The sequence below is a fragment of the Pyrus communis genome, chromosome 11 (assembly GCF_041283825.1).
Source record: "Pyrus communis isolate YQ-2024b chromosome 11, ASM4128382v1, whole genome shotgun sequence".
Taxonomy (NCBI): Eukaryota; Viridiplantae; Streptophyta; class Magnoliopsida; order Rosales; family Rosaceae; genus Pyrus; species Pyrus communis.
Genome location: NC_142575.1, coordinates 21,491,339 through 21,635,517, shown reverse-complemented (window position 1 = coordinate 21,635,517; position 144,179 = coordinate 21,491,339). Strand labels below are relative to the sequence as shown.

The 144,179-nt window shown below is 37.5% G+C and overlaps 6 protein-coding genes, 1 long non-coding RNA gene and 1 pseudogene across 10 annotated transcripts; 7 read left to right on the top strand and 1 right to left on the bottom strand.

Annotated features, from left to right (window-relative positions):
• Window positions 1-4,982: 4,982 nt before the first annotated feature.
• Window positions 4,983-7,239, top strand: LOC137741431 (strychnine-10-hydroxylase-like). The gene is made up of 2 exons (XM_068481147.2): window positions 4,983-5,995; window positions 6,383-7,239. Exons 1-2 carry the CDS (start codon window positions 5,024-5,026, stop codon window positions 7,004-7,006), a joined length of 1,596 nt encoding a protein of 531 aa, XP_068337248.1. The 5' UTR covers window positions 4,983-5,023; the 3' UTR covers window positions 7,007-7,239.
• A 15,100-nt stretch (window positions 7,240-22,339) lies between these two features.
• On the bottom strand, window positions 22,340-24,474 carry LOC137741603 (uncharacterized). Its single transcript, XM_068481300.2, has 2 exons — window positions 23,506-24,474; window positions 22,340-22,686 (listed from the first exon to the last, which is right to left on the bottom strand). The coding sequence occupies exons 1-2, from the start codon at window positions 24,172-24,174 to the stop codon at window positions 22,528-22,530; spliced, it is 828 nt and encodes a 275-aa protein (XP_068337401.1). The 5' UTR covers window positions 24,175-24,474; the 3' UTR covers window positions 22,340-22,527.
• Window positions 24,475-32,746: 8,272 nt separating this feature from the next.
• On the top strand, window positions 32,747-33,312 carry LOC148693086 (uncharacterized). The gene is made up of 2 exons (XR_015953096.1): window positions 32,747-33,099; window positions 33,199-33,312. It is a non-coding gene; the product is annotated as an uncharacterized LOC148693086 (long non-coding RNA).
• Window positions 33,313-73,867: 40,555 nt separating this feature from the next.
• Window positions 73,868-77,899, top strand: LOC137741488 (uncharacterized). 4 transcript variants are annotated; one of them, XR_015952989.1, is made up of 6 exons: window positions 73,888-74,563; window positions 74,868-75,167; window positions 75,439-75,618; window positions 75,708-75,926; window positions 76,260-76,906; window positions 77,267-77,899. XR_015952989.1 is itself a non-coding variant. In XM_088679102.1 (6 exons), the coding sequence occupies exons 1-5, from the start codon at window positions 74,087-74,089 to the stop codon at window positions 76,662-76,664; spliced, it is 1,581 nt and encodes a 526-aa protein (XP_088535228.1). In that variant the 5' UTR covers window positions 73,927-74,086; the 3' UTR covers window positions 76,665-76,681; window positions 77,327-77,899. The 4 variants fall into 4 exon arrangements, 2 of the variants coding, with proteins under 2 accessions (XP_088535228.1, XP_088535229.1); XM_088679102.1 differs by having other exon boundaries at window positions 73,927-74,563; window positions 76,260-76,681; window positions 77,327-77,899; XR_015952990.1 differs by lacking the exon at window positions 74,868-75,167 and having other exon boundaries at window positions 73,868-74,563.
• A 4,799-nt stretch (window positions 77,900-82,698) lies between these two features.
• Window positions 82,699-85,077, top strand: LOC137743313 (uncharacterized). The gene is made up of 3 exons (XM_068483180.2): window positions 82,699-82,863; window positions 84,569-84,669; window positions 84,751-85,077. The coding sequence occupies exons 2-3, from the start codon at window positions 84,576-84,578 to the stop codon at window positions 84,894-84,896; spliced, it is 240 nt and encodes a 79-aa protein (XP_068339281.1). The 5' UTR covers window positions 82,699-82,863; window positions 84,569-84,575; the 3' UTR covers window positions 84,897-85,077.
• Window positions 85,078-85,571: 494 nt separating this feature from the next.
• On the top strand, window positions 85,572-113,894 carry LOC137742946 (isoeugenol synthase 1-like). The gene is made up of 5 exons (XM_068482882.2): window positions 85,572-85,586; window positions 90,879-91,055; window positions 91,173-91,328; window positions 91,465-91,569; window positions 113,724-113,894. The coding sequence occupies exons 1-5, from the start codon at window positions 85,572-85,574 to the stop codon at window positions 113,892-113,894; spliced, it is 624 nt and encodes a 207-aa protein (XP_068338983.2).
• Window positions 113,895-126,864: 12,970 nt separating this feature from the next.
• On the top strand, window positions 126,865-127,401 carry LOC137742947 (uncharacterized protein At4g02000-like). Its single transcript, XM_068482883.1, has one exon. The coding sequence runs from the start codon at window positions 126,865-126,867 to the stop codon at window positions 127,399-127,401; it is 537 nt and encodes a 178-aa protein (XP_068338984.1).
• Window positions 127,402-133,842: 6,441 nt separating this feature from the next.
• Window positions 133,843-140,038, top strand: LOC137742948 (putative carboxylesterase 18 pseudogene; annotated as a pseudogene).
• The last annotated feature ends 4,141 nt before the right edge of the window (window positions 140,039-144,179 follow it).

Sequence of the window (144,179 nt, the reverse complement as noted above, 5' to 3'; positions counted from 1 at the left end):
CTAAAGCAACCATGTCATAAATAATCAAAATTCGTCAAGAAAATGTGGGACTGCGCGATTTAACCATTTGGTCGTTCATTAGTAAATTGTGTATAGACAAGAAAATATTATGGGATAAGTTTAAATAATAAGTCTAGAGCCACGTAGAAAGTCGTCGAAGAAATATCACACTATTCACGAATCAGCTTCATAGTCCTTAATTTAACATTTGACTAACGAGTTTATAATGTTAAAAATAGCAAATTATAACATCAGACAACGTGGCATATGCAGGTTCATATGTTAATTATTTGGATTACAGATCCTCTTCGGATCTAAAAAAACTTAGCATAAGGATCAAATAATCTGGACCGTTCAAATTTTATCTAATGGCTATAATTATTATAACTTTTAGAAGGATCCCTTGTTTGTAGCCATTGAATCAAATTTCAACGATCTGAATCATTTAATCCTTAGACTCAATTTTTTTTTAAATCCAGAGAGAATTTGTACTCAATTATTTGAGGGTTCTTTCAGGGTGATCCAACAACGTGAAAATTGAAACAAAGGTGTTAGATTAAGTTGCACGGCGTTAGATTAAGTTGTAAGTATATCTAGCTAATGATGGTGTGTGTGAGTGTGACCCACAAGACTCATTATTTTATGAATTCTGATCCTCTGCATGTTTTTTTCCCTATCACACTATTTCGTTGAGGAGAAATGATAAGGGGCTCCCTCATTCGAACCACCAACTCTGCTTTGGTATACATTTTGCTCTGGATCAAAAGTATGTTATTGCCTCAATGCCTCGTGTGGTACCAAGACTATGGGGAAACGGAATTTTTTGAGGCAAAACGATAATGGTTTGATTAGCATTTTTTTTAAAAAAGTACAAACTTCAAATAGAGTATCCTAGATCAAATTCGAATGATCCTTAAACAAACAGTTCTAAAACAAAAAATGAGGTCAACTTGACCAATCTAATAGCTACCATATTGGCGGATCTTCGAGTGTGACTAGCATGATAACACATCTAGCACTCTAAAGCCAAAATTACTTTAATCTCGGCAATTAAAAATTCAAGCACTTCAAATCCGCCTCATGAGAAACTCCACACACAAAATTGCCAGCAAAACCAGTAAAGAGCACTGTTTACATATACAAGCAACACCAACTTTAAAAAGGAACTGCAAAAGAAACAAATAGTGACCGTTATAATAATAACTCTGCACACAAAACTACCAACAAAGCTATCTATTGCATCACGGTAAACCCCATCAACACCACCATGAGACATAAAAGAAAAACATAAGCTCAAAAAGGCAAATTTAACATAGACGAAAGCTGCGCTATACCTAGACAACCCACACCATAAAAATTCAGCTCCATTGCCACACCCCCACACTCTCCAAACAACCATAGAGGGAAGATTTTGGGAGGCAAAATGGATTGAAAAAAGGACAAAAAAATAAGTGACAGAGAACTCAAATCTAAGCAAGTTTAGACACAAACTTAATCACCACAAAAGGGACTACAATAATTAGTATGTCATCAATGTGTGATAAAAAATTACTTGGTAGCTTCGCCACAACAGTCTACCTTTTGGGGATAAAAAAGACTCATAGAGGTATTTCAACCTCTCATTGAACATTATTGTGTGATACACATACGTTAAGAATCTAACCCAAAACATATCGTGTATGATGTCTGAGTATGAAATTTGTTTTCAATCAGTAGATCATCCCTTAGCGTGGGGGCAATGATGTTTTTTCAGTAGGTCATCCCTTACTGGAATTGTCCCCGATGTATAAAAATCACGAGCGCTAGACGAATTCCAGCATAGAGTTTTTTTTTGTAAGGTTGTTTTCGTGGGGTCAATGATATTAAAATTATGCACACATCACAGAGAAGACAATCCCATCTTACTTGCATGTTGCAACGAACAGATAAGTAAAGAGTCCAAACCAACCATGTCACAAAATAATAAATCTTCAAAATATTCAAAATTTGACAAATGTCTAGAAAAACGGGGGATTGAGCAGTTTTAACAGATAAGTAAAGAGTCCAAACCAACCATGTCACAAAATAATAAATCTTCAAAATATTCAAAATTTGACAAACGTCTAGAAAAACGGGGGATTGAGCAGTTTTACTATTTTGTCATCCTCAATTAACTTGTCTTTTTTAAGAGTTATGAAAAGGAAAGGGTCTTTTTAAGGGAGGAGATCCTCTTTTGAGCTCATGACGAGGATTCTCTTGATCAGGTCATTCAGACCGTTCAAATTTAATCTAACAGCTTTAAACAGGAGGGTCCTCTAAAAGTTATAATAATTGCAACCATTGAATTAAACTTGAATGGTCCTGATAGCTTGGTGAGGAGGATCCCCATCCTGGTAGACCTGATAATTTCTTACACGATCCGTTAACGCCACACGAAAATAACAGGTTTCGGGTTAACACGATAATTAATCGGGTCACACGATAATAACCCATTAATAACGGATTCTTAACAAGTTTTCACGAGAATGACACGTGGGTAACCTGTTTCGACAAGATAAGAAAAAAATTAGTTTGATGATTTTAAATTTTTAAACTACTAAAAAAAAACTTACTATAAAATACAATAGATATAATGAATATGTATATATTGTTTATTAATTATTATTCTATATAAATTTTAAAATTTAAGTTTTATTTAGTTATTTATTTATTTATTTTTATAGTGTATTGAGATTAAAAATCATAAAACACATTAAAAATAAAAATATCAAATAATTTAAAAATACCAAACACATTAAAAAAATTATAATAATTAATTTACATGTGTGAAAAATATGAAAAAAAATATGCAAACTCTCGTAGTTGCATCCATTATGCTTTGAGGATGGGTATATGATCATTTGAATTTTTAAAACCATACAAACTCTCATGAATAGTAATTTTAAGGGAGTTCAAAATAAACAAAATTCATAATCATTAAAGTATAAGTTTGAAAGATGTGAAAATATAATAAACGTTTATAATTGCATCCTTAACGCTGAGACGATGGTTACATGGTCGTTTAGATTTTTAAAACCCTCCAAATTGCATGAACAGTGTTTTTTATGAGTGCAAAATTAATAATAATTATTGTAGAAGTGTGAAAAATATAATCACTCGTAATAAAAAGCGTTACAACTTTCAGGGATGGGTAACGAGTAGGGTTATATTACTTAATAATATTAATGGGATTGATTTCGGGTCGGGTCATATTATCCGTTTACTTTAACAGATATTACACGACACGACTTGTTAAGCTATTGGGTATAACATAAAAATAATACGAACACGAGAAATACAACATGAATACTATGTCTACATCATGGGCTCAGAAGAGGATCCTCTTCCAATTTTAAGTACTTTGAATGTCTCATTTTTCTGTCTTCTGAAAAGTACTTTTAGAAAAGTAGGCAATCACGTCATTCTTAATTGAATTGTCATTTTAAAGAGTTTTAAAAAGGAAAGCATAATTTCAAGTATTTTGAATGTGTTACTATTTTTATATTTTGACTCTGTAAAGATAGATGGATAGAATATAGACAACAGTATTTTTGAATTATATTATTACTAACTTATTATGAGGTTAAACTCATTTCCTTTTTTTTAGTGTAGAAAATATTATTTTTTCCAAAAAAAATAGAAAAAGGTATTTTTGGAAAGTAATCAATCACGTCATTAACAAGCGAGAAAAGTCTTCCACAAGCTACATAACGTAGCACCAATATGGGTAATTGCTTTAAAGAAGTCACAAATGAAGCAGCCCAAGCAGAGCACCAAAGCAGCAGTTGCTGCCTTCTCTAAATGGTCCCTCTGTTATTCTCCAAAGAGGCTCTTAAACTAACCAGGTTTTGTTTTCATGTAGTGAAAACATGATAACTTGTAAATAACTAACCATTTATATTATTACACTTATTAATTATGATTCAAAAATAAAATTAAATATATGCAGGTCGGTTTGGTTAACCGCACCCTAAAAATTTTGGGAACCGATTAAGGTCGGTGCGGTTTGATTAATGGGTCAATCCGTTAAGCACCCGTTAAATAACAGGTCATTTTGGGTGAACCCGCGAAACTCGTTAACCACCGTTAACATCCGTTATTGAGGGCTTTTGTGTAATTTCAATGGTCAATAATGAAACCCTCCTTCTGTTTCCGAGAAGTTTTTGTGGGGGAAGGAGATGAAATGCAGAATGTGCTCTCCAGGTGTTTGATGAAATGACCTTGTGAAGATGGAAGGTCATGTCGTCGACTTCGACAACAATGTCGGTTAGTAATCCAGTGGTGCAGAACTTGCAAAGACGAGATTTTGAAGCAAGTTTTGGCGAATTGGTTCGTTGTTTTCAAATGGGTCTCCGGTAGAAAAATTGAATTTGACCATTGAACTCACCATTCTTGGTCCTTGGAGCTTGATTTCTCAGCTGCCACCATCGCCGTCACCGCCGCTGATGCTGCCATTTTTTCGATAATATCTGTGTGTATCTACCTCTTGAGTGAAAGAAAAACTTTTCGAGTAGGGAATCAAAAACCCAAATCCATGAAAGAGACGAATGGGGAAAGGGCTTGACTTCAGTTCACACAACCCAGAGACTGAAACAACCCAGTTCACTGAAACAACTGAGAGACTGAAGGAATAAAAGGAAGGTTGATGGGAATGGAATAATGGAAGAAATTGGGTGGTTGTGATATTCCTTGATAATCAATTCAGCATGTGGAGAGAGAGACAAGAGAAACAACGAAAGAAAAAAAGAAGAAAAAAAAAATTAACTAGTGAAATAGATGATCCGTTAGTTTAACGGGTTGAGTTCGGATGATCCGTTAACTTAACAGGTTGGGTTCAGATGACCCGTTAAATTAACGGATCGGGTTGAACCCGATCCATACCCAATAAACCTGACCCGTTTACAGGTCTACTTACTCCTATATATACGTGTGTGCATGACAAGGCGATAAATCAACTTAAGCCTTTACCCAGTTCAGTAAAAATCATTTTGCCTCTAGCTTTCTAATGATAGTTGCAAAAATGGATTCTCTCCCTTATACAAACTCTATCACTGCTGGTCTGTTCACAGTAATCATCGTGTTCTATTACTTATCTCGAAGATGGAGAGCTGCCAATCACAAGGGCAAGTTATCACCACCAGAAGCCAAGGGTGGATGGCCTATATTTGGTCACCTTCATTTGTTCGGAGGCTCCACACCTCCTCACATAATTTTGGGAGCCATGGCGGACAAGTACGGACCCATTTTCACTGTCCGCCTTGGCGTCCAACCGTCGCTGGTGATAAGCAGCAGTGAGATCGCAAAAGAATGCTACACAACCAACGACTTGAGCATACTCTCTCGCCCAAAGATGGTGGTTGTAGACCACGTTAGCTACAACTATGCCATGTTTGGGTTCGGACCACCTGGACCATATTGGCGAGAAATTCGCAAGATCGTTACTTTGGAGTTGCTCTCAGTCCGGAAGGTTGAGCTGCTCAAGCACGTTCGAGTGTCGGAAGTGGCTACTTTCTTAAAAGAATTGCACGAACTTTGGAGTACAAAGAAAAAGGAGGGCTCGAAAGATGGAGTGGTTGTAGAGCTAAAGCAATGGTTTGCGGACATGATGCTGAACGTTATTCTTACAATGGTGGCCGGAAAGCGGTATTCGGTGGCTGCCGCTGGGGATGAGAAGAAAGAAGCGCGTAGGGTTCAGACTGCATTGAGGGAGTTCTTTGATTATCTGGGCATGTTTTTGTTGGGTGATGCGGTTCCTTATCTGCGGTGGTTGGATTGGGGTGGACATGAGAAGGCGATGAAGAAAAGTGCAACGGAATTGCACGCCATTATTGCAGAGTGGGTTGAAGAGCATAAGCAGAGGAGAGCAAAAGGTGATGCAAAAGGAGAACAGGACTTCATAGATGCGTTGCTTTCTGTGCTTAATGGTGCAGACCTTGGCAGTTTTGATGCTGATACGGTCACCAAAGCCACAAGCTTGGTACGTATATATAATTCATTAATTTTGCAGCACCAAAGCCACAATACTTATAAGCTAATTGCATGGTCTATAAAAAGAAAATGAAAACATTAGACAAGAATTTTTTTTTTTTTTTGAAAACATATGATTTCCAATTTTATATATGACTCATGCCATATATTTGTCTGCTCATCAATGGATGATGGTAGAGAGATTATCTTGTTAGACTGTATCTGTAGACCATATGATGTGACGGTTGATGATTAGATTCTTTCTTTAAATCTTTAAGAATGAAATTCAACTATCAACTATTACATTCTTTGATTTACAAGATGTGATTTAAAAAGATAATCTCTTTAACGCCTAAAGAATATATAAATGTTAATCAAGCAAATATTCCTTGGGCAGACTATTATTGCAGGAGGTGGCGATACCACCATGGTGGCAATGACGTGGGCAATATCGTTATTGCTGAACAACCCTCACGTTATGAAAAAAGCTCTAAACGAACTGGACACCAAAATAGGCAAACAAAGAGTTGTGAGTGAGGAAGATATAAGCAACTTGGTCTACATTCAAGCTATTGTAAAGGAGACGTTACGTTTGTACCCAGGAGGACCATTATCAGGGCCGCGTACATTCACTGAAGATTGCACCATCGCTGGCTACCATATCCAAAAGGGCACCCGGTTTATCCCAAACTTCTGGAAGATCCAAACTGACCCAAAAAATTGGCCTGAGCCATTCGAGTTCAAGCCAGAGAGATTTCTTACCACACACAAGGATGTTGATCTGAAGGGTCACCATTTTCAGTTTATTCCTTTTTCAAGTGGTAGAAGATCATGCCCTGGTTTGGTATTTGGTCTTCAACTGGTGCAATTTACATTGGCTAGTTTTCTGCATGCGTTTGAAATCTCAAACCCGTCCAGTGCACCAATTGATATGACAGAGAGTTTTGGAATGACCAACCTTAAGGCAGCTCCACTCAATGTTCTCATCAAACCTCGCTTATCTTCTGAACTCTATGGATAAAAGAAGAAAATATATAATATTATGTGTGCGATATGAATAAGAGATTTTCGTCGTTATTAGTTATGTATAATTATGTCTCCATCTTTGTAATCGTAAAATCAATAAATCAACTGCCAATGTAAGATACAAAACCTAGCAATAATGAGTGTTTGAGAATGGGCATATTTAGCAATAAAAAAGTACCCCAAAAAAGCCTCTATTTATATTTTCAATTGGGCTATCTTTTGGGTCTGTTGCCTCCGGATTTTTTGTTTTTCAAATTGTTTGTAAAGAACCCACCCATTTGCCAGTACACAAACAGGACAAATTAAAATAGTCCATCTACGATTATTATCAAAAAGCTAATTTTGATTAGGTTTTTCTTATTATTGATTGAAAAACCGAGAGATTTTCATTACATTAACTTGGGTCTAGCTCTGAAGTGCAAAATTTGCATAGCAGTGATATGTTTACTGCTTACATCACTTTGCATATCAATGTGATATCAAAATGTGATATTTCTAGCATTATTTGTAAAGCAAAAAAGAAATCCAAGAAAACCGAATTCCATCCGAAAAATTTGAGCCCAACTTGAGAAAAGCCAAACTTGAAAATTCCGAATTATTTGGTTATCGAAACCAAACAATTCTTAAAACTTCGGTATAAAAATTTATATGTACTTAAAGCTCAGCAAATTAGCACTGTTCATAACGTGAGAGCGAGCACTATTCACCAACCGTTAAAGGGGTGGAAATGCCCTCGGTTTCTACTTTGGTTCCCGTACTGTTTACACTTTGCTACAGGAAAAAGTTCGTTTTGTCCTTCCCGACCTTGCGTCTGTCATCAGCAAGCGAATCAGGTTTGTCTCTCGCTCTCTCTCTCTCTCTCTCTCTCTCTCTCTCTCTTTCACATTTTTTTCAATTTGGGACGTGCTATCTTCTCCTTTTCCATCTCCATCTCTACGCAACTTGCCAAATCTCTCATGGGAACCTTCCACCCTATCGTTTTTTTATCCGCATCAATGCCTTCTTTTTGGTTAGCAAAGGGATGACTATTCAAGGATTCACCAAATCCCCTGGTAGTATTCACCCTAGCGCACAGAGGAAATGAAGGCACAAGTCCTTAGGCGCCTTGAAGCAAGTCTGGCACTCATCTCAGTCTACGCGTTTGCAAACCATTTGTGCTTCAGGTATATAATTTCAAGTTTTCCTTTTGATTTTCTATTGATGAGAGTTTTGATTTTTTGTTCCATGTTGACTAAACATAATTATAAGAGGACGTATTTTATCCTCATACATTTTATCATATTTCTTGGATTAAGCACGATCTCACGAGCTTGTAGGTAAAAACCGTTCGTGAAACGGAGTTATAACGAAAGAGTTATTAACGTTTAAAGTTAGGGACGTTTTTGTAATTTTTGCTTGATCTAGATGGCTCCAGATCTCTGAAGCCATTATCTGTGATGACACATGGACGGTTGGGATGAGAAGGAGAGAAGAGAAAGGAGAAAAATGAGGAATGGCACCGGCCAATGAGGGAGAAAGGAAAGGAGGGAAAGGAGGGAAGGGAGAAGGAGAGAATCGGCCAACCCGGTTTCTCCACCTGACCCGCCAACTTGACCCGTTCATATCTCCTCCATACGAACTCCGTTTTGGATGATCTTGGTGTCCATAGAAAGCCCTTAACGAGCCCTACAGCTCTATGGTGTTAGATTTCCCAATTTCTTTCCCATAATTCCAGTTTGAAGCCACAAACCCACGACTTTTCCGGTGGCTTCAATCTTTTTTCGGTGGCTCCGGCGAGCTTCACCGTCGATGACCACCACCAAAAGACTCCTCTCAACCCCAAGAGCAAGGCCCAAGCCTTTGTTGAGGTGACAAAATTCTTTGTGGTGACGAATCGACAACTACCTAAATTAAGGGTTTCCAGCAGGTTTGAGTTAATTTGGAGCATTTTCCGGCCAAATTGGACTTGGCCACAGGTATAAAGTTTGCTCTACTCTTTGAGATCTTCATTTCTTTTCATAATTGTTGGGAAATAAGAGGCATCCAGGTGATATATATATATATGGTGAACCACTCACGTATGTGGCAGGGTGCAATTTCCATGGCGATTATGGAGTTTTGTGAATGGAAATTATGAATTGCATTGTGGCTGTAATATTTCATAATTTCTATGGATATGTGAGATACATATATTTATTTTGAATGACTCACGTGTGTGGTTGTTAGTGCAGGTTCCTAGGGATTGTGAATGCAGGTTCCCTGGATGATTTTGATGACCTAAGAGTGAAAGGGACTATGAGGTTCCCTTGGGTTTCGACCCCCTAAACCTTCAGAGGGTGTTATACGGTCGGGCTACTCATGCGGGATAATCTATGTGGTATAGCCGTTGGAAATAGACACTCCTAGATTGAGAGTTACTAGGAGTGAGGGGCACCGTGCACTGCCTTGGGTTTCGATCTCCTAAACCTCTGGAGGCCTACATGGCCAGATTTGTATCATATCCCGTGGGGAGGGTACTTGGTTCTGGGGGTGTAGGATTAAATGGACACCCTCGTTACCCTACTTCGTGTTGTTATGGTCAGATTGAAGTGAGGGTAATCGGGCATGGGACCCGTCATCAGCTTGGATTATGTTGGCACCCGAGTTCTAAAAGGGAATTATGGTGACGGCTGTGTATAACCAATAATGATAAGTGATTTTACCAGTGATTGTGATTTGAAATTCCAATGGTTTTGCTGGAATTTCTTATATTTGATTTGCCAATTTAAATGGTTTGGCTTGAAATTGTGATTTTTGCCTAGTCATTGATGATTATGGCTTGGTATTTTGGTATTTATTTGGCTGATGATCGTTATGGCTTGAACTTATGATATCTGTTTTGCCACGGATGAAAATGACAATAATGGTAAGTGGTTTTACCAATAGTAAATGTAGCTTGAAATTATAATATTTATTTGGCCAATGAGGGTTGGAATTTATGATACTTGTTTTGCCAAGGATGAAAATGGCAAAATTTTCTGATGTTTGATATCGCCAGTGATTATTGCTAGAAATTTTGAGGAAGAATTGTGGTAACGGCTACGTATAACCAATGATGGTAAGTAGTTTACCAATGATTGTGATTATGATGCTAGTATTTATCTAACCAATGGGAGATGTGGTTTGATAATCTAGTATTTATTTAGGCCATAAGGATTGTGGCTTGATGTTTTATTTCGCCAATGTGTATGGCTAGAATTTATGATATCATTCTACCAATGAGGGTGGTAGGAAATCTGAGTATAGATGATTATTTAGTTGAAATATTTATAGACTGAGGTTATGATTTTATTCACTATAAATGGAACAGTAGGATTACTTCTAAATCCCTTTTCGTTATTCAATGGTTGGAAATCTCGAGAACGAGATTTATTTTAATAGGGGTCATTGTTTGACTAGTGATGATTATGGCTATATGATTAATATGGTTCGTTTGGTTCACATGAGGATATGAATGAAATCATAGAATAAGATTTTGATTTCGTTCAATATTAACGGTATTGCAGATTGGTTTTAAATACCTTATCCTTATCCCGTTATTGAAATCTTGAGGATGGGATTTATTTTAATGGGGGTCGAATGTAATATCCTGAAAATTTTAAAATATATGATTATCTGGAAATTTTTTTTTTTTAGGAAGTGAAATGACGAAAATGTTCCCCGTTGACTAAACGTAAATATACGAGGGTGTATTTTATCGTTATATATTTTATCATATTTCTTGGCATATTTGGATCGAGCTCGTAGGCGAAAACCGTTCATGAAACGAAGTTATAACGAAAGAGTTATTAATGTTTAAAGTTAGGGACATTTTTGTAATTTTGGCTTGATCTGGATGGCTCCAGATCTCTGAAGCCATTATCTGTGATGACACGTGGACGGCTGGGATGAGAAGGAGAGAAGAGAAAGTAGAAAAAGGAGGAATGGCACCGGCCAGTGAGGGAGAAAGGAAATGAGGGAAATGAAGGAAGGGAGAAGGAGAGAACCAGCCAACCCGGTTTCTCCACCCAACCCGCCAACTTGACCCACTCATATCCCCTTTATACGAACTCCATTTTGGGTGATCTTGGTGTCCATGGAAAGCCCTTGACCAGCCCTACATCTCTGTGGTGTTAGATTTCCCAATTTCTTTCCCATTTTTCCAGTTCAAAGCCACAAAGCCCACGACTTTTTCGGCGGCTTTAATCTTTTTTTCGGTGGCTCCGGCGAGCTTCACCGTTGATGACCACAACCAAAAGACTCCTCTCAACCCCAGGAGCAAGGCCCAAGCCTTTGATGAGGTGACGAAGTTCGTTTTGGTGACAAATCGACAACTACCCAAATCAAGGGTTTCCTGTTTGAGTCAATTTGGAGCCTTTTCCGGCCAAATTGGACTTGGACATAAATATAAAGTTTGCTCTACTATTTGAGATCTTCAATTCTATAAAATTTGAGAATTTGTGGAAATAATTGAAATTTTCCGGCGAGTCGAGGCGGCCAACCACCACCCATGTCGGCGCGTCGCCAAAGGGTCGTCGATGCTATTTTTAGGCTAAATTAGATGCCTTGATTTCATTTTTGATATTCGTATGGAGTAGGTTGATCATTTGAACCTAAATTCACTACGATACCTTACTTGATCAATTTATGAATCAACGATCCAACCGTTGGATCGTCACCAAACTTTGAGACCTTATCGTACATAATATTTGAGGACCTTAGGAGCTTACGGATCAAGAATCCAAAGTACATATCTTCCCGAATTGGATTTGTAAGTTTGTAAAATAAAACGTTGACCGCCACTTGATTTCGTGATTAGTGGAGATCCGACCGTTGGATCGAAATTAAATTTTAGCATGTTGTTCTAGAAGTGTAAGGTGAACTACGAATAGCTTGATCCCTTTGTTTAGGGTACGTAGGCAGTCTAACTAGAATGTTAGATGCAGCCATAAATTAAACAAAATGATATATTTTTTTTAGTGTAGTTAGTTAGAATTGTAATTAACCATTATTTTATTGTGGCCTACCTGTGTGTTTGGCTTTCGAATTAGAAATTTCGAGTTGTTGCAACGAGGGTACAATTGGGACTGGGGATATATAGGTATATATTGATTTGATTTATGTTGTATTGGTTGAAGCTTTGTTAACAGTACTAGAGTTGTTAAATTTGTCCACCATATATATTCAATAAATTATGTCTCAATGTTGTTGCTGCTGTTACTCGGTAATGGGGTTTCTTAAGGTAGACTGTTATCAAGTTCGAATTTTCTTTTTGCAAATTATTTTTTGTTTTAGGAATTGCAGTTGTATAATTTTAAGTGATTGAAAATTGGATTTGGTGATTCTTTGTTTTTTTTTTTCCTTTTAATATTTTTATTAAGGGAGACTTTGGATGCGGTCCTTAATTATGAATATTCTTTGATTGAAACTTTGTTGGTTTTTAATTTTTGATCAAGGTCCCTGAAATTAATGTGATAATTTATTTCTATGTACGTTACTATATTTTTTAAATTAAAAATTAGAAATTTTAGTTGTTTATATAAATGAGATTTTAAATTAAGAAAACCATAATTTGTGGGATTAAAAATATTAAATATAAATATACTATTTTGTGTGTGTGTGTGTGTGTGTGTATAAAAACATGGGTACATTCATCAAAATTAACCAAAAAATTAATTGTATCAAAACATGGGTACATTCTTAAAAATCACAAAAAAAAAAAAAAAAAAAAAAAAAAGAGGATATTAGGCTTAATAACATTAGTAAATTTCTTTGATTCAACTTGACATGGATACATTTTAAAATCAAAGAAAAAAGAATGTACCCATATAAGTTTAAAATGGATTAGAAAAAAATTGAATAGATTTTATATAAAAAAATTGTACATTTTACATATAACAAATTGGTATATTTAAGAATGAGTACATTTTAAGATTAAAAAGTTTTACATGAATGGGTACATATAATTAGCATGGGTACATTTAGCAAAAATAAAAAGTACAAATAAAAAAAAAATATATGGGTACAAATACAAATAAACTTTAAAAAATATGAGCACAAAAAGAAATTAATATATGGGTACAAATTAAAACTGAAAAGAAAATTGGTACAAATTAAAAAAGAATTACAAATTCAAAATGGGTACAAACTAAAACTAAAAATATATGATAAAAATTTTAATCATAAATGTAAATATACTAATTGTAACATTTTTAACATTAAATGAATATATTTAGAAATTAAAAAAAATATTTTTTTATTGAAATAATTAATGATTTTATTAATGCGTAAGGACCTTGATCAAAAATTTAAAATGAATAGGATTTTAATCAATGGAATAGCAAAAGGAATTATTAGAACCTAATTTCTCCTTTTATTAATTGCCTTATACAGTTTTTTTGTGGGTTTTTGTTGCTGTAATTTATGTTGAATTGAAAAGGGTTCGTGGGTTGCTACTTCGAGCCATGAAGCGCGCGGTATGAAGGCGTTTGCTGCTACTTGGGTGCTTGGAGAAATCATTCTGGAGTAGATTCATGAGATTAGTGGGTATTTTTCTTAACCCTTCTTTTTGTTTGATAAGTTGTATGTTTATAAAATATGATAAAAGTGGCTCTAAGAGTATTGATTTTTTGGGAATTTTTTGTCAATGTCGTTTGAATTAACTGCAGGGAATACTTTGCCCTTGGGTTTTATATTTCACCAATGTAAGTTTTTAATTTAGGCAATTTATTAGTTGTATACAAGCGTTATTAGATAAGTGGTCAAAACCAAATTGGTTTCACCTAGTGCGACTACACTTAATCATTTCTCAATTAGGTTTTGTGTTTTTTCTTTCGATCGAATCGTCATTCCTCAGTGCCTCGCTCCTTTGGTCCTCCTCCTCCGGTCCTTCCTCTCATGATATTGGAATCAATTGTACCAATGCAAATGGGCATTCAAGGCCGGGTAATTTATTCCCTTCTGTGTTTTGTTATATGGCATTTCACTTGGTCTTGTACGTTGTGCTCTCAAAAATTTAATCATGCCATCGTGACGTATTTCAACCAGTTACCACTTTTTGGAAGGGCTGCAAGTACTAAATGCCCAAGTGTGTCCATGCTTCAGGCCGTACTGCTCCCAAAAGAATATCTATCGTTAAAAGGATAAACTCTGGACCAATAATACGATAACTTCAAAGCGAAATAAAAAAGGTGTTGCAAAGTTTTGACCTTGAGTAAGGACTTGTTGATCACTACTTTTTTCGTTATTGATATGCAGTAATGATGACTCGTCCTCCTTCATAGTAATGCGGTGCAGCGAAACGGTCGATGAGCGGGCGAGGGGTGGCGGTCGAGATGATGGTGTGATTTACTTTTTGTGAGTTTATTTGTATTTCTTTAATTTTTATTATTATATAAAAAAAAGTTAAATTACATTTTACATCCTTAAATTTTAGTGGGATTGCAACCTCATATAACATATTTAAAACATTTCAATCTCATATATCTACTTATGATTTATTTCAATTTCATACGCTTGTTAAAAAATCTGTTAAGTTAACCGTAAGTGATAACGTGACAAACATAGAGTCCTTGAAAATAAGACAAAAGGAAAAAGAAAAAAAAAAGAATAAAGCTTTATTTAACTAACAGCCGCACGATCCCATTAAAAGATAGGCTTTTTAGCCAAAATAGTCGCTGAGATTTGCACATAACACATCACTTTGATTTCTAAGATTTGAAATTAATAGAAGTGGTAATTGAAATTGTCCACTATCAATCATTTTGGTCATTCCGTGCAAAATTATGTTGAATAAGGATCAAAATGACAAATATACGCCCTTGTAGATCTCCAATTTAAAGATAACGATATGGGTGAAAAGGTTCAATATGATGGGAGATCAATTGTTGAATGGAACATTGATGGACAAGCAAATTACCAAGTCATCAATACTATAAGACACATGATGATGTTCTCATCCATTAGTAAACTACAAGGAAATTCTGATAGCGCCATTGCACATGCAATAGTAGTATGATTTATAGGTCAACTACGTGGATGGTGGGATTTCCACCTAAGCGAAGAAGCAAAGAGACAAATCCTTGCTGCCACAAAAGTAAGAAAAATTAATGGACAGATAGTAGCCCAAGAAGATGCGGTGAATACCCTAATCTACACCATTACCCTACATTTCGTTGGTTCTACTGAGCTGCAACAAGACCGGTCTAGAAAACTCTTAATGAACTTAAAATATCCGACTTTGTCTCATTTTAGATGGTATAAAGATGTTTTCTATGCCAAGGTCTTTCTTAGATCCGACTATAATGCTGATTTTTGGAAAGAAAAGTTTCTTTCTGGATTATCTCCTCTGTTTGCTGAAAAGGTGCGCAGTCGGATAAAAGAAAAATTTGGAGGAGTTATACCTTATGATAGGTATACCTATAGAGAACTAACCTCTGAAATATGTGCTAAGGGAATAGCACTTTGTAATGATATCAAGTTGGAAAGGCAACTTGATAAGCAAAGAGCTTCAGGAACAAAGGAAATGGGAGATTTCTGCGAACAATTCGGCTTTGAACATAAAGGTCAATCTTCTTCCAAGAAACCCTTTTGAAAAACCAAAAAAATTCCCAAAAAATGCTCGGAAGAAAATCCCCATAAATAAAACCTTATAGGATGTTTCACAAGCAAAAATTCCACTCTCACAAACAAAAAGGGGGGGGGGGGGGAGAGAATGATCAAATAAAAAAATCTTGTTTGCTACAAGTGTGAAAAAGTTGGACATATAAGACCTTGGTACCGAATGAAAGAAAAAATAAATAATTCAACCTAGATGAGGGCTTAAAAAGGAAATTATGCCAACTAATGCTAAATTTGTCTGAATCTGAAGAAAGTGAGAATGAAGTCGCAATTCTTGAAGGTGAAGAGTTGTTTACATCATCAACGGATGAAAGCAGCACGAAGTCAGAAGTTGAATGTGCTTGCAAATTATATCTTTGTGTGATCACCAAAGAATAAAGTCTAATTATAGACTTAATAGATAGGCTAGAAGATCCTTTAGAGAAAAAAGAAGTTTTAGAAAAATATTTGGATCTGGCAAAAGAAAAGAAAAAGCCTGAGCTAAGTGGGATATTGCCAGTCGAAGCCTATAGCTTCAAAACAATTGTTGATATAATAGCTGAGAAAATAGCAAAGAAAGAACCCACGTTATCTGAAATGCAGCTTGAAATTAATACTACAAAAGAAGAAATTAAGGGATTAAAACATAGAGTTCAAATCCTCGAACTCTATCAGTTATCGCCTGAAGAAAAGGTTCGGAGTAGAAGCAACGTGACTGAAACTGAAAGCGGGTATCAACATCTGATGGATGACCTTACAAAAAAGAAGAAAGACAAGCCACCAAAGGATGAACCAGTATTGCAGCTTGCTGGTCCAAATAGCAATATCTCAACCCTGAAGTATGTTAGTAGCATCAGCAAGGTAATTTCTCAAAAGTGGTACTCTATAATTACCTTTGTTATTAACAAAAAATTTAGGTTTTTGATCGAAACACTCATTGATTCGGGAGCATATCTAAATTGTATAAATGAAGGAGTAGTACCCACAAAGTACTTCTCAAAAAACTTCTCAGGGTTTGCAAAGTGCAATTAATCAATCAATGAAAATTCAGTATAAGGTGTCAGATGCCGTGGTCATTCAAGATGAGGTTTGTTTTGAAACCCTTTTTGTAATGGTTAAAGGACTAAGCTATGTTGTGATTTTAGGTACTCCTTTTATCAACATGCTTTACCCATTCAAAGTTTCAGAAGAAGGAATTGAAACTAAAGTTGAAGGAACAAAGGTAAAATTCACGTTTTCTAAGGAACCTCAAATGCAGTATGTAAATGCCATACAAAAGAATATTAAAACAAAGAAAAGTTTCTTTGTTGTCTGAAAGAAGAAATGCATTTTAAGAGGATTGAAGAACAACTCACTACGAAAATGATGAAAGATAAGATCGAGTCAATACAAAAGGAATTTGAAAAACAGGTCTGTGTTGAGGTTTCAAGTGCCTTTTGGGATCGAAAGAGGCATATTGTCGAATTACCTTATAAGCCTGATTTTGATGAAAAGAGAATCCCCACCAAAGCTCAACCCATTCATATGAATAACATACTAATGGAGATTTGCAAGAAAGAGATCAACGAACTTCTTGAAAAGAGGTTAATCCGAAAAAGCTACTCTCCTTGGAGTTGTTCAACATTTTATATTGAAAATGCCGCTAAACTTGAGCGAGGAGCACCCATGTTACTTATCAATTACAAACCCTTGAATAAAGCTCTTAGATGGATTAGGTACCATATTCCAAATAAGAAGAATTTGTTAGATAGGCTAAATCAAGCAGTAATGTTTTCAAAATTTGATATGAAATCTAGATATTGGCAGATTCAAATTGCTGAAAATGACATGTATAAAATTGCATTCAATGTCCCATTCGGACACTACGAATGAAACGTAATGCCATTTGGGTTAAGGAATGCTATTTCAGAATTTCAAAGCATAATGAATGACATCTTTAATCCTTACTCCATTTTTACTCTTGTTTATATCGATGATGTTTTTGTTTATTCTAATTCATTAGAACAACACTTTAAACATCTAAATATATTTTTGAAAGTGGTGAAGAATGCAGGTCTAGTTGTCTCAGCTTGAAAGATGAAGCTATTTCAAACTAAGGTTCGATTTTTAGGACATAATATTCATAAAGGAATAATTTTGTTGACAAATTTCCGAATGAAATTCTGGATAAAAAACAATTACAACGTTTTCTGGGCAGTCTGAATTATGTAGGTGATTTTTACAAGGATTTAGCGAAAGATAGCAAGTCGCTCAAACTCAAGCGGTATGGTAAATCCGGAGCATTCAAAATAATGGAAACCGACATTTCTGATGAAGGCTATGGAGGAGTTCTAAAACAAAAAAACTGAAGATGGCAAGGAATCTTTAGTTCACTTCACTTCTGGTGTCTGGAAACCAGCCTAGAAAAACTATTCAACTACTAAGAAGGAACTCTTATCCATAGTCCATGCAGTTACTAAATTTGAAAGTGATCTTCTTAACAAGTGGTTCCTGATAAGGGTAAACTGTAAGGCTACTAAAGATATATTGCTGAAAGATGTTAAAAATTTAGCATCAAAACAAATATTTGCCAAATGACAAAGGATACTGTCAGCATTTGATTTTGATATTGAACATGTTAAAGGTGAATTTAATTCGTTGCATGATTCCTTAACTCGTGAATTTTTGTAGGGCACCTCAAAGGAAGCAAGAGCAAGATTTAGTCGTCGCTAGAAAGGGCTCTACCTCGATCCAAAGAGGTTCTCATTCGTCCTCCCAAAATCCAAACCCAATCTCATATGCTCTCCTTTGTAACAAAGGTAGGGAGAAGGCTGTAGCTGACAATCCTTTCAGATGCACCATGGCGATTCCTCTGATAAACATAGAGGATTTCGATGTACCGTTATCTCCATGACAAGTTGATGAAAAATACCACCAAGATCATATCCGTCCATTTCTCAGGCCAAGATATTGGTACGAAAGACTTTTGATAGAGGTTGAATCAGTCGATGTTATTCACAGATACAGAAGTGAGACGATCAACATGATTGCATTTTAAAAAATCAGGATTCTGAAAGTTATTTCTCTAGAAGAATGGGGAAATAGCCCCTATCATCTGCATTTACACTTCAACCCTGATATGAGTCCAAGGGGATACAATTTCTAGGATTATTAGAAATCTTGGGATGTAGTGTTATGTTTCCAAAACATTCGTTATTCCCATACCTGGTTCATCCAGTTTCGTTTTAGATCTCTGATAGAGGTTTCTAACTGGTTTATAACAAGTTCCATTATTTGGGGTCCAATTTTGGATTATTTGCCCCAAATAATTGTTGATTCTTTTCTAGATAATTTTAGTAAAGAAAATGATGATTATCATGATAAAAAGGAAGTTGTTTCTTTGGTTCATGATGTTTTATAAACTCCCATGGATCCTAAAATGGGACTATGGTTCCGTGGCCGATGATGGTACTTGAGATTTCGTTCCTCAGCTTGAAAGACAACTCTTTATCCATTGGTGGAACAAGTTTCACCTGGACCATCTTAAGCCAGATGTTTTCAAGGCTAGAAGAATCTTGAACCTTCCTATTCCACCCTTGAATCATCATCATCATCATCAAAGACTAAAAAATTTAAGTCTTTAAACGAGTCCAGTCCATCTTGTTTGAAGAAAGATCTAAAAGAAAAGGTTCTCAAAATTCTTGAGCTGGACAGCCTAGATGACAAAGAGATGAAATCTGAAGACATGTCGTCTCAACATCATATGGATGAAGATTATGGAGATGGTAATGAGGACGACTACTATGGTATTTGTCCTCCTATCCATCCAAAGAAATAAAGCAGGAAATGTTTTTCACTAAATAAAAAGAAGATAAGATGCTTGATGTCTGAAATCTAGACGCCAGTCTTTATTCCTTTTCTAAATAATTGTCCTTTGGTTCCTGTAGCTTTTGATGGCATGTGCCTTTTCAAGAATCTTTCTGATGCTCCACGTGAAGCCAAGTTAGTGTCATTACAAAAAGTGAAGATGCCACTCATTATTGTAGGATGCTTTTGTAGTACCCTGAAAAATTTTAAATATATGATTATGATGAAAATTTTTATCAAAGAGTGAAAAGACGAAAATGTCTCTCGTTGACTAAACGTAATTTTATGAGGATGTATTTTATCCTCATATACTTCATCGTATTTCTAAATATATTTGAATAGAGGACAACCCTACGAGAGCGTAGGTGCAAACAGAGCCTAATTCCGAGTTAGAACGGAGAAGTTGCGAGCCTCGGAAGTAATGAGACTTTTTAGACGTGTGAACTTACTATTAGTAAGGAGTCTATAATTAGTCAGCCTGAAAGGAGAAGGTTTCCACTTCGGGAAACCTGGGCAAGAGGCCCAAATAACCCAGAAAAACCCCTATTTGAACTCTCGCAACCTCCCATTTTTCGAGGTCGATTCTGGCCAACTCAGGTGGAATGTTTCGACACCACCACCATCTTGAAGCTCTCACTCCCCTCTACAAAATCCAACCAAGAACCACCTTGATTAGCCACCGTATGTGGCAGTGTGAGGCCATCAAAACTGATGAAAACCAATGGTGCTCCGATTACCCTTTTCATTTTTTTGATGAATCAAAGCGATGGCTGATGCTACCACTTGGGTTTTGTAACCCATCATCCCAGGAGTAAATCCCGATCAGATTTGGTCCCGTTGGACCACCGTGGGCGACGAATCGACACCGGAAATTTTAGGCACCCGCCGGTTTTATCAGTGAAAATCGACCCTCTTCCGTCCACTTTTGGACTTTGTGGAAGGTATAAAAATTGTTCCTCTTGTTGAGCTCTATCTTCCTGTAAATTTTGGTAGAATTTGGAGTTAGACAAAAAAGTGGGTTTCTGATCACCGGAAACCACCACGCACTGCAGCGCGTGTGGCGGCACGTGGGGGAGAATCTGTTGACATGGATTTTGGCAAGCGGGACATCCTTGATTTCTTGAACCCATATCCAAAGTCTGTTCGTTGAAATTTGATGCAATGATTCAAATTGTACAACCGTATGATTTTTCGTAATTGATGACCATTCAACCGTTGGATCGTCACCAAACTTTGAGACATTATAGTACATAATATTTGAAGACCTTAGAAAGTTACGGATCGGGAATCCGACTTATGGATTTTCCCAAATTCGATTTGCAAGTTAGTAAATTAAAACGTTGACCGCCACTCGAATGTTGTGATTGGCCGAGATCCGACCGTTGGATCGAAACAAAATTTTAGTATGTTGTTCTAGAAGTGTAATGTGAACTACAAATGGCTTGATCCCTTAGTAGGGTGCATATGTAGTTTAATGAGAAGGTTAGATGCAGCCTAATAAAATACTTGAGATTAATCTTTTAGTGAAATTTGCTAAGAAAATGAATTTGGGGCCTATCTAAGTAATTAGCTTCCAAATTAGAAATTTCAGGTCGTTGCAGCTTTTTGATGCTTCACTGGATGTACTACACTTGGCATTTAAGTTTGCCTTTAATTTTTCTATTTATAGAGCCTCCGAGCTCAGTTGTTTGTACGCCGAAAAAACTCACTTTGTAAACTATATTATTGAGTGTCTAAGTGTTGTCTCTCTTTCCAACTTTGGTGCTATCTTGTAACATTGAAGTTGAAGATTAATAAAATAATGTGAGTTTGCTTCTCTACTTTATGCCTATTTTATCATTTTTTATTACCGTCTATACTTATCCTTTAATTTATCTCTGTTTGGCGTCCGCCGAGCCTGCCTAAACCCACCTAAGTTGTGACTCTCACTTAGACAAAAAATAGATAACTTTCATTTTGCATTCTATTTTTTCAATAAAATGTAAGTGACTTGTTAAATATTTGGATAAACACTCATTATATGTTTGTTCCCCATGTTTTCAATATGTGCTAGTATTTATAATCTATATGTTATTTTATTTTGCAATTTATATTTACAATTATGTGTCTTTTTAAGTATAATATGCACTTATTATACAATATAAAATAAGGAAAGTGTTATTAGCACTTCAAAAATCTCATTTTACACTCACATGTGTATTTTTCTTTCCAAATATAAAAAGTTTGGAGTGTAGAATGAGATTTTTGGAGTGCCAATAACAATTCTCTAAAATGATTTACTTTATAATATGCACTTATTTTAGATATATAGTTTTTGAATATTTTTAAACTTTTTAAAATTTGTTGTTCGTTCTTAATATTTTGTATATGCATATATATTATACGTATATGATGTTACCATAAAAACGATGAACAAAATAGATCCAAAACTAACAATACAAACATAAATTGATTACAAAAACAGAATATTAGCAAATAACTTTGGAAAATCAAAATATTTATTATGTGTGACTCTAATGTTACATATCGTTTGATAATACGTGTGTCTTAACCATTAGATTTACTTTCCACAATTGTTTTGACTTTCTATTGTCCATCTTAACCATTCATTTCCCCATTTCCCACCACGGTGGTGGCGGTGCAAGTATCGGCCTGAAGTAGCAGCAGCCATTTCCCACGGGGGACAAAGGCACCCTGTTGCTAGGAAACAATCGATGGTAAAACTCCCTTCAACCTGTTGACAATTACTTCAGCCGCTACTTGGACGGAGTCGCCTCATAAGGAAACAATTACTCATCGTAAACAACAGCACAAGGTTTACCAGGCAAATCAACACATTTGTAAGAAGGGGCAAATGCTTAAAAGAACAAAACAGAAGCATCGGAGGTCTTGTAAATCCAAAAATTCAGCAAGGTAACAAGATTGAATCCCGACATAGATCAAAATTAACGCAAAAGAAAGACAACTTATAAACGATAATAATTCTGAAGACAAAAAAGACAACATATAATGTCTTCAAACCTAGAAACCTCGAAACCAAGATTTCATCTTAAAGTAACGCTAGGATCACTCACACTAGGCTTCTACTTTCTCGACATCTTCAATAAGAAGGGGCTTAGTTGGCTTTCCCAGAAGGTCCGTGAACTCCTGGAATGGAGATTTGGTGAAGCGTGTCTCTTTCCAGAACTCAGGTGTCAAGAAACCATAAGTCTTCAGGAGGCAATCAAAAGTGGCCTGCGATAATTGAAAGAACACTGATTAGATATCATGCACGTAATATGAAATTAAACAATCACTTCAACCAGCCTAGACAACACATCCAAAAAATTGGGTTTGTACCAAAGGAAACAGCAAATTAAGAATGAACACAATACACAGGAATCAGCTATGTACCATTACTCATGATGACACTCGGTTTACAAGTTCAAGGGGTTTAATTATTCTAACACTAAATCACTCATCTGTGCACCATTTGAAAACATTAATTCGGCATCACGAGGTCATCACGTACGAGCAAGTAACATCCTCTATATTAATGACTCACAACATGGTATTGACTAGTCCAATCAATAGTTCAAAACATAGATTAAACACACAAAAGCTTGGTAGCCGGGATGTTATCTCATTCATACATAATGTATGCAAACGAATAGAAGATATCCTCCAAAACACATTCAAACCATCAATAAATCAAACTAGTGAAGGTAAAAGATATTTGCATTCTTGTGTCTTGTATCGTTGCCGACATGTAGAAAACATAAAATCATATCCCAATATGTATCACTTCACTAAATGTATTGCGGAAAGTGTTTCACCAAAGATTTTCAACTTTTGCACATTTTAAACAATACAAATAGTTGCAACGGGCGGAGATTGCAAATCTTCACAAGTACAACTTTACGGGTATAAACAGCCAACACCCCTCAACAAGCCTAATTCTCAGATCAACCATTTGGAAAAAAAGTGTCAAACATTTCCAATTAGCACAATGATATATATCAATCAATGCAAACAATATCAAATAAATAATTGAGAGTTTCAAAAGAAATATACCTTGACGAAATTGCCAAGGGTCTTGGTGGAACCACGGGATGAAGTGAAGACATCATCAATACCAGCAAACTGCAACACCTTCTTGGGTACACGGGCAGCCACAATCCCAGAACCACGGGGGGCGGGCACCATCCTGACCGTGACCGACCCACACTTCCCGGTCACCTTACACGGCACTGTATGGGGCTTCCCAATCTTGTTGCCCCAGTAACCTCTCCTCACTGGAATCACGGACAGCTTAGCCAATATAATGGCGCCGCGAATCGCAGTGGCCACCTCCTTGCTGCACTTCACGCCGAGCCCTACGTGCCCGTTGGTGTCTCCGACCACCACAAAGGCCTTGAACCGGGTTCGCTGACCGGCCCGGGTCTGCTTCTGGACGGGCATAATCTTCATGACCTCATCCTTGAGACTGCCGGGGGTGACGAGAGTGTCGATGATCTGGTGCTCCTTGATGGGAAGGGAGTGGAGGTAGATCTGCTCCAGGCTGCGGATCTTGCCTTCCTTCACGAGGCGGCCGAGCTTGGTCACTGGGACCCACTTCTCTTCCTCTTCGCGGCGCCCTGGTCGGCGTCCGCGTCCGCGTCCACCACGGTCACCGCGTCCACCGCGGTCACCGAACCCGCGACCGAATCCGCCGCGGCCTCTCTCAGCTGGTCTCTCTGCCATGATTGAGGGTTTTGGGTTGTGAGAATTGAGGGGAGGGGGAGAGGAGAGTAAGCAAACGGCTGGAGTGAGGGTTTGGGGTTGCGGAGAAATTGTATCTTTGTTTATATAGATCCTAGGGTTAGGGTTAGGGTTTTGCGGGTTTGTAGATGGAATTCTTGGTCTGCTGGAGGTTTCGTTATTTTTTTTGTTTAGACTGGCCCTCGGGCTATGTTATCGGAATGGATGCGTTGTTCCATTTCTAGTCGAAACAATGGCCCACGGCCCATAACTAAACAAATACCCAACTAGCTCAAGGGCCACTCTTTTTTTTTTTATTTGTCCAAAAAGAATGTTTCAATCATAAATGGAACAATGGATGTTTACTTAACAGAAATGGAAATGGAAACGTAAATGAATTGAAAAACTTAACAATAAAAGTAAGGAAAGATAATCACAACAACTGATTCCCTCCCTTAGTCGATTTGATCCTTGAGATTTGTAAATATAGTAACCCCATAAATTTTTGGAAATTTTAAAAATCATTTGTTTTTTTTTTTTTTTTTGAGATTTAATCAATTGAATGAATCTCATTGTGAGACTTAGTTTATTTTCTCTCTTTTAGTGCAGATAACATCGTTTTTTCAGAGGAAAAAAAAAAACCCGTACAAATGGAAGGAGTGCAATTAAACGGGCATCAATAAAAACCTTATAGGGGATTTCAACCTGATCAAAAGGAAAAAGAGCATCATGCACCAAAATATTACATAGTTATACTATCCTCCAGAGAAGGTCTAAGATTACAATTTTTAATTTAAAAAATGATAAAGATGACATGGAATAAAGTAATACTAAAATGCTAAGGTGTAAAAAGTCAAAGAATTTTGATCAAAAAAAATGAAAAACAATAAAATTTCAATCTAACAATTAAATTGGCTAGGAACTAGAACCAAAATGATTCCTTATTTTTCATATGAGTTATTTGGCAAGCCATGGTCTAACCGAGCTGGGTTAGTGAGTTTTTTTCTTTTACTATACTTGTAACGTTTGTCTCAAGTTGTTTGTACGTGAAGTTTATTTTTTCACATATATATTCACACAATGGACATTAACTCTCCTCCATTATTTTATTCCGCTTGACTGAATAAATAAACAAATAAATAAAAAAGATAGAAAAAAAAAATTTAATAGTGAAAATGACCACCAAAAGAAAGAAAGCTTGTCCATTATCCGAAGTAATAAGATGGAATGTGAACTTATAAACTCCTGAAATTTTATATGTCAACAAATGAATTTGGTTAAGAGGTAGATTTCAAATTGAAGTTTAAACTGAAGATAGGATTTGTATAACTTATCTCTCAATTTGTGGTTTTGCCATTGACTTCTTGATGTCGATCAATTATTTTTTTCATTGGGTTGACAAATGGTTTTGCTCTTTATTGAGATGCAAAAATTGACGGAGTTAGCGGCAAGGCCAATTATGCGATACGCAGTGGAATTGAAGAAATTTAGGATCTATTTGTCTGCACGTTCATAGATTATTTGACACATCCCGACTCGGAAAGTCTATTTGGACTCTAAATTGAGCTGTATTGGCCAACACCTGGAAGGTGACGAAGCCATAAAATATGATAGTGTATAATGTAAATAAATTTGAACCTAAAAGTGTCTAAATACCAGAGTGCGCTATGAGTGGGAGCAAACCCATTTCACACGCAATGTCAAAGCATAAGTAAAGTACAGTAGTGTGGGTAAGAATCATACCCTTAAAAGGAGCCACCAATACAAAGATTAGCCATAGATCCTCTTCGATACGAACTCAGCAGTTATAATCTGGAATGGTACAAAACAGAAAGTGTGAGTAAGCAATAAAACTAAGCTTCCCAAAACTATTATCTTTCTAACAGTAATAACCCCTCACTATAAATCCCTTATCGTTTACTATAGGACAATACTACACACACACACACACACATATATATATATATATATATCTATATATCCACCCATGCTCAAGAATGGCCAAAACCACGGGTATGCCATGTCCATCAACTTTACAATGCATTAACAAGTAGGCCAAATGAACTTAATCAATATAAAATTATATATCAGCCGGAATCACCTAACGTGACTTGTACGACTGTACTCATATCTCATCAATCAATGCTAGCATATAAGTCAGGAGTGACCTCTAGTGACTTGTACGACTTATCTTATATCTCATCAATCAATGCTAGCCTATAAGTCGGGAGTCAACTCTAGTGACCTGTACGACTTATCTATAGCTCATCCACATGCTAGCCAATAGCTCATCAACATGCTAGCCAATAGCTTGATAACATGCTAGCCAAAGCTCCATAACATGCTTGCCAATAACTCCATAACATGCTAGGCAATAGCTCATCAACATGCTAGCCAAGAAATATCTCATCAATATGCTAGCCAATCAATATCTCATCAATGAAGTCTTGCACACGAGTCGGAATCACCTACAGTGGTTTGTACGACAGGCTAGGTGTAACTAAATACGCTCAAGTGCTACGATCACGTGAAGGTTGTGCGAAGTATCGCAAGTCACCTACGAGCCAGAACCATCTAAAGTGGTCTGTACAATAAGCTGGCACCTACCTTGGAATCCAAGGCGCACGTAAGGTGCGGGAGGTGAACGATCATGTGAAGGCTAGGCCCTGGCCTCGGGCGGAGCACTAACACGGGGGTGCAGGACAATGAATTCTACTCACATCCATTTATCACTAATTACCATTCAATCATACCAACATTATATACTCACCTGAACTTACCTTGACATCCACATTGGTGTGCAACACTGTGCAAGGTTGTACTAAATCACATACTAAAATGTAAACTAATTATGGCAAGGCATTTATAAATCATAAACCACAACTTCTCATTTCCTCACACATTGATTTATAACCAACATTTATTCACCCAAAACATAAGGTTAAATCTCATGTTTTTCACCAGATTCCTTCGCATTGGTCATTACCCAAACAAAGCTTTTGTCTCCATTATTTAATCTCACTTATTGTATGGTTGCATCTAACGTCTCGTTAGACTGCCTACATACCTTAAATAGGGATCAAGTCATTCGTAGTTCGCATTAGTACTTCAAGCATTCACATTAATTATATAAAGGTAATATACCTAAATCAATTTAAAAGTGTCGATGGAACTATCAATAATATGTACGATAAAAAAGGAAAAGATCCACTCACCTAAAGTCTATGCTATGATTCTATAGCGCACGCATCGAGGCGTCCCAAATGATTGGCGTCTGTGACCAATTATCGAATCACATCTCAGAACTCTTATCAATATAATATGTAATTCACGTAAAACACATCCTCAAGGGCATTCTAAAATAGTTCGAGACCCATTGACCACAAGTCAACCGTCGATTAAAGATCGACGGTAGGGTCTACAACCCTGTATAACTCGACCCGGAAGATCCGCATATCATATTTCCAATCCGCAACTCCCAAATATCTACAATATGCTTCTAGAATAACATATTAAAATTTCATTACGATCCAACGGTCAGATCTCCGCCAATTGCCCAAAATCAGGTGGCGGTTAACATTTATTTTACTAACTTACAAATCCAATTCGGGAAGATCCGTACGTCGGATTCCCGATCCATAAATTCCTATGATCTTTAAATATTATGTATTATAATGTATCCAAGTTTGGTGACGATCCAACGGTCGGATCGTCGATTCATATTTTTATCAACTAACATATCGTAACGAATTTAGGTTCCAATGATCAACCTACATCATCCAAATATCAAAACTGACTTCAAGACATTCGACATAGCGTAAAAATAGCATTGGCAGCTCACTGGCCACGCGCCGCCGTGGGTGGCGGTCGGCCGTCCCGACTAGCCGGAAAATCCAATTATTTCCAAAAATTCTCAAACTGCACAGAAATGAAGATCTCAGTGAGTGGAACAACTTTCATACCTGCCACGAAGTCCAAAAAAGGACGGAAGATTGTCACTTTTTCCCATAAAGCCGGCGGTGACTAAAACTTCTCGACGTCGACCAACAGGGTCAAGGTTGGTTGGAATTTGCTCCTCGGATGATGGGCTACAAAGGCCATGTGGTGGCATTGGTCATCGCTTTGTCGTTTTGCCGGAAAATCAAAAAGGGTGGCTGGGGCACCTTGAGAACCATCAACTTTCGTGGCCTTAAACCGCCACATACAGAGGTTAAGCAAAGTGGTTCTTGGGTGGATTTTATAGAAGGAAATGAGAGCTTCAAGATGGTGGTGGTGGTGTTGAAAAACTCCATCGGAGTTTGATGCGAGCATTATATGCATACAAATTAAACCCTATTTGTGACAATTGTAGTAATGATGTAAGTAGGGATCGTTCTAACCGGGGATTAACTAGGGATGCTAAATACTTGACTCAAATAAATAAAACTAAGTTTTAAAACATTTAACTTACTTAACAAGAATTCAAAACAAGTACACAAGACTCCAAATACTTAAAACACGAAAATAAAACAAATACGAATGATTAAGACTCAAAGAAATATGGGGGAAATGTGTTTGGGCAAGATTAAATTAAATGGAAAGATTATAATTAAAGGCAAAACGTAAATACAAAGGTGATAAAAATATGGATGATGGAATAGCCAAGGGGTTCTTCTCCACACATGTTACACTTGCATACAATATTGATTCTCAGTTGGTCTTTCGATAAGTTGTGAAACTCAATGCTCCAAGTTAATTAGGTCCGCTTAAATTAACTTTCAGATTTCCCTAAATTCATTGGATTGAATGGAATACGCATTACAACCAAATTATTCTTAATCAAAGTCCCTAACTATGGAATACGCATGATAGAGACATTCAACAAAGATCATTAAGTTCAATGAAAATTATAAGTGTTGACGAGGCATTCGTTACTATGGAATACGCATGAAACTTATGCCAAGAATTCGTTTAACGCGGTTGTTTATAAGCAACCTCCACTACTTGTGAATATAAGTTCATAACAATTAGGTGAAACTCACTTATATTCTAGCGTCATATTCATGCATGAAAATTAAGCTTGCAATCTCAATGAACATACATAAATACGTTATCAATCAAACAGTTAAACGAATTGAATCCACAACTTATGAAATTCCAACCAAAAGTAATCAATTCATATTGTAAACATAAACATGTATTTTGAATCACCCCCTAGCTAAAGGGGGGTTTAGTTCCTCATAACTTTGAAATCAAAGAAACACCTAAACATTCCAACAACTCAAACTTGAATTGTATGAACGTTTAAGCACTCTTCTCTTCCATTACAAAACAAAGAAAATTGAATTTAAACATTGAAATCAAAGAAACACCTAAACATTCCAACAACTCAAATTTGAATTGTATGAACGTTTAGGCACTCTTCTCTTCTTCGTTGTTGTAGCACAAGGTCTAAGGTGAGTTTTTGGGGGATGAGGAGTGGTTGGAATGAAGAGAAAATATGCAGAAAATGAAGGGATATGCACGGCAAGAATGGAGGTGTTTGTGGTGTGTTGTGTATGAAAATGAGATGTGAATTGAATGGGGAATGAATGAATGAATGCAAGGGTATTTATAGGAGTAGTGGAGGGAACATATGGCTATGTCATTTGTAGGTGAAGTAGGTGAATGTTGTAGGTGAAGTAGGTGGATGTTGTAGGTGAGTAGGTGGATGTTGTAGGTGAAATAGGTGGATGTTGTAGGTGAAGTAGGTGGATGTTGTAGGTGAGTAGGTGGATGTTGTAGGTGAGTAGGTGGATGTTTGTGGTGTGTTGTGTATGAAAATGAGATGTGAATTGAATGGGGAATGAATGAATGAATGCAAGGGTATTTATAGGAGTAGTGGAGGGAACATATGGCTATGTCATTTGTAGGTGAAGTAGGTGAATGTTGTAGGTGAAGTAGGTGGATGTTGTAGGTGAGTAGGTGGATGTTGTAGGTGAAATAGGTGGATGTTGTAGGTGAGTAGGTGGATGTTGTAGGTGAAGTAGGTGGATGTTGTAGGTGAGTATGAGTGATAAGTGATAAGTGTATGATATGTTAAGTGATAAGTGAATGATTATGATAAGTGATAAATGAATGTATGATATGATAAGTGGTGAATGATATGTGGTGAATGATAAGTGGTAGTGTTTAAGTATTTAAAATAGGGAACAAAGCCCTTCCTTGCATGGCAAGGAAGGGAGACACAAGGAAACACACGACAATGTCCTAAGGTTGCTAGGAATGTTGTTTTTGTGTTCTAAAATGCGTAGGAGTTTTCAATGATGCTCAAACATGAGGTCTTTTTAGGATTTAACTTTCCTACTTCAAGTCTTCAATTTCGTCCAAACTTTGGCTCCATGGATAAGTTATCCAATCCATGCCCAAAAATGCTCCAAATAGCCTCAAAATGCACTTTCTTGCTCCCTAAGCCCTTAGAACCTGAAAACACACAAAAGAAGCATAAAGAACTAAAATAACTAAAGAAACATAACGTAAATGTACGAGAACAAGCCATTTAAGTCGCATGAATATGCTCCTATCAGAGTTGGCCAGAATCGGCCTTGGAAGATGGGTGGTCGTGGAGGTGTACGAACGGAAAACCCACGAGATAAGCTCCCAACTTTTCCCTTTTTTTTTTTTTTTTTTTTTTTTTTCTCTTTCTGATTTCTGATTGGGCTGCTGCCATTTTCTTATTTTTCATCTAATTGGTCATTCTTAATCTTTTAACTAACTCTCAATAACCAACTTCAAACGTCCATAACTATACCGTTATAACCTAGACTCGCAAACGGCTTTCGCCTATGCATTCGCACCAACGAATACTATGAGGATATGCGAAAGAATAAGTCATACGTCTGTCTAAACGATGATCAACGTTAGTCAAAATCTTTGCCTCTAGGGCATTTTTGTAAATTCACGCTTTTAAAATGAATAAAAACGTAAAATTTGGAACGGGTTGTCACATTATTGCTATAATTAAGTCTGTTACAACCCATCCATAATTTTATTTTATTTAAAAAAAATATATATAAAACGATCAAAATGCCCTTAGAGGGTATGTGTCAACTTTCATTGACTTATTAGTCAGGACACGTGTGACATATTAATTAGTATATTCTAACAGCACTCGTTATTAGGAACAACTGATCATAAGCGTAGCAAAAATTAGAACTAGAAGAAAGATTTTACGAAACACGTATAAATCATTTTATTTAAAGTAGTAGAAAAGATATAAAATATTAAGGGTAAATATCAGTTTACTTCAAGTTTCGTGATTTTCAACATTTGACACATGAAGTTTTTTTCGTTCCAGAGTCATACCTAAAGTGTTAATTTTGGGACAATCTCATACATATATTAGTTTAACTGTTAAATCAGCATTTAACTGATGACTTGATGTCATGTGGACAATGAATGGACGCCACGTGTCAATATGGGGTCCACGTGAATATTAACAAATTAAAAAAATTAAAAAAAAATTCTGGGCACCTACCTATTCCCCCTCACTTCTTCTCTCTCCCTTCTCTCCTCTACACCCACCCATCTCAAATCAAACCACAAAAAAAATCACAAATTTCCCCCCAAATTTTCTTACCATCCAAACACCCTATGCACCCTCTCTCTCTCCTGGGTTTTTTTTGTATCCCTTATATCCCACATTTTTCTTGCGCTTTCCCTAAAAATTTTTGATCTTCAAATCTTCAACATGAGGCAATAGAAAGGTATGCCGCCTTATTGGGACCCACCAACTCCGTTCGTCTAGAGCTTCCAAAGGATTCAAATCGTAGTTGATTCAGAGAAGGAGATCTCTGTGATGAACAATGATTTCAGATTGGATGGAAAATCGGATGCCATTAGAGAGGCCGAGGAAGCTAGAGTTAGGGTTTCCGAAGGCGGCGTCGGTAAGGATAGAGCTAGGGTTTCACCAATGGAGCTCGATTCGAGAAGTGAGGCTGGCAGAAGATCTAAGGAGGATAGGGCTAGGGTTAGTATGGGGAGTGAAGTTGGAAATGTAGATAAAGTGATGGAATCAAATGGTTTTGGAAGCATGGTGGCAGAGTGAAGGGTCTCTCGGGTTTCACAAGGTTGGAGAGAGAGAGGGCGGATGGGTGGGTGTGCGGGGAGGGTAAGTGCAGAGGAGAGAAGGAAGGGAATTAGGGGAATGGGTGGGTGCGCGGGGAGGATGGGTGCATGGAAGAGAAGGGAGCGAGAAGGAGGAAAGGGGTCGGGAAGGAGGGGGAATGGGTGGGTTCCTAAAATTTTTTTTTTAATTTTTAAATTTTTTTAATATTCAGCCCCATATTGACACATAGTGCCTAGTCATTGTTTATGTGGGCGCCACGTCATCAGTTAATGGTTGATTTAACAATTAAATTAACAGATGTATGAGACTGTTCCAAAATTAACACTTTAGGTATGATTTTGGAACGAAAAAAACTTTATGTATCAAATGTTGAAAATCACGGAACTTAAGGGTACTAAACTGATATTTAGCCAAATATTAATGATAGAATAAAATAAGAAAAAGAAAGAAGAAAAGAGGAGGAGGAGGAGGAGTTGGGGCGGGGGGTGGTGTGGTGGGGGGAAGATCGGGAAGAAAGGAGAGAAGGTTATAGGGGAAAAGCGGGGAAAGAACCATTTCTTCTTCTTCCTCCTTCACTCACGGGATCCCTTACAAACTATTTTCATCATAATTTCCTCATACGATAACGAAATCACATGAGGTCGGAAGCTATAGTTTCGTAGCGAAGCCGTCTTCAATCTTACCGTACCCACCCTTTGAAAACCAACCATTGTATAAAGAAAACGAGGTCCAAACATATTGACGTGTTCCGGCGACTTTTCTCTGATTTCGGGCAATGCCGATGGAATCTGGCCTCGACCCAAGTGAAAATAATGATTCTCCCTTGTGGGCTCTCCTCTAGCGTAAGTATTTTCCCAAGGTTTTAACTTTTAGTTTTGGTTTCGAATTTGAATTCGATATTTTGTATGCATATTTGAGATGATGCTTGTTGTATTGTTTAGGAGTTGAATCGGAACCGGGTAGTCATGATCGGTTGCATATATAGGGAAGAACATTGAAATCCTAACCTCAATTCGGTTCTCTTTAGAAATTGAAGGGTTGGGTTTGTTTTATAACTATTAATGTTATTCCATAATCAAGGCCAGATACAGTTTTTAATAGTTATTCCGATTACATGGATGTAGGAATGTCTTGCACTGACGAACTACGATTCTTCGACTTAATCCTTCGACTTAATCCTATTAGTAGTAATAGGAGTTTATTGAACTGACGAACTACGATTCTTCGACTTAATCCTTTCGTGCGAACAGAGTAAGAGAGTAATGAATTTGAGGTCCAAAACAAAGAATGAGCCACAAGATTGTAGTTTCTAATCTATCCGCCTTTGGCAATTACAACAAATCCAATCCAATCTTGTGGCTGCAAGAACTTTTCTGTCAGCTTCTTGCTTTGTCTCAGTATTTTCGACAATTGCAGACATGGCACAATGCGAAGTTTCAACCTTCGTATCTTTCACTCATTGGTACGGCTTTGTTGTTACTTGATATAGTAGACAATCCCTGTTTCTATGATTAAACCTGTTCAGAAGAAAGTGAAAGATAGAGAAAATAAATAAATTCAAAAATCTTGGTGGCTCAAGTTCTAAATCTTGGTGGCTTGAAAATCAGATTCGTAGCTTGGGTTTCATTGCTGTTTCTCTATCAACAAGGGCAAGGTTGCCATGATCACCAATTTTCAAAGTTGCTTTTGATGAATTCCAATGCGGTTTTTTCTTTGCTTTTTTTGGTACCATATTCCCAAGTACCACCCTGAAATCCTTCCCGACTTGAACAACCCCAACTCGAAAACACCATTGGCGGAGACTAGGGTTTCATGGTTTTGGAGAAATTCATTTCGGGACAAGGTCTCTTTAGAGGTTGCAGTTGGGAAAGTAAAGCGAGGCATAGAATAGTGTAATAACATTTGAGAAGCTTTCATTGTTGCACCGAGTCTATTCAGGTTCTTCGATCTCTCGGTTAAAGCGTATACATTAGGGCACTGGGTTGCTTGATGTTGAAGAAAATTTGCTACACCATTGATATATCGGTGAAGAGAAAATTAATAAAAGTTTGAGAAATCAAAAGCCGAGGGCAACATCTGGTTGGAAAACAGACTTGCCACAGTTTAGGCATGTTAATAGTCGTAGGTTTTACTTTTGCTCTATGCTATGTACAGTGAACACGCACAATTGATAAATCGTTGGGATTCTTTCTCAGGTGTCCACGTTATCTTTGGATTCTTTTACTTGAGCTCGTTGGGATTTGAATTACGTTCTCCAATTTTGTATTCCCGGCCGTTTGCTCTATCCTTCCCAGTTTACTTCTTTTTATCATTTATGTTTTAGATCTTTACCAATATAATTACTTGGATGAATCTGGCTATTTCACTTTTTTCCATCTTTTTATTTTCAGTCGACGTAATTTCATTGGTTTTTTTAGAAAAAGATATTTGCTAACCTTAAAAATTACACGGACTAGGTCGAAGTATTCTACAAGCTAACTACGTCTTTGTGTGGATGATTGCCTATACGGGCGTGCCAATTTGTTACCAAGCTCGGCCAAGCGAATAAAATGGGTGTGGTGGTTTGATGATGAAACGGGCTACTGACTTCTACACCGAGTGACTTTGACCAAGAAAGGAACACTCTCTACCTTGGATTCTAAAATTTGAAGACAAGGTTATGCATTTTGTTATGAAGTTCAATATTCTTCACCAGGTTCAGTCGCTTCAACTATAAACATAGGTGCACCGAATCGTTATCAACCTGTAGGGACGTCTTTATGGTAAAGGAAATGAGCATCTTTATGGTAAAAGTTGATGAAGGAAATGAGCGTCTTTATGGTAAAAGTTGTTCGGCCGTCTGAATGCCGAACTCTAAATGATACATGGGAATAATTGATCACAGAACACTTCACTTCGCCAAGAAAGCTGATGAAGTGACATCTTTTGGCTAAAGAATCAAATACTTTTCATCATCTTAGACTTGGAATAGATAACCAGTCAACACAAGAGTAATTGTAGTTTAACCAAACTAAAGAAACTCCTAAGCAAGCTAATTCTATAGCTCCAATGATATTCAACTGAACTGATTTGTAGCCCGTTTTTCAACCTAGTGATGCTTAACCAAACTGATATGTGCTAATGAAAGTTAGTGAAGTAGTTAGTATTTTCCTCAAGAGTGTGTGAGAGTTTTGCATATAGCATTTGTTTGTGTGTTGAGTTGAAAGTTCTTTTTTTGTTGCTTGGTCTCTTGTATTTAAAGAGACATGGTTGGACACGTGTGTAGAACTAGGATATTATAGGACTGAAAAATATTGTGACAAGTTTACATGGTTGATAAAGGTATCCAATCAACATGGGTGAGTCTGTATAGGCTTTTACAATTCAAGTAAAACATTATCTGAACTAGGACACCCTGGCACCAAGTTTCCAGCAGAATGGGAAAAACAAAGTCGTTAAGATTGTAAAATTTAGAGTTACAATCTTGATCACCTTCGTTGATAAGATTTCAAAATTTTATCCTATTATTATTTGGTGATCACCACGTGCTAACATAATAAGGGGCGATAATGACTCTGTGAATTGGATGAGGAAAATATGGAGATAGTATGGACATTATCACATCTTTTATTCCATATTGAAGATATAATTCACCTCTACTTGGTTAATCTTTGGCTGAATTGACTCCAACATAATTCTTCAATAATTAAGACTGGTAGTAATATCTAGGAAACAATTGACAGATCTTTAAAATCGAACTTGATCTCCAATGATTCAACCATGCATAAAAATGAACATTGTGGATGCAAATTTCTTCTTCCTTGATCTTGGATAAAAATGCACCTGCAAAACAAATAACATCATAGGTCAAGGCCAAGAGCCTCATGCGCCCACAATAAATTTTTTTTTGGGGGGGGTGGTGGGGGGTTTGGCCGAAGAACCTCCGATGCCAAAGTTAGAATTTTAAGAGAAAAGTGTTTGAGAATTTTGAAGAATTTTAGCAAGAGTGAAAACCTATGTTTTTAGAGGAAATGAGGTTGAATATATAGTGCATGGCCGGTCCCCTTGAGAGAGAAGGTGACCGGCCTTTGTCCATTTTTTTGGGTATAATTGGTGATTTAATTGGCCATTAATAGATTAATTAGGTAATAAATCCATTAATTAGCCAATTAACATAATTTAAAAGGAATGTTTTGGGGGTTACCTTGTGGAGAAGATTTGATGAGGATGGACGAAATAGGTTTTGAATTGTTTACCTATTTTGGGCATTTTTGACTTGGTTGAGTGATAATTGTCTGCTGCTCGTGCGTAGGAATCCCGGTATGCCTCAAGTGTATTTTTGTCCTCTTTTATCCAAAAATCCACATGTCGCCTTGTGATTATTTTTGGCTCCACAAATGCCCCCACACCTATTGGGCTGCTTGTAGGAAAGGGCAGCAGGTGTAGAGATCTTCTTACTTTAGGAAATGTAGAATTGCTTCCTATTTTGATGTAAATTCCCTCTTTAATTGGAAATTAAATCCTTCTAGGAAAGAGAAATAAATTTCTCTCAAAGCCTATTTAAGTCCACCTTAAGTGGATTATTAAATCAACTTTGGAGAGCGATTTATTTTACCTTATAAGAGAGAGAAAGCTAGAGGATATTTATTCCCCCTCCCCTAGCAATCTTCTACACTTGCCGGGGCAAATGATCGTCTTTCGTTGCTTTCTTTGTCTTCTCTGCCCGACATTGAGGTAAGAAAAAATTAATTTTCCTTATCTTCTTATTGGATAGTGCTGCCGCGGGGTAGCTGTCGGGGTGGTGCGGCATGTCGGATGGTAGGGGCCAGGAGTCAGCTCGACATGGGCCGAGGAGGTGTTGTGGCAGGGACCATTGCTTGGGCTGCTTGGCTTGGCTAGAGCTAAGGGCAGCTTGTGCGGCTGGGGCTGCAGATTGAGGAGCTAAAGCGTAGTGCTAGGCGAGTTGTATGGCTCATGTCCTTTGGGCTCTTGGACCTGGAGCGGGTTAGGTCGGCGATTGAGAGAAATGAGGAGGTCGTGGGCCTCATGGGTTGCCAGAATGTGGGTTGAGCTCCCCTGTTGAGTCCCATGAATGTCGTTGGTTGTTTAGTTCTCTTCGTCGGGAGAAATGTGGGCTCCCAAAAGTGGAGGTAAGGAGGATCAAGGCAGATGCATTGGCTCGTCTGATCGCTGTCATGGAGCTTACTATGATTGAAGGTGAAAAGAAGAGATCTCCCTGCCTGCTCAAGAGATGTCGGTTGAGAAAAAACTAAAGACTTCCTTGAGGATCCACCTGCTGCCGAGAGGCTTGTGATTGGCATGACTTCTTCCAATGGGAAGAAAAATGAGGCTGCTAGATCTAAGCCTGTGGCATCTGCCATGTTGAGAATGGCTAGTACGATTGATGATATGATTGCTCAGTATAGAGGTCCTGTTATGCCCCCAATGCCGAAGTCTGTATCCAGACGTCCGTTGGGAGCTAAGTCCGGTTCACCTTTGGATATGCTTGCTATTATGAAGAGTGATAAGGTGGACTATGCTGCTAAAGTGGGGCCAATGCCTTCTCCTTTTGCTGCTAAGATTGATTCGCTTGTTGGGAATGAGGAGACTACTCGTGCAGGCAGCTGTGATAAATCCACTAAGCTTGCTTCTGGGGAGGCTGCTGAGATCTGTGTGCTTTTGAAACCAGATCTGCTTGAAGACATACGTTTGTGCCAAGTTTGTTGATGGCATTAGAAATGTTGTTTGCCTAAGTTCGATTGCGAAACATACGACCTAATATAGAATGACTGCTCTGCTTGCTATGATACAGATATAGGAAGGCTGCCAAGGAGGTGGCGAAGACTATGGCAGCTGAAGCTTATTCCTCAGCTGAGGAGATCAAGAGGTTAGATTATGAGCTTGTTGCTTTGAAAGGGTCTAATATTTTTGCCCCCACTTCTTTGCAACTCGAGACCGCTCGCCAAGAGATGGTTGACTTGAAAACTACGCTTGACGCGATCCAAGTTAAGTATGAAATTACAAAGAAGGAGATTGGATGTTACATACCTCAGATTCAAGATCTTGAGTTTGCAGTTTCTGAGCTTCGTTTTCTTGCTTATGCAAAGGATGAAGAGTTGATTTTTGCTTATAATCAAGTGATCCACTTTAAGAGAATCGTCGATAGGCTTGAACCCTAAGTGTTGGAACTTCAAGGTGTACTAAAGATCAACGAAAGTCTAAAGAAGGGAGTGGATGAGCTGCAGCGCGTCCGTGTTGGTTTGCTCAAGGAGAATGAGCAGCTGAAGGGTGAGAAGGATGGGCTCGAGGCGTCGCGGCTGCTGAAGGTATGTCGACTGAGTAGTTGTGGGATGTCCAAGCTGCTGAAGTGTAGTCTTCTAGGTAGCTTTTAGAATTGTTTTTGTTTTTCCATGTAGCTCTTGTTTTGCTTGAACTCCTTCGGCCTTTGCTAGTTGTTTATAAACATGCTTCCTTCGCCTTTCTTCATCTTCGCTTCTTTTGTTCATGCCATAACCTTTAGACTTTATAGACTAGTGGCAGGCATACTACTTTTCTATAAGCAGACAGGCCTGCGTAGCCTATGCAGCCGTAAGTGTTGGTGTAGAACTTTGCAAAGTTGTTAGCCATAGGGTTGGTAGCCGAATGCCTTACTTATAGAAGCAAACAAGTTCGCGTAACCACTAGGTTGTTAACCTTGGCTTTCTCCAATTCCGTAGGTTGCGTAACAAGCATCACAACATTTTAGGACTTGGTGTAGGTTATTCCGCGCTTGGTAGAGGTAAAGCTTATCGACTACGTAGCATGTCGACAGTGGATAAAGCTTCCTATATGCGTACTACCTTGTTTAACCATTCATAAGAATGTGTGGTTGTATAAGTCTAGCGCGGCTTTACTGCTCGAAGGGCAAGCCGTGGGCAGTCTTTCAGAAACAGTAGGCTACCTTAGTGCACTCGGTAGCAGCTTTAGGGTTCCAGGGTAGCCGTCCATTAGATGTATTGGGTAATGTGCCCCTTCCATCCCTAAGGCCTAGTTCCCCACGGATTAGGCCAAGAGACCCAAAATCCTTCAGTTAGCTAAGCTTTGAAAAAGACCATTTGGCTACTTCTAGGAATCTCGACGTAAGCCATCATGCATCTAGTTATACTAGGGTAGCTCGGCTCATCCACGTCTGGATATTCGGAGTGTAGAGTTTATCCTCCCATCTTGGAGAGCTAACCCATATGGGTGTCGGGGAATTGGTTTACTTTCTCGCACTGGAGAGCAATTGGTTTACCCTCTTGCACTGGACAGCATGGTTAGTCCCTCGAGGGGCACAATTCTTGTGATGAGTCTCTAAGAAGGGCGTGGTCTTCTTTTGAAGTGCAAGAGTGATTAGTTGTTGTAAGCATGCAGCCAAGCCAAGTTATGATTACTTCTGAATTCCTCATTGAAAAACGAGCGAAACGAACGAGAACTTATCTGTAAGGTAGGAACTGCATAACAACTGGATAATCATCGACTTGTAAGGTGGTGTCCGTCGAGCTGCTTGAGTCTTCAGGCTTTGATGTAGTGGGAGGTCACACATGGTACTTCTTCATATTGTGGGCATTCCACTGCTTTTCGATCTTTTTGTAGTTTCACGATGGCGAGGGTGTAATTACTCTTACCGCCTACCCTGCTGATCTTGTACGAACCTTCCCAGATGGGATCCATCTTTTTGAAGCATTCTCTATCGGCAGTGATGAAGGCTTTTCTTAGGACTAGATCTTCGGGCTGGAACTGCCGACTCTTAGCCCTTTTATTGTAGCTGGAAATGAGCTGTTGTTGGTGGGTTGCTATGCGAGTGATGGTCTGCTCGCATTTCTCCTCTCCCAGATCTAAGCTTGTGGCCATCTCCTTACTGTTTTGCTCAATACTTGGTAGTAGAGTGGTGATACTTGGCTTGATGACATTGGGATGAATGATTGCTTCTGAGCAAAATGCCAAAGAGAAAGGAGTTTCACTAGTTGCTCATCTTTTGGTGGTGCGATATGCCCATAGACATTCGGGGCGTTCGTCTGGTCATTTTCCCTTTTTGCTGGTGATGGATTTCTTGAGGCAGTCAAGGATCATCTTGCTGGATACTTCGGCCCGCCTATTGCCTTGAGGATATCTTAGCGTGGGCATGTACTGCTTAATGCCATATTTTTGGAAGACCTTTAATGAGCACATATTTAATTACTTATTTTACCTTGAAGGTTACATTTTATGATGACATGTTGGATTTAAACGAGAGGAATTATATAACTTTGAGTTTTTATAGTCATACTAATGAATAGGATCAAAATCATATTAATTTCTTAGTTTTAATATAATCATGTGGTATGTTAAATGCCTATGACCATGATTGAAGTGTGGACTATGGATTTACGATTTAGAAAATACATGTGGCTTAAATTTGTTTTACTTCAATCTCTTTGCATGATACTCATTGGAATAAAATTGGAGGATGCCCATTTGGAAAATACAATTACCGTTTCGAATCAAGCAAATAATTGAAAAGGGTAATATGAAGGTCATGGTTGTGGTTTTAAACCTTCATCAGTTACGGAGAATGAAAGAAGGATGTTAAGGGGAAAGACAAAAGAAACCAAAAGGAACAGCTGGAGTTCAATTGGCATTAATTTGGAGACAATTGCGGCTGTTCATTATGGAAGAAATGAATGAAAGAGGGAAGAAGAAAAGGAAAAATACGACAAGCGGAAGAAGGAAGCAAAAGTGGGCAAGACAAAGAAGGAAAAAAAACGGCTAGTTAATATAGTTAATTGGTTGGTCATTATTCATGAAAAAAAGAGAAAAAGAAGAGGAATTAAAGGGAGGAAACTGATCATCATTCAAGAAGAAAAAAGAGAAGCATCGGCGGAACAAGAAGAAGAAGGCAGCGGTAGAGCAAGGGCATTTTTTAGGCTTTTCTAAACTTATTTTTCTTTTAATTTTATGAATTCAATAATATTTCCAATTATTATTCTTTTGATGTAGATGCCATACACTAGGTTTCATGCGGTCTCTTAAGTAGTTCTCAAATTGTTAATGAACTTGTGTGTGTTCAGTAATCTAGATGCCATAAATTGTTAGCACATATGATTATACATAGTAATCTAGATGCCATGGATACTATATGAATTAGAGGAGCTAGATCGTCAATTTGGATGATTACTCATTAATAATTAATTGTAGGAATTGAGTTGGATTGGTTATGGTGAATCGGATGCTCTAGTGTCTTTCACAACTGATTTATAATTTTCTTTGCAAGTTGTTCATCATTTTCCATTACTTGTTAATTTCATTTTACTTTTTACTAATTTAGAATCTCCACTCCTAAATTTTTCTCAATCATTAATCGTACAATTTCACTTCAAGTGTAATACAAATTAAGTTAGAAAGAATTATTTCAATCTTAGTTGGAACGATCTGGTGCTTGCCTACTACACTACTTAACAATTCCTACACTTGCAAGCATTAAAATTTGGACTTAATTGGGTTGATTTCGGTTAATCTAATTTTGGCAACAATCTTCGCCAAATTTTTGCTCATGAATTGCAGGCTATTGTCGGTGACGATGGATTGAGGGATACCAAATCGGTAGATAATGTTCCTCCATATGAAGTGTTCTATGTCCGTCTGAGTTGTGGTCATCATGGGCTCTGCTTCTACCCATTTGGTGAAGTATTCGGCCGCCACGATCATCATGCCTCTGCCCCCATTAGTAGGCGGCATAGGTCCTACTAGGTTGATTTCCCACTGTATGAACGGCAAAGGACTCGTCTGCGGATGTAGCTCACTGGCAGGTAGTGCTGGTACCAGCTTGTAACATTGGCAGCGGTCACACTTTTGTACTAACTCCTTAGTATCTTGGTGCATGGTAGGCCAATAGTAGCTTGTGTTAAGAACCTTCTGTGCTAAGGATCAGCCTCCAAAGTGATTTCCTCAAACACCTTCGTGGATTGAACTTAGAACTTTCAAGTCATCAGGAGGCACTATGCAACGAAGATATGGTTCGGTGTAGAATCTTCGGATGAGAATGTCGTTCCATATGTAGTAGCGTGCTGCCTTTATTTGGAACTTTCTAGACTCCAATCTTTCTATGGGGAGTGTGCCATTGACCAGGTAATCTATAATAGAACTTTGCCAGTTGGGAGTTATACTAACCTGTGACACCTTAGTAGCCAGCTGTGCCTTTATGCTTGGCTTATTTAGATACTCCATCAGAATAGAGCGTTTGAGTTGGTGGTCAAGGGTGGAGCCTAAGCTAGCTAGTGCATCTGTGTGGGTGTTGTCTGCCTTCAGAACTTGAGTGAGAATGTAAGTCTGAAATGCCTCAAGCTGCTTCCGTACCTTTTCTAGGTATAGTGCCATCCTCGGATGTTTTGCCGTGCACTCCCTAATAGTTTGGCTGGTGATTAGTTGGGAATCGGAATGAATTACGAGTTTCTTCACCGCCAAGTCTTTTGCCATTCGAAAACCTACTAATAGGGCCTCGCACTCTACTTTGTTGTTGGATGCTTTGAAACCTAGAGTGATCGCCTGCTCAGGCATTGAACCATCTAGGGTGACAAGGACCATGTTTGCTCCCGAACCTTTGTAGTTGGATGCGCCGTCGACCTGCAAATGCCAAAAGCCTTCATTGGGTAGAACAGGCGTTGCTAGAGCATGCTCGGCTACCTCTGGGGCATCATTGGGCCGCTCTGTTACATCGCCTAGGCTCGGCGTGAACTCCACTATAAAGTTTGCTAAGGCTTGGGCCTTTATCATTATGCAGGGTCGGGAAAATAAATCGTATTGGCCATGTTCCAACACCCATTTCATCACTCGTTGAGAAGCGTCTAGACCATGTAAGATTGATCGTAGAGGATACTGAGTCATGACGATGACTGTATGAGCTTGAAAGTATGGTCTGAGCTTCTAAGCCGCAACAACTAGTGCCAAAATTAATTTTTCAATCCTCGAATATCTAGTTTCTGCATTGAGAAGAGCTTTAGAAGTGTAGAATACTCGTAGTTGGGCCCCCAACTATTCCCGTATGAGGGCAAAGTTCACAGCTACTTCGGAGACTGCCAAGTAGATGTATAAGTCTTCCGCTGCTTTCGGCTTAGATAGTAAAAGAGGTGATGTGAGATACTTCTTCAGGTATCGGAAGGCTTTTTCACATTCTTCATCCTATTTATCTCGTTATGCCTTCTTGATGGCATTGTAAAAGGGCTTGCATCGATCGATAGACCGCGAGAGAAAGCGATTGAGGGCAGCTGCTTATCCGGTCAAGCTTTGGATCTCCTTCAAGATAATTGGAGACTTCATCCCTAGGATTACTCGGATTTTCTTGGGATGTGCTTCAATTCCTCATTGGGTTATTAAGTACCCTAAGAATCGGCCTGAAGATACTCCAAATGTGCATTTGGTAGGGTTAAGCTTCATCTTGTACTTTCTAAGGATATTGAAAGTTTCCGCCAGGTTGCAGATGTGGTCTGACCATTGCTTGCCCTTCACCATGATGTCATTGACATAGACTTCCATGGTTACCTCGATTTGCTTCTTGAACATCATGTTTACTAACCTTTGGTAAGTGGCTCTTGCGTTCTTAAGGCCAAAGGGCATAACCTTATAGCAGTAAATGCCTCACTCGATTACGAACGCGGTTTTCTCCTTATCAGGCTCATACATGGCTATTTGGTTGTAGCCTGAGTATGCGTCTAAGAAACTGAGCAGTTGGTTCCCAAAAGTTGAATCTACCAATAAATTGATTCGAGGGATAGGATAAAGATCTTTTGGGCATGCTTTGTTGAGGTTGGTGTAACTTACGCAAACCCTCCATTTTGCCCTTCTATGACTAGTATGACGTTAGCAAGTCATGCAGAGTGTGCTACCTCTTCTATGAATCCAGCCTCTAATAGCTTGTCAATTTCTGACTCAATGATCGCTACTCGCTCGGGTGTGAAATGTCTTCTCTTTTGGATCACCGACTTGGGAACGCGATCGACGTGCAGCTTGTGGCAAGCTACCTAAGGGTCGATGCCGGGTATGTCAAACGGTCACTATGCAAAAACGTACGTGAGCTGATTCTAGCCATTTTTTCCAGCTGCTGGGGATTAAGAATGATGTCTTTAGCGTCCTCTTCGGGTTTCCATCCTATCTTGTCTGCTTGGGCGCCATCTTCTCGATCCGCTTGCTGTAATAGCTATTTGGTAGTTTCTTTGTCCCTTTGGACTTCGGTAGCTTCCACTAGGGTAAAGGTCTTCTTCTTTGACTATTTCAATATTTGCACAGTACATCATCGGGATGCGGCCTGGTCGGACTTAATTTCTCCAACTTCTCCTCCCGGGATGCATAATTAATTTTTTTTATACTTGACAAAAGTGGCGTCCAGCTTGATCAACTAAGAATCCCATTGTAGGGAGATGGGTCGCTTACGATCGTGAACGTCTGCTTTGGAACAACTGGCTGTGTTTTTACATCAAGTGTGATGTGGCCGATGACAGTTGAAGTGTGCCTGTTGAATCCGGTAAGTACCTCTGCTCGGCGTATGATTGTGCTTTCTAGGCCCATTTTCTGAATGATTGATAGCTGAAGTAGGTTGACTGCACTTCCATTATCAACCATCATTCTATCAACTATAGCATAGGCCAGTTAGACAAATACTACTAGTGCGTCGTTGCGTAGGAAATCGACGTCTTCTGCTTGTTGAAGCCAATAATGGGTCCAAGTTAAGTGTCAACTGCTTGGACTTATGAGACTAGTAAAGCCTGCTGGATCTTCCTTTTTTTAGAGTTGCTGGTGACCCCCAAGTGCTCGGACTTGGCGAAGATACCATTGATTCAAATCATCTTAGTTGAAGGCTTGTCCAAGTATCTGTTTTCACTAGCTTTTCTAGGTAGTTCTTCCAAGTGTAGCAGCCGTCAATTGTGCGGCTAGGACCTCGGTAGAATGTGCAATACTTGGTGTGGTCCAACTTGGAAGTATCTCATTTTGATTGTTTCAGCAACTTGAACTATGGCTCGTTCTTGATGTCGCGAAGGATTTGATGGATCGGAATTGAGAACTTAGAATAGTCTTTGGTTATCAGGCCTTCTTGATCGTGAGTCGGTCCCTACACTTGGCCTCCTACCTACTTTTACTGGACTGCTTCCCGTCCTCCTTCCTTTAAGCCACTGCCGACTCTTTTCGAAGCTGCTCGGGTACCTTCTCTGCTCGCAAGCCTCATCCCAAAATGCATGCTTCTCTGCTAGAGCAAATGAGTCTGCTAGAGTTAGATCTTCTTTCATGATCATCTCTCTGAACAATAGGTGGTTTGCTGGGAGTCATTTTTGGAAGGCTACACTTGCTATCGAGTCGTCGCATCCAACGATCTTCGCCTTCTTCGCTTTCAACCTCTTCACGTAGTCGCGGAGTGACTCCGTTGGGTTCTTCTTCACGTTGAACAAGTGGTCGGACTTTTTCTTGATCGAGCGGTATGATGAGTATTCTTTGGTGAAAACTAAAGAAAGATCATTAAAACTCCAGATGGATCGTGGTGGCAAGGTGTGAAGCCAATCTTGCACCTCACCTTGCAAAGTAGTGGTGAAGATTTTGAACATAAGGGCATCGGTGCTTCGATAAAGCACCATCGCGCTTCCGTAATGCTTCAAGTGCCTCTCCGGATCTCCATCTCATTTGAAAGATGTAAAGTGTGGCATGCTAAACTTACATGGAGGCTCTGCCTGCTCAATTTCGTCCGTGAAGGGTGACCTGTTTATGTTGGTTATATCTTGCCGTAGTGCTTCATCGGCTACTTCGTTGCGTTGGAAATCACACAATTGTTCATTGAAGAGTCTCTCTACCTCTTCTTGGATTTGCCTTTGTTGGGGTAACGGAACTTTAGGCTGCCTCTGGTCTTAACCGGCTGGTCTAAGCTGTTCTTCTATGTTCTCGACTCGTCTACACTGCAGTAGCGAGGCATATGGTAATCTCCTAGTATGCGAGGGAATTCTTTACAGTCTACCGGTTGAACTTGAGCTAGATTGAGTGACCGCTTCTCTCCATCCATCATGTTGCCTGCTCTGATGTGATGTAGATGATACTCCTTACAGGCCTAGCTGCGAATAAATGCTTTGCCTAGAAGGCTGCTTATGTTGACCATCAGAGTATGGCCCTAACCGTGAGTGTATACTTACCCTTAGGCCTGGTCAAGAGTGCACGCTCCTCCGTGCACTAAGATGGGAGTATACGTTATCTCGGTGGCCCAATCGAGAATGTACACTACCCGAACACTCGGCTCGTGGTTGGTCGAGTAGCTGCTTGCTAGGATGCTTTTGGAAATGCTCGTCTGCCCTTGTCGTACTTCGGGACACCTCATCTGGGGTACGTTGGATCTCGGTGCATTGCAAAAGTTGATTCACCAAGGTCGTTTGTTGTGCAAGGGCGCTCGTCAACTCTATGACTTGTCAAGACAAATGTTGTTCGCCATTTGGATTGGAAGAGCTTGGAAGGAAAGCGCTTCCTTGAGTAGTGGAAGGGTGGTAGACTCCAAATGCAAGATTTAAGTTGGGAAATGTCAAATCCGCAGAGAAATATGGTGAAAATGCCCCATGCTCGATGGTTGGTCTGGATGGTTGAGATATTCTTGGGCTGACTTGGGTTACTTGGGAAACCATGGGAGCAGACAAGGCTACGGAAATAGGCAGGGCTACGGGAGCAAGCAAGGCTGCGAAAGTAAGCTGCTCGATGTGTAATGCACGCGGGTGCGAGGCTTGGGCTATGGCTTTGGTGTTGTGGGCTTTGGATGGCATAGCTTGGACTTGGGCCCGTGCAAGCTTAGATGGCACGCCTCGAGCAGTGGTAGTGGTGCCATGAACCGCGCCACGGGTGGTGGTGGCCGTGGTGGCCACCGCGGTGGTTGCCATGGTGGAGTCCCGTAGCGATGGTGCCGCTCTTATGATCACATTTAGCCTTGTGGATCGCCCGATCCCATTTCTTGAGTACTGGAAATTTCACTTATGAAATTTTCTAAATTTCTAGCCATTGTATTTATCTTTTACGTTTTATCAAAGAATCTTTGCAAATAAAAAATTCTAATAATAAGAACGTATGAAAATCTACAAATGGACTAGAAAATAGAAAACCCTTTTGATGCGAGAATCTTCTACGAGTGTGTGACTCTTCTCTCAATGAAAACACAAATTTCTGGATGCAAATTTCTTCCTCCTTGATCTTGGACAAAATTGCACCTACAAAACAAATAACACCTTAGTAGGCCAATTTCTGGATGCAATCTCAATATGCCTCAAGGGTATTTTTGTCCTCTTATATCCAAAAATCCACGTGTCGCCTTGTGATTATTTTTGGCTCCACAAACATAAGCATCGATTTGACTTAGTAGGCCAAAAACATATGAGCACCTTCCAATGAAGTTCTTCAAATTGGAGATGGAACGAAATTTAGAGAAAGTAGGGGATCTTGGAGAAAAGGTATTGGCCCATTGGGAGTGGACTTGGTACGAAGGAAGAACTTAAGTCTTAAACCCAGTGACAAGAAACTCATATCTCAGCATGACTCAAATTAAATCATCACAAAGGAAATCACCACAAGCAAATATTATCCACACTAAGAAAAACACTTAAAAAAAAGGGGGGGGGGGGAAGAGAAAGAAGGAAGTAGAGGCGTTCTACCTCATCCACCTAGGGATGGCAACGGGCAGATTGGGTTCGGATGTGCCATCCCCATAACCGAACCCGTTTAATTTCTCCGAACTCGAAACTGTAAAATCCCCAAACAGGGATTCCCCGTAACCGAACCCATTGGGTTCAAATTCCCCATTGGGTAATGGTTTTCCCCATTATGATATTTCTATCTTGTGAAAAATTAAGCAAATGTTTGTAAAACTTTCTATATCAATGTGTGGAGAGTATACGAATTCCATATCAATGTTTGTAACACTTACATATGATTTAAATGTGTGGAAAGTATATGAATTCCATATCAATGAGATAAGAGACCTTGTATGGGCTTATAACTAGTTGGGCTATTCTTCATATTGTATATTAGTTTTAAGGTGAAACCTCAACTTTTTTATAGTATCTGAGCATGTCCCATATATAAATTCCAACGAAAACACTAACAAAATGGACTCCAAGATATTTTATTTCTTAGGTAGCGTTTTTTTCACAATGCCATTTTATCCTTCTCCACAGTCCTTACTTTTTTTTAACAAAAAACAATCAATTAAGACTACCAATTATTTGAGTCTTTTTGTAGGCCTATTTGATTGAACAATCTAGGGTTTAGAGAGAGAGAGGGGCCGACTACACTTAAAGAGAAGAAAGATTGATTTAATTGTGAGGTGTGTTTGATTCACTCCATCATGCCTTTATTTATAGTAGTAGGATAGGTAAAAACCTTTCCTTTAGTATTACAACATTTAATAGGTAATCAACTCCTAATAAGAATATAAGATACACTCCCATATCTACTAGGATTTACACAATCACATTCCTATTCTAAATATGACTACAACACTCCCCCTTGAGTGTGTAAATACTTAACAAACCATTGCATCAGATCTTCAGCAGATAAGGTAGAATAGTTGATGAAGTCATCGGCACAACAGGTGATCACGAGTCTTAAATTTAATTGAAGTATGCATTTGTAGTAAAACTCACAAAACCTCGCTATGGTAAAACGTAAGGCATGGGAAAAACCCATAGACTAAGAAGAAAAGTGAGAAGTATGCATAATGTCTTTAAACAAACGTCAAACAGGACGAAGGTAGTGAACTCAACAGAGTATGATCATCCCAAGATGAGTGCCTCAATAAAACCTTGTTAGGTAGCAAAAACCCTGTGGAAAAAATGCTCCTAATCGTAGGAAAAAGAGTACATTAAGATCATGTGAGTATGATTCTAGATACTCCTCCTGAGTTAGACATAACTTCTAAATAAGAGAACTATAAGCTATTCAACTCAGATAATTTACGCATACCGATTCCTTGGACGAGCTTCTGAAATGCAGACTTGGGCAATGACTTGGTGAAGAGATCGGCTAGGTTGTCCTGGGAACTGATTTGCTTGACTTCAATGTTCTGATGCTGCTCCTGTTGGTGTGAGTCAAAGAACTTTGGCGCTATGTGCTTAGTGTTGTCTCCCTTAATGTATCATTTCTTTAATTGCTTGATACATGCTGCGTTGTCTTCAAAGATCATCGTAGGAAGGTCAACAACTAATGTACGACCACTAGTGCTTTGGATATGTTCCATAACTTCTCTTAGCCAAAAGCACTCACGTGATGCTTCATGCAGGGTGAGAATCTCAGCATGGTTCGACGAAGTCGCAACTAGCGTTTGCTTGGTAGACCTCCAAGATACAACGGTGTCTCCAACGGTAAAGACATAGCCCATTTGAGAACGTGCCCTATGTGGGTCAGACAGATATCCAGCATCTGCGTAACCAACAAGGCAAGAATCAATCCGAGGACCATAGGCGGCGGCAACACTCGGAGATTTGTGGGTATAGAACAAGCCCAAATCCGTTGTACCTTTAAGGTAGCGAAAAATGTCTTTAACACCATTCCAATGCCTGCGTGTGGGTGCATTGTTGTATCTTGCCAAAAGATTACCAGCGAAGGAGATGTCAGGTCTACTGCACCGAGCCAAGTACACTAAAGCCCCAATTGCACTTAGGTAAGGAACTTCAGGTTCCAAAATCTCTTCCTCATCCTCCTTTGGACGGAAGGGATCTCGTTTAGCATCTAGTGTCTGAACAACTATGGGTGTACACGAAGGCTTCGCTTTATCCTCATTAAAACGTCTCAATACCTTTTAGGTGTAGTTCGATTGATGTACTAGGATTCCATCCGAACAATGATCAATCTCCAGGCCGAGACAGTATTAAGTTTTCCCAAGATCCTTCATCTTAAATTCCGATTTCAAGTGTGCCGCAATTTCCTCAAGCTCTACAGGAGTCCCAATGAGGTTCATGTCATCGACATAAACTACAACAATTGCAAATCTGGAATGTGACTTCTTTATGAACACGCATAGGCATAATTCGTTGTTCACATAACCCTGACTTGTCAAATATTCACTCAGACGGTTATACCACATCCGCCTGGATTGTTTCAATCCGTAGAGTGACTTCCTCAACCTAATTTAGAGAGTGTTTTGTGATCTAAAACTATTTGAACCAGTCAATGGAAGTCATTCTGGAACTTTCATGTATATTTCCCTATCTAGATCCCCATAAAGATATATAGTTACCACGTCCATAAGCTGCATATTTAGTTTTTCAGAAACTACCAAATTGATTAGGTAGTGGAACGTTATAACAGCCACGACGGGGGAATATGTCTCCTCGTAATCAATCTCAGGGCATTGAGAGAAGCCTTGCACTACAAGTCGTGCTTTGTATTGCACTATTTCATTCTTCTCATTATGCTTCCTCACGAAAACCCACTTGTAGCCAACGGGCTTCAAGCGTGGTGGTGTAGGAACCATAGGTCCAAATACCTTATATCTCGCGAGCGAATCGAGTTTGACCTGGATTGCTTGTTTCTAGTTTAACCAATTGGTTCTATGTCAGCATTCATCGACGGAACGTGGTTCAATGTCATCGCTAAGCATGATGTCAGTAGCTATTGAGTACACGAATGCATCATCGACGATCTTCTCATTCCTATTCTAAACCTCATCCAATACTGCATAGATCATCGAAATCTTGCAATTCTCAGGAGGTCGGCATGTTTCGTCTGAAGCATCACCGTAATCTAGAATAACCTCATACGTTGGAACGGATGAGTGAGCGATGGTCAGATTCAAACTAGGGTCACTAGTTGGTGCCATTTTCCTCTTCCAGGGTTGTGAATCCTTTGAACCAAGGGTCTGCCACGCTTAAGGGTCGGAGCAAATGATTAGTTAGCTGCCAATGTACATTGTCGCGTGGAAGGTGCGACCTCCCCACCTTCAGGGACGGTCCTACGCGGGGTATATCTATCCTTGCAGGTGTGTTTGCAGCGGGTATATGTGATCTTGTCAACTTTGCTAGATCATTAAAAGCATCCAGCATGCTTTAAGCAATGCTCTTAAGATCTATAATTCATCGCACCTCAGTTTCAGACTGGGTAGTGCGGGAATCTAAATGAGACATAGTGGAAGCATACCACAACAATTCGCAGTGTTCTACGGGAACGTTAGCATGCTTATGCCCCCTAATGATGGGAACACTGTCTCATCAAAGTGACAATCTGCAAAACGTGCGGTAAAAAGATCTTCTGTCAAAGGTTCTAAGTAGCAAACAATTAATGGCGAATCATAACCGACATAGATTCCCATTTTTCTCTGAGGACCCATTTTGGTACGTAGCGGCAGTGCTATTGGCACATAAATGGCGCACCTAAACACCTGTAAATGCGAGACGTCAAGCTCGTAACCAGTGACCAATTGTAACGGTGAATGTGGTTGAGTAGCAGTGGGCCTCAGGCGGACCAACATAGTTGCGTGCAATATTGCATAGCCCCAGGCAGATACTGGCAGTTTAGTTAGCATAACCAAAGTCTGAGCGATCAATTGAAGGCGCTTTATGAAAACTTCTGCCAGGCCGTTTTGGGTGTGAACATGGGGTACAAGATGTTCCACATTAATCAGGTTAGATGGGCCTGAGGGAGTTGTCAAATGAGCTTTCTTGGGTATTAAGTTAGTAAAATAATGTTGTTCACGCAAGATGGTGTGCGTGGTTACACTATCTGCCAGACAACTAACTTCCCCACTAGACATACCTAGAAATAAATTGATTGAATTGGTCACATGCATAAATATAAGTCCATTCATTCAATTAAGCAATTTGAGAAAATAATATCTATTCAAATAACAATCCATAATTCAAACAAACTAAAACCAAACAAATTATTCCAAATACTTAGAAAAATTGTTCAAAATTAAACCATAAACCTAGAAAATAAGGGGGTAGGGGCTGGCCACTCTTAGTGGGTTCGGCCACTAGGGGTAAACACCCTAAAAACATGGCTAATTTATTCATCTATGGGCATTGATGCCTCCTGAAAATTCGATATCTCTATTGATGTAGTTGCAGCTTCCGAATGATCCACATGTGCAAAGTTAGACTCACGAAGGGAATGATACTTAGCAATAGCCTCAGGGGAATCTTGGCATACACGTGACTAATGATCCCTTCATCCACAGTGATCGCACATGTCCAGTTTAGTAGAAGTAGGCTGAACGAGAGCTTTGCCCTTGTTCTTGAAGTTTGGGGCCTTAGGGGCAAGTGGTGGACGCTGCTGGGTCGTATTTCCTCCTTTAGGTGTGGCACCCTATTGACCTTGGACCCGTGGTTCGGCTTGCCGCCCATTGCCACGATCACGAGTTTCTTTCGTTGTTTATGGTTGCTAGAATGGGTCGCATGTGTTTCAGTCGGGGTGTTCGAGCCAGTGGGTCGCGCTTAATGATTCTTCATCAAAAGTTGGTTATACTTTTTCAGCGAGAAATAGAGATCAAATCTGAAAACTTGTTGAATTTTTGTGCCATATATTGTTGCTGCAAGACAATATTGGTGGCATGGAAGGTCAAATAGGTTTTCTCTAGGATATCTGATTCAGTTAGTTCCACTTTGTAGAATTTCAACAGTGAACGGATTCTACAAACTTCAGAGTTGTATTCATTCACGGACTTAAAGTCTTGGAAATGAAGATGCTGCCAGTTGTGTTTTGCTTCAGGCAAGTATATGTCTTTCTGGTGATCAAAACAGTCGGCCAGAGCAAGCCAGAGGGTGCGTGGGCCCTCCTTAGCGAGGTACTTAGTTTGCAGTGCATCATGGATGTGTCTTCGAATGAAGATTATTGCAATAGCCTTCTGAGCTTCGTCAACAGGTTTTTCGGCGATATGTGCCTCGATGGTGGCTCTAATACCCTTTGTAGTTAGATGGAGTTTCATGTCTTGAACCCACTTCAGATAGTTTCTTCAGAGACTTCTAGAGCGGAGAAATCGAGCTTGTTCAAGTTCGACATTGTCCCTAAAACAAAGGGAAAAAAAAAACGTGATTAGTCATATGGTAAGCCATAGATATATATCGTAGAACATATAGGTTCTATAGACATGTATTGGTTTAATTTATGCATGAAAACTACAAGTTTCATATGGTATGTTTTGAATGAAAACTTCGGGTTTCAAAGGCACTAAATTTGAAACTATAGGTTCAATTTAGTTTTATGAACAATTAGTTCATAATGAGAGGTTCCTGCAAGAAACACAGAATGCAATATACTAATTTAAATATAGTGGATTTGAGGTTCTTCGGGAACTCAAGTGTGAGAGCTTCGTTACTACGAAAGTATGTTACGATTCAAAGTATAAAGAACAAATTATTGCATCGTTAATGTCCAAAAGTGATCTTTAGGTCAATAATTTTGGATTCATTATCAGATTAATGGATTACAGGTCACTTTTAATTAATCAATAAATCGGTCCATATGGGGTCGATTGTAGAAGCAAAATAATATTAAAATAATATTATTGGGTCGAAAACATAGCCCCAAAAATAATTGGGCTCGGGTTGGGTGCCTTGAGTAATGGGCAAGGCCCTAAAAAGGCCTCAGGAGTGGACTGCAGGCCACGGGGGGTGGGAGACACCCCAACCGCAGTTGGGTTTCATGTCTAAGCTGAGGTGGGGCACGGGTCAAGGGAAAAATCCTAGCCAATTGGGCTGGATTCGATGGCTGCAGGTCAAGGCAACGATTGGGCTCGGGGCTTCAGGCCCTGCCAAGGTTAATTACAGGCCAAGGCCTGGTTGCTGCTTCCACAGTGATGCTGCGGTGGGTGTGCCACATCATGTCCAATTCCCCTTTCTTTCCTTTTTTTTTTTTTCGAAATCCCCTAGGGTTTAGGAGACCTTAAATATGCTTCTAATTTAATTTTATACATTGACTCACATATTCCACATAACAATTTAATTGTGCAATGCATGAAACAAATATATATATATATATATATATATATATATTGACAAATATATGAACATATACAATATATATATATATATATATATCGTAAGGAAAATATAAACATAGAGGAGTTCATGCATCATGGGGAATGTGTTCATGCTTCGTGGACGTTTCAAATATCTTCTTTTATTTTAAGTGTACTTGATTAGCAGAAAACGAATAAGCCTTTGAATTTTGTAGAAGATCGCCTCCTCCTACGATGCTTCAATTCCTTAGCTTCTGGCAAGAGCGTGCTAATAACGTGTTGTAGGCCTATTTGATTGAACGATCCAGGGTTTAGAGAGAGAGCGAGGGGGCCGGCTACACTTAGATAGAAAGGAGATTGATTTAATTGTGAGGTGTTTGATTCACCCCTTTGTGCCTTTATTTATAGTAGTAGGATAGATAAAAACCTTTCCCTTTAGGATTACAACATTTAATAGGTAATCAACTCCTAATAGGAATATAAGATACATTCCCATATCTACTAGGATTTACACAATCACAATCCTATTCTAAATATGACTACAACAAGTCTCCCTTTTTGTTTTTATAGGTTGGTGTTTTTTGTTGTGATGATTCAAAATATGTCATTTAGGATTTCATTAGAAGTATTGGAATCACGAACAAAAAATTCGAAGTTGGAAATATTTAAACAAGAGTCTCTTAGGGTTTTATTAATTTACTATAAATTCTAAATGTTAAGACTTTAAATTCATAACACTTTTTAATATAAAGTAAAAAACAATATGTGAAGAGGGGGATTAGATTATAGGGATCTCATGATTATGATGCACAAAATATTTTTAATTACATGAATTACAGGCCACTTATAAGATAGACTTGTGTATGCTCCTATTACCACCAATTATTTCCATCTTAACCACACTATATGCAAAGATGGAACCATAAAATACCAGAAAAATATTTCATAATGTTGAACAATTGTCAATTCTTCAAAAATTTCAAAAACTCTAGCCGCTCTCTTCTCACACTCCTTCCTCTTACTAAAATCCTAATCCCAAAATCCATAGCCACCGGCCCCTTTGTGAGAGCCCGTATTTTATATTTTCAGCTAGTGAAAATCACTGCTATATTTGTATGACAGGAGCTTGTTTTCCGGGATTTCGAATCCACTGTCGATTTACATCACCACGCAGCAACAACGGATCAAGATTAGTTCATTTGGTTTTGATCTGTAGCCACCCAAGCCAACGAATTAGAGGCTAGTGTTGGCCGCCTCATTTGTATAAACAGGAGCAATGCTCAATGTATTTATACCATCAAGTAGCATGTCATGTAAGAGTGCTCACGTAGAGAGTGAGGGGAAGGGAAAAGAAAGAAGAGAGAGGAAGAGAAAGAATTCACTTGGTGGGGTTCGGTAGATAGCTTGTCTTGACGAGGTTCTAGCTATCGATTGAGGTGAGTGGTTTATATAGTGCTGCAAAACTTCTTATTTTTCATACATACAAAACCACAAAGTATTGTGGGTTTGATCTATTTCCAAATGTCCCTCTATTTTAAAATCAAGAATGTTTGATTTCGTGTATTGTTTGATATGTACAAATGCATATTGTATGGATTGTTGAGATTGTTCATGGAGCATGAGAACTTTAGCATTGGGTTATCTGTGTGATAAATAAATGTCTGGATGAGAATTTTAATGTTGGGTTATCCGAGAGATAAATGTATGGCACACGAGAAACAGTAGGGCAAAAAGGCCAATAAAAGGGTTAGGTTGTGAGCCGCATTTTATGAAGGATAACGAACTCGTGAAGGGATAATGTGATGTGAAATTATGTGGCTAAAACTTTGATATTATTATATATTTTATAGTGTGGGTAGAATTAGCAAGCTTGACTGCATATCACATATTCTAGTCACTAGGCGACAATGGTTGTTGCTCACCCCTTACCCCTTTAGTTTCAAATGAGTAATTTGGCAAGACAGGTGTTAGAGGGAGATGAGTTTGTAGAGGAGGGAGATAAGATTTTTTATTTATTTGTGTACATCTGTAAGGATTTTCAGATTTTTTGAAAAAGATTGTTTCATTTTCGTTATTTCATTTTGGGCTTTTATCAGAAATAGTCCTTGAAATTGACCCACCCCATCCACGTAGCAATATTTAATTAGACTTATAGGATCCAGTTATGTGACATGTCGTCACTTAACAGAATTTTTAAGTATTTATGTGGATTGCAGAATATCTAACTTTCATGTGACTTGTAGGACCCAGTTATGTGACTTGTAGGACCCTAGCCTTCCTCATTCCTTTTCTATGGATTGCAGAATATCTAACTTTCATTTTAGTATTTCTGTCAATAAGTACCTCCTTGGTGTGGTTATTTGTGAGTTTCTCCTATTAAGTATTTTAACTTGTGTTGGTGTGCTATTGGCTCTTCCAATGTCTACTTGTTTATTATAATAGGCATTTTTGTCAATGTGGTTGAGAATATAATTCATGTTGGTATGGACATTACATGGTTTGTTATTAGTTCTTCTTTGGAGTCGTCGCTGCGCATTGTCAATGAGTGTCTTCATGTTCATTATATTGTAGGTCTTGTGCATAGAACTTCTCAAATGCCAATTCGTGAAAATTGTTCGACCTTTTAATCAGGAATGAAGTTCCTTTGTCGTTGGAGTGCCTTCTCAGTCTTCAGTGTTTGGGTATGGGTGATTTCAAGACTTGGATGCATTTCTTTGCTCATCCTCCAGCTTGTCTCGCGTTCAAATCTACAAGTACGGAGTCAACTAGTTTGTCCTAGTTGGTCTTTTATATTTTGGTAAAGTGTCTTTAGATTGAAGACCACTTTTGAATATTATCTCTACTGTCTTATTTGATATTTGTAATTTTTTTTTTTCAGACTCATTGATATTTGTATAAGTTCTTTATTATACAATAAAACCACTATCGTTTCGTCTAATAAAATTGTGTTTTATCGGAGTTGAAAACGAAATTTTGTTACTTCTTTATATCTTATCTCACATACTCTCTCTCCATTTTCCGAAAATATGAAAGCTATGATCTAATTATTTGTTAATAACAACCAATACATTTAAATAAAAAAAAAAAAAAAAACCAAAAAACTCAAATTTATTAAATTGAATTCAACAATGTATACTTCCACTTGTTCGTTGTAACCGAAAACAATTACAGAGATGCACATGTGATATATGTATATTGAATTTTCAAACAAAGTCCAGTACGGACAGCTGCCTCTAGTGAACCCATGCTGTCTCCTACCAACTATATGTGTGCCCGAGTTCAAATATCTCCACATAGAAGCCACCAAAAACTTTGATTTCTAAATTCTAATGCATGGTTTTAGCAAATTTTTTTCCGAGATGCAACGTCCCACTTGCCCATTCTATGTATTTTTCAATAATAGGGCGACATTGGAGGTGGAAATGATTTGACAATTAAGGGCCGGTTGGTATCTTATTTGAGATCCATTATTTTAACTCAAAAAAAAAGTTTTGAGTTACAAGTTCAAGATTCTTGTATGGTAGGCAATTATCAACAACACAACTAAAAAATAACTCGAATACAAAGCCCTATTCGTTTAAAACACAAAAAGTACGTTTTTAAACATTTTGGATCCATCCTCTCTCTCTCTCTCTTCTCAGTTAGATGCCTATAGCCACCGCCTACAGCTTTCCCCTCCCGAAGGCCAAGTATACTAAATTTACTTGAATTAAAATCACCAAGAGTGGTCTATCCATCTTTTGCAACATGAACATTATGCGACTCTACTTGGGAAATCAAGGACATTTGAGGCTCTACACAGGCAACAAGGGAGGCTCTAATCACCATTACGGACTTTCCACTCCAACCTACGGACTTTTTGAGGCATTTTGAGAATTTGGATACCCGTGTAACTTTAAGTGTGTAGCATGGATACCTTCGGAGTCATTTGGTGAATAGGTCTACTCGATACACATTGTTTTGTGCCTTGGTAAAACTATCATCTAATCACTACTACATTAAACACTTTTCACGACCAGAGAGTATTTGTCGCGCAAAGCATTTCCAGGTCGCATAAAACCTATGGCGACGCAGAAATCGTCGTGCATAATTTGTCACACAAAGGTCGTGAAGAAAGACCTTGCGCGACGAAGGGGCAGTTTCGTCGCACAGCAAAACACGCGCAGGAAAACGATTTCGCAACGCTTTACTACTCGTCGCAAGAAAGGTATACAGACAAAGGTTTTCGTTGCACGATATAAGAGGGTACAAGTGTGCTTTTTGACGAGAAATTTTTGGGGACATCTATGGTTCGTCTCTAAAATGTTTGAATGACAGATGAAGCAAGATTTTGAATAAATTAGATAACATACATATTGTCACCTTAATGTTTGGGCGATGAAACATGTAAGACATGCATGGTTTTGCACAATGACATATCTTCATCGTGCAAGTGTAATTTTTAATTAAAAAAAAAATTTAATAAATAGAATGTTATTAAAAATATATATTTCATACAACTGACAAAAAAAAAAACAAATTAATGAATAGAGAAACAATTTATTTATAATATAAATAAAAATGTACGTACAAATACAAAGTTTAAAAAGAAAGTGGGAAAAAAAACTACGAAAACAATGAGGCATAATTTACGGGCAAGTCATTCGGAGGTGTTTGGTAATCTTGTTGCTGGAAAGGGTTGGGGTTGGGGATGGGGTTGGAGGTCGACGGGCCTGATTGTTGTGTATGCTCGGGGTAAAGGGGCTCTAACGGCAGTCATGCAGAAAAATCAGGGAGACAGATCCTGGAGGAATTGAAGGCCTGTACAATCAATGACATCTGAGTCTTGTACGATGCGAGTTCACTCCTCAGGTCAGCGACTTCCTACGTTAAAGTCGTAACCTCGCCCTTCGACTACGAGGATGAAGAGGCTCGACTCTCCCGCCACTTGGCATTTCTCATTCCCTGACAATATGTCCCTGGCCTCCGACCGAAAGTCTGGTCCAGCATCTCTAGAAGGATGTGAAACCCCGCATCCTCAAGAGGGATCCACAGACTCGATCGGCCTGTCCGAGGGAAGCTGGGAGGCGAACTCCTAAAGGATCGACTAACCCTTTTCCACCATAGTTGCCTGTGAAATAAAACATGGAATATTAATAGCAAACAATTTGAAATAATTAGTATAAATCTTGGATGCAAAAGAAATTAATTACATGAAGGGACTTGGTCAACTCATCCTCGGGTCAAACATAAATGTCAGCAAAGACGTCGATCTCCGGGAATTTTGAATCCCCCTGGAATAGAAAAAGATAAGGAAAATGTTAGAATGGAAAAAAAAAAAAAAAAAAAAAAAAAAAAAAGATTATTAGCAACATTTTAAAATTGGAAATGAAAGCTTTAATATATACCTTCTACCGTGCCTTCATCCTATATGAGAAAGACCTTGAACTCGAATGGTGGAAAAGAGTCTTCTTCTCCCGATTGATCTTGTTTGCCTTCGCCTTCTTCTGTTATACACAAAATAAATGTATTAGTTGTAATATTTTAAAAAAAAGTAATGAACATTAGTAAAAATTTAAAAAGGTAAAATGAAAGAATTCCTATTTAAAAACGGACACATAGCCCAGCTCCTAAAATGACCGCAGAGCCAAACCCAACTATCTTCTCGATCCTCGAACTCCTTCGGGCAACCCTCCTCAAGAGCAACCTGCGGATCATCAAACATCTCGAAATACTGGTGCAAGTCACTCTTCCACTACTTGTAACGTTCAGAGAAGAACCGATTGAGGTACGCCAACATGTCCTCATTGATGTTATCGAAATTGTAGTTTGTTTGCAATGTAACAAATATTACGAAAGTATAAGTAATAAAAGACATTAATAAATATGAATATATAAATTTCACATGAAAATCATTAAAAAGGCGACAATACTTACCAACAAATGATTGCGCACCATGTTCTTCAGCTCCTCCGGCATTGCCTTCCAAGACTTCCATCGCATAGGGAAAAAGGTCAGCACAACGTGCCCAATGTCGTGGGCCAATGCACTATGTTGTTCCGTCATTGGTGCTGGCCGATGTTGCTTATCGTATCCGATTATGATACGATCATTGGTCACTCGGGTGACCTTCGCTGTCTTCAACTGCCGACAAGGTTCCAGAGTGTTTTTCTTAGCTGCAAAGAAATGAAAAATTAATGTTAACCTAAAACTAATAACAAATCCTACCAAAATTTCGGCAGAACCTCCCTATAATTAAAATATTTCCCAAAACCCTGAAAATAACATAGACAATATATGTATCCAACACAATGATCACAACTGTTCAATAATGGGTTCGGAACGATGACAACAATATATATATATATATATATATATATTAACTTTTTAATCTGTAAATGACATAACTTAACAAACTGAACCTAAAATAACAAAACTAAGTTAACATGGGAATGAGGGAGTTAATTAGGATAGTATACCTGGCTGTGGACCCGAGGCATCGGTTGTGGATCCCGATGGCGACATCTGCTCCGAAGTGCGGGGACGTCGGTGAGCATGTCGAGGCGCTAACAGGTAGCACCACCGAAGAAGTTGAAGATGCCGGCGCCTGTGGGATTGGAGGACCAACTGGGTCAACCAGATTCACCAGCCTATGATCCATCTCTGCCGTAGCAGTGGTGGCAGTAGTAGGAGGTGTAGTCATCGGACGAGGTGTAGTCGTCATCGCCTTCCGGCTTCTAATGAGCTATGACATCTACAAAATTGAAAATAAACCATTACAATCCTAAATGTAACTCACTGTCCTAATTCGAAACCCAAATTTAAGAACCCTCCCCACTACCCTAATTCGAACCCTTTACTTAAAATTATTAACCCCCAAATGTAAGAGGGAGTGTTACGATAATCAACGATTTACTATCAAAGTGGGGTTATTAGATATCCAAGAATCAAGGAAGAAATTGACTTACCTGTTATATATTTGATTTTTAACATAGAATATCTTAATTATAGGAGTTGTTTTTGCTCTTCGTTGTAAATATAAGCCCCTGTACTATACTCACATCAATATACAAAGAAAATAATTACCCAATCGTTTTTTTTTTTTTTTTTTGAACCATGACTTACTGTTTGCTCAGGTTTATGAAAACATAAATTAATTTATAATATAGTTAATATGAACTATACTGTTATGGCTAATGTATTATAATATTAATAATTTGGACAAATTCTAATCCTAATTTATAATATTAACTTCGAATATTGTATAATATGGATCTGGGGTACAAAGAGCGGAACGGAAATCTTGATTCAGCACATGTTCTTAACACAAATGATCCTGTAACTTCCGTGATGATGAGTTTTGCTGGGTCTAATTTGAACTCAAACATCTGGCCAAAATACACCTACACTTATACTCACAGTCTAACATTATGTACAAAATATGCGGCACTGTGTGTGCCCCCTTCGACAAACAATGAAATCTAAATGTTTTATGTAAACCAAATGCTTCATGTATTCCCATTACGTATCCACGAGATTGAAGAAAAAGAGAAGAAGACGATTAGTGCATTTCTTACTTTATTTTAAGTTTACATGATGCAGCAAGAATGAAGAAACGCAAAAGGAAAAATATAATGCAATGTGTTTTGAAGAGAAACTTACATGTCATGTACACTTTTACTTCTTCTCATTTTCTTATATTTTTCTCGTGTGATTCAGTAAGTACGTTACTTGTAAGAGAGAAATCCAATAATTACTACATAGCAGAAAAATACGGCACTTGTTTGCTGGTTTATTTGTCCCGCAAGTACTGGAAATGCGATGGGTAGGATTTGGGTCGGTTAGGACAGCAAGTTGTTTTAAAATTTGTGAGACATCCAAAAATTTGTCTTTAGATCATTTTTCAATTGATAAAGAATTTACTTTATTAGGTAAAAAGGTTAATCCAATTCCAAGGATATTAATAATCCATATAGGCAGATGTTTAAGTCAATGTTAAATTCGCTAATTTTATTCTTATCCGAGAGTGTGAGTGTGAGAAATGCAAAAAACTTGACATATTTGCTAATATATGATATAAGCACATCCATTAGCAGAATTTGGTTTTCTTTATTTTACACCATTCAAAATATTACCATACATGAGATCAATGCGATAATTTTTCATTGTATTTTGGTCTTTTTGTTCACTAGGATGTAGGATCTGTTTAATCAGTCTTTATCATTATCTTTTAACAGGGTAATACAAAATACTACTTATATTCAAAATTAAGGTAATTAGTATAAATATATACGGACAGAAAGATTTACATCTAAAGTGAATAAATAAAAGATCCATAATCCATCACAAACAAGCAGTTCAATGTCGAATTACTAACGAAATAACTGCGTCCGGCCAAATGAATACACAAATCATGGCACACAAACATTATCATAGTGAATTATGGAAGCATGTAATAATAGCAATATCGTCATAATATGTGGGATTAATATTATTAAAGAAAACAGTATAAATATGGAGTATTTATCAAATATAGTCAAATATTAGTCTCTAATTTCAAAAATGTCGGTTTTTATAAAAGCTTTCAAATATATCCAAAATATCATTTAAATAGACTCACATACCCTTAATTCATACAAATAACTAGTTGTTGATTAAAAGATTCTTGTGCGATAATCAAGTGGTGCTTTCACTAATTTTTCTAATATGCACTTGAAGAATTTCTATTCTGTAAACCTTAAAATATGTTTTTTACACTTTCTAAGACACAACAAATCTCTCGATTCACTACCACAGTTAACGATAACCTTCAAAACAGAATTCGGACATGGAAAACACCCTTAATAATGCAAAGGTGGAAAATTAAATACGAAGCACATTTAATCCAAAGGAAAATTGAGAAAAATAATGTTACAAAAATTGATAGTTCATTCTTCCATAAATATTCAATCGAAGGAAGAAACTACAAAAGCAAAGAGAAAACGTAGACGAGAAAAAGTGCAAAAAATTAACTATCTACACTCATCTTCGTTTAGGGATGCACAATTCTTCACCAACAGTCGATGCCTTCACTAGGTCTCCTCCAATTTTAAGGTTTAGCTATGAGAACTTTTCATCTAAAAGGGTTTTGGTTTTTTAATTTATTAAGTTTAAAGCTTAGGGTATTTGTGTCTATTTAAGTGATATTTTAGATATATTTGAAAGTTTTTATAAAAACTGATATTTTTGAAATTATAAGCTAATATTTGGCTATATTTGATAAATACTCATAAATATGTCCATGAAAATTTTGAAGTTGCAGCATCTATTTGTCTTTTCTCTTGATTTCACTCAATCCAAAGTTCCAAACATAGCATCACTAATAAGCACCCTAAATCTAACCCCCACTACCCTAATTCTAACCCCTAACTTAAAATTAAAAAACCCCTAATTCGAACCCCTAATTGCAACCCACTGCCCTAATTCTAACCCCTAATTTAAAATCAAGAAAACTAATTTAAGAACCCTAATTGCAACCCACTGCACTAATTCTAACCCTTAATTTAAAATCAAGAACCCTAATCTAACCCTAATTTAAAATTGGAAGCAAACAAAACCTAAAATTCGAAGAAAAGGGAATGCAAATTAAGACGAAATTACCTCTTGGAGATGAAGACACGACAACTGGAGATCAATTGGAGATGAGGCCAGGTGAGCGACAAAGAAAGGGGCTGCAATGGCGTCGGAAGAGAAAGAGGAAGGAGGGAAAGGGTATCGGGAGGAAGAAGATAGAAGTGAGGGAAAGAAGAAGATCGATATAAGTATATAGAAGCTTGCGCGACGGAGTCTTTGTCGTGCAAACTTCTATGCTTCGTTGGGAATTTTTAAAAATTTCCTTAAAAAAAAAAAGGCATCTTTATTTTCAAACACTTGCGCAACGAAGACTAGATTTCGTCGCTCAAATATCCTTTGCGTGACGAAATATAGGTCTTTGTTGCGCAAGTGTCTGTATTTTGTTTTTAGTCAAAAGATAGACTTTATTTATAATCAAATCCAAATGTTTACATCCATAGCAAGTGTCTAAAAATTAAATCCCCTCATAAAATTATAACGCTTGCGTGATGTAAAAGTGTTGTGTGTCGTGCAATTATGTTTAAAAATGTTTTTTTTTGGTACAATTTTGATTACAATTTATTATAAAATACTAATAAAACAAATTTATTTACAAAGTAATTCACATATAAAATGCATTAACCATTTAATGTATTTCACAACAAAAATTACAAATAAATTACATTAATCTTCATTCAAACTATAATAACTTTCACTTTTATCGCTATCATCATTCTCAGTGTCCCATTCCTCATCATCATCGATAGGTACATCACCATCGTCGTTTGTACGCACTGGACCATCGTAGCGCGGAACCAAGGTCAATTGTGACTGATTGAATAGGTATTTCGATTAAAGATACTCCTTCTATCTGAAATGGTTCTTATAAGATTAGTCTGCACCAATTTCCATCGAAGATTCTAGCTGTTGGTCAGCGACATTGTTGATGTCGTCATCAGTTGGATCTTGTTCTGGTATAGTATACACGTTCCTCTGATCAATCTTCTGAACAACTTTCCAACCCTTCCCGGCTTTAGGGTCTTCTAGATACAAAATTTGTTTTGCCATGTTTGCTAAGATGTAAGGGTCGTCATCGTACCAAGTTTTGGTAGTGTTCACTGATAATAATCCATAATCTCTTTTAACACTTCCCTACCTATTTGGGTTTGTATCAAACCATCGACACTTAAATAGGATCACTTGGTCTGTCTTTGTAAAGCAATTGCACGACATTTGTTAGTTTGCCATAAAATTCAATGTTTGTACTTTTGCCTCCACCTGGGACATGAACACCGCTGTTTTGCGTACACAACTTGTCATCTCGTGCAGCCCTTAAGAACTTGACACCGTTAACATGGCAACCCAAGAACAATTCAACACGAATCGGTCTGAACGCCAAGTTATATAACTCTTCAGTGTACGTTGGGGAACTCAATGCTTTCAATTAATTCACCTAATATTTCATAAACACTTAAATTTGTTAGTTCGAGCAAAATAATTGGTACAAAATATATGTCCAATACAAAACACTTCAAAATAACTCTTGGCATACAAATGTGAAGGATGTGCCTGCTTCATCATATCTTCATGCTCGTCTAGGTATGACATTATCTTGGCAAAATTGTTGAGTACGAACCAATGTGCTACCTCTATGTCCTTTTTGAAAAACGACTCGCCTTGTATTGGATCTCCGAAAGGTCGAGCGATTTGGGCAAAAATTGAAAGTTTCTCCTTTCTCACACCCTTGTCATTATTACGAGGATGACGATTGAAAGTTGTCTCCACATCCTTTAAATACTTTCCACAAAATGTAAGTGCCTCATATGCCACCCAAGCTTGTATAATTGATCCTTCGAGCTTCGCTTTGTTTTATACACTTTTCTTCAACTCTCTGAGAAGTCTGCCAAAATAAAACAATACGATACAAATTTTACTAATCATCAGATATTGATGAATAAAATAACGAGGATTATATACCTTTCTATTGGATACATCCATCGAAAGTTGACTGGTCCAGCAAGCAATGCATCTTCCGGTAAGTGAACCATCATGTGGATCATACTTGTGAAGAAAGCTAGAGGAAATATCATCTCAAACTTGCATAGAACTTGCACAAGGTCATGGCACAACTGATTAACGTCCGTCTTTCGCAACGATCTTGACGTTAATTGCGAAAAAAAGCTAGACAACAACATGATTGGTTTCACTACATCGACTAGTAAGAGATGTCGAATAACAACAGGAAATAGGCATTGTAGAACCACATGGTAGTCATGACTCTTTAGTCCAGCTAATTTACCCCTGTCAACGTTCATGCAATGCGCGATATTTCAAGCATACCTATCAGGAAAGTCTACAAACGATAAAAACTTTAAAAATTCTTTTTTGTCATTCGGTTTCATGGAAAAAAAATGCAAGATCCCTTCTGGCTTTATCACTATCCTTATTCATCCATAAACCCAGTTGTATTCCCATTCGTTCCAAATCAAGACGAGCTTTGGTCGTGTCCTTTGTCTTGCCCTCGATGTTTAGAATTGTGCCGACCAATGTGTCAAATACATTTTTCTCAACATGCATAACATTGAGGTTGTGTCTCAATTTTAGTTTCAACCAATATGGGAGCTTAAAAAACATAGACTTGTGTGTCCAGTTCATATGTGTAGAAGGTCTGGTCCTACTTACAGTTTTTGTAAAAAAAGCAAAATCCAAACGGTTAAGATGTTCAAAAATCTAATCACCAAACCATTCTATAGGTTTGAGGCAAGGCTTTTTTTCATGTCGGACTCTTTATCCTTCTCTCGCCACTCGTTGTCCCATAGCAACCATCTCTGATGACCAAGGTAACAAACTTTTTCGGCGTGCCAACTTGATGTTATGTCTTCTTTGCATACAAGGCATGCCATATAACCCCTAGTGCTCTACCCAGAAACCATTGTATATGCAAGGAAATCATTCATAGTCCACATCACTGCTGCCCGCAAAGTGAACATCTTACCAGTACACTTATCGTATGTGAGCATACCGTGTGTCCATAAATCCTTTAACTCATCCACCAATAGTCGTAAGTATACATCGATTGACCTACCAGGATCCTCAGTTATCAATAGAGTCATCATCATGTATTCTTTTTTCATACATTTCCATGGCGGCAAATTATACGGAATTACAAAAATCGGCCAAGTGTTGTGGTGTTGATTTAGAACCCCGAACGGATTGAATCCGTTAGTGGCAAGTTCCAATCTAACGTTTCAAGGATCAGTAGCAAAATCAAGGAACGTTCGATCAAACTCTTTCCATGCCTCCCCATTTGCAGGATGCCTAATCACATCATCATCTACTCGTTTTTCCTTATGCCATCTCATGTCCGTGGCAGTATGCATTGACATATACAACTGCTGCAACCTAGTCTTCAAAGGCAAATAACATATGACTTTTTGTGGGATCTTCGTCGATCTATTCTGAGATGTCATTTTGAACCTCGACTCAATGCATACAGGGCATTTATCCAACGATTTATTCTTCATATAGAACAATATACAATTGTTTTTGCAAACGTGAATTTTTTCATAACCCAATCCGAGACCATTCAACACCTTTTGAGTGTTTCTATGGTCTTTCAGGAAACAATTGTCCTTTGATAGCATTCTTTTGAAAACCCCCCACAAAGTAATCAAAACATTGGTTTGACATACGATACTTTATCTTGCCACGCATTAGTTCCACAATAGTTGTGAGAACCAAAAAGTTCTCACACCCCGGGTATAATTCTTGGTTGGCATTTTTTTAATAGTTTTTCATATTGTTTGAATTCTCCATTATCCATTGGTGTAGGCATGTCATCTTCCACTTCCTGATTGGTATTTGTCGACACAAATGGAAAAACATCATTTAAGATTTCCATGACTTGTTCATTAAGATCCATATTAGGTTCAACATTGCCCACTCTTGTCACGTTTGAAGACGAAGCATTGTCTAATTGTTCCCCGTGATGGTTCCAATTATTATAGGTCTCTACCATTCCATTCCTTACTAAATGAAATCAAACATTTTCAATAGTTTTCCTTAACATGTTGTTACACCTCCTACAAGGACACTAGATTCTAGTTGCACCCGGGTTGTGTGTACATGCAAAATTAGTAAAATCCTCGATTCCGTTCAGGTATTCGTTGGCGCATTTGTTCTGGTAATGCATCCATGTTCTATCCATCATTCATGCAACCACAATAGCAGTACAACAATCACAACAACTTCAACATGATCTTGTCACCTTATGCCTCAGGTAAGGGCCCTATCCCATTCGGGAATGCAAAATTCTGTCACTTCATTTACGGCAGCATCTCTGTACTGTTCTTCAAGTGCATGACATAGATATGAAATACCTATATGCCACCCGAAGAACGTACAGAGATAACACCGAAGTACCCATGACCGAAACCTAATCCTTTAACTGTAAACTACGCGTCATAACTTTGCATTCCCAAAATGTCCAAATAATGGGACAATTCAAGAATTAATTGGACCGCATTCATGCTTTTGCGTCCATGCCTAACATCCAACTAATCCTCAAACAGGAAACTAAGTTTTACTATAAAAAACGAGTACGAAGTTAATTACAATTAACTCCTTCCATCACAATACATATTTGTACGTCACGTACAAATTTTTACATTTACTATTCAACATTATACATCATTATAACATCAAAAATTTTGTTATAAATATAATTTAACAATGTAATATAAACATAACAACATAATTTCAATATAATTTAACTAATTTATATTGTTAAAAAATAAAACGAAGAAAATACCTTCCAAATCGTTATCCACCGAGTGCTAGTCATACACAATATCCCTATACACAATGAATTTTATGGTGTTGGTATGAATTGACATTGATACTTTTAAATGAAAATAACAAAACCCTTACCAAACACACCTAAATAGCTCAATCAACCTAGAGAAGATAGAGATTTAGATGAACGAAGTATTAGAGGAAGAAATTGAGAGAAAATGGGAACGACGGATCCCGAATTGAAGAAAAATGAAGGGAAATGAGGTGCAAAGGTGAAATCTGAAGTTTTTCTACGGTTTTTCTACAGTTTTCTGCCTCTGCAGCTAAAATCACGTTATAAAGATTACTTTTGGAAGAATCACTTTACGCGACAAATATAGAATTCGTCGCGCAAGTGTCAATGTTTTTTTTTTTTTTTTTTTTTGCAAAATTCTTTTTTTCATTTTCTTTATAATTTAATAATGTAAACTATTTGTGCGACGAACACTATATTCGTCGCGCAAGTTGCATTATTTTTTTCCGTTTTCTTTCTAACTAATGTAAATTTTTTTTATCCAATTAAAATTATTAAACCAAATTATATATTATCAAAATATTTATTAAAACTAATTTATTAACAAAAATATATATTATAACTAATGTAAACTTTAAATCGTCCATGTGACATAAATTTTAAAAATAAAGTCCAACATAATGTTCAAATAAATCCTATTTCATAAATAAAAAATAAAAACTAAATTAAGTTCACTCTTCCTCTGGGTCATCAGCAAGGGCATCGGCAGCGACATCGTCAACTCATGTGCGCTCTGCAACCCGCTGTACATCGAACTTCCATTGCCGGAACTGCATCTTGAAAATGTCATCCACATACTTCTGCTGCTTCTCATCGGTTTCATCAGCATCTCAAACAACCTGTAATGGCAATAAAATTAAATTAGTTATCACAAAAATATTATTTTTAAACAAAAACAATTACACTTTTTTTAATACAAACTTACCGATAACACATGCACCATGAAGTTTTTCAAGTCCACATGCACCATTTTCCAAGACTTAAACTCGGTAGAACACTGCTTCAGCACCAATCCCCATATATCGAACCTAAGTTCGGCGGACGATTTAGCCGAACTTTTGTCATCAAACGAGGGCAATCGCTTACGTTGGTACCTCTCTATTGTCATCATAGCTTTCCTCATTTTTTTTCCTACCACAAAAATTTAAAATGTAATAGCCTATTAAAACAATAATTGCAACCATATCAAATGTAAAACAACTAATTCAACAATAATTTTTTTTTTTTTTACCTTTCCCTTCACGAGAGCCTTCTCCCTCGCAACTTTTCGTTGAATCTAAAACCGAATCGGCCATCATTTGAAACAAAACCTTTTGTAAAATAGGGTTTTAAAACTGTGTTTAATGTGTGACTGACTATTTTCATCAACACTTTGCGCAGCGAATATGTAGAAAAATTCGTCGCGCAAACTTTTGGCACCAATTTTTATTTACCAGCCTTTTCTTGCACAACAAAAACATTCGTCGTGTGAAGTTTTTTTTCTTATGAATTCTTCCGATGTTTGTGCGACCTAAATGTGTTTTCGTTGCGCAAGTTACACTTATGCGACGAAATCTTGTTCGTCGCGCAAGCTGTTTTTTTTACTAGTGAATCCAAGCTACCAAGAAACAGAAAAGTTCTTTCTTCATCAATATACTTATGTCGAATTATTGCATCTCATAATATTTCATCGAAATTAACGATAATCAGATATTGTTACTATTCGTTTGAGATGAGTACTGTTGGACTGTTTTGATGTACTCAGATCGGTTTCCAAAATACATTGTAGTAGGTGGAATTCAAAACCAAAACAAACAAACAATAACAACTTCCAATTTAGGCAAGTGAAGCTGGCAACGACATTGTTTGATTTGAACGCGGTGCATGTTTCTCTCCGGTGGCCAAGGGCGGAGCCAAGTACAAGGCTCCCCTAGGCTATAGCATAGGGAGAGTTTGGTTCCTCAAGCTTAAAAATATTAATTTTTAGATTAGTTTATGATTTTTAATTGTCATATTTCACATAAGAAATGAATTTTTTTTTTATTAATAAGCCTATTTTTAAGAATAATAAGAGCTAATGATGTTAAATAAACTCATCACTTTAACCAATATTATATTTAATAGTAATAAATTAAAATTTTCATATCACAAATGGTTCCTCATTTTATTCACTTGAAAGCTTTGAAGGCTAGAAACCTAGAAAACATAGCATAAAATTTTTGCTTCAAATTACTACATTCCAGTTTTACTATTATCTAATTTTATGTAAGCAACATAAGATTAAAAACTTGATTTCGTAGTAATAATTTTAGCTTAACCCATCGATCGAATAATTTCTGGTTAGCCATTGCCCGCGGCCAATGCATTAATAAAAGAGTTCCAACAAAGCTTCTGTCGGTGTGTTCTGGATTTTCGTTCGAAATCTAATTATCTAATTGAATTAATTAAATGTAGTGCCGGAAAAAGGTACGTTAAGACCGAGAGAATCAGTACAGTTTCTGACTGTAGAGTGTTACAGAGTCTTCACTGCAGAGAAAGAAGGCTTAGGAATGAGGTTGTCAGTGTGTCTCAGCAGCAGCGTTGAAAAAATACCCAGACGACAGAAGTAGCCATTTTCCATTAACTTTGGTGATTTATTACAACATTTGTTAAACCCATATATAACAACTTCAACGGCACGGACCACTGACCACTTCATTTACTAATCATTTATTTTTCACTGATAGAGATACTGTGTGTGTGTGTGTGACAACCTACCTTGGTACGTGCGACTCCAATCCAACGTCTACTTATAATTTGAATTAGCATCGCAGCATGGAGTTAAACTATGAGCAACATGATTTAATTAATCACATCAAATTAGGTACATCATCATTTCATCAAATGACATTGGTCTTTATTCATCAAAAGTAGTAATAAGTTAAAAGTTTTGTGAGCGACAGTCGCAGATTAATTCAAATAAGAAACATTAAAATCAAAGTTTTCTACTATAGAAGTTTGATTATAAACTTTACTAGTAGAGTGAGCTAAGTAGTATTTGTTACTTAGTTTTGACACCTTACTAGGACAGTAAGCTGAGTAGTATTTGTTGGGATCCGCAACAAACTTCTTGATCTATTCCTTTTCCCCCTTTTGTTTCTGGTTGTAGTCGCTCTCATTATGTTGAGGAGAGGCTTCAATTCAAGGTTGTGGTCGCTCTCTTACTTTATGAAAGAGAACTTTCGTGGTTGTGGTAATGGTCGTGGTGTGTTTAATCTCATATTTTAGAGCCGTGATTGTTGTTCAAATGTGAGGTGGTGGTGTTTGTGGTTTGTACGCACAACAAATGACTATGAGAAAGAAACTGAACATTTGTTGGAGATGACTTATAGTAGGGCTTCTTTACCAATGATTGCAAAATAATCAGAGATTGGTGTAGTCTTTTCCTCGTGGAGCCTCTAAGGGTCTTCCATGATTGAAATTTTTTTGTGTTTGTAATTGTAGGGTTTGGTGTTATTTTGACATGTGTAGCCTCTTAAATTGTTTTAAGAAACACGTTAACATGTTTGTCGTATGTATGTTTTTTTATTATTTTTAATGCAACTTGTTTCTCTAAAAAAATTCTCGATTGGAATCTAGACACATAAAATATAAAAAATTTATTCATATGCTTGACCTTGGTTCCTAATCTACTTCTCAATTAATCATTCCAAATTTTGGTTAAACTCATTTATACGGAGGAGGATGGGGCCAGACCCGCGACACCTACAATTTCCCTTGATATAAAATACACTACAACAGTGGGTTTGGAAATTTTCAAGATTTAAGCATGTTTTGGACGTCTACACCTACCATAAGCCTACACCAAGTAACCAAGTTACCAACTACAACTTCATCCACACCTCACTCAAACCTGCGACACCTCTCTCTCTCTCTCTCTCTCTCTCTCTCTCTATGAGGCCGTTATACTATTCAATTTTATTTTATTTCATACAATAATCTTCTACTTGATGGGGAGATAATATTCTACTCCACAGAAGCAAGGGGATTGAGCTGAACCATAAAATAAATTGGTATTAAATTATAAATAAACATAATACGTTTTTGTCATTTATATGAGTCGAACCTGAAACCTTTTATTACAAAATGAAAAGAAATACTACTAAAACTTAGTACTAGTTAGTTATTCAAATTGATATTTCAATGTTCAATGAAATTGTGATGTCAATAATCATATAAACCAAATATATATATCATTAAACAAGCCTTTCAAGCTTAATATTTTAAAGCAAAATCTTGTTAATTTGCAATAAGAGAAGGCACCAAAATGGCTTTGTAAACAAGTTAAATTAGAAAGTGATGAGTAGCTAGTTGATGGATTTTCTCATCCAATTGTACTTTTTTAAGGCCTCGTTTAGTAGAGAGGATTAGATTGAAATGCACAACTCTCTAATTTCACACATATTAAAAGTAGAAGGATTAGATGAGGATTATACATGAATGAAGGGAACTTCTCTTTTGTAATGCAACCATTTTGTGAAGGTTTGTAATGATAAATTTTCTTCATGAGTAACTCATCTCCTACCAAATTGGTCACAATTTTTTCATTCATTCCTTCAACATAGTTAAAAAATAGTGTATTATCAAATTCAATCTAATTTCCGTTGTCTACACCACAAGGGGCCCAAGTGTATTGTTATAAGGGTACTTTGTTTCTTTCAAATTTACTAATAAAATTATCCTTTCTTCTTTCCAACTAAACTCAAAGCTCAAATGGGTAAGGGTAGGATATAAAGTGGAAGATTTATGAAGTTCAATTATTATTGTATGAAAAAAAAAAACTAAGCTAAAAAAATGAAGTATTGCCACTTAGTATTACGGTCTAGTAGTATTCCTCTTCATTTATAAGTGAGATATCTTATGTTTAATTCTCGTCAAAGGTGAATTTAAACCACGTTATTTTTAGTCCATTGTGAGGCTTAGCCACTCTCACACCCTCTTAATGTAGATAATATTATTTGTACAAAAGAAATGAAAGAATTGTAAGTTTTTTGTGTCAAAAGTGATTTTCTTTTGATCATTTCTGTAAATTCTAGACAGATACTAGAAGACTAAAATGGTCAAAATATAAGGAGCAAACGATAATATATGATCCAACACAAAAAAATATCATTAAAATGAAGACCATGAAACCGTATTCAAATTCCAATAAAACCATAAAATAAAAGACAAAGGGACCATGGACGATGCCAATAAATTTGCCCAAACAAAATCAACAGCAGCTTTCATTTGAAATCCCTGTTTCTTGCACTGAACGAGGTTGCACGCTTTCTCTCACACCTCTCCTCTCTCTCTCTCTCTCTCTCTAACCCCCAGATGTTAAGCTACAGCCTACGGTATACCAACAAACAAAATGAAGCCTAACGTCTAGTTTTCTTCATTCCTTTCATTTCCAAACCCAGAAGGAACACAAAGTTTGTGTCTTTTCTAATCGACTGCAATGTCATCCTCCTCTGCAACTGCATTAACAGCAACAAGAAGGCTAAAATGGCAGTATCCACCACCCCAACCAACCCCAAGAATCCTCCACCTCCCGCGGAGGCCACGCCGGAGAGCTCCCAAGAGCGTCCATGGTGGAAAACCCAATTCAGGGGAGGCCAAGAAGGTCCACATGGGAAAGCTGGAGGCTCTGTTCGATCAAGAGAGAGCGTTTTCGAGAACCCATTTGCCGGTTGTGCTTCTTGAGTGTGGGGATGGGGAGGAGAGAGAGAGGAGGAGAGAGAGGGTTAGAGAGGGGGAGGATGATGATGGTGGTGGTGGAGTGGTGGAGGAGGAGAGGTGGAGGTTTCAGGCTGAGATGTTGAGGGCGGAGTGTAATTTGTTGAGGATGGAGAAGGAGATTGCTGTTAAGAAAATGGAGAGGACCAAGGTTAAGATGGAGAGGACTCTTAAATCTGCTGTGCACACTCTTGTTTCCGTAAGTCCCCTCTCTCTCTCTCTCTCTCGTTTTGTTTTGTTTCGTTTTTATTTACATTGGTTTTGAATTGTCTGTTTGGCTGATGAGAAAATGCTAGAAAGAGAAGGAAAACCCAACAGGGTTTTTCTGTTTGGTTGCTCAGAAATTATACGGAATTAAAAGCAAGGAAAAAATTCAAATCTTAAGCCGTGCTTCTTCTGCATTCATAGTTGTATTCTTATTATATTCCTGCAAGTTTTTTCTTCAAGAATGAGTGACAATGGCATTGTGTGAGACAAATTTTGATGTTGAGACGGGTTTTCAGGGGCGAAAGAAGATTTGTGACGGAAAGAATATTAGTATCGTATTGGAGGAAGAGATTCAACACTTGGCAGAGAAACTAGAGAAGTTGCAAAGAAATTTAGGAGTTAAGGATTTGGAGGTTCGGAAGAACTCTAGTAATTTTGATAAACAAGCCTATCTTCTCCAAAGACAGCTTCAGAAGTTTAAGAGGACATCAGATGAGATATGTGTGAAGGAGATGCAAGAGATGGCAGAAGCAAGCCTGTCGATCAAAACAAGCTCTCGAGTAAATGAGAACTCGGTTTCAAGTGGCAAATGCAATGTGAACATTATCTGTCTTTCGTTGATCTTGCTTTGATACTTCAATTTCTTAGCTCCATATATTGTACGAGAGAATTAAAGACACGGCATGACCTTGAATCTTATGATTTACATTGTTATAATGTGTGTGTCAATTCTCAACTGGATCAAGTTAGTTTTTACTTTAAAATTGATAAAGCGAGGAGATTCTCGATAGCCAGGCATGCATTGTTTTGCTCCATGATTTGCATAGTTTTATGTGCCTAATCGGTTCCATAAAAAATACTACGCAGGTGGAGATTCTGAGAAGGAAAATGGAGGGATTGTCGAAAGGGATGTTATTAGAGAAGATGAAGGAAGAGTATGGTTCAATGCTGTCTACGGCCAATAGTTCAGTTGCCAGTTCTGCCTCTTCTTCCCAGAGAATTGAAGCCGCAAATTTGTCCTCTTCCTTGGTACAACAATTTCATTGGGTAAATCCTTGCAAGAGATTGACTAATTTATTGAATAAAGAAAACATTGTTAGTAGACAGAATTTAAAGGTTGACAATTTGCTTTGCAGGAGAAAGAGTCTCGTGAAGAGAACGTGTGCTCAGGACGTTGCAAGGCAATAGTTCGAAGAATTGTAGAGCAAGTACGAGTAGAGACAGAGCAATGGTCTCAGATGCAGGAGATACTGGGGCAGGTGAGGGAGGAGATGGTAGAATTGCAGACTTCTCGGGACTTTTGGGAGGATCGGGCTCTAGATTCTGATTATCAGATCCAATCCTTACGCTCCGCTGTAAGATATTCCATAATAGATTGTTATATTTTTAGTTATAGTTCGCAACTGTACATGTATCTAGATCAAGCTGCCACCGGAAGAAGCATTCCTTTTGGCTCTTTTTGGCTGGCGCTATATGAATAGCCACATTGCTCTCTTCAATGTTTTGGTAGAATCTGTTATCGATCGAAAAGCAATATATTTGGAATAGCCTTCATTTCTGCATGATTTTGAAAAAGGATTGACAGGATTCTTATGATGCTTAGAAGTTAGAAGGCCTGGAACTTAGTTTAAATAATTCCTTTTGAATATCTTCTTGAATGCACTCTAAAAAAGTCATTTCTTTTGCAGGTGCATGAATGGAGACATAAAGCTGTTTCAGCTGTGAGCAAAACAAAGGAGTTAGAAGCACAAGTGTCAACGCTCCACGGAGAGCTTGACAGGTTGAGGAATGAAGAAAGCACAAGAGTCATGAGGGCCAACAGTTCGCCACTTATTCCCCGAAATCCACAGAATGAAATGGAAAAGCGGGTACTGATTTGTCATTTGAAGGAAAATCAGCTTACCAAAGAAGACAGCCGCAAGCAAAGGGTGGGTTTAACAGATGGAAGAAATAAACCAGACACATGCACTAACAGAACAACTATTGTGCCGAAGAGATCACCATTTCGAGACATGGGAAACACCTCATTTGCTGCCAGGCAGAACCCCAAAGCAATCTTCCATCTGCCTTGTCATCCACCTTCCAAAACATAGAAAAGTTTTGAGATTCAGTACGTGGATAATCTTGGGAATCTTCATCTTCTGTAGGAAAATCTTCCTCTTTTCTGACCATGTTAACTGTACGGCACATTGGAAGGTCTTTGTTCTAATTTCAATAGGAGATCGAGCATTACCAATTCAAGAGGGTTGGTGGGTTGAAATCCTGAGTTTCCAATAGTTGTCGTGGATTTCGACTTATTGAATCAATTACATGCCAACAAATATGGTCACTTATGGTACTTGCTCTCAAATTGCTTGATGGGTGTCGAGATGGGCTCGAGTTGTTTTCTCGAGAGTCTCGGGCAATGAGACTAGACAAACAAAGAGTTTTAATGAAATTAAAAAAATAAGGTTATTAGGTTCAATTCTCGCCAAAGAAGAGTTTGAACCATATTTTTGTTAGCCTATTGTAAGGCTTAGTTGCCCACCCGCACCCCCTGCCCCCAAAACCGCATTTGGTATAATAAGTTCAAGACACATAAGGGCTCTAACCATATTCCGGCTCGTGATCAATCCATTGGATACCAATGGAAAATAAGTACATGTTCAAGCATTGATGAGGCGATATTTTACTATATATTTTACCCTATTCTTAGTATTAATCTATTTGTTATTTTGGTAGAATGTTGATATTTTGTTATATATTTTCAATGTAGGACATGCGACTTCATGTGGAGCAAAAAGTGATCAAATGGATGAATTTTGGAGTGATTCCAATTGGAGGATGTTCGTGAGTCTTTCAAGATGATTGTATCAAAGTTCCAGATTTTTCTACCAAGCTGTTTGACCGTGGCAATGAAATAAAAACCTAGCATGCAACTTTCCCAAATTAACGTTTCTGGACGTTTTGGGTATTTTAAAGGTCAAGATGGCATATTTTGAGGAAGATTCCCTCTACAAATTTGTTAATGACATCTCAAGCTTTAAAAGAGACTTTTGGGACCAAATCAGAGTTGATTTAGTCGGTCAAAAGTCTTATTTTCTGATAGGTCCGAATTTCAGTTTAAATAGGAAACCTTTTATTTTATGTTTTATTATTTTATTATGTTTCCTAGTTTTATTCTAAGACCTTTTAGGGGTTTATTTTGTAGTAGTATAAATAAAGATATTTAGCCATTAGGATAGGAGGAGAGAAAAGAGAAGAACGCACAGCTTTTGGATTTAATTTTATTTTCAAGGTGTTGTCTATCAGTGATTTTAATTATATTTTGTTTTATGATTGTTCGTAACTAGTTTCGTTTGCTAGGGTGAGGCCACAAGCCTTAGCAAGAATATGTAGTTTCTTTTTAATTTGATTATGATTTTACGCATGCGGGTTTTGAATTATTAATCACCAGTTTAAACTATTTAATTGTCTTGACGATTGTCCACCATTAAGATATTTAGAAAAGTAATTTGATGCAATTTTGGTCGAGGGCTGTCTTTGAATTTGGTGCTGGCTTCTTGTGGTTAATATGTGTAACATCTTATAATGGACGACACAGCTTAAGGGTTATATGGTTTTTCAAAAGGTTTTCACAAAACTTAATGAGTCTTGCATGTTCACATTCGATCTGGTACATTCTATGTTGGAGGTTCCAAGTAGGGCATACTTTAGGAAAACCTAACCTTCAAAATATGCATGGGTAATTCATAAGTGATTGGAAGAACTACGTAGGATTGTTAAGGGTATAGTCTTTCATGTGATGTTCACCTCCCGCACCACACGCTCATCTTGGATCCAAGTTAGGTGCACAGTCCTGTCGTACAAACCACTGATAGGAGCATATTTATGCGACTTAGTTAGCTTGTTTTCGTACATTTATGTTGTTAGTTCATAGTTATTTTAGTAGTTTAAGCTATTTTCGTGCGTTTTTAGGTTCATATGGCTAAGGAAGCAAAAATGTGCATTTTGGAGCAAAATTGGACTTGGAATGGATAACATATGTTTGGAGCAAAAGGAATGAACGAAATTGAAGACCTAAAGGTGTTAGGATTCCTAATCACAAGAGGATTCCTAATCAAAAGAGGAATCCTAGTTAAAGAAGGTTTCCTATTTGAAGTAGGAAAGTTAAGCCAAGGTTTCCTATTTTGGTTTAACCTTTCCTAATCCTAAAAGAACTTATGTTTCAGCAACATTGAAGACTCCTATACATTTTAGGACAAAAACCAAGCCTTCCTTGCAACCTAATTGCCCTTGCCGTGCATTCCATAGAGTTTCCCTTCCTTGTCGTGCAAGGGAAGTCCTTATTTCCTATTCTATGTCATAAAATCACATTCCTTTTTACCCCATTCTCAGCCGCACCTTACATACCTTTTTTTATCCCAAATCCTTGCTTAATTTCAGCATTAAATCACATTCCATTTCATACAATTGAATGCCGCAAGTTTCTTTCCCCTTTCCTTTTGATTTCTGATTTTATATTTCCTTTTCCTTATGGATTTCGGGTTCCAATCCTTTCCTAAACTATGTAATAAACCTTAGGATTCTTGCTCTCAAATAAAAACCAAAGCCGCACCCTTATTCTTCCCTAATCATTCATCCATACAATCTGCCATCTTTCACAAACACTTAAGCCTTTGCCGCAGCCTTCAACTTTGCTTCCACCATTCATACACTTCCATACCTTCACCCAAACACCCATACACCATTCCCAACCTTTGCTGCACCACCCTACCAACCTAAATCCATTCACAACCCAGAAATCCATCCAAAATCACCCCTAGACTCTTGTGCCAGAACTTTGCAAGGAAGAAGAAGAGAAGAAGAAGCCTTGGACGTTTGTGCATTTAAGTTGGAGTGTTGGAACGTTTTTAGGTGTAATCTATCTTTTGTTTTTAATGTTTAATTCAAGATTTCTTTGATCTTCTTGCTAACGATCGGCATTCTTTTCTTCCTCATTCCGGCATGATCAAAGAAGCTATGGCTAACCTGGCCCCCTTTGAAGACAAGACCTTCCTTTTTCTTTCTGTGCTTTTCAGTTTTATAATTGGGAATGAACCCCCTCTGCTCCTCTTTCTTTCCTAGCGCACTGTTTTGTTGTGAACATGAGAGGCTAAACTCGTTTTAGCTAGGGGAGGCTTTGAAACCATGATTATATTTATAATATGAATTGATTAAGTCCAGTTGTGATTTCATAAATTGTGAATGCAATTTACTTAACCGTTTGATGGATAACTTATTCTTGTATGTTGATTAGGGAGGCCTACTTGATTTGCATGCTTGAATTTGGTGCTAGAATATAAGGGAGTTTCACATAATAGTCACAAACTTATATTCACAAGTAGTTAAGGTTGTTTTCACAATCATGTTAAGTAAACTCCTAGCATGAGTATCATGATGTCATAGTTACAAGTGCTTTGTCAATACTTATGATTTTCATTGAACGTAATGATCTTTGATTGTATCTCTATTATGATGTCATGTAGGGAACTTTTGAAGAATGCTTTGGGTTGTCGTATGATGTCACCCAATCCAATAACTAAAGGAAAATCTGAGGGTTAATTAGTGATGTCACGGTTAATCTGGGGTGTTGAGGTTTATGGTTTATCGAAAAAACAACTGGAAATCAATTTGTGTTTGAATGTATCATGTGTGGAAAAGTATCCTCTAGCTATCTACCCATCCTTTGTTTTTCCCAAATTCGTCCAAAGTTTACTCAAGTCTTTTAAGTTACTTGTTTTCATTCTAAATTTGTCCAAAACCCAATCCCCTTTACTTACTTGTTTCAAATCTGTCCTAAAGTGTGTTTTTGAGTATTTTGAGTCAAAACCAATTCTATTTTCGTCCAAATTGAGTCCTAGAGTTTAAATTGAGTCTTTTTGATTGTTTTGAGTTGTTTTGAGTCTTTCAAGTTTGTTTTGAGTCATATAAGTTTAGTTAAGAGTCTTTGAGTTTGTTCAAGTGTTTTTAAGCATATTTTTGTGTCTTTGAATTAGTTTTCATTAGATTAGCAATCCCTCCTAATCCCTGGCCTAAAACGATCCCTACTTATATCTATACTACAATTGTCAAAAAGAGGGTTTAATTTGAGTGCTATTATTTATCACATCAACCACTATAGGTGGTTTCGACTCGTAGGTGACCCGTGATTATTCGCCCAGTCTTCACGTGATCGTAGCACTTGTGCGTATTTATTTACACCCAATCCTGTTGTACAGACCACTTTAGGTGGTTCCAACTTGTGTGCAGGTATAGTTAGTGAGTTGGAGATTTAAGCTCTAGATTCAGCCATACAGGTCACGTTAGGTGACTCCGGCTGACATATTACATGACATTGATTGACATTACCTGAGTACTTACATTTTATGTAGAGACATTCGACATGGCATATTTTTTAGCATGTTTTCTATATATGTGTATATTCTATTTTCTGGGAAACTATACAGGTTTTACTGCGAGGGGTTAGAACTTTTGATAATGAAATGATTTTGAAAAGCTTTGTTTTTGCCCACTCACACTTTCTGTTTTGCGCCCTTCCAGGTTCTTGTTTGGATTGCTCTTTTGGTGGCTCACGAGAGATTCACGGCATATCTGACAGATTATCACCAGTGTAGGACCACCCCTGGGTGTGTTTAGTTAGTGTTTATTCCCCTGGACTGCACTAGGTCTTCTGTGCTCTGAATATTGTTTTTCACACTTACGCTTGCACATGTATCTTATCCACTTAGTGTATAGCTTGGTTTTTATTTGTTCATACTTTATTATTATTCTTAGTTTCCGCACTGGGCACATGGTTACGTCACCCTCACGTGACGGCCAGCATGCCCTGATTTTGGTCGGGGTGTGTCATTAATCATATAAATAATAGATCAAAATTTAACCGTTGATTGTTGTTTACATTTACGCTTCATTGTTCTTATCAAATTTTGTTTTTTCAGATTTTGTTTTTTTGAAAACATGATCTATTAGAGGATGTAGGAAGATGAACAGTATGAATCGTTGATATTATATTTAGAGTTTTACGGTTAGTGAAAATATTGCTTGATGTTTATAAAGTTTCTACAAACTATATGACATCGACTCATATTTCAGTTAACAGTAAATATCGAAACGTGATATCAAAGATCTAAGCCGTTCATCTTCTTACATCCGCCAGATGATCATGTTTTCAAAAAAGAAAATTTAAAAAATGAAATTCAGTAAGAAGAATAAAGCGTAAATGACAATCGACGGTTAAATATAAATTTAAGGTTTATGGATTATAGTGTTGGATTTTGAAGCTGACCCCTTCATGAAAGTTGTAAAGCTTATTACTATTAGTGATTGTATATTTTTTTTTACATTTTTTACACTTCTACAATAATTATTATTAATTTTATTAATTGTTCCCTCAAATAAAAATCATTATTCATGAGGGTTTGGAGGATTTTAAAAATTTAAACGATAATGTAAGTGTAACCATTATCTACTCATGGAGGAATAATGATGAATCACGAGTGTTTACTTATTCTTTCACATTTTTCATAGTTATATGTATGTCTTCTTAATTCTTGACTATACAAATACTATACTAGTTTATTTTAATTTTGGACAACAACATGTTAAGTAAAATTTATCCTAGTAATGATAACAAGGAACTCTCATAATAAAAATAAATAATGACAAAAACTTTTATTTTTTTCTTAAAACTTATATAGAATAATAATACAAAACTATATAGTTAATATAGAATATATTGTATATATTAATATGGCTATTGTATTTTATAATAAATCTTTTAGTTATTAAACTTTAAAATTATCAAAATAATTTTTTTCTTAACGGGTCGAAACGGGTTACTCACGTGTTACCTGCGTGTATATCCGTTAAGAACCCGTTATTAACGGATTCTTAACGAGTTATTCAATAATTATCCGATTAGTTATCATATTAATTCGAAACCCGTTATTTTTGTGTCATGTCAGAAATTGCCGGGTCTAACATGAAGAGAAATACAACTAAATCGTGTAATATAAAACATTTGATAAAGGTATAAAAACACTTCCCATATAAAATGGGTGAGAAGAGTTATGGGTTTACATCAGGCCAGCCCGTTAGCCATGGGTCAGTCCAGAGCACGACCCGTCTAGTCCATTTCGTAATATTAGCAGACACCATTAACTGTGCGCAGAATTTGTGCCTCGATTACCGATCTGCCTGCCATTTGCATCGCCGTCAACGCTGAAGCTCCTCCTCGTCGTCGTCTAACCTCGCTCCCGTTCCAGTTCATCCGTGAGTTGTCCGTTTCATCACTTCCGATTCCGAATAGAACAACGTCTGGCTCTTAATTATATATCTGCCGATAGATCTAGGGTTTCCTTTATTTTCCTTTGGATTTTCTCAGATTCGTAAATTTATAGTTTCCCAGATGAATAAATTTGAATTATTTTATGTTTCCATTATGTTCGAATTTTGAGAAAAACATGGGATCATAGACTGAAATATTGGATGCTAGTTTGACGTTGCTGTATTTAGTTTTAGCAGATTTTCATATATTGATTGAGTAAATTAGAAACTTTATACATTGAAAGATGTTAGGTTTTGCATAGGATGATTACAAACAGCCCTGTCTAACTGTTTAAAGAATTGGTTATGTGAGTATCCGCCACTTTTTTCGCTCTTTCATATGGTCGCGCTTTTGTTCAATCACTTGCTATATTTCGTGTCATCGTGACTTGGTGTAGGTTCTTTGTAGCCTTGCCGAGTTAGCGCATTAGGTTTGACTTTGAACAATGCTCTCATGTTTATGTTGATCGATACTAATCACAAACACTGAGTTGCTTTATATTTGGTTCAAAATTTTTGAATGATCTTTTATTTAGCTGGTCTATATGCACTGTGCAAACATGCCCCTGTTTTTCCGTATCAATATTTTTCAACTGTAATTTCTATTTGTGTCAATTTGCTCTGTTCCGTGTCGATCTTTTTGTTGTGGTGAGGATGATGGGGATTCTAGAGTTATAACTTATTGGTTTTAGGATTAATTACTCTAGTGCCCCTCTGAAACTAGGGTCAAGTCCCACTCCCTCCCCCGCGGAAGTCACATTGACCTGTATTTCCCTCTACTTTCATGTCAACTAATCTGTCAAAGCTGGTGATGCGGCATGAACGAACCACTGTTTTTCTGAAATATATGCCATGTGGGTGCCATGTGTGCAATAAAATAATAAATTCAATGATTAAATGTACATATCTTCTCGAAAAAACAGGTCTTGTATTTGGATTACTTTTGGGGTCAGTTTTGAATTTGGGGTTGAACAACTTGGATCTGCATGGGTCTTGGCCATGAATGTGTGAATCTCTTGGCTGTGAATTTGTGGTTTCCTCCCTGCCCTCCGCTGCCATGACCACACCCACCCTAGCCACCACCTCTCTCTCCCTCTCCCCCAAGCAGAAGGCATGTTTGTAGGACTAAAGATCTCTTGGATTATTTTCTTGTAAATCACCCTTATCTTATGGAGACAAGTTCAAACCAGGTTCTAGGGTGTCTTGAATGAGATTCACACATTTCTTCGTCTCTTGAAAATTTGAACTATAGGTTTATTTATGAAGAGTGCTTTAGCTGATTTGAACCCATTGAAGTTCGCGTGCATAATTTCAAATTAGGACTTGTCAAAACTGTTATCTCAACTCAAATTTGTAATCTTTTAGTCATCAGTATTTTTCTTATTTATGGTAATATTGTTAGAAGCTTGGTTTGAACGATGATCGCAGATTCATAACTTCTTAAAAATTGTAAAATTGTAAGTGATGCTACTCCTTCTGATGTTGTGCTTGTGTAGGCGATGAGTGTAGAACCTCTAATCACTTCCTTTTTTCTTGTACACTTCTGTTTTATTGAGTTTACTCATTCCGAAACTGTTCATAATCAGATAACTGGCACTTCTCGCTCGGCATTTCTCCATTTTCCTTATTGTTATGTTCTTTATTATTGCAGTTGAAAAATGGCAGCAAAGTACATCGTAGGATCTATTGTGGGAACCTTTGGGCTTGCTTATGTTTTCGACACTACTATATCTGACAAAAAGATATTTGGAGGTACTTCTGATATAAAACTGCTTGATGAAATCATTTACTGTAATAAACTTCGGTGCAATTTAACAATTAAGTTATAACCAGGTAGTACTCCTGGTACTGTTTCAAACAAAAAATGGTGGGAAGAAACTGACAATAAGTTCCAGGCTTGGCCACGCACTGCAGGACCTCCGGTTGTGATGAACCCCATTAGTCGCCAGAATTTCATTGTCAAATCAACCTCAGGGTAGTGAAATGTTTTGTCCTGGACTCATAACTTGAGCTGTTATTGTTTCTGGTTTGGTGGAAGATGAATTAAACTTCCGCAGGCGTTTTTATTCACAGAATTCCTTTCAGTTACTGGTCTTTTGCATTTGAAATAAGAATTGCGCACTTATTCGAAATGAAATATATATTTTACCGATTGCGAGATCTTGCTCTTTGGGGCAGTTTTTATGTACGGATTGCGTGAATTGAAGTTATTGCTGATTTGGAATTTCAGGCCATAGTTACATCTGTTTATTCCAGTAGGGATGAGTCTTCTGGGTGGATAGTCCTCTTTAGGTACTCAATATTTCTTCCAATATAAACATATAGGTGTTAAGGATTTGATCTAGCGGCATTCCTCTTCACTTGGGATTAGAAAATCTTAGGTTTGACTTGGGGGTAACAATTTCGATACCAAGTTATTATGGTTGGTTTATGTTATCTTTAAAAGTCAAGACGGAGAAACAAATTCGATACAAGTTATAGTAACATAGCCACATGTCAAACATGTCGTCAATGCTTATGACTGGATCCGTATCCCACTAGTTTGGTTTCATTTCAGCAAACCTAACACCACATATCAACCCTCCCTTCTCTTTTTTTTTTTTGGGCAAGTGATTCTTTATTGGTGGAAAGGAGTTGAGCTTTCGCATGACGATATGGGTTCAAATTCCGTCGGTGGTTAATCTAACAAAAACTACCGTTTGACAAAAAAAAAAAAAAAAAAAAAAAAAAAAACCTGACACCTCTTTATAAATTGGGTTGCTACTCGTCCTTTTGGATCTTCCGCCTCGAAAGGTTGTGTTGAACTCATTTAACGTGGTTTAGCTCATACTATGCTAAGGGGAAGTTTATTTGAATCCCTACAGCGTATCTCTACACCTAACTTACTCTCTACATCTATATCATTTTTAATTAAACTATCAAAATCTCTTTAAATCCAAATTTATTACCTAAACTACCATCGCAAACCCAATTCACTATGCAAATTTATCTTTACAATCATTATTTTTACATTAGAAGCTACTCGGATCAGTCTCATGAAGATCCATGTTAATTAAATCTATTAATCTAATTAAACGCAGTGCCATGAGCCTATGAGAGTCAAACTAAATTAACTAAGCCCTAACTAGTTTAACAAATGCATGCATATTTTGCAGGCCAGATTGTAGTATTGGGAATAATACCGAATTATCGGACTGACACGCTTGATTCCCCTTTAGCCACCCTTTTGTCAGAGAAACCCTACTCTTACAATAAGTAGGGTTTTGATCTCATATATAAAAGGTAGCAGTACTAGTGAAAGCATATGCCAACTCTCTTATCCTCCTCCACCTTTTCTTGTCGTTGACCTTGATAAGCTGTTGCTTGTTGTTTTGGCAGCAGTAGTAGTACAAGTACGAGTAGGTTTCCTACAGGTGACTAGTAGTGTTGGAGATATGGTGGTGGTGGGGTTAGTGGGTGGTGGTGGTGGTAGTCATGATGATGATAAAAAAGTTGGAGGATCCAAAACTTCAAAATCACCATTCATACGTAAAAAAAAAAATTGGTTTTTATTTCTATGAATGCGTCTTAGGATTTTTGTCACAATAGAATGTCGAAGAAAGATCAGTGATGGTTAGTGTTTGATTATTTTGAGGGTGGGAGGGGGTATATTGATAAATTTTACTTTTATAATAAATTTTATCGTGTACATCATGATAATTATGCAATAGGATGATAAAGACATTTCATATTTAAAATTTAAGTTGGGTGTAGAGAGAGGTTAAATGAGTTCAAATAAAAGTTTTCTTGCGCTAATCCACGGTGATGACGAATTAATGAATGGAGATTTCTCATGAATTGTCAATTACTTATAATTTCTAGATATCGTCAAATTTGAAGTGTTCATTTAGCCAGTTTTGGCATCTTTCTTGTCTTCCTTGGTACATTAGGTTTGTGGTGCAACTGCCTAACCGGTAACCTAGACTCTTTTGAAAAATTAGGCCTTTACTCATATGTATTTGGACAAACATGGTGTCCCATCAATTTTATGCACAAACTAAAAATTAGTTATTAGTTATTTGATGTTTGGTAAGTGCCCAAGATTGCTGTATCAAAGTTTCAAAAATTTCTACAAAGCCAACTTTTCAGTTTTACGTACGAAGATAGTCGAAGCTGTATTCCATGTATTCTGTCTAGCCTAATAGACACATCTATGGAACTCATCTTCTTAACGGCCCACCATAGACTATTTGTCAAGGATGGTTTACACCATTCTTTTTTAGAACTACACACGTGGATTCTCTTCCCTAGAGTTATGTAGGCAATCCTATTCGAATTCAACCACACATCCCAATCAACTCCATTCTCCCCTCGCTAGAGATCATGGCCAAATTTGACCGGATTTCGCTTCCGTCCATGGATGTGCGCAAATTTGATTCCAACAATCTAATTTAACTTGATAATCAAATCATTTTTATAGTCATAAAAAAATTAATGCATGTCACTAACTAGCTAGTTGTTTGATTTCATCATGTTTATTTTTATGCGTTGATTCTCGTTGATTTTATTCAATTCAACAACCGGAAATAAACAAAGGTGTAAACATAAAGAAAAAGAGTGCGCATAAATCAATTCAAGTGGAGGATATGAAGGTGTCGGGGTTCGATTTGAGGGACACGTAGGTGGGGCATTCGGTGGCGTACGAGTTCGACGTGGAGGTGGACAACAAGGTCCTGCCTTTCAAGCTTCTGGAGGACGTTGACTTGCCCGTTTTTAGGGTCGAGGACGAAAATGGGTTGGTCTAGAAAGGCAAATCGGCTGGTGGGAGGTGGGGATTCTGGGGAGAAAGGAAGAGAAGAAAGGAAGAAGAAGGAGAGGAGAGAGAAAAAAAAAATCCAAGTCACCTCTGAAGAGAAGAAAGAAAGAAAGAAAAATAAATCCACGTGGACCCCTTAATGACACATGGAGCCTAGTCATTGTCCACATGGGTGCCATGTCATCACTTAACGGGAGACTTAACAATTTGACTAACTGATAGGTATGACTCTGGGACAAAAAAAACTTGATGTACTAAATGTTGAAAACCACGAAACATGAGGGTAATAAACTGATATTTACCCTATTTTTTTCCTCAGTTTGGCAACTAGTGATCATTAGTCTCCATGCATAATTTGTGGTGTTGTGGTATGAAAGCGTCTGTTTTCGACGTAGTATGATTGAACACGAGAAAGACAATATGAGGATAACAAACATCAAATAACTAGTTTTTAGTTTTTACATAAAATTGATGGGACATAATGTGCCTAATTTTTTATGACTCTAGCTTACCAGTTAGTGACATGCGTATTCCGGTGTCATCAAGACACCAAGATGGACACGTGTTGGTTGACATCCAAGGGTGACGAAAGCCATCCTAACATGCTTATGCTATGAACATGTAAAACAAGCATGCAATTTATGCTGAAAAGAACAAACAAAAATAGAAATATGTAACGTTAAATATTAAAAATATGGGAATGCATGAACATGTTCAGAGCATACCACTAATCAAGAATACAATGGAAGGGATATTATAAAAATGTATGATTACAAAGAAAGAGGTCCTACATAGAGAGGAGGATTCGAAGCTACCAATACAGGATGCCTTAATGCCGGGATTGTACACCTCGTTTCGAACTCCTAAAGGGGGAGCAAAACAAAGAGTGAGTGGACTAAAGTTTATAATAACAATAAGTAAACCGCTTTTTTTTGAACATACTAACCCCTAGTTTTGAGAACACAATATAATACTCCATAGTAGGTTTTTCAGAAAACTCTAGCATGCCATAAAACCTTTGTAAAACATATATCATAGTGTACTTATTAGTGGTATCATAGCCGCCCAAAGGCGAATCCATCACCCTAAGGTGAAGCTATACAACACTAGGTTACGTCAGTGAAGAAATATGGTCCACTACCGGAAGGTGAAGTTGTACGACTCTGGGTTTTGCCAGAGAAGAAATGAAAGCTGTACAACACTGGGTTACGCCAGTGAAGAAATATGGTCCATTGCTTGAAGGTGAAGCTGTACGACTCTGGGTTGTGCCTGAGAAGAAATAAAACATATCACACCGACACTAGCATTGACTACTGAAGTTGGGAGTATAATCATAAGGTACCTCAATACGCGTAAACTTGGTCATATGGCCATAGATAGGTACGCACTCGTGTTGGGTGTATGTGTTGTATAATTACCCACTAAGTAAGCACAGAAAACATAAATAAAAACTTTCATATCATATCATTGGAGCTTAAAAGCTCAAAGCATCATATCTTAAATCCATAGGAGCATTCTAACTCAAAAGATCATCATAAACCATATTCATAAGCATATCTGTAAATATTTCAATGAACGTAAATTCAATAATTCATAAACGTTTCATAAAACGTAAATCATGAAATCATGCTTTTCATGTATGCATTCCTAATATTAAAATCATGCATTTAGGAAGAGATCCGCTCACATATACTCCATAATTGAAGAACCGTTCAAGTTAGGGAGGATGGAATTGCCACTAACAAACACACTTAAGCACATTAAAAAACCAATTAGTAAAAAGCTACTAAAACAATAGAATTTAGGAAAACGGACCGCTAAGTAAACAATGAAGTAAAGCTCCTATTTGGGAAAACGCACCTAAGCGCGCGCGCATACATATATACATATATAATCTAGGTGAACTCTTATTGCATGCTGCCTTATTTTTCAAACTCCACAAACAACGAAGTAAAGCTCCTATTTATACCAAACAGAGGCGGCTACCAACCTATTTTGATTGGATGGAGTGACGGCAAGGATGAAACCGTGGACCTATCTAGTTCTTCTATAAGCTCAGGCATGTAAAGATGAGGAGAACTAATACTATGCATGCAACACCTATTGGCTTAGTCACCTAGTTGATGCAAGATGTGTCAATAGCAACTCAAAAGATTTAACCTGCACCTGCCACACCTCAAATGCAAAAGTGCTTACAAGCGCTGCACCTTAATTTAGATAGCTAAGGACCAAGTCATGACACGTCAAACCTTAGGTGGATCTCCAAGTTTGCTGGAATTACAAACATACTAGTCTGCATGAAACATTTAAGCCACCTCCCACTATTTGTTTTCCTAGTCATGTCTCTACAGCCCACGTATTCTTATTCTAGAGTATTCCAACTCAACTTATCTCCCTAATTAATTAATGCAATATCTGATAACCATTCTACAATTATGCAGAAATCAAACAAATTCAGAGGAAATCTTAAGAACAGATGAGAGAAAACAGATGAACAAAATGTGATCTTTTGTATTGATAAATCTTGATTGAGTTATATTTACAGGGCTGAGTTTGTTATATAGAGCTGTGGAGACTTAGCAGCCACGCCAATAGTTCTAACTAACAAAACAGACTTCTAACAAACTGCTAAAAACTTCTTAACAGCCTTTGCTGACATGGCACTCAATGCTGACATGGCTAAGTCCATCATATTCAACAATATCTTCCACCACAAACTGCCACCTCCCACCTTTAATCCTCTCAACTCAAAGCTTAATCGTAAAGATAAATAGTGTCAATGTGCATAATTACTTGCATAATACGTCCACTTTGGTGGTTCTTCCTAGTTAGAAAAATAATATCCATAATAAATTCTAAAAATACAGGATCTTACAAGGCTTGGGTTTTTGGAGTGGAGTTATAATATTTAAATACTTCTTTTCTCATAGATATAGTTGATGTGGGATATTTCAACAGTATCGGATACTCTAAATCTTTTTATTGTAAGATCTTTGATAAAAACACAAAAACCAAGATGCAACGGTTTAAACGCTCAAATATCCTATACTCTAGAGCATTGCATAATTTTTGTCCCATCTTCATCATGCACTCCTTTTCCCTATATTAAACACAATAGCCCTTGCTTAGAAGAACAATATTATTGAAGAAAGCCATGGCTTGTGAGAAGAGCAAGATACTGATATTTGGAGCCACAGTTTATCTAGGCAAGTACATGGTGAAAGCAAGTGTTTCTTTGGGCCATCCAACTTATGGCTACGCCCGACCAATCAAACCCAACACTGACCCTTCCAAGCTTGAGCTGCACAAAGAATATGAAGCCATGGGACTCACCATCTTCCAAGTAATTAATTATATAGACACTAATGCTAATTAACCTCTCATTTCTCAGTTACTCAATTCAATACTTAGGAGGTGCATTACCTGTTAGAACCAATTTGATATGGTGTGAACTGAACAGGGTGAACTCGATGAAAACGAAAAGCTAGTCGCAGTGCTTCGACAAGTTGACGTTGTAGTATCTACGCTGCTTGTACCTCAGCATCTTCAACAGTTAAAAATTATCAACGCCATCAAAGATGCTGGTAATATAAAGGGGAAAATATATTTGAGAAATGTTCTTTAGCGGTGACTGTAAATTTGAATCACTGATTATGTGAATATTCTTTGCTACATTACTCAGTCAAGTTCATTTACATATATGTTCATGTCTAACTACGTTCAATATAAACATGTTGGGACTGTGAAATCAGAGATTTATTCCGGCAGAGTTTGGAGATGATCTGGAAAGAGCAAGCACGCTGCTGCCTATCGAGGCTCTATATGAGAACAAAAGGGTGATTAGAAGGGTGACAGAAGTAGACTTGGCAATTTCTTACACAACACATTAACATGACACGTAAATGACATCACTAGTAGAAAAAATAGCTTGTGCAACAAAAACAAAGTGTTGTCGCGCAAAAGAGATAGGAAAGAAAAAAAAAAAAATTTTTGCTCGACAAAAGTATTCATCGCGCAAGAACACTTAACGCGACGAACAAGCCTTGTCGTCGCACAAAGTCAAGAAGAAAAACGCACGAGTGATTATTTTGGTGTGAGAATCTTATGCAACAAAAAATGGACCTTGTACGACGAATATGGACTTTGCGCGACAGAGGATTCATCGCGCAAGGTCCTGAATTAACTGCAAGTGAATTAGAGGAATCAATACCGCATTTAGTACAGATGTTTGAGCGACGAATAGGCACTAACTTTCCTATAAATAAGCGCTTCTATTGTCCTTATTCTTCACAATTCTATTCTCCTTATTCACCACAATTCTGTTCGTGGTGAGATGGAGGATAAAAACAAGGATCAGAGTGTGACCGAGGTCAACCTGAATGATTTGAGGCAGCATTTTCAGTTTGCGCATGCGATTGCTGTAGCCATGGGGAACAATTGTTCTACTGCTGAGTGGCGTTCTTGGAAAGATGTGCCCGAGAATGCGAAGAAGGCGGTGATGGAAGAATTATTAGTAAGTATATTGTTGATGGATCAATAAGTAATTTTGTGAAAATTTTTATTATATGTTGGAATTAATTATTCGCATATATGTGTAACAGTGTAAGTATACTATTAATGATGATATGAATGAACAGTTGATGAAGTTGATGGAGGATGCGTTGGAGGGAGGTTACAATAGGTGGCGTTATGAAGTCCAACGGAATGGAGGACCATCGAAGTAGCAGTTTTAATTTTTATGTTTAGTATGACAATATTTAAATTTAAGGTTTTTTTATTTTTTTTTATTTTTTTTTATAAGTTATGTATTTGGATTTAATTAGGCTTTAATTCCTGTTTGGGTTTTTAAATAATTGAATGGATTAAATCAATTTATTTAAGGTTTTAATTATTTGTAGAATAAATATTATAACTGAATATTTGTTTGTAATGATTTAAGGTTTTAATTATTATGAGGAAAGGTTTTTTTTTTTTTTTTTTGTCTTTTGATGTTTGCGCGATGAACAGTAGTACGCGTCGCATAATCTTTGCGCGATTAAGAGCCATTCATCGTGCAAGATCACTTTGCGCGACTAAGAGCCATTCGTTGCGCAAATGGTTTTGAACGCAGTCTAACTAGTCAGCCAATCATTAAACGCTAACATTTATAGCTGGCAGTTATGAGGACCTTGCGCGACCAAGAGTTTGTCGAGCAAAGTGTGTGGAGTTATATATAAACACGATTTCAGAACCCTATTTTGCAAAGGTTTTGTATCAAACAATGGCTGATTCAGTTTTAGAGTCAACGAAAGGTTGGGATGGAGAAGGCTCTAGTGATGGAAAAGGTAAAAATAAATTATTGTTGACTTAATTGTTTTACATTTGATATGGTTGAAATTATTGTTTTAATAGGCTATATTACGTTAAAATTTTTGTGGTAGGAAAAAAAATGAAGAAAGCTGTGGTGACATTAGAGACATATCGGCGTAAGCGTTTGCCCTCATTTGTTGACAAAAGTTCGGCTGAAGCATACGCTGAACTTATTTACGATATAGGGGGATTGGTGCGAGAGAAATGTTCTATTGAGTTTAACTCTTAGAAAATGGTGTTTGTGGACGTGAAGAACTCGATGGTGCAGCAGTTATCGGTAAGTTTATATTATAGAATGTGTAATTGTTTTTGTTTAAATAAAATTTGTTTGCGATATTTAATTTAATTTTGTTGCCATTATAGGTTGTTTGGGATGTTGATGAAACTGATGAGAAGCAGCGGATGTATGTGGACGACCTTTTCAAGAAGAAGTTTCGGAAGTGGAAGTTCGATGTACAATGGACTGCAGATTGTGCACAAGTTAATAATGCCACTATCGATGCACCTACTGATGACGTAGAGGAAGAGTGACCTAATTTGATTTTATTTTTTATTTTTTATGAAATAAAATTTATTTCAACGTTATGTTGGAGTTTATTTAAAAATTTCTGTTACATGCATGGAAGGCTTAAAGTTTACATTAGTTATAATATATATTTTGTTGTTAACTTTCCTAGTTTAAGTGTGATTGTGTAAATCCTAGATTATATTGGATTCTAGTTATCCTTTCCAATTATATATTGTATTCCTTTGTGATGAAGGAATTTCTTCTCTCCTTTTACTACTATAAATAAAGGCACTATGTGGGAGGGATAACACACACATTCCCCTACAATTTTACAAACACATCTCTCACTCTCTCTTCTCCTTGCCGCCTGCCCTTTTACCTTTGTCAGATAAAATAGGCTACAACACGTTATCAACACGCTTCTACCACTGCGCTTAGGAATCTAATGTTGAAGAATTTTTCTACATCAAACCAGTTCATCCATATCATCACTCAATCAGGTTCTTTCAAAACAATGGTTTTTATCTCGATATTTTTGTAGTCCTGATAGCATGAACATTCATCATAATGCATGATCCAAATTTATGTTTTTCGAATTTTAGATTCTACATAAATTGTGTATGCATTATGTTCATAATTGTTGAATTATGTGAATTTGATATTTGCCTTGAATTGCATCAAATATATGTACATGCATTAAAAATATTTGAATTGAATATGCATAGAATTAAATTGAACTGAAAAAAAAAAAAATCGGAAAAGGCAGCGTTAGGGTTATTCGAACCCAGGACCTCGATTCGCTTAGGCCTGCAACTTGTGTGGCTGAGCCGAGCCAAGCTACCAGCTAAGAAGAGCCAGTAGCTATCTCTTCATGAAAACCAGAACGTCGTTGTTGATGGCATCGTCCCCAAAACCCCACTCGCCCGCAGATGAGTCACGGCACCACCGCCGACTTCCATTGAAAACTATGACCTGAAGTTGTGATTTTTGGGACAAATTCATCGTCCCTGATGATATTCATTGAAATTCCTATCGAATTTCATTAGGTATTCAAGGATTTCGATTCGAAATCCCTATGGTTTTTTACACCCAAACATTGAGAAATCAAAATTTCTCAGTTCAATATAGGGTTCTAGTTCGAACCTGTGCTTCCATCGACCAATATTCACCCAGAACATGGCCACCAAAAATGGCCGCGCTCCAGCGACTTCACCCAGCAAACGCTGGGATGTTTTGGCTCTGACCCGAGTCCACTTAGGGCTCAACTGCATTCGAACTGCACACCAGCCCCTTAGGCTTTGGCGTTTTTTTCTTTGAAACCCATTAGTGTGATATAACAATCTAGGCTCCCAGATTGCAGCCCATAACCTGAAATCTGGCCCAAAATGTGACACCAGCCCGAGGGTTATAGTGTCCTATAAGCTGTGCCACACCGAATCATACCCTTTTATGGGCTCCTTCTTCGAATCTGGACTTCTCGTCTAGGCCACCCTTTTTAAGCCCAATCGTTTCCTCTAGCCTATGTGAAAAAGAAAAAAAAACAAAATTTTTAGGCTTGCCTAAAGCGGGCCGTGTGCATTCTTTTTTTAGGGGCTCGCTTTCAACGGCCCGATGTTTTTTTTCCTCTCCCCATGGGCCTGCAGTCCCATCTCGAGACACCCCAGCCTAATTTTTGGGCCTGGATCACACAGACTAAAATTGCTCTGCCGACGCGTGGGCTTTGGCCTATCTTTTTGGGCCCCGAGCTTTGATTGTTTAATGTTTTAAAATAATTTGTGTTTTATATTTTTTCACCCACACTTTTAATTTGGCCCGAAGTCCAAATAATTAATTCAATTATAATTGTAGAACTGAAGTTCTATTTGCATATTTTTGTTGCATATTTTTGTGTATATTTATGTTTGCCTGCATGAACATATGAACCTGAAGTTCAAAATTATTTTGAAACCTGAAGTTTCTTATAAACATGCCTTGTTTGAAAACCTGAAGTTTTCTTTAAAAACATCACCCATGAAAACCCGAAGTTTTTTCATGCAAAATTAAACCAATACATGTCTATTAGAACCTGTATGTTCTACTTCTATGGGAATGGATTGATTTTTGTCCATTACACTCACCACATCTTGTCCATCTATTTTGTGATGGGAACATGTCAAATTTGAACAAACTCGACTTCACTGCTTTAGAGGTCTCTAGAAAGAACTACCTCAAACAGGTCCAAGATGTAAAGCTCCATCTCATTGCAAAGAACTTGCATCCCGCCATTGAAGAAGAAACGGACAACCCTGTTGATGAAGCTGAAAAAACCACTGCTATGATCTTCATCCGAAGACATATCCATGACACCTTAATACCTTGATGAGGAGGATCCACATGCACTATGGCTCGCTTTGGCTGATTGTTTTGATCACCAAAAGGACATATTCTTGCCTGAAGCAAGACATGATTGGCAGCATTTGCACTTCCAAGACTTTAAGTCTGTGAATGAATATAATTCTGAAGTTTGTCAAATCCAATCGCTTCTCAAGTTTTGTAATGAAACTTTGATCGAAGAGGATCTCATGGAGAAGACCTATTCGACATTTTCTGCTTCTAATATTGTCTTGCAACAATAATATAGAGCTCAAAAGTTCACTAAGTTCTCAGATTTGATCTCTGTTTTACTTCTCGCTGAAAAAACAGAACTAGCTGTTGATGAAGAATCAACAAGCTCGACCTACTGGGGCTACTACTGTGCCTGAAACACATTATAGCATAAACGAACGCCCAAAACACCAAAAGAGGCTTGCTAGGGGAGGCCATAAGACACCCCGTGAAGGTCAACAGAGTCAAGGCCCATCAAAGGGAGGAAACAAAGCCTAGAAGTGCTTTAATCTTGCTCCCAAGGCCCCAAACTTCGAGAATAAGGGCAAAGCACCTGAAAACATAGATGCGGATATGTGCTATCGTTGTGATTCAAAGGATAATTGGTCCTGTGTTTTTCGAGCTCCCAAGAAGGTTATAGCTGAATATTATTCTCATCATAAGAAGTTTGAATCAAACTTTGTGTAAGTGGACGAACCGGGGACCACAAAGATGAAGGTTTCTGACTTTCAAGAGGATACCACTCCTATGGAAGATTAGAATCTTAGACATAAAACAATTTTAGTTAGTTAAAATTGCACAATGGGGCCGAATTCCACCTAGTGGCCGACTCCTCCTTTGTTTTTGGTTGATTTTTCAACAATTTTCCTTTATTTTTGGATTATTTGATTTTGGATATTAAGTTTTAATTAATTACCATGCTTGAATAAATGAAATTATTTTGAATTGATATTTATTTTTAGAACTTTTATGCATGCGACCGATTGAAACTAATTTTTCATTCTAGGTATGACTGGTGGGGAAGTTGGTTGTCCGGCAGATAATGTAACCATGCACATAGTTTTGTATGAACCCCATCTATTTCACTAACTTCATACCTAAGAATACACCTCTGACAACCCTCTCAGGCCCATCCAACTTGATAGAAGGATACGGTAAGGCACGTATAATGTTGTCCAATGGTACAATCTTGACCATTTCTGAGGCACTGTATTCTCCACGTTCCGGAAGAACATTGTTAAGTTTCAAGGGCATTAAAGATAACAATTACCACGCTGAAACCCACATAGAAAACAGAGTTGAATTTTTGTGCATAACTTCCTATGAATATGGCTAGAAGCGTATTCTAAAGAAGATGGAGCGTATCCCAAATGGTCTGTATACTACGACCATACGCCCCATAGAATGCCACTATGTGGCCGACCCTAATACTGGGACTGTGCACGAAATTACACTTTGGCATGATCATTTGGGACATCTTGGACGAATAGCGATGCGTCGTATCCTCAAATCATCACACATGCATCCATTAACCTGAAGTTTAGGTTCGATCCAAGGAATCGTATGTCAAACATGTTCAATAGGAAAGCTTATTACTAAGCCTTCTTATGAAAAGATTCGTTCAAATCCTCCTATTTTTCCACAACGGATTCACTGGGACATTTATGGACCAATTCACCCTCCCTGCGAACCATTTAAATACTTTATGGTTTTGGTTGACACTTCCACACGTTGGTCACATGTGTGCTTGTTGTCCATAAGGAACACTGCATTCTCCAAACTGTTGGCTCAGGTTATCAAGCTTAAGGCTCACCACCTTGATTATCCGATCAAATCTATTTGATTAGATAATGCTGGAGAATTCACATCTAAAACTTTTGATGATTATTGCATGTCGGCTGGGGTTGGAGTTGAACATTCCTTACCCCATGTTCACACTCAGAATGGCTTGGCAGAGGTTTTCATTAATCGCTTACAAATGATTGCTCGATCGTTGGTTATACGTACCAAGATCCCAATCGCTGCTTGGGGCGATGCAATATTGCACATAGCGAAGTTGGTTTGCCTGAGGCCTGTTGCGACACAACCATTTAGTGCCCTTTAGTTGGTTACTGGATATAAACCCGACATATCACATCTGCACATTTTTGGTGCGGTATATGTGCCGATCTCGCCGCCTTTATGGACAAAAATGGGGCCTCAACGAAGGATGAGAATCTATGTCAGATATGATTTTCCTTCGATTATTCATTACTTAGAACCTTTGACAGGCAATATGTTTACCACTCGTTTCGCAGATTGTCACTTCTATGAGACAATCTTCCCACTATTAGTGGGAGATAAGAACGTCAATGTTCTTCAAGAACGACGCGAATTATCATGGACGACTCCTACTTTGTCTCATTTAGATCCCTGCACCGCTCAGTCTGAAACTGAAGTGCAGCGTATATTAGATCTCCAGAGCATAGCTTAGAGCATGCCAGATTCTTTCATTGATCTAGCGTGCGTGACAAGATCACATATTCCAGCCGTGAATACACTTGCAAAGATAGATGTACCAAATGTACGACGGACTTCCCTCCTGGAAGCCCGAGACACCAATCTTGGTGATCCACGTACATTTGCGGCTAGCCAATCATCTGCCCCTATACAAAAGCATAGCAGACCTTTTGGTTTAAATGATTCACACCCTTGGAAGAGGAAATCCACGACACAAGGTCCTGAAGAACCTACCATGAATCCGACTATTGCTTACTCATTCTATACAACTCATGAGAAAATTCTAGATTATGGAAGTGTCCTTGAAGAGACAAATCCTCATCTCGTCGTGAGATTTTGGTCTATTATGCTAGGTTAAATAATGTGTGGCATAGAGATGAGATGATTGTCGACGATGCCTTAGCATTTGCAGTAGCTACTGAGATAATGTTAAGCGATAACATTGAATCATGTTCCGTTGATGAATGTCGATATAGAACTTATTGGTCAAACTAGAAACAAGCAATCCAAGTTAAAGTCGAATCGCTTGCGAAACATAAGGTGTTTGGACCTGTAGCTCCTACTCCTCTACATATGAAGCCCGTTGGCTACAAGTAAGTTTTCGTTCGGAAGCGTAATCAGAAGAACAAAATTGTGCATTACAAGGTTTCTCACAACGCCCCGGGATTGACTATGACGAAACTTATTCACCCGTTATGGAAGTGATTACTTTTTGCTACCTTATCAGTTTGGTAGTTTCTGAAAAACTGAGTATGCAACTGATGGACGTAGTAACTGTGTATCTCTATAGGGATCTTGATATGGAAATTTACATGAAAGTTCTCGAAGGACTTACACTGACTGGTTCAAATATTTCCAAACCCCGGAACACGCTCTCAATTTGGCTGAGGCGTTCACTCTACGATTTAAAACAATTTGGAAGAATGTGGTATAACTGTCTGAGTGAGTATTTGACTAGTCAGGGATATGTGAACAATGAGCTATGCCCTTATGTGTTCATTAAGAAGTCATATTCCAGATTTACGATTGTTGCAATATATGTCAATGACATGAACCTTATCGAAACTTTTTGAAGAGTTCGCCAGAATTGCCGTGCACCTGAAGTCAGAATTTGAGATGAAAAGATCTAGGTAAGACTCGATATTGTCTCGGTCTCGAGATATAGCATTATTTGGATGGAATTCTAGTACATCAATCGAACTACACCCAAAAGGTGTTGCGCCGTATTAATGAGGATAAAGCGAAGCCTTCGAGTACTCCTATGGTCGTTTGATCGCTAGATGCAAAATGAGATCCCTTCCGTCCAAAGGAGGATGATGAAGAGATTTTGGAGCCTGAAGTTCCTTATCTAACTGCGATAGGCGCTTTACTGTACTTAGCTTAATTCACTAGAGCTAACATCTCCTTCGTTGTTAATTTTTTGGCAAGATACAGTAATGCACCAACATGCAAACACTGGACTGGCATGAAAGATATCTTCTATTACGTTAAGGGTACTACAGATTTGGGCTTGTTCTATCCTTATGGATCCTCGAGTAATGCCGCACCCTTTGCTTCTCGAGTCGATTCTCGCCTTGTTGGTTATGTCGACGAAAGATACTTATCTGATCCACATAAGGCGCGTTCTTAAACGGGTTATCTCTTTACCATTGGAGGCACCGCAATCTCTTGAAGGTCAACTAAACAGACCTTAGTTGCCACTTCTTCTAACCATGCTGAAATTCTCACCTTACATTAAGCAACTCATGAATGCTTTTGGTTGAGAGCAGTAGTAGGCCATATTCATAGCTTCTGCGATCTTTATCCCGTCGTTGATGTCCCGATGACAATCTTTGAAGACAACGCAGCATGCATCGAATAGCTCAAGAAGGTTACATCAAAGGAGACAACACCAAGCACATTGCACCGAAGCTTTTCATTTCACATCAACAAGAACATTAGAAGATTGAAGTCACGCAAATCTGTTCACAAGACAATCTGGCCGACCTCTGCACCAAATCACTCTAAAGATGATGTTTCAGAAGCTTGTTCATGGAATTAATATGCATAAACTTTCTGAGTTGTAACATTGCTATTTCTCTTTAAAACTTTGTCAAACTCAAGGAGAGCATTCTGAAGATACTTGCTTGATCTAAATGTACTTTTTTTCCCTACGATTAAGAGCATTTTTCCTACTGAGTTTTTGCTACCGAACTAGGTTTTAACGAGGCACCCATCTTGGGCTAGTCATATCCTTGATGACGTCCCATAGACGTTTCTTTTGACTTTGCATTTCTCATGCATTTTTCCTTGGACTTCGGATTTTGTCCCTACTCGGGTTTTTGCCATAGCCTTAGGGTTTCTTAGTGAGACTCATTTACTTATACAGTTCTTATCTTATTGAGAATAAGCGTTGTTCCTTAGAATCAGTGCTAACAAGTCGACTTCCTCAACTTCTGCATGATGCTAAATATACCTTGAGTATTTACACACTCAAGGCGGAGTGTTGTAAACTTTCCTAGTTTAAGTGTGATTGTGTAAATCCTAGATTAGATTGGATTCTAGTTATCCTTTGCTATTACATATTGTATTCCTTGGGGATGAAGGAATTTCTTCTCTCCTTTTACTACTATAAATAAAGGCACTATGTAGGAGGGATAACACACATATTCCCCTACAATTCTACAAACACATCTCTCACTCTCTCTTCTCCTTGGCGCCAGTCCTCTCATCTTTGTCAAATAAAATAGGCTACAACATATTTTAGTTAATAAATTAGTTTTAATAAATATTTTGGTAATATATAAGTTGGTTTGATAATTTGAATTGGATATTAAAAAAAATTTACATTAATAAGAAATAAAAAGGAAAAAATGAAGAAAATAAATAAATAATGCAACTGGCATGACGAACCTAGTATTCGTCACGCAAATGGATTATATTAAAGTATAAATAAAATGAAAAAGAAAATAATGAAAAAAAAAGACACTTGCACAACGAACATAAAATTTTTGTTCTGCTAAGGGAACTTGCGCGACAAATTATATGTTCGTCGTGCAAAGTGGTTGTCCCAAAAGTGATCTTTATAACCTGACATTATAAGTTGCAGAGGGAGAAAACTGTAGTTTTCTCCCCTGCAAATTATACCATCTGTTTTCTTTAATTAGGGATCCGTCGGTCTAATTTTCTCTCAATTTCTTCCTTTAAAACTTCATTCATCTAAATCTCTAGGTTGATCAAGGTATTTTGTTGTGTTTGGTAAGGGTTTTTGTTATTTTCATTTAAAATTATCAATCCCAATTCATACTAACACCATAAAATTTGTTGTGTATAGGAATATTGTGTGTGACTAGCGCTCGGTGGATAACGATTTGGAAGATATTTTTTTGTTTTATTTAAAGAAAATATGAATTAGTTAAAGTATGTTGAAATTATGTTGTTAAATTTGTTTATATTAAGTTGTTAAATTATATTAATTTTTATGTTATAATTATGTATAATGTTGAATTGTATATGTACAAATTTGTACGTGATGTACAAATATGTGTCGCGATGTATGGAGTTAATTGAAATTAACTTTGTACTTGGTTTTTTTTTATAGTAAAACTTAGTTTCCCATTTGAGGATTAATTGGATGTCACGCATGGATGCAAAAGCATGACTGTGGTCTAATTAATTCTTGAATTGTCCCATTATTTGGACAGTTTGGGAATGCAAAGTTATGCTGCATAGTTTACGGTTAAAGGATTAGGTTTCGGTCGTGGGAATTTCGGTGTCATCTCCATACGTTCTTCGGATGGCACATAGGTATTTCATATCTATGTTATGCACTTGAAGAACTGTACAGAGATGCTGCCAAAATTTCTCCACATCGAAATCTAATCCGAAGTAGCTGTAAATTACGTGACATAATTTGCATTCCCGAATAAGATAAGGCCCTTATTGGAGGTATAAAGTGAGAATATCATGTAAAAGTTGTTGTGATTATTGTACTATTATTGTGGTTGCAGGAATGATGGACAGAACATGGATGCATAACCCGAACAGATGCACCAACGAATACTTGAACGGAATCGAGGATTTTATTGACTTTGCACGTACACACAACCCGGGTGCAACTAGAATCCGATGTCCTTGTAGGAGGTGTAACAACACGTTAAGGGAAACTTTTGAAAATGTTCGATTTCATTTAGTAAGGAATGGAATGGTAGAGACCTATAATATTTGGAACCATCACGGGGAACAATTACACAATGCTTCGTCTTCAAACATGACAATAGTGGGCAATGTTGAACCAAATATGGATCCTAATGAACAAGTCATGGAAATCTTAAATGATGTTTTTCCATTTGCGTTGACAAATACCAATCAGGAAGTGGAAGATGATGTGCCAACACCAATGGATAAGGGAGCATTCAAAGAATATGACAAATTATTAAAAAATGCCAACCAAGAGTTATACCTGGGGTGTGATGGATTTTCTGTTCTCATAACTATTGTGGAACTGATGCATGGGAAAATAAAGTATCGTATGTTGAACCAGTGTTTTGATTATTTTTTGGGGGTTTTCAAGAGAATTCTACCAAAGGACAATTGTTTGCCGAAAGACCATAGAAACGCTTAAAAGGTGTTGAATGGTCTCGGATTGGGTTATGAAAAAATTTACGCAATGAGTTGAGGTTCAAAATGACATCTCAGAATAGATCGACGAAGACCCCACAAAAAGTCATGAGCTATTTGCCTTCCAAGCCTAAGTTGCAACAGTTGTATATGTCAACGCATACTACCACGAACATGAGATGACATAAGGAAAAACGGGTTGATGACGATGTCTTGAGGCATTTTGCAGATGGAGAGGCATGGAAAGAGTTCAATCGAACGTTCCTTGATTTTGCTGCTGATTCTCGGAACGTTAGATTGGGACTTGCCACTGACGGATTTAATCCGTTTGGGGTTTTAAACCAACACCACAAGGCTTGGCCGATTTTCGTATTTCCATATAATTTGCCGCCATGGAAATGTATGAAAAAATAATACATGATGATGACTCTATTAATAACTAAAGATCCTGGTAGGTTAATCGATGTATACTTATGACCGTTGGCGGATGAGCTAAAAGATGTATGGACACACGGTGTGCGCACATACGATAAGTTTACTGGCAAGATGTTCACTTTGCGGGCTGCAGTGATGTGGACTGTGAATGATTTCCCTACATATGCAATGGTTTCCCGGTGGAGCACTAGGGGTTATATGGCATGCCCTATATGCAAGGAAGACGTAACATCTAGTTGGCACGTTGGAAAAGTTTGTTACCTTAGTCATTGGAGATGGTTGCCTTGGGCCCACGAGTGGTGAGAGAAGGATAAAGAGTTTGACTAGGAGAAAGAGCATCGCCTCAGACCCAGAGAATGGTCCGATGATTAGATTTTGGAATAGCTTAACCGTTTGGATTTTGCTCCTTTCAGGACCAATGTTAGTAGGACCAGACCTTCTACACATATGAACTGGACACACAAGTTTATGTTTTTTGAGCTCCCGTATTGGTCGAAACTACAATTGAGACACAACCTTGATGTTATGCATGTTGAGAAAAATGTATTTGACACATTGGTTAGCACAATTCTAGATATTAAGGACAAGATAAAGGACACGATCAAAACTCGTCTTGATTTGGAACGAATGGGAATACGATGGGGTTTATGCATGAATAGGGACAATGAAATCGAATGACAAAAAAGAACTTTTAATGTTTCTATCGTTTGTAAAGTTTCCCGATGGGTATGCTTCAAATGTCACGTGTTGTGTGAATGTTAACGGGGGTAAATTAGCTGGCCTAGAGAGTCATGACTGCCATGTGGTTCTATAACACTTACTTCTTGTGGGTATTCGACATCTTTTGCCAGCCGATGTAGTGAAACCAATCATGTTGTTATCCAGTTTTTTTTTTTCGTAATTGACGTCAAGAACGTTACGAAAAATGGACGTTAATTAGTTGCGCCATGACATTGTGCAAGTTCTATGCAAGTTTGAGATGATATTTCCTCCAGCTTTCTTCACAAGTATTATCCACGTGATGGTTCACTTACTAGATGAGGCATTACTTGCTGGACCAATCAACTTTTGATGGATGTATCCAATAGAAAGGTATATATTCCTCATCATTTTTATTAATCAATATTAGTAAAATTTGTATCATATCGTTTTATTTTGGCAGGATTCTTGAAGACTTGAACAAAAGTGTACGAAACAAAGCAAAGCCCGAATGATCCATTATAAAAGCTTGGGTGGCATATGAGGCGCTTACATTTTGTGGAATGTAATTAAAGGATGTTGAGACAACTTTCAATCATCCTCCTCGCAATAATGACGGGGGTGTGAGAAAGGAGAAACCTTCAGTTTTTTCCTAAATCGCTCGACCATTCAGTGATCTGATACGAGGCGAGTCGTTTTCCAAGAAGAACATGGAGGTAGCACATTGGTTCGTACTCAACAATTGTGATGAAACATTGTCATACCTAGATAAGCATGAAAATATGATTAAGTAGGCACATCCTTCACATTTGTATGCCAAGAAACACTATGAATTGTTTCCGCAGCGGTTTCTCGAATATGTAAGTTTGAAGTGTTTTGTATTGGACTTATATATTGTACCAATTAATTTGCTCGAACTAACAAATTTAAATGTTTGTCTAATATTAGGTGAATCAATTGAAAGCATCGAATTCCCTAGCGTACAGTGAAGAGTTCTATAACTTGGCGTTCGGACCGATTCGCGTTGAATTGTACTCGGGTTGCCATGTTAACATCATCAAGTTCTTAGCTGGTGCATGAGATGGCAAGTTGTGTACGAAAAAAAGTGGTGTTCATGTCCCAGAGGGAGGCAAAAGTACATACATTGAATTCTATGGAAAACTAACAAGTGTCGTGCAATTGTTTGACAAAGACTAGTGCCAAGTGGTCATATTTAAGTGCCAATGGTTTGATACATACCCAATTAGGCATGGAAGTGTGAAAAGAGATCATGGATTACTATCAGTGAACACTACCAAAACTTGGTACAATGACGACCCTTAGATCTTAGCAACCATGGCAAAACAAATTGTGCATCTAGATGACCCTAAAGCTGGGAGGGGTTGGAAAGTTGTTCAGAAGATGGATCATAAGAACGTGTATGCTATACCAGAACAAGTCCCTACTGACGACGACATTGACAATGTTGCTGACCAACGTCTAGAATCTTCGATGGAAAGTGGTGCGGAAACACTTCAAAATACTAATCTTATCTAAGAACCCTTTTAGATAGAAGGAGTATCTTCAATCGAAGTACCGATTCAGTCAATCACAATTGACCTCGGTAATCTTCCACGATACGATGGTCTAGTGTGCACAAACGACGATGGTGACGTACCTATTGATGATGAGGAATGGGACACTGAAAATGATGATAGCGATGAAAGTGAAAGCTATTATAGTTCGGATGAAGATTAAGGCAATTTATTTGCGATTTTTTTTTTGTTGTAAAACACATGAAATAGTTAATGCATTATATATGTGAATTACTTTGTAAATAAATTTGTTTTATTTGTATTTTATAATAAATTGTAATCAAAATAAAAAAAAAAAAAAAAGTAAAAAAAACATTTTAAAACATAATTACACGACGCACAACAACTTTTGGTCTCGCAAGCGTTTTAATTTTACGTGGGAAGATCAAATTTTTAGACACCTACATGACAAATACATATATTTTGTCGTGCAAAGCGTATTTGCACGACGAAACATATGTATTCGTCGCACAAGAGTCTGAAAATTCAATTAGGGCGCTTTTTTTTCACGGAAATTTTAAAAAACTTGTGCCACAATTTTTTAACCTTGGGCAACAAAGTTTTAATTTCAAGTAAAGGGTTCGAATTAAGACCGTGGGGTTAAATTTAGGGCCTTGTCTTGCTCTTGATTGAATGTGAATAGAAAATAGGGTACTTTGTTTTTATTGATTATTCTGGATGTAAATCTGTATTGGTAATGTTTTTTTTTTTTTTTTTTTTTTTTTTCATAGAAATATAGCTAGATTACCTGTAAAGAATATTGATAACTAGGTTCACAGTTTCACACTTGCGATTCTCATTTTCCTTGTTTGATATTCCTATCGTTTCTCAGGAACCAAACAAAGCTTTAACTTACAACTTGTTTCGATCGAAATTTTCGCTGCAAGTGTTGTTTCTGTGTAATTTTCAATGCAATCATCACATAATTTTGACTGCTTCTGTTTCTGTGTAACTAGACCAGAATACAGATGAACTGATTTGTGAAATTTTAAGAATTGCGTGTTGGCTGTGTTTTCAAATCGTTAGGGTGTAGATGGCTTCGATGTTAAAGCATCAAGCAAGAGACAGTTGTAGGATTAGTGCATTGCCAGATGTACTTGTTTGTCAGATATTTTCCTTCCTTCCAACACTGTATGCAAAGTGATTCAGTGTGTTGAGGAATAATGGAAATTAAATAAGAAATCAAACGCATGAAGACATAAATAGTGCTGTAGCTTAATTAGTTAGTCATACAATTGAACAGAGATAGTTATAGAATTACGGCCGTGGGGTTTTTTAATTAGATAGTCATACAATCGGACATAGATACTAATGCTTATCCCTCGAAAGTCTTGACTCCTAAATTGATAGAAAGTGTTATTTGCTGCTACTCACTCTTTTCTAAATATATTGCATTGTTAATTATTGCAGTTAGCAAGCTCTGTTTTTAACTAATAGTCATATGATTTCTATATGTAATGTGGATGTTTAAAGAGACTGAGAATCACTTTATATGGTCCATTTTCTTATTACTACCTATGAAACTATTAAGTAATTATGGTGGAAATTGTTTGTATTTATGTTGCTTAGTACATACACATATAACACACACACACATAGCGCACATACACAACTTGCACACATCAACACACACACACATATAGAGTCCATTGAAAATTAGCATACATCAACACACACACATACCCAAAATCGGCATACATGGATACACACATAGACAGAGTACATACACACACCCACACACACAGAGCACGTACATACATACAGACACATACACTCATAGACTATGATTTTGCCTCCAACTACTCCTTTATGCTAGTTTCTTCTTATAAGTCATAATTGCTGGGTCTATATCCTATCTGAATTGATTAGTTTGTGTATAGTAGATCGGTTTTAAGTTTTGTTTCTGCCAAACTTGAATTAGGTTTAGAATTAGGGATCGTAAATTTCGTTTTAAATTTAAGTTGAAATTATTATGCATGTGTACGGTAAGTTAAATCTTTGTGTATGAAACAAATTTATTTCCAATTTTGTAGATGTCTTAGCTCATTAGAACCTAAAGGGCGATGATTTCTACACCTAGTCCAACGACTACACCTATTACTGCCGCCACTGCTCCGACAGAGATGGACCATAAGCCGGTGAGTCCGGTTGACCCAGTTGGTCCTCCAGTCCCACAGGTGCTGGCATCGTCGACTTCTTTGGTGGTGCTACTTGTTAGTGCCTGACGTGCTCACCGACGTCCCCGCACTCCGGACCAGATGTCGCCATCGGGATCCACAACCGATTCCCCGGGTACACAACCAGGTATACAATCCTAATTTACTCTCTCATTGCCATGTTGTTATTTTAGGTTCAATTTGTTAAGTTATGTCATGTAAGGATTAAAAAGTTGTCATCGTTTCGAACCTTTTATTAAACTGTTGTGATCATTGTGTTGGATACGTATATTGTTTATGTTATTTTCAGGGTTTTGGTAAATGTTTTAATTATAGGGAAGGTTATGCCGAAATTGTAGTAGGATTTGTTATTAGTTTTGGGTTAATATTTGTTTTTTTCATTTGTTTACAGCGAAGAAAAACACCCGGGGACCTTGTCGGCAATTGAAGACGGCGAAGGTCACCCGGGTGACCAATGGTCGTATCATAATCGGATACGAGGAGCGACATCGAGTAGCACCAATGGCGGAGCAGTATAGTGCATTGGCCCACGACATCGGGCACGTCGTGAGGACCTTTTGCCCTATGCAGTGGGAGTCTTGGAAGGCAATGCCGGAGGAGATGAAGAACACAGTGTGCAATCATTTGTCAGTAAGTGGCGTCGCCTTTTTAATGCTTTTCATGTAAACTTTATATATTTATATTTATTACTATCTTTTATTACTAATACTTTCATAATATTTGTTACATTGCAGACAAACTACAATTTGGAGGACATGAACAAGTATATGTTGGTGTACCTCAATCGGCTTTTCATCGAATGGTACAAGCAGTGGAAGAGTGACCTGGACCAATATTTTGAGCAGTTTGATGATCTATAGGTCGCTCTCGTGAAAGGTTGCTTGAAGAAGTTCAAGGATCGACAAGATAGTTGGGTTTGGCTCTGCGGTTATCTTCAGGAGTCCGCCTCCCAGCTTCCCTTGGACATGTCGATTCAGTTTGTGGATCCCCTTAAGGATGTGGGGTTTCACATCCTGACAAAGACGTGGACTAGACTTTCGGTCGGAGGCCAGGGACATATTGTCAGGGGATGGGAAGTTGACAGGAGCATATTTATGCGACTTTGTTAGCCCATTTCCTTGCATTTAGTGAGTTAGTTTCTATTTATTATAGTGATTTAAGCTATTTTTGTGTGTTTGTAGGTTCAATTGGTTCAAGTGGCAAGAAAAGGCAATTTGGAGCATTTTAGAGCAGTTTTGGGCTGGGAATGGATAACACATGCGTGGAGAAAGGTGGATGGACGAATTTGAAGTTCAAGAAGGGCTAAGAATATGCTAAAGAGATGGAAGAGTTAATTAAGACAAAGAAGATATGGAGCTCAGCAAGAAAGAAGGAAACATGAGCCAAACTACCTTATTTTATCTTAGCCAATCCTAATCCTACACTACTTAAGTTCCAGTTGCTAGGGGGATCCCTAATTATATTAGGACACTTAAATATATGATTCTAGAAGGCTTAATCCTAATTCTACAAGGGTCCCGCACCTTTCCTTCTGGAACACCCATGTCTTGCCATGCACTCCCTTTCCCTTTCCTTCCAAGATCCTGCCGCACATTTCTTTCCCTTTTCCCTCTTGGATTTTGATTTTAATTAGCCTTTTTCCTTGAGAATTTAGAGTGCAAATCTTCCCCAAAATTTAATTAATGCCGTGCCCTTCTCCCTTTTAAATAAATACATTCTGCCATACCAAAGGGGAGACCACTCAGCCAACACCCACATACTTTAACCTATTTTCAGAGCCAAACACCTTTGTGCCGCAACTTTGCAAGGAAAAAGATGATAGCTTGGAGTCGTATCTGCCATTCAAGACTTTTGGATTGTTGGAGCGTTTCTAGGTGTATTCAATCTTCTATTTTCAATGTTTAATGTAAGTTATCTTTGTTTAATTACGAACATGAAGAGCTAAACTTGTTTTGGCTAGAGGAGAATTCAAAGCCATGAACATATATGTGATATGAATTGATTTCATCCAATTATTGTTTCGTAAAACATGAATGTGGTTTACTTATCTGTTTGATTGATAACTTATTCTTGTATGTTGATTAAGGATGCATACTTAGTTTGCATGCATGAATTTGATGCTAAAATATAAGGGAATTTCACCTAATCGTTATGAACTTATATTTATAAGTAGTGGAAGTCACTAGTCATAATTGTGTTAAGTAAATCCATGGCAGGAGTATCATGCTTTTCATGGTTACGAATGCCTTGTCAATGCTTATGATTTTCATAGAACTTAATGATCTTTGATATGTATCTCTATCATGTTGTTCATATGAGAACTTGATAAGAATAATTTGATTGTGTCACTGAGTCCAATTCAACGAAATTAGGGAAATCTGAAAGTTAATTTGTGCAGTTCACAATTAATTTGGGGATTGTCATTCATGGTTTATTGGAATAATAATTGGAAATCGATTTGTATGCATATGTGTCATGTGTGGAGAAGGACCCTCTAGCTAGCCTATTACCCATCAATTCACCCAAATTCGTATCAATTTACTTTGTTTCTGTAACTTGTTTGTTTAAGTTTTAAATTCGTCAAAACCAATCCCCCCCCTTTAATATTTTGTGTTTACTTAGCTAGGACCTGTTTAAATCTATTTCTTTTAGTGTTTTGAGTCAAAGTAAGTTAGAATTCGTCCAAAGTCATCCTTAGTTTCTGTTTTGAGTCAATTTGCTTGTTTTGCGATGTTTTGAGTCATTCTAGTTTGTTTTAAGTCATTAGAGTCTAGTTTTATGTTTTTGAATCTAGTTTAGTGTTTTAGAATTTAAATTTGAGAGATTAGCATCCCTTCTAATCCCCCGCCTATAACGATCCCTGCTTATTCATACTACAACTACATAAAAATGGTTTATGTTTGTGTACTATTTTATATCACATCAAATGCAAGGCGGCGGGAGAGTGGAGCCTCGTCATCTTCATAGTCAAAGGGCTAGGTTACGGCTTTGACGTAGGAAGTGGCTGGCTTGAGGAGTGAGCTGGCATTGTACAAGTCTCAAATGTTAATGCTTGTACAAGCCCTCAGTTCCTCCGGAATATGTCTCACTGGTTTTTTTGCACCACCACCTTTAGAGCCCTTCACATCAAGCATGCACAACAATCAGGCCCGTCGACCTTCGATCCTGTCCCCAACGCCACCCCTACCAGCAACAAGATTACCAAGCACCTTCGAACGACTTGCCTATAGATTATTCTGCATTTTTTTTTTTCATAGTTTCGTTCCCGCTTTCTTTTAAAACTTTGTATTTGTAGGTACATTTTTATTTATATTATAATTTATTTATTTTTATTCATTAATTTGCTCTCTTTTTTTTTTGTTTTTTTTTGTCATTTGTATCAATTTATTTTTTATAATTTTTCTTTTATTCTATTTATTATTATTATTTTTATTAAAAATTACACTTGCGCGACGCCGACGGGTTATCGTGCAAAATTACGTGCCTCTTACATGTTTCGTTGTGCAAATTTTTTTGAGACAAATTGTTGACGTCCCCAGAAGTTTCTCGTCACAAAGCACACTTGTACCCTTTTATATCATATGACGAAAACCTTTGTCTGTATAACTTTTGTGCGACGAGTACTAAAGCGTCGCACAATTGTTTAGGTGCATCAGGAATTTGCACTTGTTCATCGCGCAAGGTCTTTTTTCACAACCTTTGTGCAACAAATTTTGGGCGACGATTTGTGCGACCCAAAAATGCCTTATACAATAAAGTCTCCCTCATCACGCAAACTGTTTAATTTAGTTAGTACATGAAAATAATGGGTTTTGGGTCAACAAGATAACTAATCGGGTCATTATCGGATCACACAATAAGAACCCGTTAATAAGGGGTCCTTAATAAGTTTACATGAGGGTGATACGCGGGTAACTTGTTTCGACACGTTAAGAAAAAAGTTATTTTAATGATTTTAAATTTTAAACTACTAAGAAAATTACTATAAAATACAATAACCATAGTGTATATGTATATATTGTATATTAAATATGTATTTTTTGTATTATTATTCTATAAAAATTTAAAAAATTGAAGTTTTATTTATTTAGTTCTTTTTATAGTATACTATAAGCAAAGAGTGAGATTAAAAAATATAAAACACATTAAAAATAAAACTATCAAGTAATTTACAAATAGCAAAAATATTAAAAAATTATAATAATTAATTTACAAGTGCAAAAAAATGTGAAAAAAAATATGCAAACGCTCCTAATCGCATCCTTTATGCTTTGAGGATGGGTACATTGTCGTTTAAATTTTTAAAAGGGAATTTTTATTTGAACCCATGTAGCCTCTTTCTACACCCAACTTACTCTCTACACCCATATGATTTTTAATTAAAGAATTAATCTCTCTTTAAACCTAAATTTATTACCTAAAATGTCATTCCATACCCAATTCAAAATGTTAATTTCTCTTTACACCCATTTATAAAAAAAAATTTCAAACTAAGTAGTTTTGTTTTCAAAGAAGTTCGAAAGTCAAAAATCTTCTAGGTCCTATGTACCTGCTTGCAGATGCAATTGCAATAGCTGAGGCAAGAAAAAGGAGGAAAATTTTCATGAAGCTATAGAGCGTTCATGGCCGGCAATGTTGAACACAGTGCTGAACTTCGATTTGTGTTGACTATAAATTCTCTCCTAGTTTTCATGCAGGTCCTTTTATTTTAAGAGGACTCCTTGAAGATTTAAGTGCAGAGCACATCACCTGACCATGATTATAAAAGGTTGTTGACAATTGACATAAAAGATGTGGCCTGTAACTTAGGTACTTCTTCAAGGCTTTCGCTTGTTTTATATGTTGTTTATTTAATTCGAATGGTTTGAGAGTGAGATGTTGGTTCATCCAACTCCTCAATCCTTGCTGGAAATAGGGTTTTAGCCATCGATAAAAAAAACTTGTTTTTCTCTATAAGAGTTATTAGGGTTTTAGTCAGAATGAACGTAGGATAAACAAGGAGTGATGGTAACGTTTAATTATAATATGTGGGTTTATTGATAAATTGTAGTTTTATTATTAATTTCATCTTGTACTTGATGATACTTATGCAAGATGATAAAACTGACAATTAACATTTAAAATTTAAGTTGGGTGTAGAAAGAGGTTACATGGATTTAAATAAAATTTCCCTTTTTAAAACCATACAAACCCTCATGAATAGTATCTTTAAGGGAGTTCAAAGGAAATAAAATTCATAATCACTAATTTACAGGTCTGAAAAATGTGAAAGCATATGTAAACGCTTATGATTGCATCATCTATGCTTAGACAATGGTTACATGGTCGTTTAGATTTTTAAAACAATCCAAATCTCATGAATAGTTTTTTTATTTATTTGAGTGCAAAATTAATAATAATTATTGTAGGAGTGTGAAAAATGTAAAAAAAAAAAAAATATATACAGTCACTCGTAATGACAAGCTTTATAACTTTCATGAAAAGGTCAACTCCGAAATCCGACACTAGGATCCATAAACCTTAAATTTAAATTTAACGGTCAATTGTCGTTTGCGTTTTATTCTACTCACCGAATTTTATTTTTTAGATTTTCATTATTTATTGATTTAAAATATGTTTTCTTTAACGGTTAACGGGTCGAGTCATATTACCTGATAATATTAATATGTCTATTTCGGGTCGGGTCATATTATCCGTTTACTTTAACGGGTGTTACACGACATAACCTATTAAGATATCGGGTATGTCATGATTATATCACGAAAATAACACGAACACAAAAAACATAACACGAATGCCAAGTCTAGACGGAAGAAGCAAGAATTCTGTACACTTCTGTGTGTGCAAACTCATTTGTTGCATTTTTTGTTGATTATCTGTTTCATCCTCGTGACGAACGTGAGAAAGTCATTGTTTATGGCACTGGTGAAGCCAAGGGTTGCAAGTGGTGTATTTCACTTCTGGACCACAAATATTAATGCACTTGTCCTCATATAAGTTTCACATTTTCTTACTTTTAATTATGTTTTAAAAGTAGTTATATTAAAAGAATTACACCGATTACGTCGCCTGAGAAAAGAAATGGAAAAGATTTTGCCCCTTCAGGTACAAAAAATGTTGTCCATTGCTAAGGACTGTTGGTGTATAAACACTTCTAAGCTGATTTCTAAGTGTCAAAGTAATATTGTTTGAATTTCATTTTAAAAGGTTTTACTTGAGATGCAATGAGAGCCGTAGGAATATAGTACTACTGGCATCTCTAGATAGCTTTCCTTGAAGTGATAGATTATAACAAATGTAAGCACCTCATCGGGTGTCTAAGATAAATGGTTAGAATTTGCTCTGATGTAAGAGAGAGAAGGATCTCCCTTCCTCTCTCCTCTAACGGAAGATCACATTTTGTGTGTGAGAGAAGTCGTGTTTTCTGTGTTTGTGTTGTTTTCATGAGATACCCGATATCTTAATAGGTCGTCTCGTGTAACACCCATTAATGTAAACGGATAATATGACTCGACCTGAAATCGACCCGTTAATATTATTAGGTAATATGATCCGACCCTTTACCCGTTAAAGAAAATATATTTTAAATCAATAATAATGAAAATGGAAGACATATTTGATCAAAAAAAAAAAAAAAAAAAAACATAATACCAAATTAGTATATACATACTACATTATCCCATGAATATTACTTCAAAACATAAAATAAAAAAAATAAAAAAAAAAGCCGTTAGTCTTTCAAGTATTACATACTCTAAAATAAGAGCCTAATGAAAAAATATCAGTACATTACTATAAATTACCAAATGTTCAAGGATATGCAAAATGAAGGGAGTTGCGCGTCAAGGTTGAGAAACCTTGCACGTTTATATATGCTTTCACATTTTTTAGACTAATACATTAATGATTATGAATTTATTTATTTTGAACTCCTTTAAAAATAATATTCATGAGGGTTTGTGTGACTTTAAAAATCCAAATGACAATGTACCCATATTCAAAGCGTAGAGGATGCGATCACGAGCCTTTGGATATTTTCTTTACATTTTTTGTACTTGTAAAATAATTATTATAATTTTCTTTTAATGTGTTTGGTATTTTTAAATTACTTGATATTTTTATGTTTAATGTGTGTTATAATTTTTTAATCTCATTTTTTGCCTATAGTATACTATAAAAATAAATAAATAAATAAAACTTAAATTTTTTGAATTTATATAGAATAATAATACAATAATACACATGCACAATATGTACATATACACTATGGCTATTGTATTTTATAGTAAGTTTTTTTAGTAGTTTAAAAAATTAAAATCATCGAAATAACTTTTTTCTTAACGTGTCGAAATGAGTTACCTGTGTGTCACATTCGTGTAAACCTGTTATGGACTTGTTATTAATGGGTTCTTATCGTGTGACCCGATAACGACCCGATTAGTTATCGTGTTGACTCAAAACCCGTTATTTTTGTGTCGTTTACATATTATGTTAAAGGATCGTGTAAAAAATTGTAAGGTCTAGAAAGAACATTCAATACAATTATCACATTCTCAATTACCTCAGAGTTGTGAGAGAGAGAGAGAGAGTTTGCAGGAGAGAGTGCTGCAGGGAGTGAGAAAGTTGCGAGAAGAGAGAGCTTGAGGGAGAGAGAGAGAGTTGTAGGGAGAGAAAGAGTTCGAGGGGGAGAAAGAGAGAGAGAGAGAGTTGGAGGGAGATAGAGTTCGACTGAGAAAGATGGTTGGAGTACTGAGAAGTTTTGGAAAATGAGAGAAAGAAAGGCTATCTGGAACTAATAATGCGAAGGACTTTGCGTGACGAACACATTCATCGCTCAATTGGAATGAATTTAAAAAAAAAAACCCTCCCTATTTTTGGTTAATTTGAGAACCCTGCGTGACAAAAGGAAAACATTCGTCGCGTATAAGTAAAAAGTGCGACAAATATAGAATATTTTGTCGAGCAATATTCAATAATTTTTTGTTTTTAAAAAGGCGCCTACATTTTAATTTGGGAATTTTGAAGGACTTACAGCAACGAAGTTATCCCATTCGTCACACAATACAATATTGCGCGACAATTCACCCTTCTTTGTTGCCCAATGTTTAATCAACATTTTAAAAAAAGGCATCCATATTTTGATTTTGGGAAATTTTGAAGACCTTGTGTGACGAATTGAAGTTGTTGCATCGTGCAAACCACCAAGTGCGACGAATGTGTCCCTTGCTTCGCGCGAACCTACCTTGAGCGATGAATTTTCTTGTTTTCATCGCGCTATTATGTTATGCGCGACGACTTTCTAGTGTTCGTCACTTTGAATTGACTTTAATTTTGTTTTAAAATCCTTTAACCAATTAAAAATTTAATAAATTAAAATTTGTTTATAAACAAAAAATTAAATACACTTAATTGCATTGCATATAAGTCAAAAGTCCTTATCTTCATCCTCAGTACAATAAATATCACTATCTTCACTTTGATCACTTTCAGTCTCCCATTCATCTTCATCGATTGCTACATCAACAACATCATCCGTAGCCTCAGGTGGATTGTATCTTGGGAAACTTCCAAGATCAGTTGTAATTGAGTTTATAGGAATTTCGATTTGAGGACCTCCAACTACCTGAAATGGTTCTTGGACAATATTAGTATCCCGAAGTGTGTCTGCACCAATTTGTGTCGAAGTTTTGAGGAGTTGGTCGGCAAAGTTGTCATCATCGTCGCTGGCATCAGGATCTCGGTCCGGAATATCATACACCCCTTTGTGATTAATCCTTTGAACAACTTTCCATCCCCTTCTGGCCTTTGGATTATCGATGTAGAAAATTTGCTTGCCCATAGTTGCCAAAATGTACGGGTCTTCACTGTACCAACATCTAGTAGTGTTCACCGACAGTAAACCATAATTCCGTTTAACATTCCCATTCCTACTAAGGTCTGTATCGAACCAACGACACTTAAAAATGATGACTTAGCAACGGTATTTGTAAAACAATTGGACCACACCTTTTAGTTTGCCATAGAAATGAATGTTTGCAATATCTCCCGCTAATGGGAGATGTACACCATTGTTTTGAGTACAAAGCTTGTCATCACACTCAACTCCCAAGAATTTTATGCCGTTCACATGACACCCTGAGTACAGTTCTGCACTTAGAGGTCTGATAGCCAAGTTGTATAATTCATCAGTATATCTGGGAGAATTGGTTTCCTTTAGTTTTTTTCACCTAATTTATACCAAAAAAATTGACATGCAAATATATTTTAGGACAAAATCAACAAAAAAACCTAAACAACTTACTTGGTCTGGAAACTAACGAGGAAACAGGTCACGGTGCTTCACGGCATATAAATGCAAAGGATGTTTCCACTTCATCAATTTTCATGCTCATCCAGGTACTCAATTATCTCGTTGCAATTATTAAGTAGGAACCATTGAGCTACTTGCATGTCCCTTTCGGTGAACAAATTGCCTCGTATTCATTCGCCAAATGGTCGTGTGATTTGGGCAAACATATATAGTTTTTGCCTTCTCACACCACTGTCATTATTATGGTGTGGTCGATTGAACGACGTCTCAACTCCTTGTAAGTACATAGCACAAAATGTATTTGTCTCAAATGCCACCCAAGCCTCCACAATTGATCATTCGGCTTCGCCCTGTTCTTTACACTCTTCTTTAACTCACCCAATAATCTGCAAAAATAAAATTGTGATGATTCAAATAAGTTAAATCGTCAATTGATCATGAATTAATTAATGACTAAGGACTTTATACCTTTCGATTGGATACATTCATCGATAGTTGACGAGTCCGGCAAGTAATGCCTCATCTAGCAAATGAATCATGCTTGTGAAGAAAGAATGAAGAAATATTTGTTCAAACTTGCATAGGACTTTGACACTGTCAGTGCGTAACTGTTATACATCAAACTTTCGCAACGTCCTAGCAGATAATTGAGAAAAAAATCTCGCCAACAATAGAATCGGCTTCACCACATCCTTTGGCAATAGGTGTCGAATACCAATCGGGAGCAGGCATTGCAGTATGACATGACAATCGTGAGACTTAAGCCCAAAAAATTTGCCCCCATCTACGTTTGCACATCATCCAATAAAGCATGTACTAATCTAATATGTGAATTGCAAACTATGACATATAACTGTGCATTCCCAAACTATCCAAAAAATGGGACAATTCAAGAATTAATTGGATCACAATCATGCTTTCGCATCCATGTGCGAAATCCAACTAATTCTCAAACGGGAAACTAAGTTTTCATGAAAATAACGTACGAAGTTAATACTTAACTTCGTACAAAAATGTTCGCATACAAATAAATTGTATCACATAAATGCTAAAAAACAAATAAATAAACTGCATTTAATGTTAATAAAATAGGCGAAGAAAATATACCTCCTAATGCGTTCCTCGCCGATAGCCGTTAAAAAAAAAAAAAAAAAAACATCTACACAACAAATTTAATTTTGTTAGTTTCATTGTGTAATTTCAAAAAAAAAAAAAAAATATTGAAAACAAATTGGCTAACCAAATGATATATAGGTGATGAAGAGTGGGAGCATGAGACTGAGTGATCGAGCTATGGGAGAGGAGAGACAGTGAGTTGAGGGAGGAGAGGCAGAGTTGCAATGAATTTGCAGTTTCTACCTCTTTACGTCTAGGAAGCTAAATTAAATTCCACACTCTTGCGCGACAAAGCATTTGTCCCGCAAAATCTGTGCATTCAAGTACATGGCGCCAAATCTGTTCTCCTTTATTGCCTTTTTTACTCACCGTGTGCGACGAAACATTCGTCGCTTAAAACATATGCATTCCACCTTCTGGCACCAACTCATGGCCAGTCCTGCGTTTTCTGATAACCTTTTAAATCACATACACTCTTAATAAAGTACTTTTTTTCATTTATTACTTTATTCATTCCTATTTGTTAATTATTTTTTAAACAAAGTATTAAATTACACCCGAACAAATCTACAAAATTATTAAATTAATTAAAGCATTCATGCATATTTAATTAATATAATCATTTATTACAATTATATTTTATTCAACAAAAACTTTAAAATCACATTTTAAAAAGTAACGTTCATAAATAAAAACTTGAAACCCAAATGTTATTATTTAATTAAACATAAAAGAAAAACATAAATAAAATTCTATTCCGCCGCTGGTGGTTCTGGTATTCGGTTCAGTTCTGCCTCACGTTCAACATCAAACTTGCACTTCTAGAAAGATGATTTGAATATGTTGTCGATTCACTTCATCAATTTTAGCTCACTTCGGTCAATGTCCCAATCAGGCTCTAACTCATCGACTAAGTGTGTCTTTATCTCCTAGGGGACGGCTCTCCAAGACTCCCAATCCAAATTGCATTTGTCACGCACTAATACCCACACATCACACATAAACTTGTTGCACATATCTTACTTCTGAATTCCCATTAATTCTTCATAATTGATTCGGTAGTGGTTCCATCCAAAATTGTATCTAACCACGGGTGCATTTTTTTTTTTATTGTCTACTAAAAAAATTTATATTAAAAATAATAATGCAAAGTATAAAATATATAGAAAGCACATAATTAATTTAGTGAGCATTGCCTTTTCCGGAACTCTCGCCTTCCATCCTCTTCGACGAACGAGCACCTGAGTTGACCATCATGCTTAAATTTGAAAAACAATTGGAATTGTAATCCGGAAAAAGGTTTGAAAAATATGGAAACCAAAACTGGTTATTTATAGGAACCTTGGCCACCTTGTGCAACGAAGCTAAACCCGATTCTTTGATTCAATAGCATTGAATCCTCTGACTCAGAAAACTGACCATCTGGAGTAAAAATCTTGCGCGATGAAAGCTTTGTCGCGTTAGACTCTGGTGTCATCACCCTTTGATTTCACCCTTACGCGACAAACGTTTCGTCGCTCAAAACGTATAGATTCGAAATTTGGTGGTAAATTTAATCGCGTTTTTTACAGCCATTACGCAACGAACACTTTGTCACGAAAGGAAATATGCGAGACAAATAAGTAATTCGTTGCACATACTTATTGCGTCGAATATTTCGTCACGTAAAATGTTTAGCGACGAACATATATGTAATTGATTATAATTATGAAATTTATGTAAACATAGATCTTTATAATCTATATTTATGTAAATTTCATAATTACAAAGTATTATTCAATTATAATATTTATTCTAAAAATAATAGAAAACTTAAATAAAGTAAATTAACAATTCAATTATTTAAACAACAAAACATGAATTAAACGCTAATTAAGTCAAAATACATAACTTAAAATAAAACATTAAAAATAAATATTGTCCTCAAAAATATAAATTTAAAACTACTCCACTGGTCCTTCATTCCACTCCACGTCATAACACCATTGCTTGTAACCCCTCTTCAACGCCTTCTCCATCAACTTCATCAACTCTTCGTTCATATCATCAAGAGTATAGTTACAATGTTACATATATATGCAAACAATTATTTACAACATATAAAAAAACAATTTCACAAAATTAATTATTTTCAACATTTGTCACACTTACTAATAGTTGATCCATTACCGCCTTCTTCACATCCTCGAGCACAAATTTCCAAGAGCACCACTCAGCAGTAGGACAATTGTTCTGCATTGCTAATGAATCGAATGAGCAAACTCCACATATTTCATCATATCATGGGGTCCAGGGGAATGCTGTTTCTTTCCACTATTCAATCTCGGACCACCATTCTCCTATTATCCCTATTATCGGCCATCAGATGTACAAAACAATGTGAAGAAAACTGCAAAACAATCTATGCTTATAAAGAACACATAAAACTTTACTTCGTCTCTCATAACCTTTGAGTGACGAAACATTCGTTGCACAATGCACGAAATAAATACGCAATAAATGCCACGACTTCAACGCCACCGACCATCAATTTCCGCGACGAAGTCTCGTCCCTCAACTTTATGCGCGACCAAAATTTCTTGGCATAGTTAAGTGGTAATACGTAGTAAATACGACGCCTGAAATGCTAACTGACTATTTCACAATGTTTTTGCGCAACGAAATCTCATCCAGCAAAGGTTTTGTCGCGTAAAGCTTTGCGCGATTAACTGAAAATATTTATTTTATTCCGTCTCGCAAATAGTTTCTCAACAAAATAATGTCAATATTCTAATATTTTGGAAATCTGTTCTTGAAACGAAACAAAATAAATACAGTCCATATAAATTTATTCTTCCAAATTAATAACAATTCAGTGTCATTATTTAATAAATGATAAATAGACTAATAAAAAAAAACTATTCTAATCGTCTGCTAGCCAGCAACTCCATGCCACTCTACGTCATGTTCAACATCGCGTCACATTCAACATCTTTAACTCCCGAAAACAGTACTTGAACACAACATCGATGCACTTCATTAGATTTGCGTCCCTTTTGTCAATGTCCTAATCAGGCTGATATGCAAAAATAAATAAATTATACATATCAATGTTATATTTTATCTAAAGAACTAAATTATTATTTAACTAATTAATAATTTACACGTACTGCTAACGCATCGATCATGACCGTCTTTATCTCCTCAGGGACATCTCTCCAAGACTCCTAATTCACTCCGCATTTGTCATCCACCAATACCCCGACATCACCCCTAAACTTGTTCACCTTATCCAACTTCTGATATCCTACTAATTCTACGTAAGTGATTCGGTAGCGACTCTTAGTTGAAGAAGTGTATCGAATGCATGTCACAGCTCTCTTATTTTTCTTGTCTACCAACAAAATAAAAACTTATATCAGTTTACTTAAATATTTAATTAATTAAACAACCAACAAAATTTAGTACGTATTACCTTTCTCATAACCTTTGCCTTGAACTCTCTTTGACGAGGGACCACCAGAGTACGCCATCGTGTATGGAAAAACAAAAAAAAAAATTTGCATAATAATTTGGTGAAAGTAAAGAGTTTTTGGATTGAATTGTGAAGAGATAGAGCGAAACTAGCTATTTAAAGGAATTCGAATTACTTTGTGCAATGAAACCTTCATCGTGCAAAACAATGGAGTAAATAATTCATTCAACACTTTGACCAAACAACTGACAGAACCTTTGTGCAATGAAAAATTGGTTGCGCTTTTTTAGCGCAAAAAATACAGGCATTCACACATTTTTCTATGAACCTTTGCGCAACAACGACTTTTTTTGTCGCTTAAGCTACTTTTCGCTCAAGATGTTTGTCCCATTAAATTATTTCCAACGGGTTTGAGTGACGGAATGTTACCTTTGTCGCACTAACCTGTTTTGCACGACGAGTTTTATTTCGTCGCATAAAGTTTGCCCACGCAAATGGTTTTTTATACCAATGACATTATATCTCAGCTGGATTTGATTTCTTGTTGTGAGAAGAGGATCAGACAAACTCTTAGAATGATTCATATCCCAGAACAAGAAATCCTCAATCGCTCTGAGCGTAATAATAATTCTAATCTATATATAACTGCATATAACAAAGTAATAAAGATGGTGGATTCATACATTATACTTTCCTCTATGGATACTCAGATTATGTTTCTTGCAGTTTTGACCAAAAAAGAACATTTCATTTCACTTTTTCTTCATTACGTTAGAAAAAATCGAACATGAACCTATCATAATTCTCACTCATTACTGCACAGTCCCTCACCATTTCAGCTAGTCTCAAGGGCTTACCATTTCAGCTGGTCTCAAGGGCTTACCATTTCATCAAATCATTTGTAAGGCCATAAACAAAGTAATACATGTGACTAACTATTTGTTTGATTTTGTGAATCATATGGATGGTGAGGATCTCATTTATTATTAATATTTTTTTTCTTTAAAGAATTTTGCTTCGATTTCCTATAGCCCTTCCTCCCCCACTTGTGGCAATCATTTACAGCGTATTCATCAAAGGTCATTTGTCTCAGTTTGGCACTAGTGATCATTTGTCTCTATGAATATTTTGTGGAATTATGGTATGGATGGAAGCGTCTCTTTCCAATGTAGTATGATTGAACACGAGAAACATATATGCAGATAACAAACATCATATACTAATTTTTAGTTTGTACACAACTTTTCTCCAAATGAGTAAAGGCCTAACTTTCTAAAAGACTATTACCAGTTAGGCAGTTGCACCACAAACCTAATGTAGCAAGGAAGATAAAAAAGATACGAAAACTTGCTAAATAAATGCTTCAATAGTATCTAGAAATTACAAGTAATTGACGATCAATGAGAAATCTCTATTGATTAGTTCGTCATTATCACCAGAAGATTAGCACAATATATATGAGCTAAACCACGTTAAATATTTCTGTACCCACCTTCATCCAATTTTCTGTCATTTGACAGTTATGTAACTCACTTTTGAGGATATAAAGTCTCCACTAAAACTATGCTCCTTATAGTTTGTCTCTTCAACACTTCACAATACTCTCAAAGATACGCATATTGCTCTTGTTTCATTGTCAAGTGGTGGAAAAATGGCTTAGCTTTCAAAAGTGAGTCGCATGACTCTCACGATACACCCATTAATAAAAAATTAAATGAGATTGGTTCAGATATAACGTTAGGAGAGTAACGGACATTTCATGCTCGTTTAGGGGATAAAGTAGCAAGAAAAATAGTCTAAGGGGTAAATTGACATTAGGGGTGAGGGAATGGGAATAAATTAATTTCTTACTATCCATTTACGAGATTTGAATCTAATATCTCTCTCTTACTAGTATAGAAGAATGCCTCTAGATCATAGTATCAAGTGACATAAGCGACAGTTTACTTTAGGATTTAACCAATGATATTCCCAACAAAACTGTGGAAGATAAATATCACAATTAAAACACAACCAAATCTAAAACCCATGAAAGCTATCACGTAAGATTCTTTCATCTAATGGCTTAAAGTTCATGAGCAGAGCATGCAAACATGAGTACAAGTACCAAGGATATAATGGGAAGAGGAAATATAAATATACATAGCTATGGGTATAACTATTGATAACTTATTAGAAACCCACATTTGAGTGCCATAATGATGTGATACAATGTTTCTAAAATATAAGAACATATTGTGGACAATATAAATAAAAGTATGATTAATTTGTGAAAGCTACTTTTTCATGAATTCATAATTATAGATTCTTGACTCCACCATTGCACCAAGAATTACTATTTAATATGAACTCGGACACAGTGGTGGATGTACATTGGGATCCAAAGTGGTCCCAGGACCATTTGGATTCCAAAAAATATACATGTGAATGTCTTTCGAAAATCTTTTGAATGTTTGGTATGAGTCCTTTTGTGTCCGTTAAGTATTTGATGAAATGTTTCTCGCAGGTTGCATCGATAACACTAGACAAATTCTTTCAATATCACTCATCATATTGTTTCGGTATATGTCAATATTTGTTGAAATACACCACTTGGAAGAACTCCCAACCGGGACGAAGACCAAAGTGCGGGGGATCTGTAAAGGATTGGCCTCCAATTCGATCACTCAGATCTTGCAGGCTCAGATCCGAGTCTATTACAACCAACTTCATCGGCGAGCGAGCCCGAAGATACATGCCGAGATGATGAGACAAATTTTAGTAAGTGTATATTGTTCTTAATTTATAATTTTTTTTTGTACTTTTACTAATTTAATGTTTTTTAAAACTAATACAATTGTTTTTTTATTTTTTATTTTTTTGTCTATTTCACGCCAACATCGAGATCAACATGGAAGACCTAGGAACTGCCAAGTACATGCACCATGTATGGAAGGAGCGGTACAACGAGTGGAAGTGATTGTGCACCCATTTTTAGAGTCCAACATTTTTGGTAAATTTCATCTATCTTGGGAGGCTGCGGATGCCAATTGTGACAACCAGGTCGCGAACAACATTTATGTAAGTAATCCATTCTACATTTTAAATTCAAATTTCATTACACTATTAAAAAAAAAAAAAAAATTATGAGTGATGATCATAATTGGTTTGTCTCTCTCTCTTTTTTTTTTTTTTTTTTAGACTTCTATGTCATAGAACTAGCCAACCTCTCCTTGGAACAACCGGACACACTAATAAATAGAGAAGCTGAAACTTGATCCAGAGGTGTCTTTGCAGTTGCAAAGGGATGGGGTTGCCGATGGAAAGGCAAAGAATTCTGTGAACTAGGAGCAGCTCAGCTTCGGAACCTCGTGGGGGGGAGGTGGTTCAGCTTCGAAACCTAGGGGGGAGGGGGCCTTCTTCATCTAGCTATCATCCTCTAACGAGGATGTCTTCCAGATTGTATCAGTTGGAGATGAAGCAATCACAACAAAGAGAAGAAGCTGAGCACCAAGATAAGAAGCAGTGAGCTAAAGAGAGGAAGTTGCTCGCGACCGAGAAGCCGCTGCAACAACCTTGAAGCCGTGCGCTAGTACATTGCTGGGATAGCCCAAGCAATGGTGGCTTTTGGCATTCGTGTTCCGAGCCTTCGAGAGACCTTCAGCCCTCTCACCAGCTACTTGACTAGCCACCCAGTAGGGTTATTTAATTAGTTTAGTTTTTGTTACATATCATTGTACGAATATTTTTATTTTAATATAATAAATAAATTTCTAAAGTTGTGATTTATATTAACTTTTTAGATTAATATAATTAGAAATGAAATTGATTAAAAAAAAAAGAGAATTGAATAAATTATTTTATTAAATATTGATTTAATTATGAATATTAAAATAAAAATTTAAAGGCTTTACTGGACGAACAGTTTCATGAGGAAACATTTATTGCACTTTTGTTATTTTGTTAAAAAGGTTGGCCGACGAATGTTTCGCCGGGCTAAATTTTATTGAGTATTAAACATAAACGTGACAAAACTATGTCGTCGAGCAAGATGAATTCGTTGGATAAAGTCGGTCAACGCTTCTTTACATGACGACTTTGTTTCGTTGTGTCAACCTAGTTCGCCCAATGAATGTCTATTAATGTTTCATAGTGTAAAACTTTGAGCCACTTAGTACTACAGTCTAGTGGTATTCCGCTTCACTTGTAAGTGAAAGGTCTTAGATTCGCTTCTCGCCAAAGGCGAATTTGAACCACATTATTGCTAGCTCATTATGAGGCTAATCTTATCCCCCTCCTCTTAGTATAAATAATATCGTTTGTGTAAAAATAAAAAAAAAAAAAAATAAAAAAATAAATTTGAGAGACGACTTTTGTACAACTAACTTTTCTGGACAAATATTCATCGCCTAAAATTTTAAGCAACAAAACCCTCTTTAACGCGACAAAATTTTCATTTTCATCTGTCTAGTTCACATTGTTTAATAATTGACATGATCAAATATTGCTTTTAGGAAGTCAGGTATTATTAGTCTTCCTCGAAATGAGGGTTTAGGGTGTGGCTTAGGGTTAGGGTTTCTGCAATTGTTTACGGCGGCGTCTGCTTTTTGCAATACTTTTGAGGAATTCTACTGAGTGAGGGTGTGAGAGGGTGTTATGGGATCTGGTGAGTGTGCTGTAGTGCGCGTGTGAGTGTGGTGCTTGCGCGCGGGGGTTATTGTTTGTTGTTATGGCGGCAGACCGTGACCGGGTAGATGTGGAGAACTTATGTTCCAGGTTTAGTTCCAATCTGAGGTTGACTCAGAAGGAGATGGAGGGTATTAAAATTGATAAAAAGGCTGTGGAAGGGGTGCTACTTGGTTTCTAATCCACCTTGGTTGTAGAAGTGCTTACTTCTAAGGATGTGCATGGCGAAGCTTCCATTGATTGTTTTACGTCGCTGTGGTGGGGAAGGGATTGTGTATCCATTCAAGACATTGGGCACCGTAGGTTCTTAGCCAGGTTTGTTCGATCTAGTGATCTGCAACGGGTGATGGATGCGGATTAGCCTTGGACCTGTAAGGGTGATTTGGTGATGGTGGCTGATCAAATGGGGACGGGTTTGAACAGATGGGCGCCACTATCCCCTGGTATTTTTTGGGTACAGATTTATAATGTTCCACCGTTAAGTATGACTGATGCCGTTGCGGAGTCCATTGGAGGGTTCATGGGGAATGTTCGGAAGGTAGATACTTCAGTGAGTCAGGATTGCATTGGTAGGTTCTTACGGGTTAAAATCCGTTTTAATGTTCGTGAGCCATTAATGCGCGGGACGTTTGTCCACTTCCCAGACGAAGGGAAGGTTTCGGTGGAATTTAAGTATGAGGCTTTGCCGAAGTATTGCCTTATCTGTGGGATTATGGGGCATGTAACTAGGGTTTGTAAGGAGGTCCTGGAGGTGGATAGGGTAGGTGGTACAGATTTTGGGGACTTGGAGGATAACCTGGTGTACCGCAATTTGGATGCAGAGACCGATCTTCGAGGTAAACCACTACGATCCGGGTTTCGAAATGGGGGGTCTGAAGGAAGTCGGGGTAGCCTAAGGAGATGGTGGGAGGCGAGGAGCGATGATTGGGATGGATCATAGAGAGGTGCGAATACTGAGGGTGAGGATTCTTTAAGTGGAGGCTATGGTACTGCTAGGGAGGAGACTAATTTATCTGGTGCTGATGGTACTTCCCTGTCGAGAGAATTCAACGTCGGAGAAAGGAAGAAGAAAGGGCGAGGAGGGATAGGGAAGTGGCCTACGATGCGGGGTTAATTGGCCCGAAGGTAGTGGTTGCTGATAGGGTATAGAATGTTATCCTTAAGGAGTTTCCTGAAGGGGAGGAACGAGTCAATGGGGTGTGTGTGTCGCAAGAAAATGGCAAGGAAATTGATTTGAATGTGGATGTGTAATTAACTAATGCTATTGTCGGGGATATGGAGGCCGCAGTGGTGAGGATGGAAATGTGGACAATGGAAGTGAGGCTTAGAGGTCATGAAGTTCTAAATGATGATCCATTTGACTTGGTTCCCATTATTGAGGCTGTCATGAATGAGACAAAAGGGAAAAAACGTCCGTTTCAGGAGGTGGAATATGTGGAGCCTATAACGTGTTTTGAACTAGTAAAAAATCGACCACGGAAGATGTCTTTATTTGAGGCAGAGGAGACCAACCTTGAGAGGTCTCCTAAGTCCCCATGAAGCTAATTTACTGGAACTGTTAGGGTATCGGGGGTGACCTGACAATTGACAATTTGCTGGTGCAGAATAGGCTTCACACCCCCGACATAGTAACTTTATCGGTGACAAAAAATTAGAGTAATCGCTATGTTTATTTAAAAAGACGGCTTGGGATGGAGTTTATGCACGCTGTGGAGCCAAAAGGAATTGTGGGTGGTATGTGTGTTTTTTGGAAGGACTATGATCAAGTCTTGCTTGTTAAGTATGCGGATTTCTTTATTGAGGTAGGAATTTATGATGGAATAAAAACTAAGACATGGAAGTTATTTGTGGTTTATGTGAGTACTGATGATAAGAAGAGGAAGGATCAATAGAGGGTGTTGTCTCAACGGCTTGAGGCTGCTAGTGGCAAATGTTTGGTTACAAGCGACTTTAATGATATCCTGGATGATTCGGAGAAGGAAGGGGGCAATTATCGGTCTGTCTCTAGTACAAGGGATTTCAGAGAGTTTATTGCTTGTAATGGGTTGCTTGATTTGGGTTTTGTTGGTTATCCATTCACGTGGAGGAATCATAGGGCTGAGGGTCCTATACAACAACGTTTGGATCGTTGTTTAGCAACAAATGGATGGGTTAACGTGTATCCGGATGCGAAAGTCCTACATGAAGTGTTAGAAGGGTCTGATCATGCAATGCTTATTTTGCATATGAATGTTACATCATAAAAGAGACGGAGACGGTTTATTTATGATCCACGGTGGAATAAGGAGAAGGCATGTCACCACATTGTGAAGGAAAATTGGCGGCATAGTTTTTTGGGCGCCCGTGCTTTTCAAGTGGTGGAAAAATTGAAATGGGTACGTTGGGGATTGCAGAATTGGAAGCGAACAAATGGTGGTAATTCGAAGGCTTGTATTGAGTCTTTGAAGATTGGCCTTCGAAATGCCTATAAATATTTGACATTTATGAATGATGAGGTGCGACGTAAGGAGCAGGAGTTAAAGGCTTGGGTGTGAGAGGAAGACATGTATTGGAAGCTTAAATCTCGAACCCAGTGGATCCAGGTGGGGGATAAGAATACTATGTTTTTTCATGCTTAAACTGCGAAACGGCGATGATGTAATAAAATTAATTGATTGGAGGATGATTAAGGTGTCTGGTGTACCGATCCCAGTAGGGTGGATATGATTACAGTAAATTATTTCAAAGATCTTTTCCTCACGTGTACTCCACGTAGGGTAGACGAGATAGCGGATTGTGTTGAGGCTCGGATATCTGGTGAAGATAAGAGAAGATTGTTGCAACCGATAATGGACAAGGAGGTACGGCTAACAATGTTCCAAATTCCACTTGATAAGTCTCCAGGGCCAGATGGATTTATGGGGAGTTTTTATCATGAGTATTCGGATGTGGTTGGTCGTGATATAGTGGAAATGGTGAAGGCATTTTGGTTTTTTGGGAAACTCCTGAAAAAACTAAATCATACTCATTTGGTTTTTATTCCGAAAGTCCCTAGTCCACAAAATATGACTCAGTTATGACCGATTTCGTTATGTAATGTGGTTTATAAGGTAATTGCAAAGATTTTCACGAACCGTATAAAGCTCGCTATGCCGCATATTATTAGTGCGAATCAATCGGCGTTTATGGTTGGGAGGCAAATTCAGGATAATGTTTTGGTGGTACATGAGATACTTCATTCTCTTAATCAACAGGGCGATGAGGATGAGGTGTCGGTGACTATGAAGTTAGATATGGTGAAGGCTTATGATCGTGTTGAATGGAGCTTTTTATTGGCAATGATGGAAGCTATGGGCTTTGCGGATGAGTTTCGGAATAGAATCACGGAATGCATTACAACGATTACTTATAGTGTGTTGATTAATGGCGCTTCCACTGGGTTTATTCACCCTCAACGAGGGCTATGGCAAGGGGATCCTATGTCTCCGTTTCTTTTTTTTTATTTGTGTTGAAGGGTTCTCGGCTTTGCTGCAGAAGAGGGATGAGCGAGGTGCGTTGCATGGGATGCGGGTGGTGCTTGGGGGAATGTCATTATCTCATTTATTTTTTGCCGATGATGCTGTTATCTTTTTCAGAGCAGAGGAGGATGAAGCTCACGTGGTCATGGATGTTTTAAAATGCTATGCGGAAGCCTCGGGGCAAGTTATAAATAGAGAGAAGAGTTCGTTGTATTTTGGGGTGCGATGTTCGCGGATTCGGAGGAAGGCAATTATTCGTTGTACAAATATCACGAGCAAAGAAGAATTTGGTAAGTACTTGGGGATAAAGGCTAATTTTGGTTCTTCTAAGAAGGCGGTGTTTGACGGGGTTAGGGAAGTGTTGGAAGAGCAAATAAATGGGTGGGCGGAGCAGTTTCTTTCCCCTGTTGGTAAAGAAGTGCTCATTAAAGCGGTTGCTATGGCATTGCCAAATTATGCGATGTCGTGTTTTAAACTTCCGGTGACTCTGTGTAAGGAATTGGAGTCTGCTATTACTAAGTTTTGGTGGCAGGGGAATAAGGATAAACATGGCATTCATTGGCTATCGTGGGAGAAAATGAAAAGAAGGAAAAAATTTGGTGGGCTCGGTTTTATGAACTTAGCTTCCTTTAATTTAGCTTATTTAGCAAAGATTGGATGGCGTATCTTGCATAATCCGAGTTCACTTCTGGGCCAAATCCTTAAAGCAAAATATTTTCCAAACTATTCGTTTATGGAGGCTAAGTTAGGTAGACGGCCTTCGTGGGGTTGGAAAGGTATTATACAAAGACGAAGGATTCTTGTAAGAGGCATGAGATGGAGGATTGGTGATGGGAGTTGTATTCGGATTAGACATGATCCATGGCTTCCTCGACCACATACTTTTAGAGTTCGATCGAACCATAATGACATGCCTGTAATGGTGGAGGAGCTGCTTGTTCTCGAGGTGGGGGTTTGGAAGCATGATTTAGTTCAACGATGTTTTATGGAGGAGAAGGGTAATCTTATTTTGGGATTACCAGTGAGTATTGGAGGTTGTTCTGATAGAGTCATATGGCATTATTCCAAAAATGGTGATTATATGGTTCGAACAGGGTATGGTGTTGCCATGGAAATGCAGGAAAATGAAGAACTTGGACGGAAAGGGACGGGGAGTAGCAGCCAGCGGGAGGACTTTGATCGGGGCTGGAGGGAAATTTGGAGCTTGGTTGTGCGAAATAAAATGAAATTTTTTATTTTGCACTGCTGTAATAACTCGTTAACAGTTAGAGTTAACCTACTTCGATGGCGAATGCGAGTACAAAGTAATTGTGTGATGTGTGCATCTGTGGAGGAGACGGAGAACCATCAGTTTTTTGCATGTGAGTTTAGTCGTGTTTTGTGGTACTGTTGTTCTTTGCAGTTAGGTATCATGGCTATTATTGGGCGAGATTTTCATGAGACGTGGAAGGGGTTATGTATGAGATTTCATGAAAATGATACGAAAGATGAGTTGCTGCAGGAGTGTGTTTTTATTATGCGGAGAATATGGAAGAGTAGGAATGAAATGGTGTTTCATGAGGTGTTACATGATCCCATGGAGATGGTTCACTTGGTACGCAAGCAACTTTTGGAATTTAGAGTTTGCTCCTTTGCGGCAAATCAAGAATCTGGGGGGAGTGATGCCGTGGTTGGAGATATTTTTGCTGGACAGCCAGTACGATAGAAGTAGCCAGGTTTTGGGGTTATTAAGGTCAATTGCGATGGTGCATGGTGTGTTAAGATATGCAAAGGTGGATATGGTTAGGTTATGCAGGATTTTGCTGGGTTGTTGCACGTGGCTGGGGGGTTGGGCGATCTATTTTTCACCACGGCAGCTATGGCGGAAGCTGCGGTGATTCGTGCGGCATTATTGGTTTGTCTGGAGTTGGGTTATGAGGAAGTGGAAATTGAATCTGATTCTCAGGTGATAATTAGTATGATTAATGGGAAATATGTGGTGGATGCGACTTTGGAATGCTATATTCATGATATTGGTCAGTTGGGATCTCAATTTCGAGGGGTGAGGTTTGGGTTTTTCAAGCGGAATGGAAATGCCGCTGCTCATGTTGTAGCCTCATACATTGCCTCACATGGAGGTGCCTTCCGTTGGGATGCTATTGGTCTGGAATTTTTATTTAATGTTCTTGCTGAAGACGTAAACATTCCTATTAGAATTTAATAAAGTTTGCTTGTCGACAAAAAAAAAAATCTTCCTTTTGAAATTAGTTTACTAAATATTAACTGTATTATTACAAACGAATTTAATTATTATTTTTAATATTTTGAAAACTGAAAGTAGTTAAAGTTTTTAGTTCTTAAAACAAGTGAAAACTAAACGTTTGGAGTCGGAGTCGGAGTCGGTGTTAGGATTGATTGGTTATTGGTAGGACATAGGCATATGTTAGATGCACTCGTTTTCCTTATTTAAATACCTCATTAAATGTCATTTAATACTACGGTCTAGTGATATTTCTCTTTACTTGTAAGTGAGAGGTCTTAGGTTCTATTCTCGCCAAAGATGGAGTTGAGCCACATTATTATGACAAACTCATTATAAGGCATAGCCTACTCCTTCACCTATTTAGTGTAAATACTATTTAAAAAAAAAAAAAAAAAAAAAACCCTACGTTTAATGCTGGAGCTCAGCAATCGACACTTGTGGGTCGCACATGATGGGGCTCGCAAGCCACTTTGTGCCTAGCTCTTGGGTTAGATGAAGCAAGGTTCTTTGGTAGCATTTTTTTGTTTTTTTTTTTTATTTTTTATTTTTTATTTTTTTTATAATGCTAGAGAGATCAAATTTGTAAATTAAAATGTGTAACTTAAACGATGTGGTTGTTGATGATTGGAATATTAATCAAGTGTTGATTAAAGTGCTCATTTTCTATTGATGACACATCATTTAGTTTGCAAATTTGATTTAAAAATTTAGTCTTCTTGCCACTCAGGACTCGGTCTAGTGGTATTCCTCTTCGCTTAGAAGTGAGAGGTCTTAGGTTCGAATCTCGTGGATGACGAATTCGATAACAAATTAGGCTGTCCATTGTGTGGCTTAGCCAAACTCTCCATCTCCTCGTGTAAAAATATCGATATACTAAAAAAAAAAAAAAAAAAAAAAAAAAAAAAATTTAGTCTTCTTAGCATTTGCGTTCTGATGAAACATTGTTTTTATTAATTTGAGGACCAAAAGTAGCATATAGCCCTTAGTTGAAGATGTTCTAAAAATAACAGTTTATTTTTATTTTTATTTTATATATAATGATATATTTGACATTAAGAGGGTGTGAGCGAGTTTGCAAATTTTGATATTCGAACTTAAATCCTTTCACTCACTAGTATGAAAAAGATTATCACCAAATTGTAGTATTAAGAAAACTAAAAATAGTTTATTTATTTATTTTTGGTCCAAAAACCAGTAGTATTTTTTTCTTGCATTTGGATCGTTATGAAAAGATGCATAAAATGACATTATTCACAAGGTGATGAATTGTTGAATACGGTACAAGTGAGGTTTTCATCGCCAGAGAGCTTTGATTACACCGACCAAAAACACCTAATATAACAAGACAACCGCCACGTTTGTTTCTACTACAGCTAATCAAATGTGATGGGATTGACGCATGAGAATCTTTCCCAAAACATCATTGTTCTTTTCAACTCAAAAATATTATAATCTGCTAATTAATTCTCAAATTTTGTAATTAAATGATATGAAAGTTGATAATTGAATTATTACTTGAGTATTAATTAACAAAGTTATTTTTTATTAATGACACATTATTTAGTTTACAAATTTGGTCTACAAATTTAATATGCTTGGCATTACCCCTTAAATAAATTAAGCTTGGAACCAACGGGAAAACATGCATGCATACACCGACGGAAACAGCAAAATAGCCCAAAACACGCCCACATCACCCAACCTTCAATGCAATGTCCGTCTCTTACTCTCCATCCTCACCATAGTCATCAACGCCACTCGCTTCTCCAACGACACTGTCAACCGCCGTCTTATGAGCCTCGCCCTTAAACAAACCCAAGAACCCCGTCAAAACCTCCGACGTAATGGTGGACCCTTCTCGCAACCTCTGGTTCTGCCTCTACATCCCTACCACCACCGACACTGCCGCCAAACTCCCATAAAGAGTCATCAAAGTGTTCATAAGAATTGCTTATAGTTTGTTTTAGTTGTTTTGTAGTTTGTTAGTTTCTTCTTCTTCTTGGTTAAGGGCATAAGTGTAATCTGTTAGAATGCCCACAATATATATCAGACTTTGTGTAATTATCAGATTGTATTGAATGAAAGGTAGATTCACTTTCTATATGGTATCACGACCGTCTCGCCTCACGGCCTTCTCTCTCTCTCGATCCTCTTCGCTTTCGCTCTCAATTTCTGATCTTTCTCTCTGAATTTTGCTGTGATTCTTCATTGTTCTTCTTCGATTGTTGCTTCGATCTTGTTGTTTGGTGTCTTTCTCGCTGCAATCAGCCATGGCGACTCCGTCCAATTCGTCTTCTCCCATTGAGTCGGTGCAAGCTCCAAACCCTAATTCGTCAAATTCTGCCATGTCTTCGTCTTCATATGCTTCTCTGACGATCCAAAACATTGGAAGTATGGTGCCAATTAAACTCAAACGCTCCAATTATCTCCCCTGGCGTGCATTATTTGTTCCAATTCTGCGCAGGTATAAGCTTCTTGGCATCATTGAAGGTACTGAGGTCTGTCCATCACCTCTTCTTTCTGATCGCTCTATCAATCCCGACTTTGACATTTGGAATGAGAAAGATCAGAATCTTCTCATCTAGTTGAATTCTACTCTGTCTGAAGAAGTGATTCCTTTCACTGTTGGTGTCTCGTCGTCTCGGGATCTATGGATCAAGCTTGAGCGGCGCTTTGGAGGAGTCTCTGATGCTCACATTCATCAATTACGATCTCGTCTCCAATCCATTCAGAAAGGTTCACAGTCAATTTCTGATTATCTTCAACACATCAAGGAAATCTCTGATGCCTTGATGGCGGCTGGTGCTCCTGTCACAGATCGTGACCTAATTGCGGCTACACTGGCTGGCTTACCTGATGAGTTTGAATCTTTCACTGATTCTCTTCTTCTTCGTCTTTCCCATACAACTCTGGATGAATTGCATGGCTTACTGCTCACCAAGGAATTATCAATGACTAGAAGGAAGAAACCTGCTTCCTCTAACACCACAGAGCCTTTCCATGCCTTTGCTGCTCACTCGCTGCCTCCTCTTTTGCCTACACCGCCACCGCACCAAGCTTTTGCTGTTCAATCTCAGTCTTCTCGCGGTACTTACCGTGGTAGTCATCGTGGAAACTATAGAGGCAATGCTCGTGGACATCGTGGGACTTATAAAGGTACAAATTTTCGTGGCAATTATCAAGGCTTTCGTGGCAACTCTCAAGGCTTTCGTGGTAACTCTCAAGGCTCTCGTGGTATCCAGTGTCAAATCTGTGGATCAAACAATCATGAGGCTATTGACTGTTTTGATCGAATGAACCCTGATATATTTGGCAAAGTTCCTCCTGCTAAACTTGCTGCTATGTGTGCACAATTTTCATCAAAGCCCACTCCTTCTTGGCCTATTGATTCGGGTGCAACTTCTCACATTACAAATGACATCTCTAACATTTCATCTCCTACTCCTTACCGTGGTGAAGACAAGGTCTACATTGGTGATGGTAAAGGTTTGCCAATTACCAATGTTGGTTCTTCTTTTTTACATACTCCCTCTGCTACCTTTACACTGCAAAATGTTCTTCATGTACCACAAATGCAGCACAATTTACTATCTGCATATCAATTTCTCAAAGATAATTACTGTTCTTTGACTCTTAATTCTGATGGATCCTTTGTAAAGGATCGTTCTACGGGGAAGACGCTTTTGCGGGGACCGGTTAAAGATGGTTTTTATCCCCTGCAATGTACATCTCAGTCATCTCATCGCTCTGCTACTTCACCTACTGCCTTAATAAGTGTCAAAGCACCGATTTCAGTTTGGCACAGTCGACTTGGTCATCCTTCTTCATCAATATTCAGGCGTGTTCTCTCAACAAATAAGCTTGCTCTCACAGGAAAGACTTCAGTGGATTTCTTTTGTTCTAACTGTGCTCTTGCAAAAAGTCACAAGCAGCCGTTCAGTTCTGTTAGTTCTACTTCTTCTTCTTGTTTAAACCTTTTACATTGTGATCTCTGGGGTCCAGCTCCTGTTATGTCAGTGAGTGGATCTAGATACTATCTGTTGATTGTAGATGACTATAGTAAATATAGTTGGTTCTTTCCTTTACAATCCAAATCTGCAGTGTATTCTGTATTGGTTCAGTTCAAGAGTTATGTAGAAAACCTTCTTGGCAATAAAATCAAAGTGTTTCGTTCAGATTCAGGGGGTGAATTTACTAGCACTGCACTACAGAATTTTTTCAAAACTCATGGTATTATACATCAATTCAGTTGTCCGCATACACCTGAACAGAATGGTTGTGCAGAACGAAAACATCGTCATCTGGTCGAGACTGCTCGCACACTTTTGGTTGCTTCTAATGTGCCTCATGTTTTCTGGGTAGAGGCCTTTTCCACTGCTATATACTTGATTAATCGCCTTCCAATTTCTGGCCTGATGCAGTCTCCATGGGAATTATTACTTCATACTTTTCCTGATTATGGTCGGCTGAAGGTCTTTGGTTGTAGCTGTTTTCCATGGCTTAAGCCTTATACAACTTCCAAACTGGACAGCAAAAGTAAGTATTGTGTGCTCTTGGGGTATAGTCTTCAACATAAGGGATATCGGTGCTTGGATCCATTGACACAGAGGATCTATATATCTCGTCATGTTATTTTTGATGAATCTACATTCCCATTTCATCACTCTCACCCATTGTCCCCGAGTGCTTCCCAATTTAATACTGCATCTCCAGTTGTGTCTTCAGTTGATTTGCAGTTCACTGTCCCTCATTCTTCCCGATCCTGCATTACTAGTGCCTCACTTACTGTCCCACCTACTGCCCCTATTGCCTCACATGCTCCTATTACCCCCACTGCTCATACTGCTCCTATTGACTCACATGCTGCTCATGTTGCTTCACATGCTGATTCTATTGCTTCACCTGCTGATCCTGTTACTTCACATGATCTACTGGCTGCCACTATTGATTCACATGATCCTAATGTTGATTCCATTGGTCTTCCCATCTCGGTTCCTTCTGTCGCTTCTCCTGTGCACAATACTCATCCTATGCTTACTCGGTCAAAAGCAGGGATATTCAAACCCAAGGCCTTCTCGGCCACCAAGCATCCTCTTCCCTCTTCTATTGATTTTGTCCCATCTACTTATTTGCAAGCTTCCAAGCATGCTCACTGGAGAACTGCTATGCAAGAAGAGTTTAATGCATTGCAATCTACAGGGACATGGGTTCTTGTCCCCTCTTCTCCTCTTCACAATGTTGTTGGTTGTAAATGGGTCTTTCGGATTAAGAAACATCCTGATGGTTCTGTTGATCGCTATAAGGCTCGCCTTGTTGCCAAAGGATTTCACCAACAAGCAGGCATCGATTATAAATAAACTTTCAGTCCTGTAGCCAAGCCTGTTACCATTCGTATCCTGTTGTCTTTTGCTGCTCAGTTTCACTGGTTTTTAAATCAGTTAGACATTAATAATGCCTTCTTGCATGGGGATTTACAAGAAGATGTTTTTATGCAGCAGCCTCCTGGCTTTACTGATCCCTCTTTTCCACATCATGTCTGCAAGCTTAAAAAGTCCCTTTATGGTCTTAAACAGGCTCCAAGGGCTTGGTTTGACAAATTATTTCAGGTGTTGAGATCTTTTGGTTTTCAGCAGTCTTCTTCTGATGCCTCTTTGTTTGTCTTACAAGCTCCCACCTTGGTGATCATCCTTGTATATGTTGATGACATTTTGGTAACTGGTCCTAATGCTACACTCTGTCAGCATTTTATCAACAAACTGAGCACTATTTTTCCTGTCAAAGATCTAGGCTCATTGCATTATTTTTTGGGACTTGAAGTGCACCAGTCTCCTAAAGGTATATTCTTACACCAAGGCAAATATTTACTTGACCTTCTTCAGAAGACTAAAATGGATGGCGTTAAACCATGTTCCACTCCCTTAGGCACGGCCAAACTTGATCATACTGGTTCTCTCTTGTCTAATCCCACAGAGTATCGATCCTTAGTTGGTGCATTGCAATATCTTACCTGGACTCGGCCAGATATATCTTTTGCTGTGAATCAAGTATGTCAATTCATGCATGCTCCGAGGGATTCCCATCTTCAAGCTGCTAAAAGAATTCTCCGATTTTTAAAAGGTACTCTCACTCATGGCTTATGGTTCAAACCCGGAAATCTGCACCTTACAGCATACTCTGATGCTGATTGGGCAGGGTGCACCTTTGACAGAAGGTCCACCAGTGGCTATTGCATCTTCCTTGGTTCTAATTTGATTAGTTGGAGTGCCAAGAAACAGCCAACGGTTGCCCAATCCTCTACTGAAGCTGAGTACAGGTCTTTGGCTCACACTTCGGCTGAAATAACCTGGATCTGTAAAGTTTTCCAAGATATTGGTTTTCAACTACCTCAGATTCCTCATCTCTGGTGTGATAATATCTCTGCAATATCTTTAGCTTCTAATCCAGTTTTTCATGCCCAGACTAAACACGTTGAAATTGACTATCATTACATCCGTGAGCTGGTTCTTGCCCATCTCATCAAGGTTCAATATGTTTGTAGTCAAGATCAATTGGCTGACATTCATACTAAGTTTCTGTCTCGGCAACGATTCCTCTATCTTCAGTCCAAGCTTTCTCTTGGTTCTTTTGATGCTTCCAAGTTCAGCTTGAGGGGGTGTAAAGAGTCATCAAAGTGTTCATAAGAATTGCTTATAGTTTGTTTTAGTTGTTTTGTAGTTTGTTAGTTTCTTCTTCTTCTTGGTTAAGGGCATAAGTGTAATCTGTTAGAATGCCCACAATATATATATCAGACTTTGTGTAATTATCAGATTGTATTGAATGAAAGGTAGATTCACTTTCTATATCCCACTCGTTATCTATTTCCACAGTGGTGGATTCGTGTTCTTTTCAGCCAACTCACAATGCTACAATGACCTCTGCAAAAGCCTCACCACCAAATTCCCCGCAGTAGTGATCTCAGTAAACTACCGCTATGCGCCGAAGCATCGGTATCCCTCCCAATACGAAGACGACTTCAATGTCCTCAAATTCATTGATATAACAAGAATTGATGGCCTTGATCTTAGCAAAGTTGACATCACCCCGGTGTTTCCTTGTTGGAGACAGCGCTAGCGCCAACTTGGTGTAAAATTAAACTTATCAAAACATAAGTTAAGAGATTAAGCTCATGAATCACAAATTTATACAAGTATTGAAATCACAATTCAATAAACGCAATAACAAACTAACCTGTAGAAGCAGTAGAAGAAAAGCCAAAGCAGACTTCTAAATAATGCACCTTCTCCTCTCTTGCAAAACCAAAAGTACTCAAACTAAAAATAGGTCTTAGTTCAATATTGAACGCACATTTTGTGAGAGCAGTGGCCACTATTTATAATAGATCAATCCTAATTTATTCTCCTATAGAATCACCATAGGATACCAACTATGAATTCAAATCATATTGGAATTACAATGCAACAAGAATTAGGATAGTTTTAAGTTTTCTAGCAAGACTTTTCTATGTCAATTGAAACACTACAACCGGCTATAATATTTAGTTTCATACTCATATTCTAACACCTAGCCCACCATGTGCCAATCAAGGCTAGTAACCATGAGTTTTGCCAAATGAGGGTGATAGGACTAATAGTGATACAACCATTTTTTGGCGGGAAAGAAAGGACAGAATCGGAAACATGGCTTGCAAAAAGGGCTTGGCGATCACTTTGGAGCAGACTGACTGGCATTGGAAGGCGTTTTTGCCAGAGGGGTCGGATAGGGATCACGCGGTTGCGAACGTGTTTGGACCAGAATCACACTGTGTCTTGGGGGTGAGGTTTCCGGCAACGATTACTTGATCGAGTACCTGAATTCATTTCATGCATTTTATGCGTTTCTTGAGCTAATACTACTAGAAAAAACAACTTGCGCGACGAGATTTTGTGCTACGAATGATATTTCGTCGCACAAGGGGTACTTGCGCGACGGAAAAAATATTGTCGTCGCACAAAAAAGACAGGAAAGGAAAAAAAAAAAAAAATTGCATGACAAAAACCTTTGTCATGCAAGAATACTACGTGTGACTAATAATAGTTGTCGTCGTGCAAAGTCATCAAGAAAACGCGAGGTAATTTATTTTGATGCGAAAACCTTACACGACGAAATAGGAGACCTTTGCACGACAAAGGTTTCGTCGCGCAAGTTCCTGTCAGTTTTCACTCAGACCATTCACTGTAGATGAATCAGAGGAATCAATACTGGATTTATTACAAATCTATTTTTCGTCACGCAAGTCCTAACCTTCCTATAAATATGCGCTTTTGATGTCCTTATTCTTCACAATTCTGTTCGTTCTGGGATGGAGGGTAAAAACAAAGATCAGAGCGTGCCCACTGCCGACCCGAATGATTTGAGGCAACATTTTAAGTTTGCACATGCGATTGTTTTAGCCATGCAGAATAATTGTCCTACTGTTGAGTGGCGTTCTTGGAAATCTATGCCCGATAATGTGAAGAATGTGGTGATAGATGAATTATTAGTAAGTATAATGTTGATGGATCAATAATTAATTTTGTGAAATTTTTTGCTATATGTTGGAATTAATTATTTGCATATATGTGTAACAGTATAAGTATACTCTTGATGACGATACGAATGAACAGTTGATGAAGTTGATGGAGGATGCCTTAGAAGGAGGTTACAATCAGCGGCGTTATGAAGTCCAGCAGACTGGAGGACCGTCGAAATAGTAGTTTTAAATTTATGTTTTTGAGGGCAATATTTAAATTGATTTTTTTTATAGTTATGTATTTGGACTTAATTAGGCTTTAATTCCTATTTGCTTTTTTAAAATAAATGAATGGATTCAGGTATTAATTATTTTTAGAATAAATATTTAACTGAATATTTGTTTGTAATTATAAAGTTTACATAAATATAGATATGTATGTTTACATAAACTTTATAATTACAATGATTATGTTCGTTGCACCATATATTGTGCGATGCTAGTTTTGTCACTCAAGACTACTTTGCGCGACGAACAACAGCTATTGTCACGCAAAGTACGGTCAGATTGCGTTCAAACCTTCCCATTTATTCACATTTATGTGTTTTACGCGACGAACATGCTATTTGCGCGAGGAATATCTTCGTCACACAAAGGAATCCTAGTGCTATATAAACACAGTTTCAAAACCCTAGTTTTCAAAAAAAAATTTGTTTAAAAAAGAATGGCCAATTCTAGAGAAGGTTCTAGGAAAAAAACTTGTAATGTGATTAGAGAGGCATCGATGGAAGCAAGTCCCATACTTTGAAGGAGAAAATATGGTTGATGCGTACGGCGAATTTAGGTAGGACATTGGGACTTTGGTGTAGAGGGATTGTTCTACCAAGTTTGAGTCTTGGAAAATGGTCCTTGAGGAGTTGAAGAAGTTCATGCTGGCAGAGTTTTCGGTAAGTTTGTAGTGAATAATGAACAATTATTTTTGTTAAAACGTAATATTTTTTAAATTACTAATTTATTGTTATTGGCATTACTGTAGATTCACCGGGAAGTTGATGAAACCAATGAGAAGGAACGGATTTATTTAGATGGGCTTTACAAGGAGAGTTTCCAGCGGTGCACGTTTGACGTGTTGCGGGCTGGAGAGGATTGAAGTTGAATTGTAATTTTTTTTTAAATAAGATTTTGTGGACTTTATATTTAATTTAATTAATTAATTTATGTTATGTGGATGAGTATTAATATTTACATTAATTATAATTTGTATTTGGGATGGTAAATTAGTTTTGTTAATTAATTTAATGTTTAATTAGGTTTGATTTTTTTTATTTATAATAAAATAAAAATTTACATTACATACAAATAAAATGGAAAAACATTAAAAAAAATAAAAAATATGCATTGAGTCACGATACATGTTTTTGTCACGCAATTTGTTGAAAAGAATAAATTATAAAGTAAAGGAAATAAAATAAAAAAATGGTAAACTTGTGCAATGAATACTTTTTTTGTCGCGCGAATGTTATTTGCGTGACGAAGACTATGTTAGTCACTCAAAGGACATTTGCGCGATGAAAAACCTTGTTCGTGGTGCAAAATCATTCGTCCAAAAGTGAACTTAGCGGATGGATACGCATTCAATAGCAGCATTCGATGCTTCTTCCTTATTCTATTTGTAGAGGCAAACTGCATAAAAATTAAAGATCTTGCCTCTGCACTCATCCCTTTCGATTTTGCTCAATCCAGCATCTGTCATTTCCATTTTCTCTCAATTTCATCATCTAATACTCCCTCCATCTTCTTTTCTAGGTTGATCGAGCTATCTCAGTGTGTCTGGTAAGCGTTTTCTTTTGTTAGGGTAAAAAGTATTAATGTAAATTCATATTAATGCTATGAATTTCGTTGTCTATAGGGATATTGTGTGTGATTAGCGATTGGTGGAGAACCATTGAAAAGGTATTTACTTCTTTATATTTTTAAAAAATATTAAATTAATTAAATTATGTTGAACTTATGTTGTTATGTTTATATTGTGTTGTGAAATTATGTTTATATTGTGTTGTGAAATTATATTTATATTATGTTGTTAAATTTGTACGTGACGTACAAATATGTGTTGTGATGTAAAAAGTTAATCGAAACTAACTTCGTACTTGTTTTTTATTTCTAGTAAAACTGAGTTTCCCGTTCGAGGATTAGTTGTGTGACATCCCACATCGCCCAGGGGAGTGATCCTTATATATATATTCCCATCCCTACCTAGTGCGAGGCCTTTTGGGAGCTCACTGGCTTCGGGTTTCGTAGGAACTCCGAAGTTAAGCGAGAAGGGGGCTAGAGCAATCCCATGATGGGTGACCCACTGGGAAGTTACTCGTGAGTTCCCAAAAACAAAACCATGAAGGAATGGTAAGCCCAAAGCGGACAATATCGTGCTACGGGTGGTGGAGCAGGCCTGGGAAATGATCCGCCCCGGGCCGGGATTTGACAAGTTGGATTTTGCGCGTGGATGCGAAAGCATGACTGCGGTCCAATTAATTCTTGAATTGTCCCATTATTTGGACAGTTTGGGAATGCACAGTTATGGCGCGTAGTTTATGGTTGCGGGATTAGGTTTCGGTGTCATCTTTGTACGCTCTTCGAGTGACACATAGGTATTTTGTATCTACGTCGTACATTTGAAGAACTGTACCGAGATGCTGCCGAAATTCATCCACGTCGAAATATAATTTGACGTAGTCGTAATTTACATGACATAACTATGTATTCCCGAATGGGATAGGGCCCTTACTAGAGGAATAAGGTGACACTATCATTTGTATGAAGTTGTTTTGATTGTTGTGCTATTATTGTGGTTACAGGAATTATGGACAGAACGTGGATACAGAACCTGAATAAATGCACGAACGAATACTTGGATGGAATCAGTGATTTTATTGACTTTGCACATACACACAACCCGGGTGCAACTAGAATCTATTGTCCTTGTAGGAGGTGTAACAACAAGTTAAGGGAGACTTTTGAAAATGTTTGATTTCATTTAGTAAGGAATGGAATGGTTAAGACCTATAATACTTGGAACCATTATGGGGAGCAATTAGACAATGCTTCGTCTTCGAACGCCACAAGAGTGGACAATATTGAACCTATTGTGGATCCTAATGAACAAGTCATGGATATTATAAATGATGTTTTTCCATTTGCAATGACAAACACCAATCAAGAAGGGGAAGATGACGTGCCTACACCAATGGACAATGCACTGTTCAAACAATATGAAAAACTATTAAAAAATGCTAACCAAGAGTTATACCCAAGGTGCGAGAGCTTTTCGGTTCTCACGGCCATTGTGGAACTAGCGCACAAAAAAATAAAGTATCGTATGTCGAACCAGTGTTCCGATTACTTTTTGGGGGGGTTTTCAAGAGAATGCTTCCAAAGGACAATTGTTTTCCAAAAGACCATAGACATGCACAAAAGGTGGTGAATGGTCTTGG

Bases quoted from the DNA above. Each gene is read 5' to 3' on its own strand.
- LOC137741431 (XM_068481147.2), top strand. From the start codon at position 5,024: ATGATAGTTGCAAAAATGGATTCTCTCCCTTATACAAACTCTATCACT. The intron at 5,996-6,382 runs GTACGTATATAT...TTCCTTGGGCAG, and splicing joins TCACCAAAGCCACAAGCTTG to ACTATTATTGCAGGAGGTGG.
- LOC137741603 (XM_068481300.2), bottom strand. From the start codon at position 24,174: ATGGCAGAGAGACCAGCTGAGAGAGGCCGCGGCGGATTCGGTCGCGGG. The intron at 22,687-23,505 runs GTATATTTCTTT...CAATTATCGCAG, and splicing joins CCCTTGGCAATTTCGTCAAG to GCCACTTTTGATTGCCTCCT.
- LOC137741488 (XM_088679102.1), top strand. From the start codon at position 74,087: ATGTCATCCTCCTCTGCAACTGCATTAACAGCAACAAGAAGGCTAAAA. The intron at 74,564-74,867 runs GTAAGTCCCCTC...ACGGGTTTTCAG, and splicing joins CTGTGCACACTCTTGTTTCC to GGGCGAAAGAAGATTTGTGA. The intron at 75,168-75,438 runs GTGAACATTATC...AATACTACGCAG, and splicing joins TTTCAAGTGGCAAATGCAAT to GTGGAGATTCTGAGAAGGAA.
- LOC137743313 (XM_068483180.2), top strand. From the start codon at position 84,576: ATGGCAGCAAAGTACATCGTAGGATCTATTGTGGGAACCTTTGGGCTT. The intron at 84,670-84,750 runs GTACTTCTGATA...AGTTATAACCAG, and splicing joins TGACAAAAAGATATTTGGAG to GTAGTACTCCTGGTACTGTT.
- LOC137742946 (XM_068482882.2), top strand. The intron at 91,329-91,464 runs GTTCTTTAGCGG...CTGTGAAATCAG, and splicing joins GGAAAATATATTTGAGAAAT to AGATTTATTCCGGCAGAGTT. The intron at 91,570-113,723 runs GTAGACTTGGCA...TGCCAAGTCTAG, and splicing joins TGATTAGAAGGGTGACAGAA to ACGGAAGAAGCAAGAATTCT.
- LOC137742947 (XM_068482883.1), top strand. From the start codon at position 126,865: ATGGGGACGGGTTTGAACAGATGGGCGCCACTATCCCCTGGTATTTTT.